The sequence below is a fragment of the Magnolia sinica genome, chromosome 14 (genome assembly GCF_029962835.1).
Source record: "Magnolia sinica isolate HGM2019 chromosome 14, MsV1, whole genome shotgun sequence".
In the NCBI taxonomy this organism is placed as follows: Eukaryota; Viridiplantae; Streptophyta; class Magnoliopsida; order Magnoliales; family Magnoliaceae; genus Magnolia; species Magnolia sinica.
This window is the reverse complement of record NC_080586.1, coordinates 28776944-28921122: the sequence shown is the minus strand read 5'-3', so window position 1 is coordinate 28921122 and position 144179 is coordinate 28776944. Positions and strand designations below refer to the sequence as shown.

At 40.4% G+C, this 144179-nt stretch overlaps 2 protein-coding genes and 3 non-coding genes across 6 annotated transcripts; 2 read left to right on the top strand and 3 right to left on the bottom strand.

Moving 5' to 3' along the window:
• Positions 1–4062: 4062 nt before the first annotated feature.
• On the top strand, positions 4063–4169 carry LOC131226355 (small nucleolar RNA R71). The gene has a single exon (XR_009161745.1). It is a non-coding gene; the product is annotated as a small nucleolar RNA R71 (small nucleolar RNA).
• A 33068-nt stretch (positions 4170–37237) lies between these two features.
• On the top strand, positions 37238–41567 carry LOC131225534 (momilactone A synthase-like). Its single transcript, XM_058221073.1, has 3 exons — positions 37238–37428; positions 37661–37732; positions 40551–41567. The coding sequence occupies exons 1-3, from the start codon at positions 37409–37411 to the stop codon at positions 41353–41355; spliced, it is 897 nt and encodes a 298-aa protein (XP_058077056.1). The 5' UTR covers positions 37238–37408; the 3' UTR covers positions 41356–41567.
• A 3710-nt stretch (positions 41568–45277) lies between these two features.
• LOC131225624 (bifunctional 3-dehydroquinate dehydratase/shikimate dehydrogenase, chloroplastic) lies at positions 45278–94646 on the bottom strand. 2 transcript variants are annotated; one of them, XM_058221185.1, is made up of 12 exons: positions 94489–94646; positions 94160–94392; positions 90631–90736; positions 70405–70623; positions 62980–63063; positions 62137–62483; positions 48143–48206; positions 47874–47982; positions 47152–47298; positions 46080–46228; positions 45536–45698; positions 45278–45417 (listed from the first exon to the last, which is right to left on the bottom strand). In XM_058221185.1, the coding sequence occupies exons 1-12, from the start codon at positions 94510–94512 to the stop codon at positions 45374–45376; spliced, it is 1689 nt and encodes a 562-aa protein (XP_058077168.1). In that variant the 5' UTR covers positions 94513–94646; the 3' UTR covers positions 45278–45373. The 2 variants fall into 2 exon arrangements, with proteins under 2 accessions (XP_058077168.1, XP_058077169.1); XM_058221186.1 differs by lacking the exon at positions 62980–63063.
• A 9071-nt stretch (positions 94647–103717) lies between these two features.
• On the bottom strand, positions 103718–103824 carry LOC131226526 (small nucleolar RNA R71). Its single transcript, XR_009161902.1, has one exon. It is a non-coding gene; the product is annotated as a small nucleolar RNA R71 (small nucleolar RNA).
• Positions 103825–131569: 27745 nt separating this feature from the next.
• LOC131226518 (small nucleolar RNA R71) lies at positions 131570–131676 on the bottom strand. The gene has a single exon (XR_009161894.1). It is a non-coding gene; the product is annotated as a small nucleolar RNA R71 (small nucleolar RNA).
• Positions 131677–144179: the final 12503 nt, after the last annotated feature.

Sequence of the window (144179 nt, the reverse complement as noted above, 5' to 3'; positions counted from 1 at the left end):
CATTTTACATGGCACTGCTTCAATCCACTTAGAGACATATTCGACGGCCACAAGGATATATATATAGCCGAATGACAGGGGAAATAGACCCATGAAGTCAATACCCCAAACATCAAATATCTCTACAATGAGAATATTAGTAAGTGGCATCATGTTCCTGCGGGAAATATTACCCGTACGTTGGCATCTATCACATGTAGAACAAAAGGTGTGGGTGTCTCGAAAAAGTGTAGGCCAATAAAATCCACTTTGTAAAACTTTTACAGTTGTTTTCTTTGAACCAAAATGACCACCACATGCATGGTCATGATAAAAGGAGATTATACTGTGAAACTCACTCTCAGGCACACATTTCCTAATAACCTGGTCAGGACAAAGTTTGAATAAGTATGGGTCATCCCAAAAGAAATGTTTAACCTCAGCAAGAAATTTGGATTTATCCTGCTTAGTCTAATGAGAAGGAAGTTGACTTGTAACAAGATAATTTACAATATCCGCATACCAAGGTAATTGAGAAATAGCTAAAAGTTGTTTATCAGGGAAAGACTCGTTCATTGGCAAAGGATCTACTGTGGACTCCAAGACAAGTCTAGACAAATGGTCAGCTACCACATTTTCGGAACCCTTTTTATCCCGAATTTCAATGTCGAATTCTTGTAGCAAGAGGATCCAACGAATCAATCGAGGTTTAGCATCTTTTTTAGAAAGAAGATATTTCAATGCTGCATGATCTGAGAACACTATAACCTTTAATCCTTTGAGATACGACTTGAATTTGTCTAGAGCAAATACCACTGCCAACAATTCTTTTTTAGTGGTAGAGTAGTTAAGTTGAGCATCATTTAAGGTCCTACTAGCATAATAAATGACATGAGGCATTTTGTTCAATCTTTGTCCTACGATAGCTCCAACAGCATAATCCGAAGCATCACACATAAGCTCAAAGGGTAAACTCCAATTAGGTGGTTAGATGATTGGAGCGGAAGTTAATAAATGTTTCAATTTATCAAATGCTTTTCGACAATCATCATTAAGGACAAATGCAACATCTTTAGCTAATAAATTGCATAAGGGTCGAGAAATTTTGTTAAAATCCTTAATGAATCTCCTGTTGAATCCCACATGCCCTAAGAACGATCTAATCTCCTTCACCGTTCTAGGTGGAGGAAGACTAGAAATTAAATCAATCTCGGCTTTATAAACTTCAATGACCGAGTACAATCCCTTTTTGAACCATAAAATGACACTTTTCCCAATTCAATACCAGATTCATTTTTTTACATCTTTCCAGGATAAGAGATAGATGGTATAAACATTCATCAAAGGAAGAGCCAAAAATGGAAAAATCATCCATGAAAATCTCGAGGAAACGCTCAACCATGTCTGAAAAAATACTCATCATGCATCGTTGAAAAGTAGCAGACGCATTACACAACCCAAATGGCATACGCCGATAGGCATATGTACCAAAAGGACATGTAAATGTAGTTTTCTCTTGATCCTCGGGAGCAATGGGAATCTGATTATGCCCGGAATAACCATCCAGGAAACAATAATAGTTGTGCCCTGCCAATCTCTCAAGCATCTGATGTATGAAAGGAAGAGGAAAGTGATCCTTCCTTGTGACTAGGTTTAGTTTACGGTAATCAATATAAACTCGCCAACCCGTAGTCATGCGAGTTGGCACTAATTCATTTTTGTCATTTTTGTTCACCGTAATCCCAGACTTTTTGGGAACAACTTGCACTGGGCTGACCCAAATGCTATCCGAAATGGGGTAAATGATACCAACATCTAACAATTTAAGCATCTCCGCTCGAACGACCTCTTTCATGTTAGGGTTAAGCCCCCTTTGCATTTCACATGACGTTTTTGCATTTTCTTTAAGATGAATACGATGCATACACATAGTGGGGATTATTCCCTTTATGTCAGCTATTGTCCACCCAATAGTTGCCTTATGTTCTCTAAGAACATTAAGTAACTTACCCTCCTGTTCCTTATCAAGGTTAGAAGCTATGATGACAGGCAGGGTTTCAGAAGGGCCTAAAAATGCATACTTGAGAGTTTCAGGTAATTGTTTAAGGTCAAGTTCGGGTGGTTTCTCAATAGACGGGACCAGTTTAGACTCAGATGGTGGAAGAAGTTCCACTCTACCTTTCCATTTTGTAGTATCCATTTCAGGATTAGAGTCAAGTAATGCATTGACTTCTTAGATGGAACTTTCTATATCAAAATCTATGCCAAAATGTGCTAAACAAGTCTCAAGAGCATCTTCGAAAGATTTAAGGAAAGAGTCATGCTCTAGACTCTCAATCATGTTCACTTCAAATATATCATCCGAGTCTTACGGTTGTTGTCCAGCATTGAAAACATTGAGTTTAATCTTCATGTTACCAAAAGACAACTTCATAACTCCATTCCTGCAATTTATGATAACATTGGATGTGGCTAAGAATGGACGTCCCAGGATAACCGGGATTTGACTAGTAGGATTCTGGCAGGCTGAGTATCTAGAACGATGAAATCCACTGGAAAATAAAATTTATCAACCTGGATTAGCACATCCTCAATAACACCACGGGGCACCTTAACAGATCTATCAGCTAGTTGGAGTATTATTTTAGTTGATTTCAGCTCACCAAGTCCTAGCTACTCATACACAGAATATGGTAACAAATTGACACTCGCCCCTAAATCAAGCAATGCCTTCTCAATCTTATGATCTCCTATGACACAAGAAATGGTAGGAGCTCCTAGATTCCTAAATTTAGGAGGGGTATTGGTTTGAATCATGGAGCTGAGTTGCTCTGCAAGAAAGACCTTCTTATGAACATTCATTTTACGCTTTTGAGTGCATAAATCTTTAAGAAACTTAGCGTAAGCAGGGACTTGCTTGATAGCATCAAGCAACGGAATGTTAATTTACACTTGCTTAAACATGTCCAATATCTCATTAAAGTTGTTTCCTTTCTTAACTGGTGCCAAACGTTGAGGAAAAGGTGCTTTAGGCACATAAGATGGCACATGAGTGGTTTCTGGAGAGTCAGAGTGCTTTTGGGCTTTCGATGCATTAGTATGTCTCTCCGCTTCCTTTTGATCTTCTGATTTAGAATTTGATTCTTCGGCATCTCTACTTTGTTCTCGATCTGTTTACCAGACCTAAGGGTAATGATTGATTTGGCTTGCTCATGATATTGTTCTTGATTTGAATTAGAGTCAATCTCATACTGTCCTTTTGGATTTACCACAAGTTGACTAGGGAACTTGCCCTTCTCTCTCTCACTCAATGTGGCAGCAAGTTGACCCACTTGTACTTCCAGCTTGGAAATGGATTGCGCATTTGCATGTAAGCTTTGCTAGTTAGCTAGTAAAGTTTATTTGGTGTCTTTTTGAAATTGAAGTGAACTCTGCATAAAAAGATTGAGTGTATCCTCAAGAGATGGTTTCCTAGATTGTGGAGGTACTTGTTGATATTACGGAAACTGCTGGGGTTGTTGACTGCCAACTTGGGGGTACGGTTGCATTAGAGAATTTTCAGATGGTCCTCCTTGTTGCGGTCCTTTTGCCCAAGAAAAATTTGGATGTCTAGCCCACCCTGGGTTGTAGGTGTCTGAGTAAGGATCATTCCCAGGTCTCCGAAAGGTGTTCATAGTATGCACTTGTTCAGAGAGAAATTCTGGAAATGCTGCACTAGATGGACAAGACTGCGTAGGATGGGCAGGACTGGAACATATAGTACATGACTCGATTTGAGTTGTTTGTGGAGGTCCATTATTCATCATCAAAGCATCCACTTTCTTTGTCAGGCTATCATTCTTGGCATAAAGATCTAGCGTGACTCCTACCTCATATATACCACCTTTCTTCTGTGGTTGGAGACTTCTTTCACCTCTATTTGAGTAGTCCCATTGCTGGGAATTTTTACACAAGGTTTCAAAGAAATTTCATGCTTTGACATCACTTTTGGTCATGAATGACCCTCCACTGGTGGCATCAACCATGCGACAGTTTTAGGGTGTCAGACCGTCATAGAAGTATTGAACCTGTTGCCACTTCTCAAAACCATGGTGTGGACATTTAAGAAGTAAGTCCTTCCATCTTTCCCAACAGTCATGAAAGTGTTCACCCTCTTTTTGTGTGAAATTGGTAATTTCTCTACGGAGAGCATTAGTTTTGTGAACCGGGAAGAACTTATTTAAGAACTTCTTAGACATTTGGTCCCATGTAGTGATAGACCCAACTCCTAGAGAATTCAACCATGCTTTTGCCTTATCCTTCAAAGAAAAAGGAAAAAGGCGCCAACGGATCGAATCATCTAAAAAAATTTGGAACCTAAAGGTAGAGCAAATGTCTAGGAATTCTTTCACATGATGGTACGGATCCTCCTTATCTAAACCATAAAAGGAGGGCTTGTATGACTCCAGGTTTAAGTTCAAAGTGTGCTGCCGTGGTGGCTGGCAACACTATGCATGAAGGTGCATTGAATTGGATAGGAGTTGAATAATCTCTACGAGATTTTATTTCATTCTTGTCCGCCATTTCAAATAGGATGTTTCTAAATCTACTACGAAAGGTTCTTTCTATTTCAGGATCAAAAGGTGTCAGTTCTATGTTCAGAGATCTACATCCTAGCATAAACTATGTTATTACAATGTAAGAAATAAAACTAAAAATAAAAATTATGAATTCCTAAAAACAAGAGAAAGCTATGTACACAAGAATTGGAAGGAAGAACCCGGAAAAGGAGATGATGGATGTCTGAAGATTTGGGAGCTCCTCCTTTTGAAGACAATCTTATTTAGCAGCTTCCTTCCTCAATTCCTGTAAACATAATAAAAACAAAATTAACTTAAATTTCTTAAAATAATGTTAGAAAATCCTAAGCAATGGTTAATTTCTAAAAAAGAAAGTTTCTAATCTTAGAAATAAAAAGCTAACTTAGTTTTTAAAAAGGAAAAAATTTCTAAAACTAGAAAATAGAAAGTTACTTGAAAGAAGAATCTAAATCTAAAATTAGAAAATAGAAAATTTCTAAAAAAGAAAGCCTAGAATTAGAAAATTTCTAAAAAAATAAAACCCTAATTCTAAAAATAGAAATTAGAAAAAGTAGAGAATTTAGAAAGGGATTACCAAATTAGAAGTTTATGTCAGGACCCTACAAAACATGAAATAGGTAAGTTTCTAAAAAAAAAAAAAAAAAGAGACACTTTAACCTAAAGTTAGTAAAATCCTAAGACTATGAATTATGATAACAGAGAATCCTAAATCCAATTGGACCGAAACAGTCCCTGGCAACGGAGCCAAAAACTTGATGTTTTAATTTAAACCAATCTGATTTAAATGATTTTAAACTCACAAGTATACGAATCAGATGTTTACGAGATCGTTCCCACGAGGACTGGTTGTCACAATTCGAAATTTATGACTCTTCTTAACTAATCCAACAAATGGTTTAGTAAACTATTAAGTATACTATCACAAATCGATGGGAAATAACCGAGAGCAATAAGGAAAATTTAATCAAAGAGAAGACTAGGACTTTCGAATCCACCCCTAACTAAGAGATTTAGTCCAACATGATGGGACTAGATCTCTCAAAAATAATAAAAACAACAGTAAAATAAAACCAAACAGCAAACTGAAACTCTCTTGCACTCCACGGCTTCTCAGCTCCTCGCTTCCCTTCCCTTCTCTTTTTCTTTCTGTTTCTTTTATAGCAGGAGAGGGCGGTGGACAGCTGCTTACGCAATAGGGAAGTCGGCTAGGGCTTCCATAGAGGGATACGCAGCTACAGATAACGCAGCATTGACTTGTGCTTTGGAATCACAATCGCGGCCGCACATGCACGATCTGAGACGTTCAGTCGTCTTGGATAGGGTCGGTCCCACCTTAGAAACATTTTGGACATTTCATATGGTCAGACCGATCCTGACCATGATCGCTAAATGGCCCACAACGTCCGGGTCTCGGACGCTCTGTAAACAGAGCCTGCGTAATAGAGAACGCTGATTGTTTGGTAGGGCCCAAGATCAGTATTAACGGAAAAATCCATTCCGTCCATTGGATGCACCTCGAAAAACCAGTCAGGGATAGACTGTTTTATATTGGTTTTGGTGTGGTCCATAAGACTTTTCTCGCTATCGTCCGTCCGACGTTTGAACGGCTAGGATCCCATTCTATTTATTTCTTCAAATTTCGTCACCTAGGCCTTAGTAAGCTACGCCGTGAGAATCTAATGGACGGTCCAGATTCATCATCTGGACCACAATGGTGGCCCACAAGGATCACCCACAAACCTCTGTGCGAATGCTGGAAATGGAAGTTTCCCTTTTTTAAAGGTGTTTTGACCGACATTGCATTTACAGTGCATGGTTAGTGCACATGTGCACTATGCACTTGCCACACAAGGTGGGGTCCACCGTGATGTGTATCCAAAATCCACTCCATCCATTCATTTCTCTGCATAATTTAAGGTGTTGAGACCATAATTCAAGCATTTCCAGATACCAGGCGGGCTCAAAATCATCGGTTTATGGGCTGATTTGTCAATTGGAGCACTTCCATAGTGCTCCAAGAGCTAAAATTTGATATGTACGGTTAATTTATGGCCCTCAGGCCATGTATGAAGTTTTGAGCCAATTAGATGGCGGGAACCATGTGATCTTGCATTCTATACCAATTTCGGGCCTCTTTAACGTGAACGGCTTAATTTCCTCTGATCCGTGGCATGTAAATCCTTCGATCTTGGTCCTCTGGAATCCTTCCCCTACTCTGATGACTTCCGAGCGTCAAATCCACGCTTTTAGTACTCTTTTTCAGTCCACGCTCCTGATTACATCCTGCAATAAAAACACAATTAAAATATAACATTAAGCATTATCATGTATGTAATATCAGGCAATAACTGGGGTCTGATATTCAATATTCGACCCTCATCAGCATAGCTAGGCTGAGTTTGACCAGCTCATAATTGGGTCTGCTATCGACGTGTCAGGTAGATATTGGTTGATTACTGGCCAGGCGGATAGTGAGGTCTCTTCCACTTACATGGTTGCGCGTCCAGTGGGAAGCAATTACATGTAGAGTGTACTAGACCCTGGTGATGATCCCAGAGATGTAAGGTACTGATATGTGGACTTATCGAGCAGGAGTTGTATACTCAGCATTTTACTCATTCATTCATTCATTCATTATCCACTCGGGCTGGTGGTGCGCAACTAATTATTGTGTACCTTCATAATGGTCAGAATTTTGGCTAGGGCGTGCGACCAACCTGAGATCAAGAGTCTACCACATTGAGTCTGGCTATCCAAATTTAGGTATGGGACTGGTTTGGATAAAAGTCCCTTGTGATGAACCCCATAGTCTGCGATACTACGTACTATCATCCCGACCTCACACTCCAGCTTGGTCATTTCATTTGCATCATATATTGCATTACATCCATGGCATATGGTATTTTAGGTTGTTATGTTTCTGCACTTACATGGCCTAGATAGACTTAATAGGATTTACATATTGCATTGCATCCTCAGTACACGATACTTGCCTCATTATGATCTGCATTGCGTTCTCTGATATTGTATGACTCGTGGACTTACCAGTATGTTTCCACTTACTCAGATATCGTATGATTCATGATCTTGCCAGTATTTCCAACATTGTATGATTATGGCATTGTATTGAATACTTGGCACTTACTTGCGCACACACTTTCACTATCCTCTAAACTTTCTATAAGCTTATGCATGATAAATGCGTGCAGGTGGCGTTAGGTAGCAGCAAAGTTGAGCTTGAAGCATGGAGCTGTCTTTTGGAGCTTTGATTTTCGATATATGTATTTTCCTTTCAGCATTATATTCTAATGTTTATATTAGTGGATATGTGATGATGATGTTGCCTTTGTGATTTGGGTAAACTTGTGGTTATGCTTATTACAAGTTAAATGTACATTGGAAAAATCCTCCTTGTAGGATCCTAGGATCGGAATCTAGCATACGGACACTGAGAGCCGAGAATGGGGTACTACGGAGGCTGTCGCCACCGGATTCAGTGATCGAGAATTTGTGAGCTCGATTTCCAGGTTTGGGGCATGACAAGCTACATGGGATGAATCGTCTTGCTCTGAAGCCTCTTCTGAGTCAAATGATTCTGAACCTGAGTCTACTAATGAAGTTAAAGCCTTAATAACTCTAGCCAAATTCACTTTCTCAAACAGTTGTGATTCAACTAATGAAGAAAATCTAAGAAGTGATCCTGAAAATGATGAGGATTTACAAGATGCCTATGATACCCTATACAGGGAAAGTTATAAGATAACTGTAAAATTAAAACCTCAAAAAGAAAAGTTTTTTAAACAAAAAAAAATTTTGATAATCTAGTTTTAGAAAAATCGCACCTTTTAGATTGTTTTAAAAAAGCTAAGTGTGATTTAGATTTCAAAACATCCAAGTTGAAAACCTTAAATCAGAAAATAAAAAACTAAAACTAAAAGTCTCTTCTCTCTTGAGTATGAAGGACACTTGGAGCTATGCCCAGGGTGATCTTAAACTAGAAAAACTACTAACCGAATCAAGGAAATGTGGCGATCAATCTAGTCTGGGCTATAATAAAAATACCCCTCCTAAATGTAAGACTACTCCTCCTAAATTTGTTAAAGGGGAGTCTTCTAACTCAAAAGGGAAAAGTCTGAATCAAAATACTTTCACAAATCCTAGAACTTTTCAGGCTATGAAACCTAAAAACAACCATATCAACTATAGAAATCAGAATCACAACCCCTTAGCTGAGAAAATTGTGGATCTACTTAAGAAGCTTCTAAAATCTAACTCGAATGGTAGAATATACAATAACTACAAGTATAGAAAGACCAATTATACTCCAAAACCCAAAATGGTAATGAAATGGGTTCCTACGGTTGCTTGTCTGGTTGCCCACACCACTTTCAAGGCTTCGAGTCAATCAAAGTGGTACCTATATAGTGGTTGCTCTAGACACATGACAGGTGATAAAGATTTGTTCACCAATCTTAAAGATATGACTCATGGCTCAGTTACATTTGGTAATAGTAGCAATTGCAGGATTATTGGCCAAGGTACAATTCAACTCTTTAATCTTCCTCCATTTGAGAATGTGCTGTCTGTAGAGGGCCTTAAGCATAATCTCTTAAGCATTTCTCAAATTTGTGATAACAAACATAGTGTCAAATTCACCAACCTAAGGTGTGAAATTTCTAATATGATTAGTTCTGTGATATTAACTGGTCAGAGAACATCTAAGAACTGCTATATAGTCAGTGATTCAAGCTTATCTAAGTTATTGTGTTACATGGTCCAAACTTATGAGACCGAACTGTGGCATAAATGCCTAGGACATGTACACTACCGTAATCTTTATAAACTGAATAAAAGTGAATTAATAAGAGGTCTACCCAAGATTAAGAAATTGGATAAAGTTTGTGATGAATGCCAGATTGGAAAACAAACTACGAGTGCTCATAAGAAAGTGAATTCCAACGCCACATCCAAACCCCTTGAACTTCTCCACATGGATCTCGTTGGACCGACTAGAATGGAGAGTCGATGCGGTAAGAAATATATACTAGTCATAGTAGATGATTTCACTAGGTATACATGGGTAGTTTTCATCAGAGAAAAATCTGAGACTCGATGAAGTGAAAAGGGTACTCAAGCGTATCCAAACTGAGAAGGAATCACATGTCTCTAAAATCCGTAGTGATCATGGTTCCGAATTTGATAATAGTAGTTTTGAGAAGTTCTGTAGCGATCATGGAATATCGCATGAGTATTCTGCACCTAAGACACCTCAACAGAATGGGGTAGTTGAAAGAAAAAATCGAGTACTTCAAAAAATGGCTAATGTGATGCTAAATAGTATAAAACTTCCTAAAAATCTTTGGACTGAATCTGTGAAAACAGTGTGTTATATCACTAACCATGTTTATACTAAAAAGTCTAATAATAAGAGTGCATATGAACTATGGTTCAATAAGAAGCCTACTGTTAAATACTTTCGAGTTTTTGGCAGCAAGTGCTACATTTTACGTGACCGGAAAAATATGAGAAAATTCGATAGTAAGAGTGACGAGGGTATTTTCCTAGGATATGCGCTAAATAGTTGAGCATATCATGTTCTCAACAACAGAACCGGTGTTATTCAAGAATCCATTAATGTGGTTATAGATGATCACTTAAATACACCTGTCTCAAGTTTAGAAGATGATGAAGTCTCTTTATTTGATAAACCAGACTCTTCATCTAGTCAAAATGACCCTGAACTGTGGTCAGTTAAAGACCATCCAACGGCTCAAATTCTTGAGAACCCTCTCACTAGTGTGCGCACTCATAGAAAATTAGAAAATATTTGTAATTATGTGTGCTTCACATCCCAAATTGAGCCGGCCAATGTAAAAGAAGCTCTTTCTGATGAAAACTGGATTGTAATTATGCAAGATGAACTTAATCAATTCGTAAGGAATGATATATGATACTTAGTTCCTAGACCTAATGATAAATACATTATTGGAACTAAATGGATCTTTAAAAATAAGTCTGATGAACTTGGTAACATTATAAGAAACAAGGCTAGACTGGTTGTACAAGGGTACACTCAAATAGAAGGCATCGATTATGATGAAACCTTTACCCCAATAGCTCATCTTGAATCTATCAAACTGTTTATATCCATTGTTTGTTACAAAAAGTTTAAAATTTACCAAATGAATGTTAAGAGTGCTTTCTTGAATGGTGATTTACATGAAGAAGTATATGTAGGATAGCCTATTGGTTTTGAAGACCCTAAACATTTTGATAATGTTTATCACCTGAAAAAGCCACTCTATGGATTGAAACAAGCTCCCAGGACATGGTATGAGAAATTAACTAAGTTTTTACTAAGTCATAACTTTATAATGGAGAGTGTTGATAAGACACTTTTTATAAAGAAATACAATGATCACATACTGATAGTATAGATATATGTTGATGATATTATCTATGGATCTACCTGTTCTAACATGACTATTGAGTTTGCAGATTTAATAAAGTCAAAATTTGAAATGTTGCAGAACTGAACTATTTCTTAAGTTTGCAAGTAAAACAGCTTCCTGATGGGTTCTTTATCTCTCAAACCAAATATACTCTAAATTTGGTTAAAAATTTTATCTTTGAGGGCGGTAAAAATTTTGATACTCCTATGAGTACGACACTTAAACTCTCTAAGGATTCAACAGGTAAAAGTATATATCCTAAGTTCTATCGTAGCATGATAGGTAGTTTATTATATTTAACTACGAGCCGACTTGATATTGCATTCAGAGTAGGAATCTGTGCTAGATATCAATCAAACCATAAAGAGTCCCGCCTGATTATTGTAAAGCGCATTTTAAGATATGTCGCAAGTTTTGCCAAACTTGGCCTTTGGTATCCTCATGATACTAATGTTCAATTAATCAGTTATTCGGATGCTGATTGGGCTGGTAATATTGATGACCGTAAGTCAACCAATGGTGGATGTTTTTATGTCAAGAACTGTCTGATTTCATGGCATAGTAAGAAACAGAGTTCCGTATCACTTTCCACAGCTGAGGCTGAGTATATTGCAACTGATAATGCATACACCCAGCTTGTATGGATGAAAAGGATCATAAGTGATTACGGATTTGCCAAGATTCTATGGTATTGTATTATGACAATTCTAACGTAATTAACATTTCTTAAAATCCAATTTGGCATTCACGAACTAAGCATATTGACATTAGATATCATTATATTCGTGAATTAGTAGAAGATAAGATTATTTCTATGGATTATATTCAAACGAAAAATCAACTTGCAGACATATTTACAAAATTGCTTAACAGAAACAGATTTACTAAGTTGAAATTAGATATGGGTATGTGCAATATGAACTAAAATGTTTGTGTTTATTTGTAATATATTGCATGTTTTTATTTAATTTATTTTTATAAATTTTTAATTTTTAAAAATAATGAAAATTGCAGAATTTTTAAGGTGCATGGTTAGTCGAGTACACACTCGACCAGTTGTGGCACGACTGGTCAAGTATGTGCTCGGCCAGTCGAGCCGCTCAAGTTTGGGGGTTTTTATTGTGCAAAAAGCATTTTTTTTCTTCATTTGTTTCATCTTCCCTAACTAGCCCTACCGCGATCGGTCGAACCCACCTTCATTTCCTTCATGGTTAGTGCATCATTTTCAATTTTCTTGTGGATTTAAGTTCTTTTCACCTCCATTTCCTTGTTTTTGTAGTTTATTTTAAGGTTTATAGTAATTTGTTAGGTTTTCTTGCTAAAAATTTGATTTCCTTGAAACCTTTTCTTCCTTTCTTGCATTGCTTATATTCCTTGTCTTTCTTGTTGCTATGAAAGGATGAAATAAGAAGAGACCCACTAGTGGTCCTTCTTCTTCTAGTTCTGCCCTAATCACGGTGCGCCATCTTCGGTCACCTGGAGAAGACCTTGAGTATGTACGGGATATACGTCTTCACAACGTGATTATTGAACGGACGGTCAACACTAATCATTTGGAACCATTTGTTATTGTTCCCCTCCTTCAAACTATAGGATGGGATAATATTTTAAATTGGGGCGGTCTAGCATACCGTTCCATTGCACAGGCCATGTTTGCTTGCATAACTAACTTCTCTTCTAGGAATCTAACTTTTACAATTGCAACCAGAGAAGGTCCTATTGATGTAGACCATCACTTAATATCTGGATTGATGGATCTTCTAGTTAATGATGACGGAATTCCTATTTCTACTCTTGTAACAAAACCTTCTGAGTCTGAGAAAAGAGTGCTCACTAAAGTGTTATGCAACATGAATGCGGAATGGAGTACCAGGAATGCATTCAGCTTCAAATTTATGTTACCCAGATATAGGATTCTCCATCGTCTATCCCACGTCTGGTAACAGGACTGAGCTCACTACTTTCATGGCTCGCATCCTTCACTCTATAGTTATTGGCGTCTCTGTATGTCTTTCATCTCTTATCTGTTACATCATGATTCAGTTTCGTCTCCATCTAGATTATAGTGATATTCCATTTACCTATCTTATGACTGTCTTAGCCACCCATAGTCTTGTGGCTATACCTGTTGGAGAAGCTCTCATTAATCATCTTCCCTTCAACAAGTCAAACATAAATAAGATGAATTTGAGGTTGGCTCCTGGCCAAGTTGATGTGGGTGCTGAAGGAGCTGCTGAAGCAACTGAAGAAGAGGATGCTTTTCCCCAAATGATGTCAATATGGATGACTTATTTAATGATATTGAGTAAGATTCTGCGGCTGATCCATACTTTCAACCTTCTGACTTTGATGAGCGTTTGCGATCCCTTGAGGAGAAGGTAGAGGGTATGCATGTGTCCCAAGAAAATCAACTCAAATACATGCGCAAATATCTTAGGCGCATTAACAAGGGACTGTATTAGATAGATCCTTCTATTCCTGCCCCTTCATCTGGATCTGATTAGCTATCTATTTCATTCTGGATATGTATTAATACTTTCTACTCTTTGTGTGTTGGGATATTTCTTGGACATACTTTTTCTTTTTAGTATGTGGACATGCTATTGTGCCTTTCGTTTATATTTTGATTATCCTAGTGATGTTATTTCCTATCTTATTTCCTTTACTTCTCTTTTCTTTATATATCTTTCCTTTGTCATATTGTGCCAAAAAGGGGGAGAAATTGTAGAGATGTGTGATTGTGAAATGAAGTGTAGTGTGATTGTTGAATGAAGTGTAGTATGTATAGAAATTTTTTTTTACAGGTTCTACAAATCACCTCTCCTGGATTGAGGGGGAGTAATGGAATGAGGGGGAGTTGTGGCTGTTGATCATTTGTTACTCATATGGTGCATGATTCTTCATTGTACTTATATAACTGGTGCATGATTCTTTATTGTGTATGATTCTTTTGGTTTTGTCACAAATTTGACAAAGGGGGAGATTGTAAATGTTATTGTGTAAATCTAGCACCCATAGTGTTGTCAAATTTTGTTGTGCCAAACCATTTAGTATTTGTATCATACTTTAAGTTGAAGTGATCTTCATCGAACTTGCCTACATCTTTAAGTTGAAGTGAAGAGTGTTGAAGTTCATGATTTCAAGCTAAAATTCAAGAACTCAAGTTCAAATTTGAAGTTCAACTCCTGTACGCTAAAGACTCAAGAACTAAAGCATAACTCAAGCTCAAGTTCAAGTGATCGAACTCAAGCTTCAAGTATCACAAGATATTAAGATTCGGAAGCAAATGGTGTTTCATTTGTTTCTATTCACAAACAGGTTTGGATGACCCTAAATTGACCTTAGGTTGTGTCATATTCATTACACATTTTATGTGGGTCATTTTCTCGACTAGTCTTAGACCTTGTTTGACTAGTCAAGTACCGGCTCGACCTGTCTAAGAGTTTTCTCGACCAATCCAAGGTTTGTTGCTAATTTTTAGAATTTTCTGTTGGACTCTCGACCAGTCCTGAAGACTGCTCGACCAGTAGAGTAAACAGTGCTCGACCAATCGTGCAGGCTCGACTCAAAGTCCAATAAGCTTTTCTGGTCCCACTCGACTACTCGAGTGCATTGCTCCACCAGTCGAGCAGGTCACTCGACCAGTCGAGTAACAGTCTTATCTTATCGCGCCAGAAAATTTAAAATTTTGTTGGTCCTTTGACCAGTCGAACCAACCCTTAGACCAGTAGAGTGAACAGTATTTTCACCTATAAATAGAGCACAAATTTCAGAGTTTATTCTTTCATTAATGTAACGCCCTGAAAATCGGGGGTCGAGTAGGAGCCCAACTCCCAAGTTCCAACACATCACTTATGCAACATAGATAATGATGATTAAATGTTGTCCGTATTAGTGCATTAAACATGAGTAGGATTATACCAAATCAACATATCATACTCCAGAAATAGTTAAATTATGCAAGCAGAAGACTGTGATAAGTATATAAAACGTATAAGTGGTTGTGCGTCCCCAGAGTATAAAAGTCACTAGGTTAAGCATTTACAAGTATAATTCTAAAAATAACAAAATAATAAAATGTGATATCGACTATCCATATCCCTGTAGCCCCGATGCACAACTCCAGGTCTACATAGACCCTCTAGAGAGTTGCATGTAGGAGAACTCCTCCTCATCATCATAAAAGTCCGGCTCCGCTATGTAAGCATCGCCATATCTGCAACTACAGCAGGGTCTAGTTGGTGTTTAAAGCACCATCCCAGAACGTGAGAGTAAATGATCAACTTAGTCAAGCTATAAAGCAAAGGTTAACATGTTATCAACTCAGTCAAGCAGTAATGATAAATTAGTACAACAATCGTGTCCTAAGTACTCTTGTTAATGCGAGTATGAAATGCGATAATGATGTATGCCCTCACCTGCACTCCCTCAGTGACATCATCTCACAATCGCGGCATGAAACACTCCCGCTGGGCTCAACTCCAACGCCAAAGGCATATGCAATGCGGTGGATGTGCGTGATTAGCCAAGTTATTAGATAAGCATATTCATACAGCAGGATTGGGAATCTAAGGCACCTCCCTTTATATCATTTACCCAAACAATGATCCATCTACGTCGTTAATCCTATTAAATCGCATATGATAGGCAGTTCTAGGTCACTACGGAGAGGCTCGTCACCATCAGTGCAGGTCTAGTTTATACTCGAGGTTACTACGGAAAAGCTAGTCACCTTAGCATAGTCCTAGTGTATACTCGAGGTCACTACAGGCTCGTCACCTAATCGTAGGCCGACAGCTCGAATACAGTGTCCCATACCACCGTATTCGGCTCACGAGTTTGGGTTGCTCACTGGTCACTACGGGGAGGCTCGTCGCCCCAGCGTAGGCCGACAACTCGACCACGGTGTCCCATACCACCATACCTGGCTCATGAGTCTTAGCGGATTGAGGTACCAAGGTTAAACGAGCTTTGCACTAGTGAGTTTGGTACCTTAGATTCAAGCAGTAGCGTCCATATATGGTGAACATACATTGGGCCAATCGGGTTACTCGATGAGCTCGACTGGTATGAGCATACGTTGAGTTAATCAACATGGAGTGCACAAGCACTCTGCGTGGCCTAACCACTATCGATATAGAGCGTACGGCTTGGATTCGTCGAACAGATCCGTCGTGGCTAAAACAATTTGGCTACCAATCGTAAACCATTACCGATTGCCTGGACTACATCGTAGCCCCAAACACACTCCAGACAATAGGCATTCATATGTGCTAGTCCAAATAGCAAGTACCAACCAATTTAAATATAAATCTCATATAAGCATTTTAACGAGCACATAAAATACATGTTAACATACATAGGCATTTCATCCATAAATCACATAGTAGTAAGATAGGTTACATGAAGGAAACTGTAACCATAGATAAGGCAATTGAGAATCCTATCTCAACACCCTCATTACAAACATTTAAACAAGCATTTTCTCATTCAGGCATTTTATCAAACACTTAGACTACACATATCACATACATGTAATAGATTAGTTAAAACGCATATTATAGCAAATCCTTCCACATAAGAGTTGTTACACATATAGCAATCATGTATTTGCATTCAATAATCATGGCAAGCACAAATCATAATTCCATATTTGTAACACCTGGTCCATTCGGTACTATTTTTCATGCTTATGATGATTGAAGCCCTTAGCTAGACATGGATTGATCATTCATAGTACACACCCAACTGACCGGAACCCCAAGACCTCGAAACTTATCGCTGCGATCGTGGAGGTACCACCCGTGCGTCGGTACGATACTCCGTTAGTGAGATACGCCGTGAAGAATAATAAGTGTATCATGTGTGCATGGCACCATGTATTTCATTCCACACATGTGCACAACACATGTCATTCACACATGTATATGCCACACATGGGTGAGAGAATCTCTACCCATGTGTGTGATGTCACACACCCATACCTCCCATCTCTCATGTGCTTCCCAAAGTCAACATCTCTCCATGCCACACCTCATGTATGACATCATCAAACCATGTCATCCCATGCTTCTTTAATCCACCATTAATTACAAATCATGAATTAATTATCAAAATTATAGCCTAAGCTAATATTAATCACATTAGCCTAACTTAACTAAAAGTTTATCCATTTCGTTATAAATACACCTCCACCCCTTAGCCTTTCACCATTTTTCTACAATTAGAGAGAGAGAGAGAGAGAAGATTGATCTTGGTGGGCCATCAATCACATCCCTTCCATCCATCCCCACCATCAATTCCATCTCAACCATCCATCTAATTCATTAAGGTGAGTACACCTACTCCACTCTTGGTTTGTTTGTTTTTGTTTTAATTATTTGTATGATTATTAGTGGAAATGATTTGAGGATAATGATGTGATCAATGGTGTGGATACATAAGAGAGTACATATAAAAATAATAATAATAATAATAATTAATACTTGTGATGATAGGATGATAATGATGTGATTAATGGTATGGATGCATGGAAAAAAAATATAATAATAATAATAAATAATTTATTATAGGCTTTATGTGGGACCCATTGATAGTGGGCCCCACCAGAATTTTGTAGCCATCCAAACTATTCAAGTATGGCAATTTGGTTGGCCGCAAACTCACACATGCACACGTGCATACACACCATAAAAAAAAGGGGGGGCAAGCGTCCAAACGCCTGCCGCTGTTTGAAAGAAAAAGAAGGGAAGAGGTGTGGGTGCACAATGGGCCCCACCCATGATGTATGTATTAAATCCACGCCGTCCATTCAATTTTTCAGATCATTTTAGGCATTGAGCCAAAAAAATGAAGCCAATCCATTTCTCTGGTAGGCCATACCATCAAAAATCATGTGAAGACATGCTAAAACATATAAAAGTACTTGCTGGGACCCAATTGAAATTTTTATGCATTTGAAACTTGGATTGAACGCTCCACCACATGGGACACACACAACAGATGGACTGGATCGTCCTGTTGTGCGCCCCATATATGAAAAAAAAAAAACAGAACTCTGACGTTGCGGCAAGCAGCGTCTCTTTTAACGTTGGAAAGAGGTGGCCCCACCACAGGCCCTAGCTTGATGTATGTCGAAAATCAACACCATGAATTTGATGGGTTCCCTCTTAAAAATGGGTCGCACCAAAAATCAACCGTACAAAGAACTTAGGTGGCCCACACCATCTAAAATAATGTGCAGACATGGCTGAAACATATAAAAGCACTTGCTGGGCCCCACCTGAAATTTGGATGCATCTGAAACTTGGACTGACCCATCAACCACGAGGGACACATACAACAGATGGACTGGATCATCCTGTTGTGGGCCCCAAATATGAAAAATAAAAAAATAAAAAAATAAAAATTGCAAAACAGCCTGACGCTGTTGCTGTCAGCGTTTGACGCTACAGCAAGCAGCGTCTGCTGTTCACGCTGGAAGAAGATGGGCCCCACCACAGCCCTACCTTGATATATGTCGAACATCAGCACCGTGCATTTGATGGGTCCCCTTTAAAAATGGGTCACCCTCAAAATTCAGCCGTACACAGAACTCATGTGGCCCACACCATCAAAAAATGAAAATAAAAATAAATTCATGAACCTAAATAAATCAACAATTTTCATGGGTCTGATCATGTGGTATATGTTATATCTAAACCATCCATCCATTTGGTGAGCTTGTCTTAAGGTTTGAGAAGAAAAATAAGATAGATCTAACTATCAAGTGGGCCACACTACAAAGCAACGGGGATTAAATATCTACCATTGGAACCCTTTTGGGTAAGAAGTTTTGGACGAATATGAAATTTGTATTTCCCCTTAATTCAGGTCCTGGTGACCTTATGAACATATCGAATGGAAAATAAACATTATGGAGGGCCCTCTGAATGATTTAACGGTGAAATCATTATCCTCACTGCTAATTGAGGTGAGGTCCAGATAATCTTTGGTTATGATTCATTTTTAGATAATTTTCTAAAATGATCTCTAAAAGTAAATGAAAGGTGTAGGTATAATAAATACATCACTTTAGGACCCATGTAACTTTGATCTCCTTGAACCATTCGTACAAGTCGAAGCTCGAGCATGTAAAATCACTTGTTAGGTCCACCTGAAATATGGATGTATCTAAAACTTGGTCTGACCCCTCAACCAAATGGGACACACATAATGGATGGGCCGGATTTATGAAACACATCTCTGTAGACCCGATTATGAATATTTAATGGAGGGTAAACCTCTCAACTTGTGTGTAGTATGGCCCACTTTGATGCAGGTGTTATGCCACTTAATCTACCATGGCTATGACACGATATATATTTAAGATCCTCATCGTTTATCTATTTTATTAACCCTTTTGACGGTATGTTACCATGAAGCAGGCCCATCCAATGATTAGACAGCCGTACATTATGAAATAATATAAATTGAACTCTCATCACTAAAAAATTTATTATGGGTCATCCTGATGATGTATTACATATTCAACCCATCTAGCCCATGTACTGGGTCCCCTTTAGAGCATTGTCCCAAAGATCAGTCAATCCAACCTGAATTGGACCATATAATACAAGGTTGCGAGAATAAGGACCTAACTATTGAATCTAACCTAGGGCCACCATGGGGTATCTATTTAATCCATGCGGACCATGCACTTCCTCATATCATTTTAGAATTTGTGCTAAAATCAAACTAAACCTAAGTCTTAGGTGAGTCACATACGACTTAACCTCATGGGAAAGCCCCATGAGCTCCACCATATAGAACTCATTGTAAATTCCATTTATTTGTGAGTCCAAGAATGTTAAAGCCCATTTTAAGTGAATGCTATATGGGCCCATCAGTGGTAGCCTTGTTTGGGTCAACCATTGGGCCTCTTCGACAAGGGTTGGTAATCTCCATGTGTTGAACATATGACGAACTAGTATTATAATTTTTGAAGTAATGATGAATAATCCCTTTAATGGGCTGGTTGTAGACAGCCCTTGATCACTTGGCACTTTGGTTAGAGCATGGTCCTAAGTAATAGGATCATGTGACTTGTGTTTAAACCCTTAAATATGTTTAATTATAACAAATATGTAGACTCTAGTGGTGTGAGGGTGTGATATCCCTGTTTGGACCATTAATGATGTAGGTATTTGATGTATATATAGCCACCTAATCATAGGCAATGGTGGAGTATATGTAGTATATGTAGTCATTTAATTATATGAATGAGAAATACGTACAAGGCCACCTAACCGTATGAAATCAAGTGGCATTGATGGTCATTCAATAGTGTAGGTTTATGCTTATCGATATAGATACCGCCACTTGAATCACATATAACTAAGTTGTACACTAAACCGAATGTGATATAGGGTTATGTTACCCAAGCTAATGCTATCAAGGTCCTGGATTCTATACACTGTGATCTCTAAACCGTAAATGGTACAATAAAATGTGGCTCTTGGCCTTTAACCATGCGACACTAAATATGAGCCATTAACTATGTGACGTGTGAATTGGTTGTGGTATAAGACTTATCATAATTGGTGTAGCCATGTATTCGTGGCCTATGGGCAAGGCCCATTGAGATATATTTCCGGTCCATATGATGAAGCCCATTGTGATGTATTTGAGGCCCATGTGTAGGGCTCACCTCTTGAGTATTTGAAGCCCATGGGTCGTGAAGCCTGATGTGGTGTATTCATGGCCCATGAGCCAAGGCCCATTGCGATGTGTAGTGCACATATGATACGGCCCAATGTGATATATATGCAGCCCATGAGTGAGGCCCAATGCGATGAATGTGCGGCCCTTGTGTGAGACCCGAAGCAATGTATCTGAGGACCGATGTGGTGTGATTTCACCATGATGTATGTATTGATATTTATGTGGGCCATTCCTTGGGGACAATGTTGGTTAAATGTCCACATTGTCGAAGCCGATTGTTGAGGCCGGTTATTGATATAAATTATGAGTATGTGACAGCACAGCATTATCATACATGCCCATACGCATCATCTACATGTTTGTTATGGGATGTGGTTGACCATTGCATATATCGTTGGACAGATTGTTATGAGACTCCCTGATAGGCGGAGGTTATATCACATAAGTGCACGGTATGCACAGGATTGATGCATGAATGTATTGTATGACTCATGCATCTTGCATTGTGTGCCCTAGCGACATCAGGGCCGTAGCCTCCACAGGCATATCGTGGATGGCCAGATGGGACACCAAAAATATTTTGTTCTAGTATACGGGCGCCATAGATGTCCTTAGGTGAAATTCCTAAACCTCCGAGGCTAGGAGACGCCCCAACGTCGAGACCGAGTGGATACATGAGCGCCCGAGTGCCGAATACCAGGAGGCCGCGTCTCCCACTGTGTCGTGGTCGGTTGGGAGGGGGTGTGGCCTTACCCGCCCGAGGGTAGGGGGCATTACTAGGCTGAGCTTAACCAGCTCGTAAATGGGTCCGCTATCGACGTGTCGGATAGGTATTGGCAGACTATTAGTCAGGCGGATAGTGAGGTTTCTTACGCTTACTTGGACTGTGCTGCTGGGAGAGAGACGGTGCCATTTGGAGTGTACTAAACCCCGGTGATGATCCCAGAGATGAACTATACTGATATGTGGACTTATTGAGCAGGAGTTGCATACTCATTCATTTATTCATTCACTATTCACTTAGGCTGGTAGTGCGCAACTATTTGTTGAGTGAACCTTCGCAATGGCTAGGATTTCGGTTGGGGCGCATGACTAACCTGAGATCAGGAGTTTACCACATTGAGTCTGACTATCCAAATTAGGTATGGGACTATTTTGGATAGAAGTCCCTTGTGATAGACCCCATAGTCTGCGATACTACGTACTACCATCCCGACTTCACTCCAGCATAGTCATTTCATTCGCACCACATATTGCATTGCATCCTCGACATCTGATATTTGGCTCTTTATAACTCCTCATTTACATGCTGATTTATATTGCATACTCTGATATTGTATGACTCATGGACTTGTCAGTATTTTCGATATTATATAATTATGGCATGACAATATGATGATGATGATGTTATTACGTTTTTTTCAGGGTTGGAGTAGCTAGGAAGACTTAGCTTTCTTGATGCATTGCATCTATTCTTCGATTTGGGCAATGTTGACGTTACGTATCTTTTGTAAAGCATTATACTTATAACCATCGGGACTTATGATGGAGAGTGTTGCTTGGTAGTTTGATCATGGATCTTCATGCTCAGGTATTACTATGAAAAATAAATAAATAAATAAATAATTTAGTCAAAAATCTTCCTTGTGGTGCGCCGAACTCGGGACTTGGTGTATGGAAGTCGAGTGCCGAATTCGAGGCATCACGGAAGCTATCCGTCCCCGGGTTTGGGGTGTGACAATATTCATTCAGACATTTCAACAAACACATAGATTGCATTTACAATCAACATAGTATACATATATATATGAAATATAAGGAAAATATCGTATCAAAGCATATGTGATAGCAATTAAGTCAAACATAAATCATTGCTGACATTGAAAGCCTTGCAAACCATAACCTAAATGTTTATAGTCCGCACCTTTCACCGGTAGACTCGTAATGAACTCAGTTTAAATACTAAGCCTTAGTCTATGGCACAACGGTAACCTATAGCATGAAATAGGTTAGCTATTTCACTATTTACTCTATTTGGATCCCTAAAATAGATTAGGGTTAGGATTTCTTACCCAAGAATAGAGTTAGAATCACTGTAATGGCAATATAGGAAGACTGATTTGGCATATGGAGCGGTGGGATCGAATCCTAGGAACAAACCCTAACTCTCTCTCTCTCTCTCTCTCTCTCTCTCTCCTCCTCACTTTCTTCTTCTATTTTCTCTCTTTTCTCTCCTAGGATTTTAAAATTCGTATGGCAAGGGAGAGAGAGGGTTTAAGGCCCTTATATAGGCCCAGAACTGATGAGAATGGCCCCAAGGCCATGGTATATTTAGGTTATAGCCAAAAGTTGCCTGATTCGGTCCAGCGGAGCACATCTGGAGGCCTCTTTCTAGATACGGTCAGGAGTAAGCCCCCTGACGATGGATCTACACTAGGTTAAGTTTTTGATCCGATCGGATTTACAAATCAATCGCGGAGGACCAGTTTCAGTTCAACGGTCATCGACACTCGATCAGGGCCACAAGTACATCGACCTGTGTTGGGAAATTTCCCTGATCCGAGGGTATAGTGGGGTCAGAATCTGACCGTCTATAGCCTTAGATTTGGCCTGCAAGTGAACGACTCAATTCACTTAAGTTTCGATTCATTTCCTAAAGATATTCGTGTTCCTCACACACTTCGTTCTAGGCTCAAGTTGTGCGTTTCTAGATATTATTAGAACTTAATTTCCGAGATGGTGGTCAAGTCCAACAAAGCGGTCATGACCGTATAGTTTTGGGATAGTCAGACTTTCGATGCGCAGTCCAGGTCCAATACGGAGTTTCGTGATGCTTCCGAGAGCAACTGGGTTTTAAGATGGATCCTAGGTTTTTAGGTAATGTAGTGTTAGCGGTTCTACTCGTTTTGGGTGATGCAGTTCGTATTTAAAGTTATTAGTACTAATTTCACAAGTGATCTAGTTTAGCTCTTAGTTAATTCTCATCTAATTTCTAAAGGATTTGGTCCTTAGTGATTTCTGTCTGAGGTGGTCCTCGGGTCTTCGTATGGATTTTTTCGAGACATTACAATCTACCCCCCTTAAAGAAAAATTCCATCCTCAAAACTAGTACCTTTTTATATTCCTCGAGAATCTGAGGGTAGTTCTTTCGAACCTCGGCTTCTGTTTCCCAAGTAGCCTCTTCCTCGGTGTGATGTGTCCACAGAACCTTCACAAGTGGAATCACCTTACTACGCCGCACTGACTCCTTCCTATCTAGAATACGTGTCGGTCGCAGTACATAGGTAGCATCTTCACTCAACTGCACCTGCTCCTATCTGATAACGTGGGAAGGGTCAGGAACGTATTTCTTCAACATCGACACCTGAAATACGTTGTGCACACCTACGAGTGGTGTGGGCAAAGCCAGGCGGTACGCTACCACACCCACTCAATCCAATATCTGGAATGGGCTAATAAATCTCGGCGTGAGCTTCCCCATCTTGCCAAACCGAAGGACTCCCTTCATTGGGGAAATTTTCAAGAATGTGTGGTCCCCAACCTCAAACTCTAGCTGTCACCGCCTCGTATCGGTGTAGCTCTTCTGTCTGCTCTGTGCTGCTAGAAGTCAACGTCTGATAATGTCGATCTTCTCTGAAGTAGCCTGTACTAACTCCGGGCCAATCAAACTCTTCTCGCCAACCTCTGCCCAGCAATGTGGTGCCCGACAGGGACATCCATACAAGGCCTCATAAGGAGCGATACCAATACTCGCCTGAAAACTGTTGTTATAAGCGAACTCTGCATAAGGAAGACAGTCATCCCAACTATCCTGGAAATCAAGCACACAAGCTCACAGCATATCTTCCAAAACCTGATTTACCCATTTTGCATGCCCATCAGTCTGTAGGTGGAATGCGGTACTGAACTTCAGTTTCACATCCATTTCTTCCTGGATACGAGTCCAGAAGATAGACGTGAATTGCATGTATCGGTCCGATATGATCTCCATAGGAACTCCATGCAAACGCACAATCTCCTTAATGTACAACCAGGCTAACTCATCCGCGGAGTTCGAAACTCTGATAGGGAGAAAATGAGCCGATTTCGTCAATCAGTCCACAATCACCCATATGGAATCATGTCCCTTCCTCGTCTTTGGTAGCCCTGAGATAAAGTCCATAGAGATGAAATCCCATTTCCATTCTGCGATAGGCATGGGCTGAAGCAGTCCAGGAGGTCGGCGATGCTTGGCCTTGACCTGCTGGCACGTGAGGCAACATGAGACATAGTCTGCTATGTGGGCCTTCATGTTATCCCACCAGTATGATCGCTTCATGTCTCGGTACATCTTCATACTGCCAGGATGCATTGCCATCCTTGAATTGTGAGCAGCCTCGAGAACTTCCTTCCTCAAGTTAGGAAGATTTGGAATGCATAGGCGGCCACGATAACGTAAACCCCCATCCGTACCAACTCTCCATTCCGAGTCTACATCATCACTAACCTGCTCTCTCATCTTCACCAATAGCTCATCGTCACCGTAATAATCCTGTCATCAATGAGTGGCTGAACCCGAATATGTGCGATGCTCTCGAACGACTCCTCAACCGTAAGTTTCTGCTCAAAGTCCCGCACAAAATCTACCATATCCCACTTTGCTATCATCAGCGGAGCCACAAATGTTATCGTCTTCTTGCGGATCAACGCGTCTGACACAAGGTTGGCCTTGCCAGAATGGTAGGAGACCTCGAACTTGAAGTCCTTCAAGGTTTTCATCCATCGTCGCTGCCTCATATTCAAGTCTCTCTGTGTGAATATGTATCTGAGGCTCTTGTGGTCGCAAAAGAGCTCGAACTCCTCTCCATAGAGGTAATGTCTCAAGAGCTTCAATGTAAAGATGACGGCCGCTAACTCTGGGTTGTGTGTAGGGTAGTTTTCCTCGTGTTTTCTCAATTATTGTAATGCGTAGGTAATAACCCTGTCCTTCTGCATCAGAACACAACCCAAACCAACGCGAGAATCATGGGTGTAGATAGTATACTTGACCCCTTGCCCTGGCAATACTAGCATAGGGGCAGACGTCAACTTGTCCTTTAGTTCCTGGAAGGCTGCTTCGGCCTTCTCATTCCAGGCAAACTTGAGATCCTTCCGAGTCAGCTAAGACAACGGTCTGGCTATCTTGGAAAAGTCCCTGATGAATCAACGGTAGTAACCTGCCATGCCAAGAAAACTCCTCACTTCAGTAACCGAACAGGGCTACGCCCAGTCCTGAACTGCGACTACCTTCGCAAGGTCCACAGCTATCCCTTCCTTGGACACCACATGTCACAGGAACTTGACTTTCTCTTTCCAGAAGTCATACTTCTTATACTATGCAAACAACTGGTTCTTCCTGAGAGTATCAAAGACTACTCACAGGTGCTCCTTGTGATCTTTCTGACTTTTGGAGTATATCAGGATGTTATCTATAAACGCAATTACGAATCGGAATAGATACGGCCGAAACACCCGGTTCATCAAGTTCATGAATATGGCCGGTGCGTTTGTGAGCCTAAATGACATCACAAGGAACTCGTAATGCCCAAAGCTGGTCCTAAAAGTTGTCTTCTGCATGTCCTCATCCCTGATGCACAACTGATGATACCTTGACTACAAGTCGATCTTTGAAAAATATTGTGCCCCCTTCAACTGATCGAACAGATCATCTATCCTGTGCAAAGGATACTTGTTCTTCATGGTCACTTGGTTCAACCTGCAATAATCAATACACAATCACAGAGATCCATCCTACTTCTTCACAAACAACACGGGTGCTCCCCAAGGAGATACACTCGGTCGTATGAAACATGAATCCAACAGATCATCGATCTGTTTCCTCAGTTCCTCCATCTCACATGGAGGTATGCGAACGTGGGTAATGAAATGGGTGTCAAATCAGACACAAGGTTGATAGTAAAATTGATCTCACGTCGGGGAGGTAATTCAGGTATTGTCCTAAACACATCCGAGAAATCCTGGACCACTGGCGTGTTCCCCAACTTTGGACCATCAATATGCTCTAACAAGGTAGCGTAGAACTGATGCAATAGCACCAACTGACCTGCAATGGGAATGTAAAGGTTCTGCCCTCAGGTTCATGGGCTGTCACCACCCTAGCATCACAATCGATCTCTGCCCTCATCTCCGTGAGCCAATCCATACCGAGAATGATGTCATAGTGACACAATGGAGCGACCATTAGGTCAACAAGTACTATTCTACTGCCAAGGTCTATTGAACAACCCCTACACATCTTGGTAGTGTCTAAAAAAGTCCCTGTGGCGGTAAGGAGTCTTAACCCAACCATAGGACTAGTTTCCAACCCTAGTCGCTTAACTGCAGCGCATGATATTATAGAGATAGTGGACCCGATGTCCACCAATAAGAAGACTGGTGTACCTTGAACGTGAGCCATGACTTCAAAAGCCATCGGTGCTATAACTGCTGTCTCGGGTGCCTCAGCTGCAAGTGAATACACACGAGCCTGCTGAGAACGGCTCGGTTGCAGTACCATCGGTCCCTGAGGCGGACTAAATTGAGGTACAGGCAGCTGGAAAGATGGATGTGCTGGTACTGACCGTAGAGGTGGAGTCGAGAGAGTGGTGGCAACTGACGGTTGATCCTCTGAGGGGGCATAAAGCCGTTGTCCCTCATCCTGGTAAAACAGTATGTGTCAGTATGGCCCGACCTCTGGTAGTAGGTGCACCATATATCAGGTCACCTCAGCTGTGTCGATGGAGTCATAAGCCCAGGAAGCGAGTCTATATGAGGCCGCTTGTCGAGGAACGGCCTGCTCGGTAAATCTGGCCGCGACCTGGGGACCATAGGTATGCATGTGCAGGATAGCCTATCACCATCCTGCTCTGCTCATAGAGACATGCCCAGTAGCTCAGCATAGGTGGATATGCTAGCGCAACACATCTTCAAGCGTAACTCGGGTCACAAACCCTCAGAAAATCACCGCATCCGCATCGGCTGGTCGGCTAATATCAGGGGAGCATATTTGGCTAACTCCGTAAACCTGCTCTCGTACTCCACCACTGACATCCCTCCCTGATGGAGGTAAAGAAATTCACTCTCCTTCTCATTACGGTAAGTGAGAGGGAAATACTTCTCGTGGAAGCCCATCTCAAAGGCTTCCCATGTCCACACATAACCTAGGGAAACCATCCATAGGATGCTATCCCACCATAAGCTAGCCTCCTTCTCAAACATGTAGGTGACCAACTCCACCTGCTCTGCCTCAGTGCAGTGCAGCGGCTTTAGCATCTTAGAGATGCGGTCAAGCCAATACTCGGCCTCCTCGGGTCTGTAAGTACCCGCAAATGTAGGAGGTCGAAAGCACTAGAATTGCTCAAACAAACTTCTAGCACCCACATTCCAGCAGGGTGCATGGGAGGTGCAGGTAGAACTACGTTCATACTCTGGGTAAAGATACATGCGATGGTGGCTAAAAACTGCTGCCACTGCTGTTGTTGCTGCTATATCAAGAGCATCATCTGCTCCAACCTATCAGTAGGAGGAGCCGACTGAGGTACATGCGACGTCGAAGTAGACGCACGGTTCTGCTCAGGAACCGATGGTGCAATAGGTGTCGGCCCATTAGTGGGACCAGTGGCTAGCTGAGAATCTAACATGGTCTCGTGAGTCGGGCCCGAAATGGGGTCCATGTGGCTATTGCTTAGGGGAGGAGCCCCGTCAATCGAGTCACCAAGTGTGAGACGTGTTGTACTCCATGTGGCCTTAGGTGGCATCCCCTATATACAAAATAGGGTGCAACCCGTGTCAGATCCAGTATAAAATCATACACTCATCCACACATCACTATCATTACAACTCAACAAAAAAAACATCACGCATTCCATTCACCAAAATTTGTCACAATACATGAGATATGAATTCACATGAGTCATGACAGAGGATACATGGGAGCTAACTTACACAAGCTTAACCACTAATCATCCTAACGACCCAACAATCCTACTAAGGCTAGCACAAAGGAACACTAACAGTAAAGTAAACTACAAGACGACTACACATGTGACTAGTCATCCGAATCCAGTGATGGAGGAGGGGCGCCCTTGTCCTGCAAACAACATAGGATAGCCCTCAAGGTGCGAGTCACTTTGCTAAGTTTTCGCTTGGTGAAGGCCTGATGCTCTTCAAGCTTGGCTCAGGTCTCAGTGATCTCCTGTCGCAGGGCGACCTGGCCCTCCTCAAGCTGCACCAAGCGGGCTTCGACGGCAGTCTGATCATGGCGGGGCTCACGTGTAGCAAGAGGAGGTCTCTCCTCAGACTCTTAGTCCTCCTCTTCTTCTTCCTGATCTCCCCCTGAGCCACTACCCTCATCTCCACTGCCATCATCACCACTTCCTTCTTCTTTGTCGCCACTTCCTTCCTCACCTTTGCTTCCTTCAACATCATCACTTTCTTCTTTTGTATCATCACTCTGCTCTTCAAGGCGGGCTCAACGTCGCCTTTGGCCAATGCCCATGTTGTCGAGCATGTTTTCGCTGATGATGTGGATTAGGGTAATGTCCTCCATATGGAGTCGAAAACAGTAGTGGCGGGCTATCTTGCAAACAAGTCGACCAAATGGCAGAAAGGAGCTTTCTCTGGTAGATCATGTAGTGCGGATGATCTGGGATAGGACAAGTGTGGGCAGGCATACTTTCTCTCCCTGCCCAACTCTGAACAAGAAATCCACCATGAATCATGTGCATTCAGTGTAGTTACTCCACCTAAGATACACATGATATGTGCATATGTGGTGGAGCAGGCGGAAGTCATTCGTCATCTTGGATGAAGTGAGGTTATTTCCCCGCATCCAATGCTCGGGTTGGCCACATAGGAAGCATGTGCGAAGTCTCTTCACTCGCTCACTAGCGAGGTTCTTCTCACTGGCGTGCACCACACCACTTTCGACTCCCAAAATGCAGGTGATCTCATCCACACCAATTATGATCTCCTGCCTCCCTAGAGGGATGGAAAATTGGAGAGGCTTCCATAGCGGATTCTGAATGAGGGCGTAAAAGGTGCGCACAGTGCCTTCACTCACATGAGTGTTTGCTTCAAATATGGGATCCCACCCCTGATCCAAGAGGAAGTCGATGACTGGATACATCCTAAACATCTTCTCATTAACATGCACCTCAAATATGACCTTTTGGTTGTGAAACTTACCAAGGTCGACGTTTGGCAATAGCGATCTCTCCAACAGAATCTGAGGGTCGAGGTCTCGCTCGGACCTCCGTTCACGCTTGACACTCGTACCGGCTTCGGCGTCCGCCCTCCTCGTAGTACGACATGGTCGGCTTGGCCCGGCCTCATCCAGGGTCATTTTCTTCTTTCCCATGAGAGAAAGGAGCATAGAGATCGAGAAGATGGTGGCGACAACTTCAAAGAAAGCCATTGGAAGAGGGAATGTTTGAAGGAGGAGAGGATTTGATGGGTTTTGGAGGTTGTGAGCCACCAAGGAGGGCTTTTGTGCTCAAATGGGTGGAAATAGGGAAGTTAGAAGGATGTAAATGGTAGTCTCAAGGCAATGGAGATGGGTAAATGAAATAGGTGAAAGATTTGAAAGATAGTTTTGTATGTAAGAGGGAGTTTGAGAGAAAGAAGGGGTTTGAGGGTTTTAGGAGGGGTTTGAAATACATGAGCAGCTAAGGCTGTTTAATCCCAACCATCCATTATATAACACATATATCAAGATGGTCCCCACCGTTCAGATGGACAGTGGGATGAAATACATACCACGGTGGGACCCTCAGAGCTTGGTGACGTCTACACAGCAGCTGTATGCTGCAGATGGACGGTTTAGATAAAATATATAAATCATGGTGGATTATCCACCATCCAATCCACTGGACGGTGGGTGGGCGGGATAAAACACTACATCTGGTGGGTCTCGCGTGGGGCCCACCAGCTGTACAAATATACTATTGCATAAATATTATATTATATTATATTATATATATGAATCGTCCAGACCCTGGACAATTGCTGGCGAACAGTCTGAATCTAACCATCCCTCATGATGGATGGCTGGGATATAACATGTGCATCATGTGGAGTTCACACATGCGTGGGTCCCACAGCTACAAAGCAGCATGAATAAAACTCATACATCACAGCTGCCCACCGTCCTTGCCTTTGGACAATGGGATACAACCCATACATCACTATGGGGCGTCCACGTCCCAACTGGACAAATGGACGGAGTGGATATACAATACATACTCCAAGGTGGGTCCCACGTAGGTGGCCCACCCAGCTCGAGATCTAGCTGATCTTTGTATTTCCCTTCATCGCCTATCTAGGAGGGATGACCTGGATACAACACGTACATAGTGTCGGTCTCACCGTCTAGATTTACTGGACGGTGAGGATCTCACATCAAGGTGGGCCACGTCCATGCCTTGGACGGCCTGGCCCCCAACACGTCATCAGATGGGCCACAAGCATCATCAACATCGAAAAAAAGTGAGAAAGGGAGAGAGAAAGAAGAAGAGAGAAATCGGATGGTGGAGGGACCCCACCACTATGGGTTCCTCAAGGATTTACAACACACATCAAAACGGGTCCCACTAGGATCCAAAGGTCAAGATCTACTCTAGAAATACCCACCTTTGATAATAGACTTCTCCTTCCATCAACGCATTATAGAGCTCCAATGGTTGAGATTCAACAGTCGAGATGAAGCTGGATGGTGGAGATGGAAGATAGGAAGGTGGGCCACACCAAGCTCTCTCATGGAGGTTGGGATGTGGGTTGCTTGGAGAATGAGAGAGAGAGAGAGGAAGATGAGAGAGAGAAAGGTTGTAAGAGAGAGAGAGATGGGGTGTGATGGGTGAGTGAGTGATGGGTGTACTTTGTTGTAAGAGAAAGTTGACTTTGGGGAAGGTGATTGTACTCGGGGATGGGTGTGAGTGATGGGAGTGATGTGTACTTGATTGATGTGATTGATGGGATTAATGTAATGTTCTCTTGGGTTTTGCAACTGTGCGGCATTTTTCTTCGAACTGAACGCGGGCACACATTTCCTGGCCCGGGTATCTCCTCAGCACGCGAGATGCAGCGACGGCGTGGTCGCAAGGGTACAAGTCTCAGGTCGAGCCGACTCTGGAATACAGGATATGACTTAGGGTCGTGCACAAATGTCGGTAACAGATCATGGATCGTCAAAATTCGACCGAGAGGACCACAGAGGCCTACAGAACGGTATGGGCTAGGATACGGGTCTTACAATTCCCTTCACTCCCTTATTGAGAAGTGACTGAATTGACCGCGAAGTGAAAACAATTGACCGTGAAGTGAAGGGAAATCGCTGGAATTAACCGTGAAGTGAAGGGGATTGACCATGAAATGCATGGAATTGACCATGAAGTGAAGGGGATTAATCAGGAAATGAATGGAAATGACCGTGAAGTGAAGGGAATTCACCGCGAAATGCATGGAATTGACCGTGAAGTGAAGGGGAATTGCCGGAATTAACCGTGAAATTCATGGAATTGACTGTGAAGTGAAGGGAATTGACCGTGAAATGAATGGAAATGACTGTGAAGTGAAGGGAATTGACCATGAAATGAATGGAAATGACAATGAAGTGAAGGGAATTGACTGTGAAATGCATGGAATTAACTGTGAAGTGAAGGGGATTGACCGTGAAATGAATGGAAATGACCGTGAAGTGAAGGGAATTGACCATGAAATGCATCGAATTGACCATGAAGTGAAGGGAATCGCCAGGAATGACCGTGAAATGCATGGAATTGACCGTGACATGAAGGCAATTGACCGTGAAATAAAGGGGATTGACCGTGAAATGAATGGAAATGACCGTGAAGTGAAAGGGAATTGCCGGGATTGACCGTGAAATGTATGGAAATGACCGTGAAGTGAAGGGAATTGACCGGGAAATGCATGGAATTGACCGTGAAGTGAAGGGGATTGACCGTGGAATGAATGGAAATGACCGTGAAGTGAAGGGAATTGACTGTGAAATGAATGAAAATGACCGTGAAATGAATGGAATTGACCGTGAAATGCATGCAATTGACCGTCAAATGAATGTCTTATTGACTGAAAGTGGCCTTAGTGAAGTACTTGAACTTGTGACATGGATCAGGTTATGCCAACAAGGATATCAAATAAGAGTTCTATATTTATTATAATCGATTTCAATACAATCCTACTCACACCACCCAAATCTACTTTTCATAACTCGGATTCTAAGCATAATAGTAGCAAGTTCCTGAATTCCTTCTAGGACATGGATTTTCAGAAAGTATCTGGCCAATCATTAATATTTATTCAAAGTTTGAATCATAGTGGCAAGAAATTCAGAATTTCAAAAAAAGCAACAAATGTATTCAATATATAACATTCGTAGTCGTATTACAAAAATGCATTACAAATTACATTATTCCGGATGTATTGGAAATTTGCAACTTAGGCGATTATGCCCTGTTTGTTTGTAATGTCCACACTTTACTGTTTTTCGTTTCTCTCCACGGGAAAGGATCCTTGCCTTCTTCGGTCTTCCAGCTGCCCTCCTCTGTAGCGGGGGCTTCATACTCGCACAATACTCCTTTTATCCAGATGAAATTTTTCATTGGCTCTTGTCTCATACTGGGTACATGGAATCTTCATACGTGATCTGGTAATTCCTCTGTGTACAATGAGGAGCAGTACTCATAATGAGGAAGGTTAGAGTTTATACATGCTGAAAAAATATGAAAACAAGGGAATCCCTTTACTTCAAACTCGTGACATGTACATGAAAGCTCACTAAGCTTGACAGTATCATTGTACTCTCCCACAACATAGTATTCATCTCGAGAAATTGCATGGCAACGAACATCTCGTGCCTTCGGTATGAGATCCTTTAATTGTTTCTCGGCCCATGGTGTAAACGGTCCAACGAATGATGATGCTGATTCTCTTCTCTTATAGAACATCTCTTGAATTTTCATTGTCACCGTCTCTATCAGCATAGTCACGGGATATTCTTGTGCTTCTTTGAATAGAGCATTAATACACTCAGCTATGTTTGTAGTGACTAAATTGAATCTTTTTCCTAGAAAGTGCGAAGATACCCACTTTTCAATCCCTATTTCCATCAGCCATGCATGTACCGGGGAGTTGGCAAGTTCGATATCATGCATTAACTTTTTGAACTCAACCCTCCTACAAGTTTTATAGCTTGTCAGTACTAGATTTCTAATGACTTGTGAATTGTTGCTTGGAAGACGTAGGGAACTTCTTTCATTAGACCTTTATGTCGGTCTGATATGATCACAAGACCAAGTAGATCCCCTAACGAACAGCTGAGGTAGATAAGAAACCAGTTCCAACTATTGTTGTTCTCTTATTCTCTAATACCAAAAGTGACTAGAAAGATATGATTGTCTCTATCCAAAGTCGTAGCAACGAAAAGAACACCCTTGTACTTACCTTGTAGATGCATCCTGTCAACGGCCAAGACCCTTCACATAGATCTTTGAAAACTTCCGATGCATTGTTCGAGTGCAACAAAACATCTCTCGAACCTCATCGTTTGTGGATCCACAAGCAGGGCAGTCACTGTCCCCGGGTTCGCTATCCTCAACTCATGCAAGTACATCAAGAGTTCTTTGTAAGAGTCTTTATAAGACCACATTACACGATTAATCGCAATTTCTTTAGTGCATCATGCCTTCTTATAGTTAAAAGGAATATTATACTTCTCTTACATTACCAATATAATGTCCTTCGGCCATAATCCCAGCCATTGCTCAATGTGATTAGCAACCAGTTCACTGGCTAGCTTGTTGCTTGCTTGTTGATGATCACTCTTCATCCATGACATTCCACGTCTATGTATGGACGTGTAAGTCTTAATCTGGAAAATCTCCACACCAATCACCCTAGATGTGTGTACCTTCCAATCACACTTATCTTCCATACACGCCACGATGAATTTCTTGGGTGTGGAGTATAGGATCTTGTATTGAAAGTTGTTGCAAATTGCAAATTATCTCAAAACATACTTACACCGGCTCTTGTCCTTAAACGTTTAGCCAATGGCTATATCAATCAGGTCATCAAGTGGATATGTATACAATGACAGATCTACATTAGTGAAACCAACATCCTCGAAAGGCACAATGGCAAGGCCAGTGGTGAAGTTCAATGTTCGAGCCTACTCGGGCAATGGAATGTCGCTTCCACTTACGTTTCCGGCATTGGATGTTGAGGGCAAATCTACTCTTGTAAATGAAGGTAATATCGTATATTCACTTCTGAGCTTCACGTCAACCGACGCCCTCACTTGACTTGTCATAAAGTTTGATGTCTGAGTCAGCTCAGGTACTGGAGTGTTGCTTAGAGGAACCTGTAAAGGTGATGCCATATATTCATATTTCAATACATGTTCCTCACACAACTTCCTACTACTAGGGCATCATGTTCGAAACCACTGTATGCCACCGGGTCATCGAGTATTGTCTCATTAACACGCTGCATTGTCTCGATGAATAACGGGATGTAGTGATTCGGATGCTTCAACTGTGCTACCAAAAACATTCTCAAATCTTCGTCATCTTCAATTACAGTCGGAGGGACTAATTCATTTGTGCAAGGATTCAATGCTTTCAACCTAATATCATAATCCTCAGGTCTAATCTTCGCAATCCTTTACATTTTCGATAGAAGCTCATCATATGTGATATCAATGCCCACAACAGTAGTTTTCGAGTCTCCACCCTTGTACGTGTATCGATTGTTTTCGCTTACTAACTCCCCACCATATGAGCATAGGATGATTATCGAAGCCATTTTTTGAAAACAAATACAATAATATAACTCATTTAGTATTCACATGTATAAGGTGGATTTAAACAAGTAGTAGGAAATCCACCATTGTACTAGCTTGAATATGACCAACTTATCGGTCAAATTTTCAAAGTTCTCAATTGTAGGGCTGTATGTCACACAATTCGCGATGATTTTCACTCACTTCACGGTCAATTTCACTCACTTTTAGGGCAAGTTCACTCACTTCGCGATGAATTTCACTCACTTCTAGGGTAGGTTCACTCACTTTGCGATGAATATCACTCACTTCTTAGTGCTGAAGTGATTGAAAATGACCACAAAGTGAGTGAACTTAAGCGCAAACTGATTGAAAATGACTGCGAAGTTAGTGAAATTGACCGCAAAGTGATTGAACTTGAGCGCGAACTGATTGAAAATGACCGCAAAGTGAGTGAAATTGACCGCAAAGTGAGTGAACTTGACCGCGATGTGAGTGAAATTGACCGCAAATTGAGTGAAATGACCGATGAGTCGATCATATTTGAGTGAAAATGACGGATAAATGTGTGAAATTTACCGAGAAGTGCATGAAATTGACCGAGAAATTCATTACATTTACCGCAAAACATCGTCAAATTGACCATTCACTTCTTGAAGTTGACTGTAAAATAAGTGAAATTGACCAAGTACTGCATGAAGTTGACTGATCAATTCAGTAAATTGACCGGGAAGTAAGTGAAATTGATCGTGAAACTTTATCAAATTGACTGTGAACTTCTTAAAGTTTATTGGATAACCACGCCGACTATGACTTAGCAGTGCATGAAATTGACCAGTGAAATTGACCACAAACTTTTAGGTAATTTCTTAAGAATTTCTTACCTCCCACAGCCACCGTATCAGTGAAATCTGTATTCAAGAAAAAAGAATAAGAGTGCGTTGATGTAAAACACGTTCTTTGGAGAAAAGCCTACAAGATTTCACGTTTATCAATGCATTCACATCCTCTCAGAAAACGAATGCAGGTAGCCTTCAGTAGAATGGAACATGGAAGATGTAATGTGATAATAGGATGGAGATTCTATGGATATTTAATGAAGAAAATGAGTGAAAAGAAGGAATAGGGATGACAGTGATGAGTTCGGACGTGTATTTGAGTGTAAGGGATAGAATGGAGTGAAATTGATAAAGCAGGGGCATTTTCAACTTGTGAAAAGCTGTCCGTACAGCAGGGACTTATTCTTGGAATTTAAGAATAAGTGGGCTTAGCAAGGTGAATGGGCCATAAGTGGGTCATACAGTAGGAAAAAGCTCAATAATCTAACTTGAAATTCTGGTACTCTGCGAGACATAATGGCTCATACTCGTGCTCAAACCAATCATCATATATTTACATCAGATTAGCTCATCCAAACCGTACACCCTCTTAGATTTGGGAATTTATAGTTTCAATCACCCGATCACATACATTTAATGGATGGTTGAAACATAAAAAAACCAATGGTCCTCATTCAACATGATTATGTAAATTAATCTGTTATCTAGATAGATCAATCCAAACATAATCTAAAGTGGGCCCCACCAGTTGACGGTTTCATTTAGCTAAAAAAAAAATATCATGTCTACAAATCATGTGTGCATGTGTATGGTACATAACTCTCTACATGAGTTCAAAAAACTCCAATTTAGAAGGGCATCTGTGGTCTTTTTCAGGTAAAGAAAAGATTCTCCGGCACTTCAGTTTCTTGCCTAACACCTCTACCAAAGAAGAAGAAGAACGAAATAAAGAGAAAAAGAAGAAAGAAAAAGAAAAGAAAAGAAAATCTGTTTTTCTTTTTCCTTTCTGATAATAAAAGGGTACTATCTCTACATCAGAATATGATGAGGCTTGTATCCAGGTTAGTCTGTCATTTCTGTTATTACGTTTTTACCCCTCAATTTTTATTTTATTTTTACAATAAATGGTTGTTTTTTTTTTTTTTAAACATTAGAAGGAGATATAAGATTTAGATTTTTGGGGGTTTTTTTTTTAATCTTTTGAATTTGATCCGGTGCACGTCCGGTGACATTTAGTAAATTGCACCACCCCTATGACATGGATCATCATTATTTAAGCTGTGTTCTCTGCAGGAGAAGTTACCTGGCTTTGAAAGAATGGTGTGTGGAGAATACGATCAGGCGATTTTCGACCGAGTCTGCCAGGTAGCATTCACACTTCGATTTTCGCCAAGAACCGGAAATATGGTGGGGAGTGTCCATCAATTGGGACCTTCCATCTAGTGGTCTGAATCAAACCATTTAATCAGCAGCTTTCAGAATGAATGTTGAAAAAAAAATGGTTAGTGGCCGACATAATATGGTAAAGAATGGCTGGTCCATCCATGATAGGGCCCACTAGATGGACGGTCCCGATTGGTAGCTATCCCCTCCACGTATGCTGTGGCTAACGTGCTGTACCACCACACTTGCTTCCTCTGGCTCCACCGTAAAGCTCGAGTCAAAATCGATCGGAGGTGGGTTGACCCATAGCGGATTCCGGGGATATCCCTGATGACCCGACTCTGTGGGGCCTACCGTGCTGTAGTGTTTATATATTTTGCGGGCTCATTTTAGCGCATGAACCCAAAGTTAGGCAGATTCAGTCAACGAGTGGACCACTTCACATGCGAAACAATGGGGACAAAGACACCCACCCTTTAAAGTCTACTCAGGCCCACGATGATGTTTATTCCCCACCCAACCCGTTCTTAAGGTGACATGGACCTGGGCAAAAGGGAAAACACAAATATTAGCTTATCTAAAACTTTCATACCCCACAAAAATTTCGACGTAGGCATTAAATTCACATTATTTCTTGTGGTGTGGTCTAATTAAGCTTTGGATCATTTCATCACTGCTGGAGGTGTCGGTTTTTTGTTTAACACTTGTAAGTCTTATGACTAAGCCATGCGTAGGGACCCTGACAGACAGACACTGCAGGACTAACTGCTGATGATGCTATGTGGACCTTACAGTGACATATTTGTTTTATCCACGCAGTTCACCCACTCTGCCAGCTTATTTTTGGAGCATATGTTAAAAATGAGGTAGAACAAAATCTCAGGTGGACCGTACCACAAAAACAATGATTATTAAATAGCAATCATTAAAAATTTCTTGGGTGCTACAAAAGCTTTGGATTAAGCTTAATATTTATCTTTGCCTTCGTGGAGTTCTTTGTGACTTCAAATAATAATTACGGTAGGCCTTGAGAAGTTCTTAATGGTGGTCTTTCTATCAAAACTGTTTTCCTGTGGTGTGGTTCACCTGAGAGTTGGATCTATCTCATTTTTTGTCTCATGCCTTAAAATAATGATCCAAAATAAATAGATGGTGTGGATAAAACACATACATCATTGTGGGGCCCACAGAGTATGCAATCCGCGACTCCGCGTCCCTTGGTTGGCCCACGTAGCTTCCTCCCGGAGAGGGCTGCTCACTTTGAACGGATGGAACCCGCAATCCAAACCAGAAGAACATCGACTTTAGGCAGAGTATGTCTATTCGTGTACATGTATGGCCGCTTCACAGTTACGTACGGATACGTGTAACTTGATACAAACCTTCCAAATTATAGCCCCAACATCAGACGAATTAGATGATTCCAATATCCAAATAACCGTCCACTTAGTGGCCATGAATCCGATGGTTATGAGGAAAAAAGCAGCCCCGACGACGTTGGGACGCATGATCTGGATGGCTCGGGTTGAGGTGCGTGTATGTCATGTGTGCAATAGCTGACTGTACTGTGAATTAGATCCTCTCACTCATGCACGGGAACTGCTAAGAGATGTGAATTAGAATATCCAAGCCAATTATTAGGTGGAACTGATCTTGTACATCTGGGCCCAAAAATGAGTTGAATCATATTTTCTTTCTGACGATCAATTTTCTTCTCAGAGATGTGACCCACCTGATGAGTGACTTGACCTGAGTTATGGTTCGGATCATGTTTACAGTAGGGCCACACGTAATGATTGGTCCTGCTCTCGTACATGACTGCCACGTTTGCACACGTCCAGCAATTCATCTTTTCAGTCACTCCACATAAATCTGCATAAAATTTTTATGTGGGCCCATTTGATGATCAACGGGCCCACTCATGCAATATGGCTTAGATACTATGATGGCTTATCTCATCAGAAAGCCTATGGTTCCAGGTAAGCCCGCACACCTAACTAATTAAGTCCACACTTGAAAAGAGATGGGATCTTGACCTTTCATCTGATGGGCCTATATCGGATAAGGCCTACCCTAAGAGGTGGGCCCATGTGGCACATGTTCAAGGTGGGGGTCATCCAGGTTGCTGTGAATATGCCTGGTCCAAAAATTATCGTGGTTCACTCGTCATGTGGTCCATGTGTCTGTTGAAAATGGACCACTGTCTTTTCTGTAACTCTTAGGCTTACGTGTGGCCCACTTGGTTGTGGATCACTCTACTTTTCCACCATGGCATGTTCAGAGCGGGCCCCACCTCATTCATGGCCCAGATCAGACAGTGGTTGGCCCGAATTACCTATTTTCATAGGATGAGCACTCCATGGAGATGACATTTGTCTCTCATTGGTCCAGATTCCAGATTGTTCATCTGGTGGGTCCTTGGATGGTAGATGAAGCCAAAAAAAAAAAACATTATCCTAACCATCTGATCTTTCAGTTTTTTTTTCGTTGAACGCCAACAATTGCTGTATTACTCTCTTACCGGTCTGTTTCTAGTGCACCAGAGAGATTTTCACGCCACCCGTACATGGTGGGGCCCACTAGATTAACATATACAGAACTGGGGAGTCTCAATAAACTATAAATTTGCTCAGGCACAATCAGTCCTCATTGATCCATGATCCCTAACCGTCCATTTTTTACGGATACCGCAAGTTATAGAAGTGGTCCAAGAAGCGGACGAGCAATCAGATGGTTCAGATTGACCAGCGTGTACACTATTAGTGAGTATATATTGTCACATTTTTGCTTCTCACGATAGGTTGGCTGGCAAGGTGGTGCTGATCACCGGCGGGGCAAGTGGAATCGGAAGAGCTACAGCAACGGAATTCATCCGCAATGGTGCCAAAGTCATCATCGCTGACATCCAACAAAAACTTGGGGAGGAAACAGCGACGGAGCTTGGACCAAATGCCACCTTTGTTCATTGCAACGTCACCCAGGAAACCGACGTCTCTGGCGCCGTCGATGTTGCTGTCTCAAAACACGGTCACCTTGATGTCATGTACAATAATGCCGGGATCTCAGGTACCGTTATCTCCGGAATCGTCGATCTTGACATGGAAGAATTTGACCGGGTCATGAACATCAATGTTCGTGGTGTGATCATGGGGATCAAACACGCGGCCCGCGTCATGGTCCCACGCCAAACAGGATGTATACTCTGCACGGCTAGCGTGACCGGGATCTTGGGTGGGCTTGCACACCATTCCTACTCACTCTCCAAATTTGCCGTTGTGGGGATTGTGAAGTCGGTTGCCGCAGATCTCTGCAAGCACGGAATTCGGGTGAATTGCATTTCACCTCCTGCTCTGCCGACGCCGCTGGCAATATCTGGAATGCTGGAGTTTTACCCAGGGCTTGATGTGGGACGGGTGAAGGAGATCATTTATGGGTCTGGCCAGCTGAAAGGGGCGAAATGCGAGGTCGAAGACATTGCGAAGGCGGCCCTCTATCTCGCATCGGACGATGGAAAGTATGTGAGTGGTCACAATCTGGTGGTGGATGGAGGCTTCACCACTTACAAGAGTTTTCCCTTGCCGGCATTGGATGAGGTGATGAAGTGAAATGCCCCCGTTGGAGAATTTGAATTTAAATAAACATTTTAAGTACATTGGTTGATAACGGTTCACAAGGGTAATTTGGTAATTGTCTGATCTATGTCTGGGTGGATAGGCACGCAATTGCCACAATCTTACTACCCTTCAACATCAGATGCTGAAAGGAAGCGCATACCACTTGATATTACAATCTTATTGATGGAAATATTTTTGGGCCATGGAGCACATGCCGTGGGACCCACCTGCTCAATTTTTCTTAACATGAAAAAATGGGTGATAAGATCAGATGGTGATGTAGGACATGAAATTCAAGTATGATGTGTAGGATTTTCAGGCTTAAGATCACGTGAGTTAAAAAACAATTACACAAATTTTCACATCCCACATAAAAGTACAAACACTCAATCAAGGGGAATTTGATACGGATCCAGGCCTACACATGCTGAGTCGGATCAATCAAAATTATAAATCAAACAAGAATCAAATGAGGGTAAATTCATCCACACATGCACAAAAATAATTCTTCGATCTAAGGAGTTCACAAATTTCAATTCGGGGAACCTTAAGGTTGAAGAAAAGGCATAAAATTAGGTTTTTGAGTAATTTAGGGTTATGTTTAAGGGTTTTAGATGAAAGCGGAGTAAAATAGAGAAGAGAGACGAATCAGAGAAGTATCACACACGTGGACAACAATAATGGCCCAGATGCACATGAGTGTGATCTCGGCCGCACGTGTGTGGGGCCCACTATTTAGAAAAAAACCACTTGGCCTTGGTCGACCAGGGATAGACTCCAAAACCTCCAAATTGTAGCTCGATCCGATGCATGGTTTGTGTGTGGTGCTTCGTCGAAGTTTCAGCCCTCCTGTAAGGCCAGATTCTGAAAATCTGTTGAAGAGATAGAATTTGATGCAATAAGGGACAAATTTGTAGCACATATGATTATGAGAGATTAGAAGGGTGGATGGTATAAGATGGTGACGGATTGGGATAGATGTGGCTTCGCATCATAGTAGTTAACCCTTTGATGAAGGGAGGACTTCGCACCCAATTAGACTTCACAACTCAGGGAGTAGGAAAGTACATAATTTTTATTAATCTTGAAATTCAAGTATGATGTGCAAGATTTTTATACTTAAGATCACGTTAGTTCAAAAACAATTACACAAATTTCCACATCCCACATAAAAGCGCAAACACTCAATCAAGGGGAATCTTATGCAGATCCAGGTGTACACATGCTTAGGGTCGGATATCAAAATTATATACCAAACAAGAATCAAATTAGGGTAAAATCATCCACACATGCACAAAAATAATTTTCCGATCTAAGAGGTGCACAAATTTCAATTCAGAAGGAACCTTAAGGATGAAGAAAGGGCATGAAATTGGGTTTTTGAGTAATTTAGGGTTAAGTTTATGGATTTTAGATGAAAGCGGAGTGAAAGAGATGAGAGAGAGAACCAGAGAAGTACCGCACACGTGGACAACAATAATGTCCCAGACACACGTGCGTGTGATCTCGGCCGCACGTATGTGGGGCCCATTATTTAGAAAAATACTACCTTAGCCTTCGTCGGCCAAGGATAAACTCCAAAATCTCCAAATTGCAACTCGATCCGATGCACGGTTTGTGCATGACGCTCCGCCGAAGTTTCGGCCTTCCTGTAAGGCTAGATTCTGAAATCTGTTGAAGATCGGGAATTTGATGCAATAAAGGACAAATTTGTAGCGCAGATGATTATGAAAGATGAGAAGGGTGAATGGTATAAGATGAGGATGGATTGAGATAGATGTGGCTTCGCACCACGGTAGTTAACCTTTCGATGAAGGGAGGGCTTCGCACCCAATTAGGCTTCACAACTCAGAGAGTAAAAAAACGTGAAATTTTTATTAATCTTCCATCCCTCGAAAAAGCTACAAGGGGGTGCCTATTTATAAGAAAACCCTATACCCCAAAACTCGCGCCATGTGTGCAACCTATTACTTGGCGATGAAGTAAACTAAAATAAAAATCAAACAAAGAAATCTAAAGCGTTCATGATGTTCTAAATAATAACAAGCAAAACTTAAAATATGAAATCAATCCAACTAGTGGGTCACGATCATAAGATCCCATGGTGGGCTTTTCTTGACTGTTGGGCCCACTCTTTTGAATCAAAACTTCGTCTCCTAAATAGAAGGCCCTCCCTGGACGTCATCATCGATCTAAATCAATAGTAGGGTCCTACTTCTTCTGGTGTACGTGCGTAAGGGGCGACGTACGTGCGCGTGTGCACGTGATGTCCCCATCAGATGGTTATCACTAGAGCTTTACTCGAGGAGAGTTAGCTCGGTAACTCGCTCGATTCGGATCGAAACTGTGTTCGAACCAAGTCAAGCCATTTTTTGAGAGCTCGAAACATTTCAAGTCAAGTCCAAGTTGGACCTATCTCGACTCGGTATTGAGGTCAACTCAACTCGACTCGATTCGGATCGAGTTTTAAGTACATATATAAGGGATTTTATAAAACAAAAAACCCTTATTTACCCGACCCTAACTCATTTTGCCTAATCCTAACCCAGCGAGCATCCAACGCCCAAGCCACCCGACCCTAACCCATTTCTCCCTCCCTTTCACCCAAATTGGCCGTCTATTCCCCCAATACTCTTGCCGTTCTCCACCTCCCGACGAAATTCCTCCTTCCAGTGTTTATCCGGACGACCTCCTCTCCCAAAGTAAGTCCTCTCCTCCCCTCTCCATTTTTTCCGGCAAGTGACATCCGTCTGAGTAGCGGAACCCATCCAACCAGCGACCACTGGCCGAGTAGCTCTGATACAATCGGACGAACATCTAGTTTGGTCAGACAAACCAATCCGACCAACGACCACTCGACTCGAAAACTCAGCTCGAACTCGGCTTGAACTGGACCAAGCTGCTGGCCGAGCCGAGCGCGAGCTGCTGTTCCAAGCCTGAAGGCCGAGCCGAGCCGAGCATGATCTGAGACTCAAGCTGTCCGAGTCGAGCACGAGTTGGGCAAAGCTCGGCTCGACTCAACTCGTGTACACCTCCAAGTTATCACTTCCAAACGGCATGACTTTTGGGTAACGGTACACCCTAGAACTGGCCCAATGAGTAGATGGTTTAGATTCATCGCCATAAGCAGGGCTCATCACCTCCTTCATTGGTAGGGTATCACATGCACCAGTGAACCTTCAACAAAAAACATCAAGATATGCTCTCAACAAAGCCCCTCATCATTGAATCCTGGAGAATAAATTCCAGTGCAAATACCATATCCAAAATTCGCTGCGGGTGAATCCAATCATCAAAATTTTGCCCAGTGGTGGCAGGTAGCGAGCCCCTGCCATTATGCTTCACTTTTAGGGGTACTTGGATCGTTAAGTTACTTCAGATGAGCTACTTATGCTTCAAGTAGCTTATCTTGATTTCTACCTATTAAGCTGAAGTGATTAACTTCAAGTAAAAAAGTAACTTATAATTGATGTTAAACCAAACTTATCTCAAATAAGTTGCTTATCCACTGCTGTTAGTAGAAAAAGTAACCTATTTGGTAGTATCGAACAGGTTAGGGTTGCATAGGCCGCACAAGAATACACTTTTTAGAGAGCGGATTGGATGAGCTGGGGCCTCACGCAACATGGTAAGATCCTAACATGGCAAGATTTGATCGGTACACATCCGGCTTTCATAGATGGGGCCACACTTTGCGCACTGGACAGCCATCACATGGGGCTGGTCCAATCATACGCCCCCACATCTACAAAAACACAATAAGCAAGAATCATAACCACCCATCTTATTTATTTATGGGCCCACATCTAGTCACGGCAAACTGAAACGGCTGAACGTTCTTCTTGAAAATTATTTTAAAAAATAAGAAACAAAGAAAGGATTAAAAAAAAAAAAAAAAAAAAAAGAAAAAAAAAAAGCAGGAAAATTAAATAGTAATTACATGGCTCAAGTAAAAATCAGCAAATACAGTTTGTATCCACTGCAGAAACATTAAAAACATACAATTCAGCTACACATTTCTCAACACAATTTCCCGCATTAGCTTCTCAGGCGCTGCACCAACAAAACACAAACCCAATTGAGATTACATGACATTATGAGTTAAAAGGCCTCAGATGATGGAAAATTATATATAATTCGGGCAGAGAGCGATTGTTGTTTCCCATCTTACCTGGCAAACCCGTGAACAATTCGAACTGCCCCATTGCCTGCCTTATGAACATCTCCAATCCGCTCACTACGGTTGCACCAGCAGACTCTGCTTCTCCCAAGAGTCTGGTCACTTTCGGGGTGTAGACCGCGTCGAAAACCACAGCATAGGAGCTCAGTGCGTGCTGCATGGAAATGTCTAGTTAGCAGTTGCAGAGTAGACAAGGGAAGCACAAAATGCAGAAGATCCCCACTCCAGCAGGCACCAGGCAGGCCAACAGTGCATATATGTGGCTTGAACTTACGCAAGTCATGAAATCAGGTGGGCTGCACATGTATGTTGAAGTTGGACTGCTGGTCACTTGTTTTAACTGTTCATTTCTTCTGCACACACACACACACACACACAACGACTAGCCTGATTTTTGGGCCATGGTGAGTGTATGGTGCACACCAAATGAACAGCTTAGATTTCGCAGAAGGGTTGGGGAGGGGACTATCATTTCTAGATGCTGAAATGCATGCATTCTGCCAGAAGTGTGAACAGAATGGGAAGGGAGGCAAACCTGAGATATGGGTGTCTCGTCGACTTTTGGATGCATTCCCATGGCTGTTGTATTTGCAAGGATCATGCCATTCTCTGGGTGGAAGCTATCTAATTCGGCCAGAGTGAGAGCTTCTCCTCCAATTATATTGGCAAGCTCTCTAGCTCGTTCTAACAGTCAGAAATCAAGGATAAATCAAGATCCACAATAGCCAACATGATAAATCAACATACTAAATTGGAGGTATCATATGATGCTAGACCGACCAAACCACCTTTTGGTTCCACCTAGCGACGCCAGCGGTTGGGCTCACCTTTAAGTGATCCACTAACCATCCAACCAACCTAATATAGATGGGCCGTGTCCAAAACTCTCACGCATTCAGATGAGCTTAAATGCTCATTTGGTGGCCTCAAAATTGACAGTCTAATCAATGTTCCGCATTCAATGAGAAAGAAAATATCATTGACCATATAGACAGGATTTTCTGAAGGGAGATTTTTGGGGCACCAGATGTACAAATGGAACACGGAAAGATGGGCCAACCTGCATCGGACATGGCTGAACCACAAATGTCATTTATTTTGGTCAAGCATTATATATTTCCTCCTTAAAATTGCACCATCACAAACTAATTCCAATGAGGCTCTAATGAAGCTGATGAATTAGGAAGATGGCCTTCTTGAGTTTTGCATCTTCTGACAGGTATGCAAGGTGTGGCCAGTTTTGAGAAAGAAACTTCAAGTCCATTCTCAACCATATGCCATCATATCACAAAGACCATGTGTGAAGTCATAAAATGGAAATTGGATTTTTAAAGTGCATTTTGGAAGCTCCATATTTTGAGCCGATATGATGTGCTCTGCCCCAAATTCTGTTCAGCACAAGAACGTTAAAGTTCCATGTTCGTATCCCAGTTGAGGCTTTGGATGTAAAAAGCATAAAAACGGATTCCCACCAAGCATCCCCAAATGCAAAGCACCCAGGTTCAACTCATTTCTCGGAATGAATCCCGTCTGGGTTGTGCTTCCAAATGGGCTTTGAACTACTCACGATGATACAGCTATAATAGGATGTACAAGTAAAGTGTTACCATAAGTGCGGTTGGCAATTACAACTCTTGCTCCCTTTTCTTTTGCACCATAAGCAAGTGCCTTACCAGCACCACCAGCTCCAATGACAACAAAGAGTCTACCTGCTAGGGGCGAACTGACTGCATGTGGCCCTGAATTATTTGAACCTGTGGAAGTAATAAATTGAAAAACGAACATCTTGGCCATTAATAATGATTCCAATTAACAAACCAAGGTAGCATGCAATGCTCCAGCCCAAATGTTTGTACAGTATGTATGGTTCTCAGTTTGTAGTAGCAAGGCCATCACTCAGTGACTCAAACCATTGATATGATGAGTCTCACCTTAGATGTCCCATGCACCAGAGTCTGTAAATTGGGAGACCCTACTAAAGATTTGACTCTTGGTTTGGCTAAATGTGAATCCTTGCAGTCTTTTGTTTCTTAACTGTCTATTTTCTGTCGGACACCTGTTGAAGGGTTAAGAACTTTTCTATTAGGGAAATTTTTGGTTCATGGGCCATCAATTACGTGGCATGTAATATCAATGGCTTGAAACTGAACCATGGGATTATCAAATGCTTGGAACTGAACCTTGGACTCCACCTGTACAGACTGAGAGCACAAACAGTACTGTACACACTTTCAGCCTGAGCTTGCATAATACCTAGCAACATGACAGCTCAAAGTGGTAATATTTATACACCACTAAACAAAATTCTAAACAACTAAGATGTGAAAACCTCTTATTCCGTCCTCGATAGCAGAAATAGCGCCTATATAATCGGTGTTGTAACCAATTAATTTACCATCACTTGGCCTCCTAATAATGGTATTCACAGCTCCTATAGCCTGGAAGGATTTTGTTAAAAGGAGAAACAGATTAGAATGAGAGGTGCTTTTGGAAAAGAAGCACAACTTCTTGATGAATGAAGTAAATGCTCTCAAATGGCCCATCAGTAAGGGTCAACTGCTCGATGGAAATGCCTTTGTGTGTTGAGATTATAATTACCTTTGCAATCGGGTCAACCTCATCACAGCATTTAACTGCAGTCTCCTTGTGAGGTATTGTACAACTGCAACCGATTGCACCAAGTTTAATTGAAAAGAAGAAAATGTAAGGCCAGAAGACTCCCCATTTCTACAAAATGTGTATACTTACAGGTAAAAATTCAGCAACCGCTATATTGAAGACATTATACCCAGATCCAAATCACTCGTAGGAGCCATGCTTGATGTGAGATGACATGGCTATACGTGTTGGGTGGAATTATACTGTAGAACTTAGGGCCTGTTTGATCCATGGCATTAAATGGTATGGAATTGCATTATATGGGATTAACACCATTGCACAATGATTGCATGTCTGGAAATACCATGGTATTTTGACCATCCAATCCCCATGTTTAGGATCAGATTCTTCCTCAGGCAAAAACCACCATATTAAGCAAAACCCTGTTTGATGGACGATGGATTTGTAATCAACGGACCGGATTCATAACTGATGTCAGTCACTTGCATGCATATACAACTCAAATGTCATGCATAAAGGATGTATATGGATGGACCACGTGGATAAAGCACGCGTCAATGTGGGGCCCACATATGTAGTGGATTTCAAAATCCACCAGAAATCCCACATGGGACCAAATGCAATTCCATTCCACCTAATCCCATTCCTTCCCGTGTCTCCAAACATCCCATGGAGTTCGCAAGAAACCGAATGCAATTCCATCCCACTTAATCCCTCCTAAGCCCGCATACCAAACAGGCCCTTAAGGATTGGGTTTTCAGTTCTGACAAGTGGAGCATATGGTTTGGTAATCCAGATCATCAGTCTGCCGCATCTCACCATGGATGGGCACTTCCCCAAAATCTCCCAGATGGAAAATCCTAGCCACCAATCTTGGGAATTCTTTTCGGTTGAATGTGGACTGCTGCTGTATTTCTCAACTTTCTATTTGTAGGCCAAAAACCAAAAGTTTACAATTGTCCTATAAGTAGATTTTTCAAGCATGCCCCATCACAGTAGGACACAGTAGACCAATTATTTGGATTAATGAACCATGGGGTCCCACCTGTTGGAATTGAAAACCCAAGGATATGGTGCAAAGCCAAGGTCAGGGATGAAAACCCAAGGATACTGTGCAAAGCCAAGGTCTGGGATCCTGTATTCTCTAAGTTTGGGATTTGTGTTGAGCAGTGTTCAAAGTATCAGTATCAGTCAGTGTTGTCAAATCGCATATGCGATTGTATGCGATCAGCATATGCTGTTCGCATATGCGATCACACAATCGCATATGCCATGGCAATTTTTTATATAATAAAAAAAAAAAATTAAAAGAAAAAAAAAAAATCTAAAAAATCTAAAAAATAGGAAAAACTTGCCTAATTAGTACACATGATTGGATTGGGTTATTTTACTTATTTCATTATAGTTTGAGTGTTCCATTAAGTTATAAATTTAATTACTTATATTATATTATATAAATTTTAACAAAACAATCAAGCTAGATTAAAAGATAACTAATTATTATAAACTTCAAACAAAGAAATTTTATTGATAAATGGATAACTAGAAACAACTTACAAGTTATAACTTACAACTTAATTTACAAAAAGCAAGCACAACTTATAAAATATAAAAAATAAACATACTTGAAATAATTGTAGAGAGATTACAGTAAGAGAGAGAGTAAGAGATTTAGAACTTTAGAGTAAAGAATGGTGAAAATGGAGGGGATATGAGTGCCTATTTATAGGCAAAAGTTCTCTAGATTGAAAAAAATAAAAAATAAAATAAAAAAAATTTGCTTCCACTCTGGCTATTGGGAAATATGCGATCGCATACTTGCATATGCGATCGCATATTGGTCGCATATAAAAGTATGCTATGGCATACTTGCCAGGAGTGCATATGCCATCATGGCATATGCAATTCGATCCACAGTATGCACATATGCGATTGCATTTGACAACAATGGTATCAGTATCTGTTTCGACAAGAAATGAATATATTTCGTTTGGGGGATCATCTTATTCAATAATAACAAAGAAAGAGTAAGAGAACAATCATCGTAAAGTATTTTATTAATTCTGAATTCATTTACATCCTCATATCTCCCTTGATTCCAAAATAAAATGAATAACCATATAATACAAGAATTGGATATGTTTGAATATCAATTTCGGCAGCATTTCGGATCACGATATGATCGTATGATCAAAGAAGTCATTGTGCGGAAATGATATTATCTCGATTGATCTTTTCAACTCTTAAGGAATCTTTCTCCTTTTGAATCAACAAAGCTTTCACGGCAGCCGGAAGATGTAATCTACCACCAAAAAGTCATTGTCTGCGCAATAGAGGTGTTGCGCAGTCATTGGATGAATCTTGTCCATGTTGTTGCTTGGCAACCCTGTTGTGCACCGCGCAATAGGTACTCTCAGTACCTTGCTGAGTCTAAAGAATTTTTCAGTCTTCTGCTTGCTCCCAGAGTCTTTGAATGATGCAAATGAGGAGATCGGAGGGGTATATATAGGCTTCTACATGTTCGAACACCACAATCTGCACAATACGATCTTGAAAGGTGAGTCCTATTGTGCTTCGCGCAATGGACCATTACATAGACCTGTTGCGTGGTCAATATTTTCCATTGCATGCCGCGCAATGACATTCTGTCAATCTTAGTGTTGTGAGCCGCACAACCAAATAACATCAACTTTCATCTTCGTCTTTTTTCTCAAATTTCTGCTCCAAGAGATGCCCCCTTGATCCTTCATTTAATTCTTCTTGGTTTTATATGAAGGATCAATACTACATTTCAAAAATCACTCCAGATGGTCCATTGCGCACAACAATACACTCATTGCGCTATCGGGTCCGCGCAACGGACTCGGGTCTTAGTGAAACTCACTTCTTCCTTGCAGAGCCGATCTCTTTGCGTGCAATCATCCCTCCGTGCAACAGCTCTGCTCATCGCAGAATTCTTCTCAAGTAGCTAGACTCCTTCAAATTTTCCTTTAATCTTCAAATGGCCCGATTATAGAGACAACATTCTTCTCCAAGGGAGCAAACAACCCCTCGTTGTCCCGAATCTTTGAACCTTCCGCCGCCTACGGAAGATCATTCTAAAAAAAAGCCCGAATGACTAACGAACAACCTTTTTTCTTTAAAGAACCGGTCCTTCCAATTGTTGACTTCTCCGATCGCATTCTTCTCCTTGCCAGCCCGATCCGCAATACGATAGTGATGGGAGAGATTGAGAAACCGCCAAGGGAAGTCCGTGAACTTAATTGGGAAGTTTGGCTAAAGTCTACAACCAACTTTCGTACTGATAGTATGTCAAACAATCATTTACTCTAAAAGCTTAAGCTGTCAAAGTGTGGTGTATCAATGTATATTGATGGACTTTATTACTCCAACACCCCCCCGCACCTGCGGGGTGGGAACTCTACACGGGAACATACTGACGAGGGTGGGGTGACACTCACACCATAAATAGGCTGGGCTTGATTTCCCAGTCCCTGGGCCAGACCTGATTTTATATTAGCGAGGCATATTTGCTGCTCTCGAGATTCAAACATAGGACCTTCCTCTCTGGTACCATGTCAAACAATCATTTACTCTAAAAGCTTAAGCCATCAGAGTGTGGTGTATCAATGTATATTGAGGGACTTTATTACTCCAACAAAGTACTCGTCCCACCAACATTGAATCTTCGCCTCCACTTGCCTTTTCAAAGAAAAAGAAGCGAAAGAGCAAAAGATGAGATCCTACAGGAGAAAATAAAAGAGCATATTAAGAAATGCAATCAAAATGTATGGGATAGCATGAGATTTCAAGAGGACGTGATAAAGTTCAAAAATCCTCATAGAGACAAAACGGTCATCATTCGCATGAATCCCCATCGTCATCTTTTCATGATTCAAAGCGAGCCCACAGACCAAATGATGCAAAACCGGCTGCTTTATACTATAAATTGGGTTATTAAAGAGCCGAAGATCTTGGAGGGTTTTCTCATAGAAAAGGGGCTTCAGTAGCAGACAGGCGAAATATCATATATGAGATTCCTCATTCCATGCTATAACCCCCATTCTCTATACCCACTCACTATTTCGAGACCGTCCAACAGCATTTTTATAACAAGGACTCTCTATGGGGAAGTGATGAATTCCGGACATGTGGCTTCCTTTGCCACCGATTATACTATAATTCGTGGGCCAGAGCTATCTTGCATAAGTATACACGAGCTCTTGTTGATATCAATTTGTATACCGCCATTGAAGCGACTTCAGACTTCTTCATAAAGATACGATGATATATAAGGGATTTCTAAAGTATTGGTCTTCAACAACAAATTCCTTTCATTTACCGATCAGTGAAGTAAGCATCACTCTTTAGGATCTTCATCGCATGGCAGGCCTCCCTATCGCAAGATCTTTCCTTGACGAGTTCGTCCCCACAAATGAAAATTTTGCTTACTTCGATCCCGAGAGGACACCTTCGATTTCTGGGACAACCATAGAGTTATTCCAAGAGATGTCTAGATTTTCTGATATTCGAAAGATATCTCCATTCCAATGGCTTGCACATTTCATGAGAAATCTGCGGTATGTTTTTCAGTTTTTTCCTTTTTCTCTCAGGTATATATGTATATCTTTGTCTTCTATTTTCCTGACGCATTCATTCTTTTCTCTTCTTAGTTTCTCAGGCAGCCATTCTAAAGACCTGGAATCTTTCCGCCAGAAAATAAGGGGTCCAACAAATCATAGTCTTGACCAGTGTTTAAATTATTGGCGATATTATCGAATTATCATTGATAATTTCGGTATCGCTGGAGTTTCGACACCGAAACTCTCTTTTTTCGTTTCTCTTCCTAATATTGCCGATTTTTCGGTGATTTTATCGATTTTTTGCGAAAAGTCCAGTTGTTAGTGAGAAATCGCAGGATAACTGTAACAAACAACCCATTTTCAACGATAAAAGGACCGATAACACCGGGGTGTTGTGTAAATACGCAAAATATCCAGAAAAAAAAAGGAAAAAATGGGGAAACTTGCGGATTTCCGTACCTGTAGAAGAGGAGGGCCAATCGTAGAAGAGGATTGGTGAACGGAAATTGCGGTGGGCCAATTGATTGATCGTTGTGCCATAAGTGCCATCCAATCTCTACTTTCCACTTTTTTTCTTCGAATACTCAAAATTTTCAAACCTAGAGATGATTTCGGCGAAGAATCTGCGGAAGATTAGGGATTTGGAGAGACTTTCTGTCGAAAATTTAGGGTTTCGAGGGTTCCCTTCCGAAACCCTCTTCCGTTTCGAAAACGCAAGCTCTATTCGAGACTGAAGGTGGAGGGGTTCCTTCCAGGGGTTTTTACAGGCGCGGATTGGTTACTGACAAGTTGAGTAGCGAGATTGCTATTAAAGTGACGTCACCAAGTTCTGTGGGCCCACCATGATGTATATTTTGTATCCACGCCGTCCATCCATCTGGAGAGATCATTTTAGCATAAGATCCAGAGAATGAGTCACATCCAAAGCTCCAGTGGACCCCACCACAGAAAACAGTGGGGAGAGTGACACCACCATTAAAAACTTCTAAAGGCCACTAAAGTTTTCGATCAAGCTGATATTTGTGTTTTCCCTTCTTTAACGTCTTTGCTAACTTTTAAATAGGTTGGATTTTGATAAAACATCATGGTGGGCCTTGGGAAGGTTTCGACGGTGTACATCAATCTTCCCTCTGTTTTCTGTGGTGGGGTCCACTAAAGCTTTGGATCTGCCTCGTTCTCTGCGTAATGCCTTAAAATAATATCTCCAAATGAATGGACGTTGTGGATACAACACGTACATCATAGTGGGGTCTATAAAACTTGGTGACATGTAGCGAGTCTTGCTACTCAACCTGTCAGCGTCCGCATTTTGGGAACGGATTGGCTACTCTCCCTGCTACCAGCCAATGGCTGATGGTCGGTGCTTGTGGGACCCACCATGATGTATGTGTTTCATCCATTCCGTCCATCTATTTTTCCATATCATTTTAACTCAAGAGACCAAAAATTAGGTATATCTCAATCTCCAGTGGACCACATTAAATGAAACAGTGTTGAATGAGCGTCGACCATTAAAAACCTTTTGGGGGCCATAAAAGTTTTGAATCAAGCTGATCTTTGTTTTTTCCCTTCATCTGGGCCTGTATGACCTAATCAATAGATTGGATGTCAAATAAACAGTATAGTGGGCCTTAGGAGGATTTTAATGATGGATATCCAACAACTATTGTTTTCCTTTGTGTGATCGAGCTGAGATTTATATCCCTCTCATTTTTGGCATCAAGACATAAAATAATTTTAAAAAATGAATAAACGGAATGGATAAAACACATATATCATGGTGGGCCCATAGAGCATTGACCACCAGCCCTATGGGAAATCAGACTAGGTACTGAGTTACTCAGTACGCTCTTATGGTACTGAGTAAAATCTATTAGGCCCACCGTGAATGTATCTGGTCTATCCACATCGTCCATCCATTTTCCATCTTATTTTAGGGGTTGAGACCAAAATTTAAGCATACCCAAAGATAAAGTGGACCATACCATTGGAAACAGTTGGAATAATAACTTCCACCGTTGAAACATTTCTTGGGCCCATAGTGATGTTTATTTCTCATCCAACCTGTTCATAAGATCACATAGACATGGATGACGGGAAAACACAAATACAAGCTTGATCCAAAACTTTTGTGGCCCCCAGGAAATTTTCAATGGTAGATGTTCAATTCACACTGTTTCCCATTGTGTGTTCCACTCGAGGTTTGGATATACTTCATTTTTAGGCTCAAGCCCAAAAATTATATATTAAAATGGATGGACGGAGTGGATAAAATACATAAATCACGGTGGACCCCACAGAGTTTACTCAGTACACAGCCCACTGAGTTACTCGGTACGCAATCTGCTTCCTTTTAGCGTGGTATGCGGGTGCGAACATCAATGGCGTGTGGAAGTCACCAAGTTCTATGGACCCCACCATGATGTATGTGTTATATCCACATGGTCCATCCAAATAGCGAGATCATTTTACGTAGTTAACCCAAAAATGAGGCAGATCCTAAGCTAGGGTGGACAACACTTGCAAGTCAGTGGGGACAATGATTCCTACCATTGAAACCTTCCTAGGCGCCCACGGTGGTGTTTATTTGTCATCCAAGTTGTTCATAAGATAACACGAAGATGGATGAAGGTAAAATACAAAAATGACATGGATCCAAAACTTTTGTGGCCCCTAATGATTTTTCAATGGTAGGCATGTTCAATTCACATTGTTTTTTGTGGTGTGGTCCATTTAAGCATTTGATATGCTTCATCTTCGGGATCAAGCCTTAAAATTATCTTGTAAAATGGATGGATGGGGTGGATAAAATACATAAATCACAATGGGCCCCACACAGTTGACTCAGTACGATAAGGGTACTGATTTATACTGTGCGCACGTGTCACTTGTTTATATCGGTGGATTGATGGGTCGATGTTATGTGGGGCCATCATAATGATAAATATTTTATCAATGTCGTCCATTTATTTTGATAGATAATTTCAAGGCATGAGTTCAAAATGAGACAGATTTGCATGACTGCAACTCAGGTGGATGTGGACCACACTAAGGGAAATAGTGGTGATTAAATGCCCATCATTAAAAACTTCATAGGGCCATTGTAATGGTTTTTTTTTTTTTTTTGGCCATCCAACCTCTTGATTAGGTCACACAGATCTTGATGAAGCGAAAATATGATTTAGATTATATTAGAATTTGCCACATGTACCATTTTCAAATGCTAGGTATCAAGTGTCATACACAGCCAGAGTATCAAATACCACGCTGATTGGATAATCTGATTCATCCTTGATTTGGCATCTTTGAGTTCATTTACTTTTACATGTCTTAATTACTGTATGCCAACTGCATTTGTATTATATAAACTCATTTTGGTTACTATTTGAATGATTTCTTACGATAGCGCATGCCTTTTGGCCCCCATTAAATGGAAACTTCTAATTTAATGCATTCTTTTTGCAATTTTTTCATTTATGAATATGTAAATATGTGTATTTAGGCATGTCCTAAAGTTTCACTAAAAAATTCCACCATTTTCTCCATATTTCCCTTTTTTCCCCTGCATTTCCGGTTATCGGCGATAACGATATTATATATTTATCTCCGGCCAGCAAAACTTGTAGCGATACCAACAACTCGAACACTGGTCTTGACGTTGAATTGGCCGCTTTCCTTGCCACCTGGCTCAGCTTGGTGATGCTACTGAGTTCCAAATGGGCGGATGTCATCCGACCAACTTATTTGTAGCTATCGGGGCGATGGCTAAGGGTAAAAGATATTCACTAGTTCCTCCCGTTTTCTATTCTCTCTACAAAGCATTCGAAGATGTCGTGACGCACTGCTCAAGTCCGACAATAGGGGCTTCCTCTTCATATGCTCCCTGGCACTATATTTCTGGTTGGCTGGGTGTATACTTCCCATGGACGTACAATGATCCTGAGAAAGCCTACATCAATTCGGAGCATCCTCCCCTATATCATTACCAGAAGCGCAAGATGGCGAAGACCTATGATTGGATTGTCGACAAGATCGAGAGCATGGAATCCATCGATTTCTTTCAGTTTTCGCTGTCTCATCAAGTTGAAGATAGGGGCGCGATAGATAACAATGATCTGGAGCCGGTCGAGAGAACTTTCTTTATCTGCATCAGATCCTATAGTCTTCATTTACGAGAAGGGAGCAACTTCTGGGGCAAGCCCTACTACCCTAGTAGGTTCGCAAGACAGTTTGGTTACAACCAGACTGTAACACAGGCGGGGGAAGTAGTCACCCGTGTGATGCGAAGTTACGGAGTGGGTCCATATAACCGGGCCTTGATATGGAAGCAGTTGTTGACAAGAAACTTCAACTCTCGCTTTGTCCTTCCTGGCTACAATCATCGGGTACAAGCCTCGTATGCCTGGATGCGATGGTGGGCGCATCAATTCTACTTGGTGCATAACTGTTATTCAGTGGATCGACCTGTTTGGATTCCTCCTCCAAGACTGAGAAATCACAGGCTAGAACAAGGTATTGGTTACTTTATAGAAAGAGATCATAGCTGCAACTCCTGGTCAGGTTTGCAGGAAGATTTCCTTAGAAGAGCCCATCTGTCAGACAAAGCCAGCCAATTCTTTAGAAGGATGGATGACCTTTGGATCTCCCTTGGATCTAATAAAAAGATCAGAGAGACGACCTGCTGCAACTCTATATTCTCCAACTCAGGAAGTAGAGAATCAGACCATGGTCACGGGATCTCCTGTTGCAGAGCCAGTTCATCCTTCTCCAAGAACTCGTCCTCAAACCAGATCCTTATTTCCTCAAGGATAGACTCAACAAGCTTCTCCTCTTAAAGATGCTCAGCCTTCTCCTGACAAAGCCAATCTTTTGTCTAAAGGTAAGCAAATGGCCTCCGAAGATAGCTCATCCAGTTATTTTGCAGAGACTGAGACTAGCGAGACATCTTCTACTGAAAGTTTAACTGATGAAGGGGATGTGTTGCTAAATGATAATCAAGAAGAAGATGCATAAGTGGACATCGTCGAAGAAGGCGAGATTGAAGAGAATGTTCCGATTACAGAAGTCCAACATGAAGTTCAACATGCCTCCTATCCGGCTGCTTGAGCGACCACTCTCATTAAGGAAGAACAACTTGATTATGGGGACCTCTGCTGTTCTCCAAGCATGAATATTTTTGTATCTTACAATGCTTTGTATTCCCCTTCGCCTATGGAAGTCAATGACATGGCCGAACAGGGTCCTTCAATCCTTCTCGTCATCACAGAAGTTTCGACATCAAGAGAGGCCGGAATTTCTATGCCAGAAGTACAAGCGACAGCAGAAGCATTGTTTTCGCCTCAAAGTGTAGAGGTAGATCAAGACACTTCAGATGTTCAACTGGCTGCTGATATGACCACTGTTGATCAGGTCCATGTTGAAAGGACAACAACTACACACCCCGCTCCTCTTCAAGCGGTTGCTCAGAGTCTTGAATTTCCCTCTGATCCTGTTGACACAGCAACGCCAAAACTTTGAACTCGAGCATTGGGGCTAGAGAATTATCGTTCAATATTGCAACCGCCGCTGTAGACCTTCCTACCTCTTCAAGAGTAGGAGCCTCTTCATCACCAGTTATTCCTCAACTTGCCCCCAGAGATGGTATATATTTCTTCTCAATTATTTTTTTATTTACTTTCATTTTACATATCATTACTGCCACTTGATCATTTTCTTTTTCTTTGGCTGCAGTTCTTCCTTCTTCGAGTAGGTTAGCAAGCTCTAACTCAATAGCTACGATATCAGACAGACTGTTTCTGGATAAAGTGCCTTCCATTATGCTCGTGTTGTTAAAGGATGCCATTTTTACCACTATATGTGCATTTAAGAACCCTAAACAATGGCCTTATTTGAACAATGCATTAACTATTCTTGATCACACGGCATGGATTGCACATGTGAATATTCTTCCTTTGCACGACTCTTTGACTCACTTCTACAATTCGTTGAACAACCTAGAATCAACACGTAATGTAGTTGTTGCTCCAGAGGTCTTAGAGCGTCGAAAAGAATTGGCATCTTTGAAGGAGAAGGTCTCTTGGACCACGATTGTCATCTCGGGTTACAATGTCGAATACAAATCTCTTCAAGAATGGCTAAAGGCTTCTAATCAGAACAGGATAGTTATCAAAAATCAAATAGCCTTCTTAAAAGAACAAATTACTCAGCTTGAAGTTTGAGAATAGGAAGAGGAACTGAATGTGCGTAAGATTAAAGAAGACATGGAAGTTAATATTTGCATCACCGATCTTGAAAAGTCTAAAATGATAAAAGATGAGGAGACTGTCACTTCTTTGGAGAGAGAGTTAGCCGATGCGCCTGATCAAGCTAAGATTATCCTCGAAGCCGAATTGACGAGTGCTACAGCGCAAGTTCAATTGAGGGAAGACTTGCAAAAATATGTGATAGCTTTGGGCATGTCGGAGGATTTATAAAATTTTGTTCATTCTTGATCTATATAATCATGTATCTCATTGTAAAATTCAACTTGTTATGAATGAATTTTTACTTATTTATTTATTTATTTTTTGATGTTTTCCTCTCAAAGTGTACTTTTGATCCTAATCATATCATGATAAGCACGTTTCAGAAATATCATAAAATGGATGAACACATGCTTGCATCAAATTTTGATTCACCAGTACTTGTAATCATACTTTGATAAGACATACGATTCATCATATAATAAGGCAACAACACAACTTATTGTTAACGTCACCTATGTGGTATTCATTCTGATGGGCGGAGCTAATTTATAGTTTAGTTAGTTCTAAAAGACGCCACACACAGTTTAAGCTCTCGAGTAGTTGAAGTAATCATAGTTTTTTAGGCTCTCGAGTAGTTAAAGCCGGGGGTCTTATGCAAATGGTCTCTATAACTCTTATGAGTTCGCTAGACCACCGCAGCCGGGGAGTTCATAAACCGCGATCCATTAAAGGGGCCCAGTGAAGCTACCGGGGCAATGAACTCGGTAGGTTTTACATGCAGAGTTGGCCGCAATAATTTTTTAGAGTTCACGGGGTGTACAAGGCTACCTTAATGAGTACCAAATCTAAGGCCGTCAATCTATCGATGAGGGGGCATCTCATTTAGAGGACATTTCCCTATGAGTTTCTACTGAAATCAAGCCAGGAATCTGAGGGGTCTTATGCATGATTGGCTTATCTATGGACAAGCCAAAGAGCGCACACTGTAACCCGCTTTTTCTTCACTTGCAAGGCCTAACCCATTCATAAGAGGGCATTTTCTCTTACCATCTCTCATGGCACTGTCAGAAGCTACACAGACAACATTGATCTCACGTGTGGTTGGCCTCATGGGCACTCTCCACTTCCCGCATGGGTCTAAGCATGTGATTGCCTTCGCAGGCTTTTTAGGGCCACTGGCTTTTCACTGCTACCTGCATAGTACTTGGCGAATTGCCTATATGATAGGTCTTATGCGTGGTTAGCCGCATGGGCACTCTCCGCTGCCGTAAATAATAAATCACCATTGCTGATAATATAGGGCTTACGCGTGGTCGGCCCAAGGTGTTCCGTAACAAAAACGGTGGCCGTAACGGCCACCACTGTTACCTTTATGATACGGGGCATAACGGCTGTTACAGCCACGTAACGGTCTCTCTTATTTATTTTTTTATTTATTGAAAAATCCTCTGAAAAACTTGTATCTGCGCCGTAGTGTTGATTAAAAAGTATGAAAACCATGTGTTTGTCCCATAATAGACCATTATGGGGCTATTATGGGCTTTATAAGGGACGTAACATGCCGTTAACGGCAATTACAAGTCATTTTTTTCCAATAATGGCTGTTATGACCGTTACGACCCCGTAACGTGTAACAGTTGCCACCATTACAGCGGTCGTAACGGCAACAGTTGCCACCTTTACAGCCCCGTAACGGCCTTTACAACACGCCATGGGTTGGCCGCATGGGCGCTCTCCGCTGCCGTAAATGATAAATATTTGACAGTATTTATGATTGAAGTCATGTATCAGCTTGGCGATAATAAGCGGCAATTGGCAATAATATCTTGTTGATGCAAAGAGCTTTCTTTTACAGCTGATATGTTGGAGATATGCTGATATGCTTGCGAATTTGTCTTTTCATTTATATATGGAGAAGAATACATGGCGTTGCCTGTTGAGGCTTTTTCATCATTCCGCATGTCTTGCCTCCTTTTGATTGTGATAGATTATCCTGATAATCTTCATAATAAAAACTTCTTCGATCTTCAAGGATAATACTTTTTGATAAAGCGGGCATTGACAGGTATTCCGATGCCTTGTTCGTTCTGATTTACAACTCGATATGTTCCATTCCGCGTGCGAACACCTCAATTAGTGCAATACGATCTTGAAAGGTGAGTCCTTTTGTACTTCGCGCAATGGACCATTACATAGACCTGTTGTGCAATCAATATTTTCCGTTGCGCGTCGCACAATGACATTCTGTCAATCTTAGTGTTGCACACTGCGCAACCAAATAACATCAACTTTCATCTTTGTCTTTTTTCTCCAATTTGTGCTCCAACAGTATCAATACAAGTTTTACTGGCCGAGGATACGGAAACAATATCGATGTCGCTTATAATCGGAAATGCGGTGAAACATTGGGGAGACAGAAAATAGTGGAATTTTAGGAGATGCAAAATTACACATTGTGTATTAAGGAATCCAAAAATTATTTTTAAAAAAATGCATACATAATAAGTTTCCATTCAATGGGGGCTTAAAAACATGTGTTGTAATAAGAAATCAGTCCAACCATCCAATCAATCCCATTTTATCCATCCAAACATCCATCGATATTTTAGAATATCAACAACACGACTTTTTGCTGAGAAATCGTCGACAACAGGAAAGAAAACAAAAGAACATCTTCTTCTTCTTTTTCTTTTTTTAAAGTTTGTGATTTTGTCAATATTATCGTCGACCATTTGAACACTACATACAACCATGTGCCCATAAAAATTAAAAAAAAAAAAAAATGAAATAGATTTTTTTAAAAATTAGATTTTTGGTGGTATTGATGTGATTGAAATATCACTAATACATTGCCGATACAAGCAACACCTAGAATTTACAAAATCAAAAATATTGGTGATACTTAGAGATATATCGCTGACACCTGAAACGTTTTATACTACCAATGTCATCGGTATCGCTACCAGTGTTATCGGTATTGCCGAGCTAGAGATCCGGATAATATCGGGGACGTTTCGATAATATCAGGGATACTCAAAACAATCGTGCTAAGTATGTCTCGATTTAAACATATGTATTATATTGAATCATTTATTAACATTATAAGAGCATTGAAAATGAGATATGTTTAGAAACAGAATCAAACCTGAATCCAGCAAAATCTGGGGAAGAATAGACGTTGAGAAAATTCTCCAAGTCATCCACCAAGAAAGGCACATAAACTGCATTGACACCAACCGATCTAAATGCTTCGTTATGCAAAATTGGTGACTTGCTATGACCTACAGGCTTCCCGATGATTCCAAAAACTTTTGTATCGGGCCCAATCTGTCTTATATTGTACACATTCATTAAATCTTTTAATGTTGGTTGGCCAGGAGCTGATTCTTTCCCCGCATCGAGTGTGCAGAAAGTAAGATATCCACCAAACTTTGGGCAGAGCAACCGTGAAATCACACCCCTCTCGCTCATAACCAACCCTATAATTGGAACCTGAAAGTCCGATCCACTCATTTGTGAGAGAACTCAAAAAATGCTGTCAAGTCTCTAGAAAAGTCTTATCCATGAGAAGAGTCAAGAAAGATGTGTGAATCACAAGCACTAGCAAAAAAACTTGAAGAAAAAACGTGAATAGAGAAGATTGCATTTTGCCCAAAGCATTACAGAAGTGGCATCTTAACTAATGGAATTTGGAATGCAATGCATGAATTCAAATGCAGCTATGCTAAAAAACTATAACATCGACCACCTACACCTTTCTCTAACAGGCCACATAAATTAGAATATCCTATATAATATGGTGTAATGTGAAAGATAAGCTGTTCAAGATTTTTCTACTGACAGTAGGATCTATTAGGGCAAAAAGAAAAGATTTTTTTAAAAAATAATTAAAAATAAAAATAAAAGAACAAAAAATAAAAGAGGGGTCCCAAACGGCATGCCCCACTTTGTTGATTTCTTTGGTGTCAAAATAAGAAAGGATATCCACCTTATTAATGACAGGAGCATCACCCTCAAGTCGGAACACATCAGTAGATGGCCGGCAAGATGTGGTGGCATGAACTTGCATATCCTATCATAGGAAAATATAAACAAGTGGTATGTGAGAATCAACGATACTTGGATAGGCTCATCTTTGATAAATCTAGCATCTATAGTAAACAACTACATGATGAGATAGGCCGGTGTCAAAATAGCACAGAAAAGGGTCATCTAAACATAAGGTCCTCTGATATTTTCTTCCTATGGAAAAAATCAATAGAATATACAGATTAACCACAATGGCAAAATGCACAAAATGGTAGAGAGCTGAACTTAATGAAACAGTTCACATTAACCTCAAAGTGAACTAGGTCAAGATATATTGCATGTTTAGATAAAAATAATGGAAACAAATTCTGAAATAAGGTTGGTTAACACTTCTATACTCCCATTCTGGATAGGCCTCCCCAATGGCTTTCTTGACATTGCTTCAATTTCAACTGTTCTGATTTAGTATAGGTTAAAATGAATCTCAAAGAGCTGAAGTCCTTGCAAGTAAAGAACCAACTACACAAGCTTGAAAGGAAGAGAATTTTCTGAGGAGAAGGACCTCAGGGAGGACTTTTCATCACCCAAGGCCACAAGTACATACAACAATAGATAGATTACGGCATGTGTGGCCAAACAAATGTGACTTTTATAACTATTTGGGCATAGAACTAAAAGCTGAAGTTTGAAGGGAGACGTCAAATACTACACTGAAACAATTTTTTTATAAGGAGAGACGATGAAAACAGTGGATACAGAAGCTGAAGCATGATAACGTGGCACTGTGAGAGATTTTGTCCATAAATTTTGAGTAACATTCAGATGCATCACAGAAAAAGCCAATTACAACATATCATAATGATTTCCATTGTATCTCTGCTGTGTATATAGTCTAAAGACATGAGAATTAAATTCAATGGATGATTATTCTCCAACTCCACTATGGTCTAACAAATACGAACAGGACTTTTGCACATTTAAACGGGAGGAGGTTCTCCATAGCACACATGTCAATATGGAACACGTGAGATCCAGGCCAGTCATCAGGCAGGTCCCAACATGAAAAATCCAGTGCCTAAAAATCAGGTCGGTCCACTCATCAGTGGGAAAAGCATGAACATTGAATACATGTTATTTGTTATTTTTCCTAACCGTCCTTTTTTCCCCATACACCCTTGATAGAGTGTTATAGCGGAAAAGGATTCATGTAGCCGACCTCAATTCGTTGGGATAAGAGGCTTAGATGATGATGATGTTTTTTTTTTCTCATACACATGCAGCCTACCTGCGAGAGGAGGGGCTATGTTTTCACCAGGACATGTTCACTGTAGGTGACATGATGAATGCCCAAATCTCTCACATATGTGCCATTTCAGCATGTGTACTATGAAGAATCCCTCCATCTCACATGTACAGTCATTAGCAGGGTTCCTAGGGTATATCAATTGTAGTTCAACACCAATAGCCTGAGTGTTTCAAATACCTCAAAAATTCATCAGAAAAAGTTTTTTTTTTTTTAAGAAAAAAAATAATGGAACCTATTGCAGTCGATCAATAGTGTAGGATCAAGTACAAAGGAAATGGCACAAACAACAATGCACACCTATCAAAATATCAAATTGATTTCGTAATGGGTGCGTGGAATTAACATTTCAGTTCTTGTGTGAGGATCCAAGACAAATTTCCCTTGTGGTGACATCATTAGGAAAATGAGAATGCACAAAAATGATGCCACTTAGTGTCAGGATTGTCTTCAATAATCTTAAACAGATGCTACTGATGCATGGACCTGATATCAGTTAAGTTCATCATGCACTGCATCGGCAACTTTCAGGTGTCTCTTTGCTTAATAGGAGATCCTTACTAATCGAAGCATCTGGCAAAAATTCTAACTGGTTGTGAAAGTTAATGCTGAATTATAATAATAATAATAATAATAATAATATATAATAAAATAAAATAAATCAAAGATATTTCTTAACCTTAAGGTATGGGCGTGTGAGGAACTGATGAATTCCCAAGATAAAATTGGAAAAATCACAGTACCTTTGCATCTCCCTTAAGCACCATGTATCTTCCTTAAATAAAGAATTCAAGTTTGAAAGTTACTCCATTCACATTTATAATATGATCAATTGCACCTGAATCAGTGACTGGAAGGATTGACCACTAATTGATCATATGAGCTCTCTGAGGCAAGACCAGGTCAAGAAAACATCAGAGGTTTCTCTACTGATAAAAGGCAGAAAACAAAAGACATTTAGATCCCCAGGACATAAGATGTGATCAGAACTGAAGGGTGGGCCGATGGCTCTGAGTCGAACTCGGACTGCTTTGAAATAATTCAGGAATTTCATAATGGCCATGCATGAAGTTTAGAGAGAAGTGAAGATACCAAGCATGGGTTACAAAGCATGTATTGGCTTGAGAAATGCCTATGAAGAGCAAGTTATCAGTAACATTGGGCGCAATTTTCAAATATAAATGAAAAATGCTGCCAATTCAATGACAGCTTGATGTCTTGCAAACCTCACTTAATGCTACAAATTTGGAAAAGGCTCTGAATTTCTTTCCGTCAGTTAATAAATATGTTCAAAGAATACCCGATGTGCCTTTCCAGCTACAAAATGCGGTTCTCACTTCCACTTATGAGAATCTAATCAGTGCAACTATGACCATAGTTAGCAACACTACATTTAAACTCCATATTTTAAGGGGGAAATGTAGAATCAGTTAAAACGTTTAAAAATCCAAGTGTATTAGAAGAAAGGGAAAAATACTCATTTTTTCTAGGCAAACAAAATAAGAAAATGTTTTTATCCAAAATAAAATCTTGTTTTATTTATTACAAAAAAGGATAACTTTTGAGGGTGATTCAAATATAGAGATTGGGCGCTACCATCCTTAGATAAAATCGAGTAGTAAGTGGAAATTTTTCATGGAGAGCAATCGATTTATACAAGGATTACTTGAAAAGGAGTTGATAAAGGCAAAGAACTTACTACCTAATTACCTATGTACATTATTACTCATGCACATAGACATTCTAACCATTTTAATTCAGATTTTATACTTTAGTCTCGTTTATGTCCATTTTTTCTTTCTTGACAGATGATCATTTATGTGCAATATATACACACATATATTCATACATTAGCCATTTCTTCACTCAGTTTTTTTTTTTTTTTTAGTTTTCTTTTGAGTTGAACTGTATGAAATCCATACTTCTGAATGGATTTTTTTACAATCTTTTAAGAATCAAAGCCAGCATGTATTTCTTGTATCTTTTTTCCTCCTCCTCCTTTATTTTATTTTAGACATATGGCATGTTGCTAACTATGGGTATAACCACTCACTGCTATTACCATTAACTTGATCAATTTGATACAAGTAGTTCTTCTCGTTTCTACATTTAGATTCCCTAAGGACCTGTTTGATTTTTCAATTACAAAGGTAAATGGCTGTAAATGGATAATGATTATTTACCCTTGTAATTGTGGGGTGATATCACTTACATTTGAATGCAATGATAATTTTTGCTGCATTTCTTGTTTCACCCAAAAATTACTGTAAACATGGTAGTTTTATAGTGCGAAAATGTAATGATTACAATTTACTTTACCTAATTCCTTTACAAGTGTACTTGACTTTCGATTTACAAGCCATAATTCCTAGTTAAACAAACACCTGAAAATGGTAATGATGGCTCATTTACTTTGCATTTCATAGGAAATTGGAAAACCAAACAGGCCCCAAGTTTCTACCAATTCAATCAGTTTAAGTATGATATTTGATAAAGATAAACACATTTTGAATTATTTAATGTTAGCTTACATAGATGGTTTCTTGACATTCAAACCTGAAACTTTTGTAAATGCTGCTTTTACACTTGCATCCTTGAACACTACCCCGCTTCCACTCCGTGCAAGTTGCAACTAAGGTAAAGAAATATTTTCTTAAGAATCACTTGTTGGAACCAACAAGGGTGGAGCCTTAAATGCCTCATGATCCTCTACGTGTATATCAGTTGAACACCCTAACTCATAAATTATCCAGATCCATCAGTTGAACACTGTTGAAGAAATTATCCAGATCCATCAGTTGAACACCTCATCTCTGTTGAAGAAATTATCCAGATCCAATTTGGTTGAGAGAGAGAGAGCAGCATAAATCATGGACACTCCCTTCTCCAACTTTCTAGAGAGATAGCTGAAGTAAACATGCTTTTCTAGTTAACTAACCTTTCTTTAAATCGGACTTGCAAAGTGGAAAATGGATGAAAATACGAAGGGACTTGGTATGGTAAGATCCAATTCTTATTGAAGCAAAGATTGCAGAGACTATTAAAAGATAAGGAATAAGAATGGGGTAAAAGATTGTGATTGATGAGACGGAGAAAACAGGAGGAAATAAGGGGGAGAGAATCAAGAGGGTGAATTTTTTTGGTGAAGATATAAGAAAGGAAACAAATATGTGAATGTAGAGAGAGAGAGAGAGAGAGAGAGAGAGAGAGAGAGAGAGAGAGAGAGAGGGGACTAACCCAAAAAGGGTAGCAAAATGATGTTGATACTTTTCCTCGCAATGGCGTATGGCGCACTCAACAATTTGAGATTCCAGTGTTTGAGGAACTAGCTTTCTCTTGCGAACAACAGATTGAACTATAAAAAGAATAGCCATTTTCTGTCTCTTGCAAACAACAGATTGAACCATAAAAAGGGCCTGTTTGGCTTTGCTAAAAGAAGTGTTTTTTTGTGATTTTGATTCTGAAAATCACTTTCTTAGGCTTTAAGTGTGTTTGACTAGCCACTTAAATCAATTTCAAAAAACAATTTTCCAAATTTGTGCTTTTTTTCCACAACACCAAGCCCCCCATCGCTTACAGTCATTTCTGCTTCTACAAACTTGAGAAAAGCACTCATAAGATCTCCCTTCTTCCCTCCATCCCCCTTCTACAAACTTGAGAAAAGTACTTAGAATCAAAGATCTCCCTCCCTCCCTACAATTATAAAACTGTGCACCTCCACACATGTGCCATCATGGCACGTAGGCCTGAGATCAAATCCACCCACCGGTTGGTCTGACCATTTTTCCCTAAAACTAATTTGGTCCACTCAGAAGGTGGGCCCAATATTGGAATAGGTGGATGGGTTAGAAAACTTCAGCCGAGTGTTTTAGAGCCGTACATTTCTTTTGCAAACTGTGGCACACCTAACCAGTGGATCAACCTAATTTTTGGGCTAGGGCATCAATATAGTGGTGCATTTCTAAAGGATAGATTAGATCTCAGACCTACATGTCATGATGGCAAAAGCGTGGTGTTTACATGAGTTGCTTTGTACACGCGTGTGGGCTTAACAAATCTCATCTTGGAGAAGCCAGCTGGATGTGACTTTCTTATAATCTCCATTTGCAATGTTGCGGGGCCCACCACGATGACCACCCGGCATCCATTCCGTCTATCCGTTTCGCCATATCATGTTACAGTAGGACTCCAAAAATGAGGTAGATCCAAGACTTACGTAGGCCACGCCACAGGAAACAGTGGGGATTCAATGCTCACCATTGTACTGTCGTGGGGAAATTGGTTTGCTTATGCATGTTTATCAAATGTGCGCTTTTTCACATAAGCAATTCTTTGTTTCTTGAGAATCAATTCTGCAGTCGCTAGAAGCAATGCCAAACAGGCCCTAAGATGCATATTTGCTACCCTGAAGGTTTGTTGAGACGAATGGGTTCTGTTCAGCTCATGTGTCATACATGTGCAAGGACCTGTTAGAGATTTAGGTACAATTTGTTGAAGTACCCTACAAAAGGAGCACACTTTACAAAGATTAAAGACCTATATTAAATGTACAAAAAAGCATGGATAAAACTATATCACATAATTAGACATCACTAACACTAATTCTTTCTTTCAGGAACAAACTTAGAAATTCAAGTATTTGTTTGTTTATGTTTTTCTTCTTTGATCCCTTTAGGTGTATGTTTATTATTCTTTTAATGTTTGATTGACTAAAGAAGACAGCTTCTCTCATATTGAGATAAGATCCAAAAAGTTCTTTCAAAATTAAGGAAATTATCACTCTCTTATTTCACATGGACACATATTCTGCTAAAGAAGCCAAACAACCAAAATCTAAATAGGCACGTACAGTATCTGCGCTGAATCTTGAGGTGAATATCGAGCAACCTATGAGCTATTCTACTTACACATCAATGCTTAACGAATAAACAATTTATTCAACACACTGATTAGAATGGCCATTTTCTCTCTTGCAAACACAGATTGAACTATAAAAAGAATAGCCATCTGCTGTCTCTAACGAACAATAGCTTGAACTATAAAATAAAATAAAAGGCCATTCAAGTATGATAATGTGGGTAGGGGTGGCAATGGACCAGGCTAGGGCCAGGCTGGGGTTGGCCCTAGCCGAACCCCTTCCTTAAGCCCTGGCCCTAATGGACTGAAAATGACCTTAGCCTTGCCCTAGCCCTAATGAGCCAGCTGTATAAGGAAAAGAGTTAAGTGATCAAAGTTTTTCAATAGGCCCAATTTCCTAATGTTTTTTTGTGGGATATCCTCCATCCACAATAAATCTTATATATAAATGGTTTGGATCATTGAAACAAACCAATGATTATATTTAAGCTACATGTGTACGCTGATGGGGAACCATTAACAAGTATCTTTAAACCATTATAATGGTGACCCACTTAATGATTGGTTCAGGCCAATGGGCCAGGCCATTCATCTTTGGCGCTGGCCCAGCCCGGCCCTAGCTTGGGCCTGGATTTCAGGCCCAGGCCTTGGCCTCGCCCTCAGCCCGAGTTTAGGGGCCCAAGCCCCAGCCCTACAGGGCAGGGTCACCCAGGCTGGGCCAGGGAGCGTAGCCTGTTGCCACCACTAGACGTGAGGGTAGGTTACACTGTGGCCCTAAATTATGGATATCAAAATCGTAAATGGAACCAATCCCACATAACTTCATTTCCAAGTTAGTTTGAGGGAGAGTAATAATAAAAAGAAAAAAAATGAGTATGGTACTTTTGTCATTAAATTATGGAACACTGTAACCAGTAGTCTACATAGGACTACTTTTGGTATCTTTCCCTTTAACTGGTAGTTTGCTTAATAACTAAGTTTCTGGTTCATGATTAACTCTATCCTGTTAGATATTGCACAGATACAAAACAAATTCAAATTTCAAAGTCCAACAACTTTCCTCACATGATTACAATAGAATGGAAGTAGTTGCAGAAATGGGACACAAAGTTATATGAAATCTTAAATAATAATTAATAAAAACATCTTTTGGCTTCACACAGAAAACCGTTGATGAAAAATACTTCCACGTTCACAATGAACTCATGACTTTTTGCAACTTACCTGGCAATGAACTAGTGTTTGAAACATACGTGCCACATCAGTGATGTCCGTGCCCATCATTGCTATCTTAACTATGTCAGCTCCAACAGCTTGTATCCTTACCACAAGGTCGCCAAGTTCCTCAAGAGATGGAGTACTTTGATAATTATGAGTAGAAACAATCAACTTACAATTTTCAGGCTTCTTTCCAGAAATAAAACTCATAAATTCATGAGCGACCTGCAAAGATAGAGACAAGTAAGGCCTCAATAGTCAATAGATTGCTTCTTTAAGTTCAAATAACACATCTCGTGGTAGGAAATTTTAATTCGACAAGGAAATTAAATTATGAATGTGCATGACCAATTTATATACGAGATTATAGAAGCAAAGACTTTTGGACATCATTATAGGCAATATGTCATTATAGTTAATTAAGTTCTAAGCTCGTTAAGTATATTTGCACAAATTATTTTTATAATTATATTGGAGTTAACCGGCTCTTATCACACACCACTTTGATGTAATTTCAAGCCCACAACAAACCCAAATCAATCTTAGGTATTAAAAATTCGGATCTAATACCACCACTAATTTGTGCATTTTGTGGAAGCACGTTCAACGAAGATAGAACAATCAAAACAACCAGAAGAACCAAAACAATCAAGCAAACAATCACAGAACACACCAGTTTTACGAGGAAAACCCTTGCGAGAAAAAAACCACGGCACAAAGCGACAGAGATCTTAACTATAATCAAAAGCCTTAGAGTTTACACCACTCACCTTGTCCAATTATAGGATCACTCGATCTCCCGTTGCGATGAGCACCTAAGAAAACCCTAGCCCCTTGAGAAAATCCATTTTCAAGCCCTTAGAAGTGTAGAGAACCTTCTCACCTTACAAAACCCTTGCCCTTAGAGAGCAAACACTCGTATTACCAAGCCCTAATCGCAATTTGGCTTAAATATCCTGATTTTCACAAAACCGGGGAACTAAATCGGAGCCCGTCGGTCGAACCAACAACTCACTGTCGGCGACCAACACAACCTTGCCTTCTTACCGAGAAAACCATCTCATATGCTATCAGTCGAACCAACAGTGCCCTGATCTATCTCCTAGAACTTGCAGAATCCAAGGCATCCACACAAAAAAATTACATTTTCTGATAAATTCAATTTGCATTCAAATTGAATTCACGTTGTGTGTGTGAAAGAGCTATATTACCACCAAGCTTGAATGTTTCATTCTCATAATTGATGTGATTATGCACCCAAGGACACACAATGTTGAAGCATCTTGTAACTTTCATTGGACAATGTCAGCAGATAAAATCCTCAAATGTAACCATACAAGGAAATGATGAATCACTATGAGGTGTTGTATGTGTACAGAAGGCAAGGAAATGGTTAAGCACCTTTGCATTGCAGGATGCTTAGACAGTTGTGGTGGTTTTCCTTAAATGCCTCTACGTTGGAGATGAGGTCCACTCAATTATAAGGGAAGAGCCATTTTGGCCTACTTTTCCATTTGCAATCTTGTGGGTGTTGAGGGTCAAATATTGCATATTAGACCCCAATTATTACCTGATTTTATGAACATGATAATGCTTAACGTCCTATTTTAATCGTATTTTTATTGCAAGGTGAATTTAAAGAGCTTGGACTGAAAAGGGTATTAAAAGCATGGATTTTACGTTCTAAAATAACCAAGGCAAGGGACGGACCCCAGGGGACCAAGATCAAGGAATTTACACGCCAAAGATCCGAGAAGATCAAGTGATTGGGTTTAAATGGGCCTGAAAGTCCCCCAGAATGCAAGATCACAAGGTTCCCACCATCCGTTCAGCTTGAAACTTTATATCGGGCCTGAGGAACATAAATTAACTGTACACGTCAAAATTTAGCCATTGGATCGGTGTATAAGTGACCCGATGGGCAAGATCAAACAATAACCATTAAGAAAGCATCTTGGACATCCTTAGGAGATTGGGACCCTAACTGAATCGATGGAAAGAACATGAAAAACGATGGATATCTGCCAAATTTCAAGGCTTTTGGACGATGTACTCTAACATAACTGACGTCGGAAGGTGATTGAGGAATTGATGGCAATTTTGTAAATAAAACTAGCACCATGCATGGCACTATTCAACAATACCAGATTTAATGGTGAGTGTCAATTTCCACTTATTTAGATGGTGCGGCCTACCTGATTTACGAAACTTCCTCATCTTTTACCCCATGTCATAATATAGTGGGACAGACGGTGAACGAACAAAGTGGATTGCTTACCAAACATCACAGTGGACCCCACCTGATGCTACCACCAGTATGTGTCAATGTTACGTTGCCTCAACAGGCACGTTAGAGCATTGATATGGTCGTATTATCAAATGTGTTGTGGCCCACCCAATACTCGGATCCAACCCATATTTAGACCCCTAGCTTAACATAATCCTACCAACCCAATGAACGAGATGGATTTCTCAAAGAATCACCACAAGTGGACCCCAGTGGCCTGTAAAAATCAACCAAAGCTAAAGCGTTAACGTTAGAACCGGCAGAAGGAAGTTTCTTTAATTGGAAACTCACGACTATTGATGAAATCTAGACCGTCCAATCTTTGATAGAGAGAGATCCGACCAAGGCAAAGAGATCGGAATCGTCTGGGAAACTTCCATGAATCAGGGAGTCCCTCCATAAGAAATGTTCGGAACTAAGCTACGTGCGGAAAGAGTTACTGCGTAAGTTTACGCCACCGACCGACCTCATTGACCTTTGTTGCCTATAAAAGAAGAATAAAAGAGAGAGAGAAGGCATCTCTTGGATATCCAAGCTTGGACGTGTGGGGCAGCCGTGGAGGCATTCAAGCATTTGGTGTGGAGCTGGTACGTGGAGTGAAAGCAAGAGAAGGAGAGAGAAAGATGGCCGACTAGGGAGTTTTCTCCCTCTTTCTTCTAGTCTTTTTCTTCCTTTTCTTTTTATTTTTTAAGAGATTTTAGCTAGATCATGTCTAGCTAAACCTCTTAGCTAGGGCTAAGAGGTGAAGCCTGTAGTGTGATGGGCTGACTTCTATGCTTTGATTCATGTTTAAGTTGAACTGTCTTTGATTATAGTTTAATATTAAGGAATGCTTTTAGTTTTTAATGGTTGTTGTGACTTAAATTACAATGGATCTGCGATAGCTTTGAGCATGTTCTTAGCATTATAGGGTTTGTGAATTTGGGAACCCTGTTGTTCACCATCATCTCCTGGGCATGGTTGGATGACAGAATCCTTCCTAACATTCACACATCCCTTAGATTGGATGTGGATTGGCTAAATTCTATTGTTTGCTTTGTCTCATGGGCATGGTTTTGTGATGGAATCCATTTTAATTCTCATACCTATCTTCTCTTGAAAACTAGATCAAAGGAAGTTCAGATTGGTTTTTAATGAAATATCTTCCAACTGGATGAAGATAGGACTCTGATTCCAGTTGCGTTTATGAATCGAGCATAGACCTCCCTAATTGCTACAAGTGGATCCTTGGTAGTGTTCGAAATATCGGTATCGCACTATGTATCGCACCCTTGAGATACAGATACGTATCGGTTATCACACGGGATATATCGTTTGTATCGCATAATTTATCGCACTTTTTGGGAAACATGGGGAAACATTGAGGAAATGGTTGAAATTTTTAATGAAACCTTGAGGATTGTTAAAAAAGCCCTTAATACACACTTTTAAAACATAACATTTAAATAAATAAAAAATATGCAGATAATAAGTTTCCTTTGTATAGGCTCCTAAGCTATGCGATGTTTAACTGAACTAATGCAACTATATTTAAATTGGATGCATGATATTTATAAACATATCATAGTCATGTATGAAAACACAACCATTTGAAGATATCATTTTAGGCCGTGAGAAAAAGAATGAGTCAGATCTGAAGCTCGAGTGGACCCCACCATAGAAAATAGTGGAGAGAGTGACGCCCTTCTTTAAAAATTTCTAAGGGCTACAATAGTTTTCGATCAAGCTGAAATTTGTTTTTTCCCTTCTTACATGTCTTTCTTAACTTATAAACAGGTTGGATCTCAGATAAACATCATAGTGGACCTTAGGAAGGTTTCAATGGTGGGCGTCCCTCTCCCCACTGTTTTCTGTGGTGGGGTCCACTCCAGATTTAGATCTGATTCATTTTGTCTCATGCCTTAAAATGATATAGCCAAATGTATGGACGGTGTAGATATAACACATACATCATGGCGGGCCCACAGAACTGGGTGCGTCACTTCAGTAGCCAGTCTGGCTACGCAACCTGTCAGTATATTCCGCGTCTGGACGCGGATTGCGTACTACCCCCGCCCGTCCCTAGCTTCGAACGGGCAGTTCTATGGGTGGGCCCACCGTGATGTATCTGTACATCCAAGCCGTCAATCCCTTTTCTCAGATTATTTTAAGGCATGAGCACAAAAATGAGGCAGATCCAACGCTCAAGTGGACCACACCAAATAATAAGCTTGGTTGCATTAAAATGCACAAAGCATTAAATGTCAGTTGCTTTAATGCTAGTGGTCAGTGCTCTGTGGGCCCCACCATAATTTATTTGTTTCATCTATTCCGTTCATCCATTTTTACAGATCATTTTAGGGATTGATACAAAATTATAGGGATATAAATCGTAGGTGGACCACACCACAGGAAAACAATAATGTTTGGATATCCACCATTAAATTCCTCCTAAGGCCCACTATACTGTTTATTTGACATCCAATCTGTTGATTGGGTCCTAAATACCCAAATGAAGGGAAGAAATAAATATCAGGTTGATCCAAAGCTTTTATGGCTCCCAAAACGTTTTTAATGGTCAACGCTCATTCAACATTGTTTCCTATAATGTGGTCCACTTGAGTTGTGGATGTGGTTTAATTTTGGGCTCAACAACTTGAATGATCAATAAAAACGTATGGATGGCGTGGATGGACCACATACAATAAAGGTGGGCCCAAGTGAGTTTACTGAGTACCGTAAGAGCGTACTGAGTAACGCACCACGCACCGATTGCATTCTCGCGGAAGCAGATTGCGTACTGAGTAACTCAGCGTAAACTCTGTGGGGCCCACCATCATTCATGCACTGTATCAAGTCCATAAATCAGCTTTATCATATAATTTTAGGGCTTTAAAAAAGTTCTCAGGGCCCACAAAAGTTTTAGATCAAGATGATATTTGTGTTTTCCATTCATCCATGTTTGTGTGATCTTATGAACAGTTTGGATGACAACTAAACATAACCGGGGGCCTTAGAAATGTTTCAACGGTGGAAATCAATACTTCCACTATTTCCTTTGGTATGGTCTACTTGAGCTTTTGATATACTTCAGTTTAGGGCTCAACCCATAAAATGATCTGGAAAAACGTATGGACGATGAGGATAAACCACATGAATTCACAGTGGGCCCAACAGAGTTTACTCAGTACGATGAGAGTGTACTAAGCAACTCAGTACGCGTCCGAATTTCTTAACCCATCCGCGCAACCCATTTTCACCCATCCGCGCGACCCATTTTCACCCATCCGCGCCCCTCCTTCACATTCCCTCTCCTTCACGAACACATGCGTTCTAGAGCAACATTCGCGGCGAGGTTTCCTCAATCCGGCCTGATTTCTCGCCAAAATCTCGGAAAAATTCCCACAGACGCTCTCCAATCAGGGAAGAAAGAGGGAAATGGAAGAAATTTGCGAGAAAAGGAGGGAAAGCGTGCTTACCTGTCGAATGGCCCACCTCCGATCACCGATCTTCGTTACAGCCTACAGGTACTTTCCGATTTCTTTTTTTTTCTTTTTTTTTCAGATACAATTTTTTTTTCGCGCGATATCGCCAATATATCGTGTGATATCGACGATATATCAGCTAATATCTGGATTTTGGATTTTTTTGGTATCTTTCGGGGGTTATCGCGAGGGTTTCATCTCGCAGGGGTGCGATAACGATAATATCGGCCGATAGTATCGATATTTCGAACACTGATCCTTGGCACCCTAGTTTCCTACCTTTGAATTTCTCAAGTTTTAGTTAAATAAAATTACAATTATTCTCCTAAATTTACCTGATTTAGATTACATCTTTGCCTAATTCTAGTTCGAGTTACTTTCAGATTACGTACAAGGTACAGTCCTTGTGGATTCGACCTTGGTCTTACCGAGATTATTACTACATCACAACCCTATACTTGGGGTGTGAATAAGTTTTTGGCGCTGTTGCCGGGGATTGACGGTTACGTTTTTCTGAGATTAACTAGTTTAGAATTAGGTTGAGATTAGGGTTTTCTAACCTTAGGATTAGATTTTATTTTTCTAATTTTATTTCTAGGATTTCTTTTAATTTTAGAAACTAACATTACTTTCTAATTTTAGGTTTAGGTTTTCTATTTTAGAAGCTAACTCATCTTTCTATTTTTTTAAATTTTTTTAGAACTTTCTAACTTTAGGATTTCTAGTTTTAGAAACTAATTTCTTTTGTTTTCTTGTATAGGACCTTAACAAAGAACTCCGATCTGGTAACTTCTTTCTAACTTCTCCTCTACCTACTTTCCATATTGTTGTAGGATTTTTCTTTTATTTTCTTTGAGGATTAGATTCAGAGTTAGGGTTTTACCATGCATATGCAAGAATGGGAACATCAGTATGCTGAGATAGCTTAGAGACACTGGGAAGAGATGTATGATGATTATGACAGAAATCAACCTATGTCTCAGAATTTTCCTGAAACAATCATCGAGAACCAACCAGAGTATAACGCTCCATTGGTTAAAAAGTCCTTACGCGATCATATACGGGAGAACAATTACACTCCACGGACGGTACGTGAGTGTTGGAGTTATCATAACTATGGGAGTGAGAATTATTATCACCCATCCGATAAAAAGAAAACAATGCGTGATTATATTATGAGTGATAATATATATTACCAACCATCAGATTCTCCCACCTATGATCCTTATGACTATAATCGGTGGAAATATCAATGTTGTGAAGATAAACCAGCAATATATCCTAATGATAATTCTCTTGGGTCCTCTACCTTTGAAACCCAATCAGAAACAATCCAAGAGGATTCACTTCAGAAACTCATGAATGCACAAGAGCATTTCAATCAAATTGTCATATAATCATGTGAATTGCTCAAATCCTCAATTCAAAGAATTCAGTCACACCTTATGGAGGAAGAGGCTAGGTTATCCCAGCCTCAACTCAATTTAGAAGTACAATGTGAAGAAAGTGATCATAACTCGCTTGTGGAAGAAACTGAAATTACGAATGAGGAGTTAGATTCCATTATGAGCATATGGTTCAATTTCCAGATAAGTCGATCTCAACGACTGTCCAAAGGAATGATCAAGAGACGTGGGTGTCTTTCAAATATAATGATAGTGACACACTTCACTCACATGATACACATGATTACGATGATGAGGTAGAGGTTAGTTTATTCGAACCTCAACCCAATCTAGGAATAGAATGTGAGGAATGTGATCCCATCCCAAGTGTGCACTGCACGGAATTAGATGATGATGAGTATTACGATGACGATTATGAATGTGCAGCCCAAATTCTCCTGGAATCAATCTCAAGTAGGGTCCAAGTCAGTGATCAAGAAGTACATGAAGTAATTGGTCATAAGGATCTACTCTACTCATCTGACATGCCTAATTTAAATGTGGAGGACGAGCCCCTTACAACCGACCCTTGTAACTCTTGTAAGATATGTTTGGACCACTTCCATGAATTGAATGATGATATGGTTCAAGAGATGGACGAGTTACTCGATATGACTCTAGAATTTAAAACCACCCAGTTGAGGCCACCATCTGAGTTGTACATTTTTGACAATTCAATGCCTCTATTGAGTAGTTTCAATGAACAGAGTATTTACATCAATGCTTCCCCTATTGATTTTCAATCTGTCTGTGCAGGGCAAGAGCAAGAGAGCATGCGTCCATCCACTTTCAAAGACGATAAAATCCTTGGGCAGATCATCACAAACTTCAATGTGGAGAATGAGTCACTCTCAGCTGAATTTTCCAACTCCTTGGATGATTGCTTGGCACACTTTGCAGATTCAAACGATCACATGACAAAAGACATAGTGAATGCCTTGCATGACAACACCTCGGTAGCTGTTACTAACTGAGAGAACCCCTATTCTGAAACCCTTCCCTCCATAGATTCTGAATGTTTACTATCACGGGAGGGAGAGCTGGAAGTTGAACCGAAGTTGAAACTTCTGAGTATGTTGAGACTACATCACTTCCTGAAAATTTTTCTGAATTTTATCTACTAGTAGTCTCTGATTCACCATGGGATACTAACTTTCAAACATTTTCTGTCACAGGTGAATCATATATACTTTGGATACCTCAGGCAAATCAACAACAAATTTTTGATGAGGTCCATAAATTTCTCTGGACATTCATGCTCCAGGGTATCCAAGCCTATTGCAAAAGGGGCTTTTGGATGATCCTGTTGAGAAACCTACTGAGAATTTATACAGATATTGGCCGGAAGAGGAACCTTGCAGCATGACTGATTAGCTTTTCCCTTAGGTTTAAACGGGCCTGAAAGTCATCCAAAATGCAAGATCACAAGGTTCCCACCATCCGTTCGGCTCGAAACTTTATATCTGGCCTGCGGACCATAAATTAACCTTACACGTCAAAATTTAGCCCTTGGATCAGTGTATAAGTAACCCGATGGGCAAGATCAGACAATAACCATTAAGAAAGCATCTTGGACATCCTTAGGAGATCGGGACCCAAACTGAATCGATGGAAAGAACATGAAAAACGATGGATATCCGCCAAATTTCAAGGCGTTTGGACGGTGTACTCTAACATAACTGACGCCAAAAGGTGATTGAGGAATTGATAGCAATTTTGTAAATAAAACTAGCACCATGCATGACACTGTTCAACCAATACCAGATTTAACGGTGAGTGTCAATTTCCACTTATTTAGATGGTACGGCCCACTTGATTTACGAAACTTCCTCATCTTTTACCCCGTGTCATAACATAGTGGGACAGACGGTGAAAGGAGTGGATTGCTTACCAAACATCACAATTGACCCCACCTGATGCTACGACCAATATGTGCCAATATTACGTTGCCTCAATAGGCACGTTAGAGCGTTGATACGGTCAGATTGTCAAATGTGTTGTAGCCCACCCAATACTCGGATCCACCCCATATTTTGACCCCTGGACTAAAATAATCCTACCAACCCAATGAATGGGATGGATTTCTCAAAGAATCACCACAAGTGGACCCCACTGGCCTGTAAAAATCAACCAAAGCTAAAGTGTTAACGCTAGAACCGGCAGAAGGAAGTTTCTTTAATTGGAAACCCGCGACTATTGATGAAATCTGGACCGTCCAATCTCTGATAGAGAGAGATCCGACCAGGGCAAAGAGATCGGAATCGTCTGGGAAACTTCCACGGATCAGGGAGTCCCTCCGTAAGAAACGTCCGGAACCAAGCTAGGTGTAGAAAGAGTTGCTGCGTAAGTTTACGCCACCAACCAATGATGGGGACATCACGTGCACTCACGCCGCCCCCTATGCACGTACGTACGTAGGAGGACCCCACCATCGATCTGGCTCGATGACGACGTCCAGGGAGGGCCTCCTAGCTAGAAGTCAAGTTTTGGTTCAGAAAAGTGGCCTGATAGTCAAGAAAAGCCCACCATGGGATCTCATAATCGTGGCCCACTCGTTGGATTGGTTTTATATTTTAAGTTTTGCTTATTATTATTATTTAGAACATCTTGAACGCTTTAGATTTCCTTGTTTGGTTTTTATTTTAGTTTACTTCATCGCCAAGTAATAGGTGTCGCACATAGTGCGAGTTTTTGGGTATAGGGTTCTCCCTATAAATAGGCACCCCTTGTAGTTCTTTTTATTCATTGAAGTTAATAAAAAATTCCTGTTTTATTTTTCTGCTCTCTTCGTGAGTTGTGGAAGAATTCAAAAGTGGGTGCGAAGCCCTCCCTTTTTGAAGGGCTAACTACCGTGGTGCGAAGCCACATCGATCCTAATTCACCCCCATCTTTCATCATCTTTTTTTTTCCATCTTCCCCCACCATCCGTACTTCGAATTTGTCCTTTTATTGCATCAGATTTCTTCATTACAGTAGGTTTCCAGATTTCGGCCCGCAGGCGAGCTGAAACTTCGGCGGAGCACCACGCACAAACCGTACATCGGATCGAGCTGAGATTTGAGAGTTTTGGAGTCCATCCTTGGCCGACCAAGGCCAAGGTGACATTTTTCTGAATAGTGGCCCTCACACACGTGCGGCCGGGATCACATGCACGTCCGTCTGGGCCATTGTTGCTGTTTACACGCGGGATCATCTTTTGGCTCGGGTTTTTATCCTCTCATATCAATTTTTCATGAATCCTAACCCTAGATTACATGATCCCTAATTGATTTGCCCCTTTTTATCACCTTAGGGTTCCTTGAATTGAAATTAGGGAATCCCTTGGATTAGGGACTGATTTTTATGCATGAGTAGTTGATTTTATTTCCCTTTGACATTGTTTGGTATATAATTTTTATTGGTCTAGTCCTAGCCTGTGTCGGCTTGGACCCGCATAGATTCCCCTTTTTAATTGTATGTTTGGATTTTCATGTGGGACGTGGAATTTGTGTGATTATTTCTGAATTGGTAGGATCTAAGCCTGAAATCTTGCATATCATATTTAATTTTCCATGTCCTGCATCAACCAACCTCATCGACCTTTGCTGCCTATAAAAGAAGAATAAGAGAGAGAGAGAGAGAGAGAGAGAGAGAGAGAGAGAAGGCATCTCTTGGATATCCAAGCTTGGACGTGTGGGGCAGCCGTGGAGGCATTCAAGCATCTGGTGTGGAGCTGGGACGTGGAGTGAAAGCAAGAGAAGGAGAGAGAGATGGTGGCCTAGGGAGTTTTCTCCCTCTTTCTTCTAGTCTTTTTCTTCCTTTTATTTTTTTAAGAGATTTTAGCTAGATCATGTCTGGCTAAACCTCTTAGCTAGGGCTAAGAGGTGAAGCCTGTAGTGTGATGGGCTGACTTCTATGCTTTGATTCATGTTTAAGTTGAACTGTCTCTGATTATAGCTTAATATTAAGAAATGCTTTTAGTTTTTAATGGTTTGTTACGACTTAAATTACAATGGATCTGCGATAGCTTTGAGCATGTTCTTAGCATTATAGGGTTTGTGAATTTGGAAACCCTGTTGTTCAGCATCGTCTCCTGGGCATGGTTGGATGACGGAATCCATCCTAACATTCACACATCCCTTAGATTGGATGTGGATTGGCTAAATTCTGTTGTTTGCTTTGTCTCATGGGCATGGTTTTGTGATGGAATCAATTCTAATTCTCATACCTATCTTCTCTTGAAAACAGGATCAAAGGAAGTTTAGATTGGTTTTTAATAAAATATCTTCCAACTGGATGAAGATAGGACTCTGATTCCAGTTGTGTTTATGAATCGAGCATAGACCTCCCTGATTGCTACAAGTGGATCCTTGGCACCCTAGTTTCCTACCTTTGAATTTCTAAAGTTTTAGTTAAATAAAATCACAATTACTCTCCTAAATTTACCTGATTTAGATTACATCTTTGCGTAGTTCTAGTTCGAGTTGCTTTCAGATTACGTACAAGGTACAGTCCCTGTGGATTCGACCTCGGTCTTACCGAGATTATTACTACATCACAACCCTACACTTGGGGTGTGAACAGTGGGAGGTGTGGTTGGATAAAAATAATGACAAGAAGGATGGAAGTGGAGTTCCTTTAACCCTTCATACAATAGGAACAATAACTGACTACTACGAAGCTCAAGAAGCAAAGATATCCATACTACAACCTAAAGCTCCGCACAGAAGAAAGATCCAAGTGGATCAGTATCTTGACCTTGTCATTCTGAATTATATATTCCAAGTACATACAACCAATGATTGGTTGGTTGAGAAACATCTTTACTACTTGATGATCCATCCAATCTGTGGTTGAGAGAAGCAGATTGACGGATCAAGTCATGGAAAAAGATAAAGAAAGAAAAAGGGAATCACTCCAGAGGTCCGGGTGGAAACAGGCAGGATGCAGTTTTCTCAGATAAGAGGGGAAGGGCATCGATGCAATCATGCAAACCCACAACAAAGGGGATGATCAAGAGAGGGTGAAGTTATTGACATGAAGCAAAAGAAATGAAATCCTAATGATAGTGACAGAGATGATGATGGATACAAAAGCAACTGTGATGATAAAAGCTGCGATGTTTTATTGGTGCTGATGGGTTGATTGAGGACTTTATTGTGCTAGATGCCAGTGGTGGTAGTCAGAAGTATCACTACTCACATACCAAGTACTGAGACAACAGTATATGTGACAATTATAGTGCTTGTGTCACTACAAAAAGCATCCTCTGCTCATTTCAACTATTAGTATTTGAAGCAACATTATTATTTTTCTACTAGGATCGATTAGTGTCTTGTAGATATAAATTTATTTAATCATAAGCAGCGAAATTTTAGCAAAAGAGAAAGCTGGAAGCTCCTATCCATTAACACAATGGATAGGAATCACCCATATAAAGAGATTGTCTAGATGCTTCTTTGGCCAAACTTAACAGCAACTGAGTTAGCATCTTTTCGAACCAAACTAAACAAAGAATTTTTAAATTTACTAATTTATAATATGATATTGTAATTTACCAGTTTAAATTTGTGCATTGTGATTAGTGAAAATGATTATTTAGTTTTATTAGTCATGGATTTCGTTAATTGTGACATTTATGGCATGTGTTACATGACTTTTTTTTTATCAGACCAAAAGTAAGAAACAAATTATATAATGGTGTTGCAGAATATGGATTTTTTTTATTTTTTTTTATTTTTATTTTTTTTTATGTTTTAGATTTCTTAACTAGTAAGAAAAAGCATGAAAAAAAAAAAAATCACTTCATTTAAGAAAAAAAATATTAAAACTCCATTGGCTTTGGCTCAAACAAGCAAATCGACCAAGTCAGTTGAACTAGACTCAGATCATCATCGTGACCAAGTTTAGAGTTATTAAACCCTTTTGAGCATGTCTGGAAGGGGAATAAAATGGCAGTGCCATTGAAAATGCAAGGGAAACAACCAATTCCATTTTCACTTTATCAGCAATGCTGCACAAATTTTATTGAAACCTTTTATTCTTTCCAGTTCCCCAACTATGTTCAATAAAAACACTTGGAGAGTCAATTGGATCAATTGAGTACTCAATGTTGCCTCTGGTTGCTAAGAGTTGGACCTCATTGAGTCGAGTTTGAGGTTTCTAATCTTGTCCTTGTACTTGAAAGGGGATAATAGAGTGAAATTATGGTAGTGCTAACAAAAATATTTCCATGACTAAATAAGTGCACCATTTGATTACTGGGTTTTCAAGATTGCCTAAACATACCCATGATACAAACAAATGGCCATATGACACAAGAGTGGATGATCATGAACTTCATGATTAAGTACCATACCTCATCTTACAGATTTTGATAGAACAAGATATTAATTTGAGTTACATTAATCAATGAGGTCGTAAGTCAAGCAACAGGCAAACTGGCATTCAGGTTAGCAGTCATGTTCCTTTTATTATTCTTTCGAGTTCCCCAACTATGTTTAATAAAACACTTGGAGACTCAATTGGCTCAATTCAGTACTCAATGTTGCCTCTGGTTGGCTAAAGAGTTGGACCTCATTGAGTCAAGTTTGAGGTTTCTAATCTCGTCCTTGTACTTTTTTCTTTTTTCTTTTTTTTTTAAGATAACGAGAGAAATACATTAAAGAAGAAAGAAGGAAAAACAAAAGGCTGCTGAGATAGCAGAAGCACTAACAAGATAAAAATAAGAGGTCAAGACTAGAAAGACCGTCAACTAGAACAGACCACTCCACAACCAGACGAAACACCCTGTCCCAAACAGCATAGACCGAAGAACTGTTATCGTTGAAACACCTGTTATTCCTTTCTTCCCAAGTAGACCACCAAATAGCAAGAAGCATCATGCGCCACACCCGAGATTGGGTTTTACCGAACTTAAACCCATGCCAAAATGGCAACAGCTCAGACGGAGATTGCAGAAGACAAGTAGAAACCTTGAATTTTCTGAACATGATCGACCATAAATTGGAGATAAACTGGCAATGCATGAAGAGATGTTTGACCGTTTCTTCCACCTTCATGCAACAAAGACAGACATTAACAATTTGCATGCCTCACTTCCTTAAATTATCAACAGTAAGGATCCGTTTTCTCCCAACCAACCAGGCGAAGCAGATGAATTTTGGAGGGGCCGGGTACTTCCAAATGAATTGAGCGGAGCACTCCGAAAGGGATGGAGGCGAGCAAAGAAGAGAGTGGAGAGATCTGACTGAGAAGGACCCAGACTTTTCCAAGAGCCAGATCGGCCTATCCTGATCCACAGTATTCGGAATCATTTGATAAAGACGATCGAGGAGGTTCACATATTCGTCAACTTCCCAATCGTGAAGATTACGAGTACAATCAACGGACCATACAATATCGGAAGGATGGAATTCATAACAACGAGCAACAGGGATGGACTTATCAGAACTAAGCCAATAGATATTCGGGAAAAGGGATTTAAGAGGAACTTTGCCCATCCACTTATCGTCCCAGAAATTTATGAGAGTGCCATCGCCAAGCCGAAAACCAGTGTTAGCAATGACTTCCTTTCTAGCTCTTAAGATCCCTTTCCAAACAGAGGAGGCTCTATAGGATGTAGATTCCTTTGTCCACCAGTTACCTTGAGATGTGCCGTATTTTCCTTTGATAATAGCGTTCCAAAGGGCATTGTTATCTGAGGCCAATCTCCAAGACCATTTACCAAGAAGCGCCCGATTCATGTATTTCAAATTTCTGATACTAGCGCCTCCCTCCCGAAAATGTTTGCAGACGTGACGCCAGTCCAGGAGATGGAATTTCTTTTGGGAATCTTTACCAGACCAGAGGAAATCGCGACGAAGTCTATCGATCCGCTGGAGAACTGAGGAAGGGCATCGGAAAAGAGACATGAAATAAACTGGTAAATTGGATAGAGCCGATTTGATAAGCGTTAATCGACCCCCCATGGAGAAATAATGACATTTCCATCTGGCTAGGAGCTTCTGAAATCTGTTAACCACTCTGTCCCACAGAATTTGGGGGGGGGGGGGGGGGGGACCAATTCATAGAGGGATACCGACAAAAGAGGAAGGAAAACAGGCAGCCGCACAGCCCATGCGGATAGCGAGAGAGGATAGATCTTCGTCCGAGATGTTAACGCCATAGATTTTGGACTTCAACATGTTGATTTTCATACCAGAAACTGCCTCAAAACAAATAAGCGAATCATGAAGATTGTCGATATATGTGGGGGCCGCTTCCGAGAATATAAATGTGTCACCAGCGAGCTGGATGTGAGAAATAGGGGTAGGGATTCCCGGCATAGAAACGCCTTTGAGGATACCGACTTGTTGCCCGCGAGCAAGCATCTGAGAGAGGGCTTCACCTATAAGAAGGAATAAAAGCGGAGAAAGAGGGTCGCCTTGCCTGATGCCTCTCGAACTTTTGAAAAAGCCATGTGGGGAACCATTGACTAAAACAGAGAAGTGAGCGGATCCAATGCATGCCTTGATCCATCGACACCATGTAGTCCCGAAGCCCATGCGCCCCATGAGGTAATGGAGGAAGTCCCAGTCAACGTGGTCATACGCCTTCTCGATATCCAGCTTACAGAAAATGACTTTGGATCCGGATTTGTAACAGGAATGAAGACACTTATTTGCAATCAGCGCGCAGTCAGTTATCTGTCTACCCTTGATGAATGCATGTTGAGAGTTGGAAATAATCTTTTCAATCACCGAAGATAGACGGAGAGACAGGACTTTTGCCAGGATTTTGTAGGGGCCACCAATGAGGCTAATTGGCCAGAAATTAGTGAAAGAATTAGCACCAGCTATCTTAGGGATTAACGCAATGAAAGAGGCACCAAGACCTTTCGATAATTTGCCCCTGAGATAAAATTCATGGAAAAAATCCATCATATCATGACGGAGAAGATCCCAAAAGGATTGAAAGAACGCCATGGGGAAGCCATCAAGACCTGGGGATTTATCACCACCCATGGAGCGCAAAGCCAATTTCACCTCTTCTTCAGAAAAAGGACCTTCAAGAATAGCAGCATCATGATCATCGAGAGATTTGAAGTCAAGGCCATCAAGATTAGGCTTGTTCCAGCAATCAGCAGATAGGAGGTCCTTAAAATGTTTGACCGCGTGATCCGAGATTTCCTTTCTGTCATCAGATTGGACACCATCGATAGAGATGGAGAGAATGGTGTTAGCACGGGATCGCATATTCGCAATGGTGTGAAAAAACTTTGTGTTTCTGTCGCCTTGAGAGATCCATCTAGCCCTGGATTTGATTTTCCAAGAAATTTCTTCTTCGAGAGCTTTATTCGAAATGGATTGAATGATTTGAATACGTCTGTTTAAGATTTTAGCCATTAAAGGGCCACCCTCTGCGTCAGAATCAATGCTCTGTAATTCCTGGAGAAGAACTTCCATTTCAGCCTCGCGATTGCGCATTTCTACCTCTCTCCACGCTTTAATCTTGTCTTTCAACATCCTAAGTTTGCATAATAACTTATGCCCTGCAAATCCGTCTGAATGGCAAGAAGCCCACCACTGTTCGACCTTTTGGTGAAAACCCGAGATAAGTAACCACGACGAATTGAACTTAAATGGCTTCGGACCCCAATTGAGGTCTTCCAACAACAGCATGATGGGGCAATGATCAGAGGTGGTTCTCGGGAGGGCCCGTTGGAGCGCAGAGGGGAAGGCCTCCAGCCAGGCAAGGGAGACGAGGAACCTATCCAGCCTAGATTGGATCTGCTTTCTGCGTCCGTTAGTCCAGGTGAAAGAAGATCCCACAAGCGGTAGGTCGATCAGCTCCTGGGCTTGAATCTAGTCGGAAAAAGAGATCATCGCGGGGATGGGTCGTCTTCTGCGAGAATGTTCCTCGGCGAAACGCACAACATTGAAATCACCTACAAAACAGCAAGGACCAGAGAAAGCTTCTCTAGCGGCAGACAATTCATCCCAAAAAGCAGGTCTGAGGGAGTCATCGTTAGGGCCAAACCACCGAAATGAGACCAAAGAATTTAGAGGACTTATCTTGTATAACAATAGAGGCCGAGAAGATTCTTTGGCAACTGACAGGACTTCCAATCTGGAAGATTTCCAAGCTATAAGGATGCCACCCGAGGAACCCGAAGCATCCAAAGCTACCCACTGAGCATCCTTAGCGCGCCAAAACGTGGCCAAGAGAGAATCGCTGAACGAAGGGATCTTCGTTTCCTGAAGGCAAATAACGTTCGGGTCATTCTTGCTAATGGACTCCTTAATGAGGCTCCTCTTTTGTCTTGAGCCCAACCCTCTCACATTCCAGGAGATGATTTTCATTGGAGAACAGAACTACCCCGACTACCCTTACGACTGTGCCTGGATGAAGGGGCAGCAAGTAGACCTGGACTGTCTAATAGACTTTGAAGTTCTCTGTTTCCTATGGATCTGTGAGTCTGTTTGGACGAAGAAGGAGGAGATGCCAAGGGTCTGCCTCTGTTTTGAATGCAGAGGAAGAGAGCAATATAGTCTTCATCACGATCTCCAAAGCGTAACCCAAAGGACCTGCCCACACGGCCAACTGCGTCCCTAATCCATTTCTTACTCTGCAGAGAGTCAAATAAATCGTCCCGCGAAGAGATGGCGTTGCCATCCCGAACATCACTAATCTGCTACTGAAGCGGATAGTCGGCACACATATGAATAGGTTCTGCGGTAATGATATCGACAGGGTCAGGGTTGTGAAACACGGTGATGGGGCCCAGATCCGCCCAGTCACAAGACTGAGGGGAGGAAGTGGCAGGAGAATTCGGGAGGGAAGACAAAGCTTGAGAATCAGAGGGGTGATTGACAGAGATGTCATCCCTCGAGGGGTTGGCACTGGAATGAGGCAGGGAAGACATGGAGGGAGAAGGGCCAGGAGAGGAAGTTGCAAATATGAGGGAGTTGAAAGGCCGAGAAGGACCCGAGTCCCTGGGCCCGAAATCAGAAAGGGATAGAAGATAGGGGGGGCCCGACACGTGTGGGAGATTTGGTTCGAATGAGAGGCAAGATGCATCGACGTGGCGAAACCCGGGCGAAAGCGCGAGAGAGTCAGGACGAAGGTCGAGGCATTTCGTCGAGGCAGACACATTAGGGACAGGTGGCCGCATTTGAATAGCCGTAGAGTCCGAGGCAGCAGGGTCGGCAGATGAAATTAAAGGGGCATTAAATGGGGTTGGGCGACGTGGCGCCTTCTGCGAAGAAATCGACTGCTGCTTTCTAGCGGAGGCAGCTGCAGTAGCAGGGAGATTGGACCCCAGAGCGTCCAAAAACTTGCCACGAACGCACCTCTTCTCGGGATATCAACCTGTGAAATCATCACTGTAGACGAAGCAACGATCAGAGGACCGCGGGAGCATGTGTGAGGTGCAACTTCACTACGCATCTCGTCGGAGTTAGGGCCCTGGGAAGAAGGCCCGGCTTCTTTGGCTATCCACACGTCACCCCAACGCGGGTAAGCCATATCCGGTCGTTCTCGTTGAACCGGGAGGAGAATTTCGCGATTGTCGATGTTGACCTTCAACTCATGAGGAAGGGGGAGGCCTTTCTGCCTAAGAACACGAACTCTAATAATACCCACTTCCTCCCCTAACTTTGTCTTTGGATCCAATTCCAACAGAGAACCAAAGCATGAAGCAACAGAGGTAAAGAACTCATCATACCAGCATTCAAGGGGGATGGACCATATGAGGATCCAAATATTCTCCATTCCAAACATAGAGTAGTCCTCCCAAGGCAAGATGTGAGAGACTGGTCCGCCTGGGTGAAGATGACCCGCCATTATAAGCATTTCGTAGTTAATTCCTGGACAAACCCTTACCCATAAGTCATTGTATCCGATCGGTTTAATGGTGTAGTTTGCTGGGCGGAAGCCGGTGCAATCCTTAATCCATCCCTTAACTTGTGGGATTGACGCACCTTCGTTTGTGATAATCACCACTGTCCCTTGTAAATCGGCTCTGGCACGGTCAAATCTGGCCTGACTAACAGAGAGGGAGAAACCGTCATGGATGATAAAGGGCTTTTCAGAGACAGGCGGTTGGATATTGTCCCTCTCCGGTGTTGACCTCCGAACAGGAAGATCTAATGCAGGAGAGGGGTTTAGGACGGCGTCTCTGAAAGAGCGACCTGTAGTACAAGGAGCGGCAATGTAATCGAGAAGAGGCTTGGGGTCGGCTTTAGGAGAAGGAGAAATTGGGATAACACCCCCTCTCTCGTGGGCAATGAACTTCGGCCCAAATCTAGCACGTTGAACGAGCATCGGAACACCACCATACTTCTGGCCATGCAGCATCTCCACTGCTCTGGCGAGTTCTTTTTCAAAAGCCATTCTAACCAGGGCAAAACCCCTGTACTCCCCTGTGGATTTATTCCTGGGCATCACCACATCCATGACTGCACCAGCACGGCCAAACACCCTTTCTATATTGAGAGGAAACCAGCCCTTTGGGTAACCTTTCACAAAGAGAGTAGGGAAACGAGACCTTTTCCCATAGGATAGAGATGGAAGAGGATTACGTTTACGAGATCGAACTTCCGTCCAAACATGTGAATCCAGATTCGCACTATCTTCCTCACTACCGTTGTAGTCATTTCCAGACAACGTGGCCGTTTGGTCTCTAGTACTTTCTCTGGACAGCGTCTCGCGTCCCTTTGAGGTCTTCAAAGTCATCTTGTCCTTGTACTTGAAAGGGGATGCTAGAGTGAAAAAGATGGTAGTGCTAAAGAAAACATTTCCATGTCTAAATAAGTGCACAATTTGATTATTGGGTTTTCAAGACTGCCTAAACATGCCCATGATACAAGCAAGTAGCCATGACACAAGAGTGGATGATCATGAATTTCATGATTAAGTACTATTCCTCGTCTTACAGATTTTGATAGAACAAGATATTAATTTGAGTTACATTAATCAATGAGGTCATAAGCCAAGCAACAAGGAAACTGGCATTCAGGTTAGCAGTCATGTTTTCAGTATTTGATCTATTGGAATGCATGTTATAGAAAGCAACCTTGAGCTCAACATCAATATACTCAGCTCCCAATTCCATGGCCAAAAGGAGTGTATCAAATCGCTTATTTTCATCACCTTCATACTGACCACCTTCCCATTTCGGCCTGGAACCCAAAAATAAAAAAAGCTTTGTGTCAGACAAAAGAAAATTGATTTCCCATGCTGGAACACTCGCATAAAGGTAATGTTTTTCTCTTAACATGATGAAAAAGCATAGAGTGATACATAGTGAACGAGAAACACCTAAAACCTTGTCCAATGCATTTATAACATTGAAAACAACATCACATCTCAAGCATTATCAAAATTGTTACCCTTTTAAGCAGATTATTTATATATATATATAAAACTTTCTGGGATATGATCTTCTGAAATCTCACAGTGCAATATCAGCTACAAAAATGTTAATGGGCCTGCCCGGACACTTCTGCCTTTTGTAACTACCACCACACATTGCAAGTGAGATAAGACCAGCTCAGCTCCGAGCTAATCTTATCTTACTTGTGATTGTGGTATAGCAAAAAAAAAAAATGAAGAAGAAGCAGACAATGGGAACCCACCCAGTCTGGTTCCCATTTCACAAGCCACCCCAAATGCAAGCGGGACCAACGCTAAGTCACCCCAAATGCAAAGCAGGGCCAATGCCAAGTCACCATTACATATGAGGACTTCCAGTCCTGATGCATCAGAAGGTGAATAAAGTCCTGGTAAACCCAACCCATACAACTGGATCCCATGATTCGTCGAAAAAGACCGCTCCTCTGAGTGTAGATACTGGGGTGACCCAAAACTTTTTCAGATTGGGGGATATTATCCATACAATCTTTAGCCTTTCTTATGGACTGTTGCTGTATCTTTCTCTTAACTGTTTATTGGTAGGCAACAGATGTGTTAGGAACTCAAGCACGAGATACTTCAGAGAAATCTCAATCTACAGTAGAGCTTGTCAGACAAAGGTATGGATTGGCAAGACATGCACCAACATTTGAACAAACTGGTGCATAAGGTCACAATATTCACATTTTGATGTATCGGGACCAATGTTATAAACAGCATTAAACCAATTCTGATTCACTTTCTTTATCTTTATAGTTAATCTTTTGCTATTTTTCCTATTATTTTAGGTTGTGTTTGGTTGCACTAGATATCATGAAATTTCATTATTGGTCAGCCTAATTTGGTGCAAAACATCATGAAATTTTATGATATTTGATGCAACCAAGGATGGCCTTAATTAAAAATCTAGAAGTAGCATGTAACATACGCTACACGCTATGTAGCTTCTGCCTCACACTTCAAAGTAGTGAACACTGCGCTACATGTACTATTCGCTATTTAAAACACTGATCAGGACCTCATAATTCCTGTTCCCGTATAGGAAAACTGGGATAAACAATGCCTTGTTACTGTTCTTTAAGTGGAGAGTGTTGTAGGTGTTTGTAGTGTAGCAGAACAATTATGCAACTGTGATAAGACAGCCTAATATTGAGTACATGTCTAAGGCGACAATTGAACAGGCCTATAGCCTCTACTCTACACCTCCAACCTGTGAGAACCAGACTAGGTGCCTCTTACAAAAGAATGACTTTTAGATGTCTTCATATGCCTGCACTTACAGTATGGAACACTGCACAACATTATGCCAAGTAGAATTATAAGGTATTCAACCTATACATCATATGTTTGGGCTATAGCCCCATCTAAACCTTACATGTATGGCATGCTTAAATGCAGGCAATCCTAACCATCCAATTGGAGGACTTTTCCCTATTGAATGTGGACGATTTCTCATTTTCTTTTCAGTCATTAATTTGCTGGCGACTAATCAATTGTTTGGATTATCTGATCAATATGATTTTTGGGCCTTGGATCTCCTAGATGCAGTGCACCAGATAAATTCACTGTAAATGTGTCTGACATGTACATGGACTGCATGTGATACTAAGATCGGGTGAATACCAACATTCACACATGTATCAAGTATACACATCTCATTTTGGTTATTTATACAGAAATTACAGTAGGCCGAGAGGAGCTTAGATATCACTAACATATTCGTGTTACCTCATTGCCTCGCAGAGTCACGGTGAGGCTGTGTTTAGAACTTTAGATCGTAATTACCAGACAGAGAAATGGTTAGTGTGAAACATCTCGTTTTAGAACAACTGTTATTGTAGCTTCACAAAAAGAAAGTGGGAAATGGGAAGAGATAAATGTTGGTATGTATCAGGGGAATGGGCTTCCAAAAGCTTTGCTAAGCCTAAACACATGTAGAGGGCAGCTTATGTACACACAACCACATTTGCCAGAATGTCAGATAGAAATGAGATCTAATCTATCCATCAGAGGGGTCCACATATGCAGATACCCTTGTCAAAGAATCAGGTCAATCAACTAGTCTGGTGGGACACAACACACTAGAAATATGTATGGCTGAAAATACTAAGCTAAAGTTTCTAGCCCATCCACCTATTTCTAACATCGTGTCCCACCTGATGAGAGTATGAGCTTGATTTTTCTGCCAGAACATCCAGATGGTGGGACCTACCCAATAGATGGCTTGGATGTTCACCAGTCTGCTACGATGATACATGTTGCCTATGTGGATGGTACGATGATACATGTTGCCTATGTGGATGGTATGCCTCACACACGTGTGTGGGCTTAGCAACCTTCCATCACCCAACTGTTAATAATCAAGTAGCCTTCGAATAGACAGTTAAATTCCTTCCAAGCCCAGGTCAAAAGTAAAATACCTGCAATTTGGAATTCAGTCCCTCAATATGAATGAAAACCTAAGTGCAACCTAGTAATTTCCACTTCATTTAACGAATTACTGCAATCTAGTTCAGTTGCTCTGCCAAACATAGCCTACCCTAAGTTCAGACATTTTAAGTCCACATCATAATCTAGCTCATTAATCCATCCAAACACATCAGTCCAATTCAGTCATACATCCAAACACAGACTAACATAACTTTGAACATTTCAACTCAATATCACAATCTAGCTCATTAATCCATGAAACGGCATCAATCCAAATCAGTTGTCCATCCAAACAGCCTAACCTAGCTTCAAAGCATCCAACTCGGTTATCACAATCTAACCCAATCATCCATCCAAACAAATCAATCCACTTTAGTAGGGCATCCAAACACAGCCAAACCTAACTTTGGACATTCCAACCCGTCAACAGAAATCTAACTCAATCATCCATCCAAACACATCTCAAACCAAGACCCCAATTCCAATCAAACTCCCTTCCCTTCAAACCGATACCACCACCAAATCAAGAACTGCAAAAACAGCCAAATTTCTCAATCTCGACAGATCCAATTCCAAACCGAACAATTCGAAAAAAAAAAAAACAAAAAAAAAAAAAAAAAAAAAAAAACAAAAAAAAAAAAAAAAACAAAAAACAAAAAACAAAACAAAACAAAACAAAACAAAAAACACTTACAACTCCAATCAATCATGACTAACCAAAAACAGAAAGCAGAAACCGTTACAATCCAAGTTTCGCGCACCTATAAGTCATCAAAGCCGGCAACGGTCGGTCTTTGAGTAGGATTTCGAGATCGGTACGAGGCTGGAAGTTCGCAAGATGGTCCAATCTGATTTCGACGAGATCGGCACCGTTGGCCTTTGCCTGGCGCATCTCCACCACCATCTGTTCGACGGATTTCGACACCAAGGGGACGCAAAGGAGAGTCGGATTCGACGCCATTCCTCCAACACCCAATTGCAAATCCGACGCCAACTGTAAGCGAAAAAAAAAAAAGGAAAATCAAAACCAAAAATCAAACAGATGTCGAGATGAAGAAAGATTGGGGTTTTTCCTGAACTAGCTACCTACCGAAAGACTGCTGCTGGAAGCCATTGCCAGAGAAAGGAGGAGGGCGAGTGCAGTGGGTGGAGGCTGCTTGCGAGCAGGCGTTATTTCAAAGACGCTGACGAATTACACCACATGCTCTGGCTGAGTACGGACCACAGTACACATGCACCCATATGTTGTATACGCGTACCGTATGTTAGATGGACGCGGATTGCGTCCTACCCCTGCCCGGACGGTAATGCTGTGTGGGGCCCAACGTGATGTAACTATTTCATCCACACCGTTAATGCCTTTTATATAATTATTTAAAAACTAACCAAAAATTGAGTAGTTTTGGGGCTTAAGTGGACCACAAAGTGAGGATTGAACGTCCACCATTAAAAACTTCTTGAGAGCTAAAGAAGTTTCATATAAAGCTGAAATTTGTGTTTTTACTTCATCTAAGTCTGTATGACCTGATTAATGGTTTGGGTAATAAAAAAAATACTAGGGTGAGCCTAAGAAAGGTTTCAATAATAGGTGTCATTATCATTGCAGCGTCTTTTTATGTGGTCCACTGGATTTATATATCTACTTTTTTTTTTGATATAATACATTAAAATGATATGAGAAAAGTATTAACGGTGTAAAAAAAAATACTTAAATCATGGTGGGCTGCACGGAACCCTACCCAAACGTATTGTAGGATGCAATCCACATCCATGTTAGAATAATTCGAACCGTTCATATAAATACTTCTAATTTTAATTTTAACCATTCAAAAATAAGCAAACTTGAAATGTACAGGTACTGAACAATCATTCAAGGGTTTAAATCGTACAGGAAAAATTTCCGTATGTGGAAGCTTATGTTACTGAGTTAATTTATAGGATTTTAGAAAATTTTGAAGCAGGGGCTACGGTTTTTTCCGGCTGAATTGAAGGCGAGGGTATGCAGGTCTAGTGATGGAGAGTGCGTGTGTATTGTGACTTCGTACTCAACAATAGTACGATACGTGTAGCGTGAGGACGCGGGGGTTGGTGCGCACATTGGAGGCGGATTTCATGAATGATGGATAGACACGGGTTTGGCGGGTCGTGGTGGGTCCCACCGCCTGCAGCGTTTACATGGGACCTGAGGCCTCTACGGCACTTGTAAATACGTGGGGCTCATCATATTGTATATGTAAAATCCACTCCATCTATCAATTAGGTTCTATACCGGATGTCAGGCGTTGAGGAAAAAATCAGATAGATTCAAAACTCAGATGGGCCACAGCACATGGAATAATCGAGATGAGATGACAAATTCAGGTTTTGCATTTCGAGCTACCATGGTGTTTATCTTTCATCAAACCGGTTAATCGGTTGCAAATCTTGAGGATGAAGAAAAAATTAAAAAACAGGCTGATGAAAAACTTAAGCCGGTCAGACCATGTGAACTTTTAGTGGTTTTGATAGCAATTTTACATTGTTACCATTAGCATTGCTCACATGAGTTATTAATTAGGCTGATCTTCTTTTTATACAGTCAAAATAATGCTTCTCATACGTTGGACGGAGTGGATTTATGCATATAAAACGTATGAGCCACGGCGCAAAACAGGCATTTTAGAGCATTCCGGTCCGTTTGAATCCCTAAAACACCTCTTGTACACGTTACGTACAACAATTGAGCTCCGTGGACCCACTGTACATTGCGTGACATCCGCTTGGTACAGTGACCAACTCAATTTTTTACTGTCCAGCCAAATTCCAGCACGACCGACAGATGAGTGGGCCATACTACATGAAACAAGGAGAGGAGACGCCAACCATAGGTTGTGCGTGGGGCTCAATATAGTGTTTATATTTCATCCAATCCGTTCATCAGTTGTGTCTCACCATGATTAACGGTTTCCATAGGATAAGCCTTTCCCAGTACTAGTTAGAACCACATCACACGAACTTAGATGTTTCGGGCGTGATTTTACATTCTTTTCCATGGTGTGGCCCACTTACTTTTTTCTCTCAGTATATTTTGTGCTTGTAGAATAAAAATGAGGAGACGAACCTGATGGACGGAGTGGATTTAACTAAGAATACGGTGGTACCCATAGAATTCGGTTGTTTTACCCGCTTCGTACAAGTGTTGTTGAAGATTCTGGCATGTTTAGGTGGCGAGGCTGGCGATCAATCCACGTCAACGGAGTTGGTAAGCAGGTTGGTCAGCGGGTAGGTATGCCGCCAACGTGCCATGGTGGGGGCGGCTCGTGATTTCGCCTATGTATTTTGTTTAGCAAAGGGTCTGTTTGGGCGGTAGGATTAGAAGGGATTTGGTGGGATGGGATTTATCTGGTACGGTGCCAATTCCCTCCATGTTTGGGAAGAATGGAAAAGCTTGGAATTACATTAAATGGAATTGCATCAGTCCGTGCCAATTTCACTCCATGTTAGCAAGTTGTTGTAGGTCTCACCATGATGTGTGGACTATATCCACACCGTCCACCCATTTATCGAGATTATTTTAGATCATGGGCCAAAAAATTAAGTAAATCTAATGCTCAAGTGTACCCTACCATAGAAAGCAATGGGGATTGAATACTTATCGTTGAAAACTTTTTTGAGTCCACATAAGTTTTGGATCTACCTCATTTTTGGGCCCATGCCATAAAATGAGGTTACAAAACAAATGAACAATTTAGATATAACACGTGTGTTAATCTCAGTAATTTAGAATGATGGTGGGTATGTCCATTCAATGCACCACCATATTTTCAACAAAGCAGGGCATTACTCTTATCCCATGCCAACGGGGACAATCCCTACGGGTAATAATTATGTTTTTTGAATCCCATCCCACCTAATCCCTTCTGATCCGACCGTCCAGACAGACCCTAAAGGCCACAAAGCGTGTGACGCACAGGCAACCTCGTATGCCAATACAGAAAACGTGTCAAAGACCTGAGATTTGCATCAGTTGGGTCACCTTGTTTGGATTTTCCGATACGAAAATGTAAGCGGTTTCACTCCGGTATCTCCATGTCCAAAAGACATGGACGGCTAATTATTTTGTAGCTGTCCAATTGTTTTTTCACACTGTTGCCGATCTGTATAATGAAACAACGTGATTCTTACGTCAGACGATCTAAACAGAGTGGCCCACCTGATGGAGAGACCATATCTGGTCACGTGGTTCAATAATTGCGGAGTTATTTGCGTGTGGTGTGGTGGGGATGTACAGGGTTCCACACGCGTGTGGGGTTAGCAAACTTCCGAGATCAAATCTAAGCTGTCTTACGGGTCAAGCAGAGTTAGTTCGCTGAAAATGTTAAGACGCATTGCGACAACATACTCGCGACTTTAGTCGTTGGATCCTTCCATTTTCATGGAATTAAACGGTTTTGCATTTTGGGCATCGGACTTGGATGGGCATACGCTAAGGGCCTGTTTGGCCAGGCAGATTGGATGGGATTGGATGGTATTAGAGTGGATTGGTGCAAGATCTATGGGATTGTTATATCCTGGCATTGCAATATCAGGTCTGTTTGGCACGCCCGGCCAATCCCAATATTAAACCTTTCAATCCCTCGAACCAAACACATCCCAGGCAATTTTGAAGAGATTAGGGTGGATTAGATGGGATTTAAAGGTAATAATGGTGATGTCAATGGATTGTCTTAAGATCCATGGGATTGCTATATTCGGGATCAGGATCCCGTGTTTGTTTGGCACGCCTCACCAATCCCAAGATCTATCTTTCAATCCCATCCAATCTGCCCAGCCAAATAGGCCCTAAGGGGGTGTTTGGTGGATGGTATTAGATGGAATTAGGGGGGATAAAAATGGCATTGTGTAAATAATTATGTGGGGTTAGGTTTGTCTCAAATTCCATGTGGTGAAGGTTATCCTATTCCTCGTTTGAAAGAAGGCGGGTGAAAATGTAAATCCTTGTATTTACTTTGAAACGTGTTTAGATTGAATTGTAGAAGCAATGAAGATTTATTTCCCGTCTATAGTATGTTTGGAAATGCCCAACACCACCACGGTCATCTATAGTGTGTTGATGCTACCAAGTTTGCGGACCCCACTATAATGTATGTGTTATATATCCACACCATGCATTTGTTTTGTGACATCATTTTATGAGATGGATTCACAAATGAGACAATTTCAAAGCTTACGTGAACTACACCACACAAAGTAGTGGGTACAATGACACCCACTGTTGAAACGTTCGTAGGGCCAACCGTGGTATCTATTTTCCATTCAACCTGTTTAAAAGGCCACACAGACCCACATGAAAAGGAAAACACAAATATCAACTTCATTGGAAACTTTTGTGGGCCCTAAGAAGCTTTTAATTGTAAGCGTTCAACCCCCATTGCTTTTTATGGTGTGGTCCACTTGAGCTTTGGATCTGCCGATTTTTGGGTTGAGACCTTAAAATGATCTCAAAAAATGAATGGATGGTGTGGATAGAGCCTATACATCGTGGTGGGACCCATAGAACTTGTCATCATCAAGAATCCATTTGAAGCAAAACCCAGGGCGTAGTGGAGACAGTGCACCTCGAATCCCACACAGCTTGGGAAGGTTTCTTGCTATAGCCCCTAATTTCATGGCTTATGGCTCGTTTTCCAAAGCATACCAAGCTAATAGCCAATGAAGGAACCAAACAAGATATGGGGCTAAGTCAGTGGTATTTCCAATTCAATTCCATGTAATACCAGCTAATAAATTGAACCAAACATGCCCTAAGAAGAAAACTTAACCCTTTGATTATTCTCGTCCATGATCATAGAAAAAGAGTTAAATGATTATTATAATATTATGATTTAAGAGTTCTAATGTTTTGTCTATCTCACATCTAAGTTGGGCTCACCATATAAACAGTTGGATCATTGAAAGATGCCTCCAGATCCAAAGGCTAAAGTTTGAACGTTTCCCCTTGCAATACATCTAAATGTAGTTTAGCAAGCCTCCCGTGAAAGTACTCAAATTTTCTACCACACATGTTGCAGGGATGGCCGTGCAACAATAAGATCTGGGGTGACAATAATGAGGTATGTTAACAAATCTGATATTCTCAAATTACATATTTGTAATTTCTGTAAAATAAAAAAAGAAACCGAAAAATATTAAGGACGGGCTGAAGCACGTGTGATCATGATATCCTTAAAGCATTATTCACTCATTCTCAAAGTAATTGAGACTACTGATAGGTTGCAGGAAAATAGCTTTTAGGATACGACGAGCCTATTGTTGCTATTGTTTTCGACACTAAGTGTGCGAGCGTGCTAGAATTGAAATTACGGCTTCAATTCAAAACTGAAGAATAATGACCCCAAGTACCAAGATAGGCAAACACGAAGTGTATGACTGAGATCTGGTGAGATCGGTTGCCTATTTAACTACTTGCTCAATGTGTAAAATTAGATCAAACAATATTCATAGGGTAGGGTTCGTCCTCTCATGATGGATTACTCATTTGTCTTTCGTACGAAATGACTTTTTCAACAAATATAGATGGAAATGAGGAAAGGATTCTTACAAACAGTCACAAAGAACAGCTGCAAAACACATTTTCGATTGAGGAACCAAATTCAATGCACGAGCATGAACTCAAGTTACAGCTAAAAGTTACCAGCTATTTGGTTAACGCTACGGATTACACTACGACATGTAAACAACAGGTTGAAAAGTAAAAGATTACACTAATATATGTAATTTGCTTAACAGAAAAAGTAAAGAGATTACACTATGGAATGTAATTTGACTAATAATTTGAAAGGTAGTTGAAAGATAGATTTAGTTTGTTTTGGTTGATATGAGATGATTTTTCTTGTTGAATTTCTTTGCTATTTATAGCATTAATCCAGCCATCTAGATCTTTCTCACTTTCTAATGGTTACCATAACCGTTCACAACTATTTTTAACTTCTTTGTTTCACCTCTTAACACCTATCCAATAACCATTTTCACACAATTGCTTCTTTATCAGCCGCTCAAGCAATACACGGTACCATATGATACACTCCAGCTACGATTATCGAGAAATCTTATATGTACATATATGCAGATCTTTAAATACACCATGTGAATCCGTATAGATCACACGTAACTCCCCTTGATTGGTTCTCGCAAGGATGACAATAATGGAGATGAACATTGCCCAATACGTCGATTCGCCTTTGAAAAAATGTGAAAGCGATGTGCTACCTCTCATTAATGTGGCATTTATAGCCTACACGTGTCAGCAAGACCATAACCGACTTCGGCAATACGTCAGCAACGGCTGCACTTTATCGAAACAGGGGATGAACCCCATGCCGACATGTGTATTTACATCGTTCCTAACTAGTAATGATGCCCTAATAAATGTTCTTCTTCCTCGGCCGATATAGGCGTCGTTTCAAGTTTCTCCTCATTCTTACACCTTTATTCCTTACTCTTCTTCTTAACTCCTAACTTCGGATCTACTCCTCAAACAATGGCTGCCTCCTCATCTTCTACTCCCTCATTTCATTAAACAGATCTGATAATAGTAATGGATGTGCTTGTCGATAAGTGCATTGACGAGATTGTATTTGAATCACCCTTGGGTGATTATCTCTGTATGGGTCCTGCATTTACTCCCTTAACAAAATGAAGTTGGTATGATGGATCCTCTATTCCCTCTCTGTCCTGGGGAGACATTATTGATTTAGTCTGATTCCATCCCTGATACTACGAACACTTTGAAGAATCCTCGAGCATGGTTGAGACCACTCCCAGACTGGGAAGCTTGGTTTGCCCACATATCTTCCCAACATGAGGTAACATGAAGATCATCGAGCAGCTATAAGTGTATCAAGCTCTCTATATATGATTATCCAGTAGATACAGACATTTTTCTTCCAGCTTTAGCTTTTTGGAGCACATTGACCAACACATTCTTCTTTAGTTACGGCCTCATGAGTCCAATCATTTTTAACATTTCTGCCCTGACCCAACTACTCCCTTGTGGTGAAGCCATCTATCCAGGCTTCACACACAAAGATGTCAAACGCTTAATGGCAAAGTGTTGAGACTCAAATATTGCATATTTAACCCTTCAATTATATTAGTTTTTCTAGCATTTAATTGATAGTGTGATTAAATTATATACGTTTTTGTTATGCGAGATAACTCGAAAGCTTATGATAAATATGCGCTTAAAAGGATGGATTTAGAGCTCAAAAGAAGACAATGAAGAATTAGAGATTTGAAAATCATTAATGAAGAAGTCACATACTAAAGATCGAAGGAAACTAAGTGAGGAATGAAGAGAATCGAAGATTTGAAGCGAAGAAAATGAATCCTAAAAATTGTCCTTAAAAAAGATATACTGAAATTCCGGTGCCAGAAAAGCATAGTTCCGAAAAAGTGTCAAAATTGACTTCGATGCAATCGAAGACTGTTCGATGCATCAAAGGTGGAATCAAAGCTAATTCGATATAATCGAGAATTTCAAGATTTCTTAAGCCAAACTCGTTGGACAGTTCTGGATGATTTTTCGATCAATCGAAGACTGTTTAATAACATCAAAGGCGTTATGCAGAGTTTACGTGGACTACGTAAATTTGAGGCGGTTTGCAGATTTTTCCAACTCGGTGCAAAAGTTGGAGTTCCATAACTATAAATAGGAGTCCCTAGGATGTTTCAAATCATTTTCTAGAGTTTGGAAAGGGAAAGGAGGCCTAAGTGGAGCGCCAACGACATTCTTCTACTTCGATTTCTTCATGGGTTCTAGTAGATCTTTTTGTTTTTCTTATGTTTTTGAGTTAGACATGACTAGTTGCTAATCTCTTAGCTAGGGCGAAAAGGTGAAGCTTTTAGCGTGTCAGGATGTTTATTTTGTTTTAATTCTTGCTTATGTTGAACTTCATTGATTTCTAGTTTGAATTTAAGGAATATTTTCAGTTTTTTTATGGTTTATTATGACTCAAATTACAATAGACACTGCGATAGCTTTGTATATCTTCTTTTCCATTATGAGATGGTGAGATTGGTAAATCTTGTTGTTCACCATCGTCTCCTGGGCATGGTAGGATTATAGAATCCCTTCCAATCATCACAATACTCCTTCATGTGTGAACTAACTTCGTGCAATGTTTAGATTGTACTTCAATTATTTTATCTTCCAACTGAATAAGATAGGACTTTGATTCCAATTGTGTTTATTGAATCAAGCAAGATAGCATCTTGATAGCTCCAAGTGGATTCTTGGTGCTTTAGTTTCCTTTTAGAATGTCGATACTTTATTCACAATTACTCTTTTTATTCTAGATTTCTATTTTAGATATTATTCTAGTTCTACTTCTACTTTTAGTTATTTTTAGAATACGTACAAGTTTAGTCCTTGTGAATTCGACATTGGTCTCATCGAGTTATTACTACATCATAACCTTGTACTTGGGATTGTGAACAAGTTTTTGGCACCGTTGCCGAGGACTATGTTTGTGTTTTTCTGAAATTAATTAGTATTGGAATTAGTTTAGGATTAGGGTTAAGTTTTTGTTTTTAGGTTAGAATTTTTCTGAGATTGTTTTTAGAAAATAACATTGTTTTCTGTTTTGTAAGATCCTAACATAGCAACTCTTATCTAGTAATTTTGTTCCAATTCTCTCTTATCTTTTCTAGATTTCTTATTTGCTTTATTTTTCTGTAGGTTTTTTTTTTAGGTTTTAGTTGTTTAGTTGTTAGAAGGCTGCGAGTGTTTCATACCCAAGTGGGTCCATAATAACACTCTACGTCTTTTGAGTGAAGGAGGATTAGTCGAATGGTTGCTTATCTATCACAAGATTAGACACCACTTGAGACCCTCTGAGTCAATAAAAGTGATGGCTGCATATCAACCTTAACACCCAGTTGAGGAAGACCAGGATGAGAATGAGGTGCACCATGTACTCCCACCTCGTACTCTATGAGATTATTTACAATCGGTGGGGGTGAGCACACCTTCCTACAAGATTTTTCTAGACAATGCAGGAAATATAGATATTAAGTCAGGAGTGATCTAACTCCTTCCGAAGTTCCATGGAATTGAATCTGAAAGTCCATACCTACACATGAAAGTGTTTGCTAAGAGAATAGCCACTCTACACTTCCCTAATGTGTCTAAGGACACAATTAGGCTAAAACTCTTTCCTTTCTCCTTAAAAGAGAAAGCTAAGACGTGGTTGCACTCACTACATCCACGATCCATTGGCGTATGGAACGACATGATAAGAGAGTTCATAAAGAAATTCTTCCCATACTATAAGATAAACACCATAAGGAAGGCAATCATGAACTTCGCCCAAAAGGAAGATGAGACCTTCTTCCAAAGTTAGGAAATGTTCAAGGATCTTGTCAATTCATGCCCACAACATGGATTTGAAACGTGATGCATAACAAACTTCTTCTATGATGGACTGATATCTCTTATGTGCCAATTGGTCGAGATGATGTGTAATGGGGAATTCATGAATAAGAATGTGGATGATGTGTGGGATTACTTTAACAAACTTGCTGAAAATGTACAATCATGGGACATCTCCCCAAGACCTAACACCACTTCTAAGCCTACTCAATCAAAGGAGAGGGGCGAAATATATATTTTGAAAGAAGAAGGTGATATAAATGCTAAAGTGGCCAATTTCACAAGGAAAATCGAGCCCATGGAACTTAAGAAGGCAGTACCTATCAAATCCGACATGGCTGCGGAAGTTGTTTATGGTATCTATGCTTGTAACATACATACAACTGAAAATTGCCCAACAATTCCTCCTTTTCAAGAGGTATTAAATGAGTAATCAAATGTTGTAAACAACTACCAAAGACCTTTCAGTGGACCCACCTCAAATACAGATAACTCAAGTTGGAGGAACCACCCAAATTTCAATTGGAGGAACGGACAAACTACTACTCCTAAAGGGATCCTTAACCAATTTCTGGATTAAAGGAAATCTCAAGAGGATCCAGTCTTAAAACATATACAAAACCAAGAGCTTTTTAATCAGGGCATATTGTAAGCCTTTTAAGACCTTACAAAGGCCATACAAGGGCTTAAGATAAAAAATTCGAATAGGGAGAAAGGGATCCTTTCAGACCAGTCTCCCCAACCCAAAACCACAATATGAAATAAGTGACCTATGCTCTTCAAATCAGATGGAGTAGGCTAAGTCTACCATCACTCTTAGGAGTGGGAAGATCACTAACAAAACTATTCTGGCGAGGGTTGAAAAGCCTATGGACCTGGAAGAAACTGAGAATAATATACCTGGCAATGCTCCACATGAGAAAGAACTAGAAAAAGTGAGTAAGCCGATTGCGCCATTCCCCCAATGGTTGATTGCACCAAAGCCTCTAGCTAACTCACATGATATTCAAGAGGTGCTGAAGCAAGTGAAAGTTAACATCCCTCTGCTGGACGTCGTGAAACAAATCCCATCTTATGCCAAATTTTTGAAAGATTTATGTACAACCAAGAAACGATAGATTATTCAAAAGAAAAATTTTTTGATAGAAAAGGTGAGTGCCATCCTCAAGCAAGATGTGACACAAAAATATAAAGACCCTGGTAGCTCAACTATCACCTGTATAATCGAGAATCACCAGATTGAGCGCGCACTTCTTGACTTGGGAGCAAGCGTTAATTTGATTCCTTTCTTGGTATACGAACAATTGGGTCTCGGTGAATTAAAATCCCCCCGGACCATATTACAACTTGCTGATCATTCGGTTTGTATACCGAGAGGGATGATTGAGGATGTGTTGGTCCAGGTTAATAAATTCTACTATCTAGTAGATTTTATTGTTCTGGATACTCAACCCATCATAGATGTGAGCACTCAGATCCCTATCATCCTTGATCGCTTATTCCTTGCTACATCCAATGTTATCATCAACTGTAGGAATGGAGTCATGAATTTGTCTTTCGGGAATATAACGTTAGAGCTCAATATCTTTTTCAATATGGGCAAACAGTCAGAGGATTTTGATGATATTCCACGACATTAACTTGATAGATTCTTTCATAGAAAGTAGAGCACTGATAACTCTATTCTCTGACCCTCTAGAGACGTGCTTAGCCCACTCCCCCAATTTGGATGATGACACGATTAGGGTGATGGATGCCTTACTAGATGTTGCACCGTTACTTGAAGTTTACCAGTGGAGGCCATAATTTGAAACCTTGCCCCAAACCGATGTAGTGCCTCCACCGTCTAGCCTCAAAGCGCCGAAGCTTGACCTGAAACCTTTGCCCTTTGATCTTAAATATGTTTACTTAGGTCAAGATGAGATATACCCAGTGGTGATTTCTTCCTACCTAGATAAAAAATAAGAGAGTATGCTTATTTCTACTCTTATTGAGCATAAAGGAGCCCTTGGATGGTCGATCATGGACCTCAAGGGAATTGATCTTTTGATTTGGACTCACCACATTCATGTAGAGGATAATGTAAAAACCTCCCAACAACCACAAAGTCGATTAAATCTAAACATGAAAGAGGTGGTTAAGGGAGAAGTGCTTAAGTTGTTGGATGTGGGTATCATATACCCTATATCCAATAGTTAATGGGTGAGCCTAACTCAGGTGGTTCTCAAGAAGTCTAAAATTACCATCGTAGCCAATACCAACAATGAACTCGTGAAAATTAGAGTTACTACTTGTAAGGCCCGAATCCTAGCCCATACCGTTCCGTAAACTTCTACGATCCTCCCTGTCAAATTCCAGCAACCTGCGACGCGTAGATAGCATTTGTGCACAACCTTACGTCGCACGCTGTCAACCCGAGTCGACTCGACCCAAGACCTGTACCCTTGCGACCGCGGTTCTAATGTCGTGTCTTACGCACCGATGCGATACCCAGGCCAGGAGTTGAGGGCCCATGTTTATCTCGAGGAAAACGCTGCGCGTTGTAAATTCTGAAAGAATCTCCGCCATCCATCACATCAATCAATCAAGTACATAACCCTTACCTAGCCCATCCCTCTCCCATCCCTAATGTCAACTCTCTCTCTCTCTCTCTCTCTCTCTCCACCCATCCCTTTCTTACTCTCACCCATCATTCACACCATCCCTTTCATCCCATCACATCCTCTCCTCTCTCATTTCTCTCTTCACTCCCAAGCAACCAAGAGTGTGGACGTCCAAGCTTTCCATGAGAGAGCCAAGTGTGGCCCACTTCCTACCCCTCTCATCTCTCATCCAACCCTTCAAATCTCATCATCCTTCATCAAAGAGGAAGCTTAGGAGCTTGGGAGATTAAGGAGCTTAGAAGATTTTCAATTGGTGGGTGTTTTGTAGGAGTAGATTTATATTTTGATGATGGGCCAAGTGAGGCCTACCGATCGATGGTATAGATCTCACTTTGGACCTTAGGTGTGGCCAATGGCCCACCATGATTCATATGTTCATCCTATGATGGGGCCATTCTCCATGGACCCCATCGTGATATTTATTTTTTCTAGTGTGAAAAGGGCATCTAGACCTTACATTTTTGGTGGAAAGGGAATCTCCACCATTGATTTTTATTGGTGGGCCCACATGCATTAGGACCCACTTGATGTGTGCTGTGTATGAACGGGAGGGCTCATAGTGGCGGAACCCTCCATCGCTCGTCTCTCTCTCTATCTCTCTTTTTCTTTGTTGATGGCCCACCTTTATGATGTAGGAACGTACCCATGCTGTCCATCTAGTGGACCACACCGTTGTCCAAAGTAGGGCCCACCTCGCTGCTATGTCCGACCGGCTCGCCTTTTTATCTGTTTTCGGGTCGGCATGGATGAAGGGAAAACATCAAACCACCTTGATTTGGAGTGGGGCAGCCCACCCATCCATGGACCCCACCACAATGTATATGCCATCCATGTTGCCCGTGCAATGAACAAGGGCCCATCATGCTGCTGGACAGACCGTCCAGCGGCCTCCCTGTTAACTGCTTTGGATAGGACTTGAACGTGGGGGAAAACCCCAATAGCAGTTGCTGGTGGGCCACACCCACGTGGGACCCCACCTTGCTTTATGTATTTTATCCACACTGTCAGCACGTGTGACAATGGGACCCACCAGACGTGTGGTATCCTCACCGTCCAGCAAGGACGGTGGGATCCACCGTGATGTAAGTGTTTTATCCTCGCTGTCCGTCCGTGAGATGGCCCACCACGTGAGATCCACTGTGAAGTATGGGTTTTATCCTCACCGTCCACATGTACATGGGACCCACCTAAGATATGTATTATATCCACACCGTCCCTACACGTGGGACAGTGTGACCTAACGTGATATATGTATTTCATAGATGGACGGTGGGGACTACAATGATGTATTTGTTTTATCTACACCGCCCATCCATTTTGACGTGGCCCACCATGATCTAGACGGTGGGCCCTATCAAGATGCATGTGTTCATCCATGTAGTCCACCGTCTAGATATGGACGGTGGGACCCATACAATATATGTGTTTTATGTCCTCGCCGTCCATCCCTTCCTAGACGTGGACCCACCTCGATGTAAGGGTTCTATTCTCACTGTCCCTCCATTTGATGGGGGTGGGACCCACATGATGTACGTGTCTTCTTCACAGCATCCCACACGTGGGACCCTGGATGCATGTATTCTATCCACACTGTCCAGATAGGCTGGATGGTGAGGCCTACAATGATGTATGTGTTTCATATCTATGTCATCCGTCTATATTGTTGGACGTAGGACTCACCTGCTGTACACGCGGGGCCCACCTGTTGGTTATGCAAGGCCCACCTGCTGGCTGTGCAGGGCCCTCCTGCTATGAGGCCCCATGTGACATATTTGAAGTCCAAGTGATGAGGCCCATTATGATGCATTTGAGGGCCAGACAATGAGGCCCATTGTCATGTTTATTAGGCCCGTGTGAGCGGCCCATTGTGATGTATATTAGGTCCATGTGAGCGGCCCATTGTGATGTATATTAGGCCCGTGTGAGAGGCCCATTGCGATGCATATGAGGCCCATGTAATGCAGCCCATTGTGATGTGTATTAAGCCCATGAGATACGGCCCATTGTGATGTGTAAGGCCCATGTGATGCAGCCCTTTGTGATGTATATGAGGCCCATGTGATGTTTGACCATATGGGGGCCACTCCTTGGGAGCAATGTTGGTTAAATGTCCACATTGATGGGCAATGATGGTTAAATGTCCACATTGTAACCTTCCCTTAAGCCTCGTTAGGCTCATTCTTGATATGAGTAGGCTGTCTAGGCCCATCCTTCATGAGGAGAGTACATCATCATCATATAACATGCTTAGTATAGCTCTACGATCCATGCCCATACGCATCATATCTTTGCTTGTTATGAGGAGTGATTAATCATAGCACATGCTATTGGGCAGATTATTATGAGACTCTGAGAGACAGATCGTTGCCCCACATGAGCGCGCGGTACGCGTAGGTTTGATGCATGACTGGATGGTATGACTCATGCATTTTACATTTTATGATATGACTACCATATGCCCTAGCAACATCAAGGTCTTGGCCTCCACGGGCATGTCGTGGATGGCCAGATGGGACACGAAAAATCTTTTCTACATAGGGTGTCATAGATGTCCTTGAGTGAAAGTCCCTAAACCCTCTTGGTACCAGAGGTCGCCCCAACGTCTAGACTGAATGGATATATATGAGCGCATGAGGGTCATATACCAGTAGGCTGCGTCTCCCACTGTGTCGTGGTCAGTTAGGAGGGGGTGTGACCTTACCCGCCTGAGAGAGTAGGTAATGTTAGGCTGAGTCTGACCAACTCATAAATGAGTCCGCTATCGATGAGCTGGGCTATATTGGTAGGCGGATAGTGAGGTATCTTCCATTTACTCAGTTATGTGCTTGATGGAGTGGCAGATAGCATAGAGTGTACTAGACCCCAGTGATGATCTTAGAGATGTACGATACTGATATGTGGACTTATTGAGCAGGAGTTGCATACTCAGCATTTTACTCATTCATTCACTATCCACTCAGGCTGGTGGTGCGCAACTAATTGTTATGTGTACCTTTGCAATGGCCAGGATTTCGGTTGGGGCGCGCGACCAACCTGAGATCAGGAGTTTATCACATTGAGTTTGGCTATCTAAATTTATGTATGGGACTAATTTGGATATAAGTCCCTTGTGGTGGATCCCATACTCTGCGATACTATGTACTATCATCCCGACTTTACACTCCAGCTTGGTCATTTCATTCACACCGCATACTGCATTGTATCCTCAGCATATAACATTTGGTTTACTATGCTTTTACACTACATAGCCTGAATAAGGTTGATGGTATTATGAATTTGCCAGGATTTGCATATTGCATTACATCCATGGCATATAACATTTTGGGTTGCTGTGTTTCTACATTTATATGGCCTAGATGAGGTTGACGGTATTTGTGGACTCGTCAGGATTTGTGTTTTGCATTGTATCCTTAGTATATGATATTTGGCTTATTATGTCTCCGCATTGCACAGCTGATCTATATTGCTTCCTCAATATATGATATTAGCTTATTATGTTTTTGCATCGCATAACCTGGATAAGGCTGATGATATTTATGGACTTACAAACATGTTTCCGATTGCTCTCATATTCATCTTGAGCACGCTTATATTGCGTACACACTTACACTACCCTTTAAGTTTTTTATAAGCTTATACACGATAGATGCGTGTAGGTGGCATTAGGTCATAGCAGCATTGAGCTTGGAGCGTGTAGCTGTCTTCTGGAGCTTTGATTTTTGATATATATATTTTCCTTTTAGTATTATAATCAACTATTTATATTAATGGATATGTGATGATGATGTTGTCTTTGTGAATTGGGTAAACTTGTGGTTATACTTCTTACGAGATAAATGTACGTTGAAAAATCCTCCTTGTAGGATCCTAGGATTAGAATCTGGTGTATGGGCGCTGGGAGCCGAGAATGGGATACTACGAAAGCTGTCGGCATCGGATTCGACGATCGAGAATTTTATGAGCCCGGTTTTCGAGTTTAGGGCGTGACACTACTGGTTGGAAAATGTGCATTGACTATAGAAAATTGAATACCGTTATAAGGTAGGACTACTTTCCTTTGCCCTTCATTGATCAAATTTTAGAAAGGATAGCTGGTTATTCTTACTACTGCTTCCTTGATGGGTATTTAGGCTACAATCAAATAGAGATAGCCCTTGAAGATCAAGGGAAGTGTTGAGTGTCAAATATTGCATATTTTCCCCTATTTATATGTAACACTTCAAACTTTTCAATACCTGAGTATTGAAAGTTCTCGAGTGTTACAATGAAGTTTAACTTGATACGTGCATGTGTACGACACCAACCTGGCTATCCTAACCTTACATCCATTCCCTGACACGAATCTAATCGTTGGGAATGATCTCCATGCATAGATCCAACAATCTGACCGTGGATTTTGAGACAAGACCTATCCATCATGTGATTTGACATGCGCACCTTCCCTTAAATGAATTGGCTAATAACTCCTTATCCATAATGATTTACATGTAAGTTCTTTTGTAAGAATTGTTTGGGAAGGTGTATATAACCCTGTAGAATATTAGATTTCACAAAACTCTTAGATCAGCAATAATTACGAAAATAATCACTCCAAAAACCCACTTTATGTCCATCCGTTTACGAAACTGACCGTACATCCATCTACATACATGGCCAAAGTGCTAACCATCAAGTTCCCTTATTTTTAGCAAGTCATCTAACCACCTATCATAATTGGATCCGCCAAATGGGCCATCCGAATATGAGAATAAACCAATCATCACTAATATCTTAGGGTATAAGTCCAAACTATCTGGTAGCTTGTCAATTAGATGTATACAAACATTATTTTGAAATATAGAGTGTGTTAGCCATTAAAAAAGCATCTTGGTTATCCTTGAGAGATCATGACCCAAATTTAACCCGTTGGGAGATCTTGAGAAATAGCGATCAGTGATGAAGTTTTGTCCCTTTTGGACGGCAAAGTTGTGAGTTACGAACGACGGGAGCACAGACAAAGGAAAAGAGTAGATTTGGAAGTTTAAACCATACAGTAACATGTACAGCAGCAACAATCTGTTTGTTATCATAAGATGTTTCATGGTAAGCATTAACCACACACTGTTACAAAGTGTGGCTCAGCTAGGACTTGAAACTACTCCATATTTTGGACCTTGGCCTAAAACTATCATACAAAACAGATGAATGGATTAGATCTCCCAGAATGTCATTAGAAGTGGACCCCACCTATTTTGAACAACAATGTAGAAAAGAAACTCATCCACATGTTGTAACATCAGACGCGAAATCGGAAGTGACGGCGAATATCATCCCCACATTGACTAATAATGTGACCCACCCTAAGATTAGATCCACTCCATATTTTAGTCTATGGCCTGATGTGACCCGAGGGTTTCAGTGAAGGGAACGAATTCCCCTAAAAACTATTTCAAATGGACCACACCAGATCAGCGACCGAACCGCGACACTCTCTGCTGATGTGAAAGAATCCGAACGAAGCACAGATTTGAGAGTTTTTCCTCGCCAAAACTTCGTGCTTGATCTTCTAACAAAATCTGAATCGTTGAATCCCCACTGAAAGGAAAACTGACCACACCCTAGCCTTCCCGCAGAATCCTATAAAATTCCACTGTACACAATCGAGACCTCAGTAACTGAGTGCGAACATATATCGCACGGTTGATCCTGAATTGGGCCCCACTACCACTTGGACAATCCGAACCGTCCATGGAGTTTGTCACGATATCTTGACCAAGACCATAAAGCCTATACCGACCCATGCATACGGTCATGGACGCGACAATAGGAAAACCGTCTTTCGTAGAAAATGGTGGACAGGGAAAGCCGGTCACACCAAGGTTGTCTATGCGACCCTGCGGATGATCTTGACCGCTCAAACCTTCTTAAGGGAATTTCCAACTCCTCCCACGGAGGCAGCCGGGGAAAAATCCTATTGTACGGTTGCCGATCATCCCACTTCTCCACGTCTTTCGATCCTCTGCACAGAAACAGGCACCGTAAGCCGCCCTGCTTCCTCCCTTACGCAAACAGCCTGCGTAAGGTTACGCGGGGAAGGGTCTAGAAGGCCCCATGCCCTTATAAATATGCCTCCATCCGACGTTTGGAGGAGAGCAGAACAAGAAAGAAAAAGAAAGAAACAAGAAAGAGAGAAAGAAGGGAAGAAAACCAGAGGAAGAAGGGACACCAGCTAGCAACCACAACAAAACATGGAAGGAGAAAGGAAAAGAAAGAAAAGAAAAGAAAGGAAAAGGAAGGAAAGGAAAGATAAAGAAAAGAGAGAGAAAAAGAAAAGAGAAAGGAAAGAAAGAAAGAAAAGAAAAGAGAATAAAATAAAAGAAAGGGAAAGGAAAGAAAAGAAAAGAAAAGAAAGGAAAAAGATTGGGACTAAGAGATTTCTAGATCATCAACGTCACTAATAGGAAGATCGAATAACATTAGAGGTGAGGGTTTTATCATTTAAGCTTACATTAATTTAAGTTGTTATATTTATCCTGCCTTTTACATGCCTTCATTTATTTTATCTTTTACATGCCTCCATTTTACTTTGAAATTTCCCCATCAATTATTTGCCTTTGGCTTACAAGTATAATGTTGACTGCAAGGAGTCTTCTTGAATTCATGTGGGGCTATGGATATGAGCCTTACTCTTGCCTTTAATCTTATTTGAGTTGGCCTTTGTTACTCGTCTCATATTTGAGTTGACCTTCACCACTCGCCTCTTATTTAATCTAGTTATTGTCACTCGTCTCTTATTTACGTTAAAGGCTCGGGCAGGTGTCTTGATATTCCTAAACTCCCATAGTTCAAGGCTTTCTCTCTTGGTGCAAGTACTATGTGGGAATCCCTCCTCTAGCAATCGAATAAATATCGTGAACATAATGCGTTTTCAGTAGCGGCCCTGTGGCAACACGTAATTCCATGTTTCACGGGTGATGGTGCACCAGTTGATGTATGTGAATCGTTCTATATACGTGTTGCATCAATTTTTTTTGAAGGTTGGTTGTCGCAATTAGTCGCTCCAATCGGGGTTACGTGATTCACCTGGTCATGTGTTGTGTCCGTCTTAAGATAACCGCATAAATCCATGTTAAACGTAGGATACGTCGACGAATATCCATAGTATGGGATGCGGGGCGAGTCGGATAACTCTAATCATATTCTACATTATCGTGATCGCTACGTGTGATAAATCACATATACTTTACTAGGCATGCATCTCACATAGATTGGTTGTACATTGATACCTTTTGTAGTTGTGGAGTACGAGATGTATCAGAACATTTACTTTATGTTATGAATCACTTGAATTACTGTTAATCTTAAAGGATAACCGTCACTATGAGTAGGGCATTAACCCTCTCCCAACCATATAGATTATGCAGGTGACGTACAGATTGAAGACTTAGTGAACAATCTTCCTAAGGAAGATTATGTTGAAAGATTTAGAAGACAATTTATGATTTAGTTGTATACTTCTGCTGCGAACTCTGATATTATAATAAGCTCCTATTGAAAGGGCATTTGATTATTCCTTTATTTTAATGAAATTTTCAATACAGTCAATTTTATTCTCATGAATGTTACGTTCATGAATGTATCTGGATGTGATCCAAATGAAAAAAAAGGGTACGATTTTCAAAGCATATAAGTTTACATTATTAACACTCGATTTTCTCGGACACGAGTATAAACTCTGGCCATAAAAATTCCATGGCGTTACATTATATCTTGGTTTTACGAACATGATACTGCGTAAAGGTATATTTTATACATGTTTGTGTTGCAAGGTGAATCTGAGAGCTTGGATTGAAAAGAATGTTAAAAGCATAGATTTGATGCTCAAGAATCACTAAGGTAAAAGATGGATCTTAGCAGGCCAAGATTGAAGAATTCATATGCCAAAGATCTAAGGAAAGAAAGTGAGGAATGAATAGAATAAAAGATTTGAACTGAAGAAAAGGAATACGCGTGAAGTTCGACTAGCCCAAGCTCTAGTTCGACTAGCCCAAGTTCTGCTTCGACCATGTAACACCCCGTACTTTTCAATACTTGAGTGTTATCGTGTAGCCTAACCTAGTATAAATATAAACCTTTTTAAAGCAAACATTCATGTTCATTATAATCTAAATCTAACTGTTGGAAGCAATCTTCATCCATAATTAAACCATCCGTTGTGGACCATGGAATGTCTTGATCATTCTCGTGATCATAAATGAACACTCACTAGCATCAGAGTATGTTTAAAGGCTAATATGGACCATCTAATCTACTGTCTAGTAGTCCATGATGTTAGGCCAGGTGAAATCCCCACTCAAATGTGCTGGATTGGCTATTTAATTCAAGATTAACTATTAGACTATGTGTAATCACCCTTAGAACCCTATATCATCAAGTAATTAGTTGTGTGAAATGACCTAAGGCCATTAATCGATGATTTAAGATGAGTTAGCTATTGGACTTTAAAGTCGTCCATTAAACCTTAAGATTAGCTGTTGGATTAGATCACGAACCTATTTAACAGTGAGTGTGGCCATCTAATCTTCCATTATAGGATATAGGGCGTCCTGATCACTCGGACGAGTTTCCTAGGACTCTCTTGACCATTGGGCCGCAGATTGAGATCAATCTGACTGCTGGAGAAATATGAGTCAATGAAATAAGGTAAAAATCAGTAGGTGTGAGCCACCCAAAGTACAAATATGCCTCAAATCTAGCTGAGACCCCTAATCAATATCAGGGACTCGATGCACGGTGTGGATTTCGTCAATTCCACTTGTTGTCCCCACATTTGGTTGCACGTGTACACAATGCAGGAGCACTTGTTGTGCACTAGTCCAAGAAACCCTGTCAAAGCCTGTTGACCCGAATTTTCTAAAAAAAGAAAGAACTTCCCTCTCTCTCTTTCATTTCCGCCTGCAACGGTCTGAAACAGACCGTTTCTGTTTGGTTAAGATGGGGCCCACATCCGCTGCCCTACTACATGATCTGAACCGCCCATCGTGTTGGGTGGGACGTCCCAACTAAAACCCAATGCCATTGCATGCTGAAACCCACAAACATGCGCACTATTCCGGACGAACGGGGCTGGCGTGCAGACGAAGATGTGTTTCCTGCCCTCTCAAAACCGACCATTCGTGATCGGTACAGGCCACCTAGAGCTGATCCGAACCGTCCATCTTGTTTGTATGTTGGGTCCAAAGAAGACGTGGTGGGTCTCACGTGCATATGCACTCGTCCGCGCACACAAGCACAAGCACAAGCACAAGCAGGATGTGCGCGGCTGGCGTTTCCAAAAACGGAAAACTTCCGTTTTTGCCTCCCCTCCACGCTGGCAATCCGCGTGCCCTTGTATCTTTCCATCTCAACCGTCCCTTGGAGGGTTATCTTATCCGTCCATTCCACTTACAGAGGCCAGGGTTTAGGGTAGAAAACCAGCAACCGAAACAGCTTTCCCCTAGCTGTTTTCTTCCTCCTTTAAAACCACCAACCAAACCTCCTCTGAACTTCATTTTGATCACATCCCAAGCTCCCATAGGCCTGTTTACATTGTCCTTAGGCATCATTTTGAAGGAAAATGCGGACGTTCATGATCTGCCATTAATGGCGGGTCGTCTTCCTTGTCGAAAGCTCAACCGTCAGTTCCTGTTTCTCAGATCAGCCATCTCTACAACAACCTGTTCAGATCGAAGAAGGAAAGGATGAAAAGGAGAAAGAGAAGAAGGAAATGGAAGAAGGAAGAAAAAAGAAGAAGGAAGAATATGAGGGTGCGGCTGTTGCACCGCACCACCACGACTCAGCTGGACTGAGCTCGAGTCAGGACGGGTGAGGGTTGGCCCGCGGCCCCAGCTCGGTAGAGAGAGAGAGAGAGAGAGAGAGAGAGAGAGAGAGAGAGAGAGAGAGAGAGAGAGAGAGAGAGCACCAGGCAGATCCGACCGTCGGCTGGGCCCCAGGCCAAGTCGTGCTGGGTGGAAGTTGCACCAGCTGGGTTTATTGACTCACCGAGTTAGGCGGGTCGATCTGACCACCACGCCTCTGATCATCCAGAGAGAGGGGGGGCAGTGGTAGGAGTAGAGGAAGGAATAGGAAGGAAAGTAAGGAGAAGAATGAGACAGAGAGGGAGATCAACCCGGGGGATCGACTTGCGGCCGTTCGGGTTGATGATGAACTCGTGTTAGGCCTGAACCATGCAACTCGTCCCTGAGTTGGCTCAGCTCATGGCACCAACAGCCATTGCTGGACCTCTTTTCCAGCAAGGAGAAAGGTAGGGAGAAAACGAGGAGGAAAGGAGAAGAAAGAAAGGAAAGAGAAAGTGAGAGGTTGTGCAGCCATGTGCCAGCCTAGTCACTGCCGAGTTGACTCGGCGAGTTGTGTTGAATCTCTGCTGGGTTTGGCCCAGCCCTATCCGTTCCAGCCTTGCATCAGTTGGAGTTAGTGAAGAGGAGGCAGGTTTGAATTTCCCCAGCAAATTGACAGCCGGGTCGATTCAAGCCGCGTTGTGGTGAGATCGAGTCAAGCTAACTCGGTCAAGCAATGTGAAAGGGGTTTCAAAACCTATATTATATTTTATCTCTTTTAATATATATATATATATATATATATATATATATATATATATATATATATATATATATATATATATATGATTTAATGTTACTCCATGTTTAAAAGGTAGGGAACTCTAGTTCAAACCTTCACTATCGGACCCTAGAATGAACCCGAGCTCGGGCTAAATTGTTGAGCCAAGTTAACTTAATAGACCTTGTTGAATTATACTGTTGGTAATAGTTATTTGGGTACAACATTTCTAGGGATTTGAATCATGCTAGATGGAGCCAATCAAGACCAACCCGAAGATGAGATTTGGCAACCATCTAGCTACCAAGCAAGTTAATATCCCTGAGTACATTTCCTTATGAAGCTATGCATACCTAGTTTAAGTATAACAGTATTTTTAAAAATCTTGAGTACATTTCCTTATGAAGCTATGCATACCTAGTTTAAGTATAACAGTATTTTAAAAAATCTTGATTGGAATGTAAGACTCAAAACCTCAAGTTTCATCCTAACCATATAAGTATTATAATGCTGTGATTTAACTGGACAGATTGTGTTGATTTTGATCCTTAAGTGTACAACTAACTCTAGCAACATTGGGAGTGATTCTACTCATAAGGTGATGATTCTTTCCTTTATGCTTTCCATTTCTAAATTGGTTAAGTAATAGTCTTTCTCAGAATCACATGTTATCTTATAGGACGTGATCTCTTACATTGGTCATAAACTCTTAAAACATGACTTATATTTGATTTACGATTGCATGTAATAGTTATGATGGCTTCCATTTAAATTTCAATCTATGATCTTTGTGATTATTATGTATCAAGTGCTTCACATACATCTGACATGCTATATGTATATGCTTTCACATAAATTGTTGTAAGTCGCTTATAAATCTCTATTCACTACACTTATTAGTGGGTAATTCCCTCTTTTGTACACGAAACCATACTTAGGATGTAACAAGATGGGTTGTGATAAGAAATGGGCCCTTGATTTAGAGGATATGTGGGATATCGAACATTAATGTGGGATTTACCATCCATAGGGCATACGGCTTGAGTGGCTTAGAAATGATCTCCTTTAACCGCCCTGGTTTAGCCTTGCCTGACCCTTTTTGCCATTTTAATTTGATGACTATGTACCCTTTTTGCCGCTATGATTCGACATCGGTCCCATGTTTTGATGATTGTCTTGCGTGCCTTCGATGACCTATACCATGCGATGGTAATTCCTACTTAATGAATTTGATTGACCACTGGTCAATGGGCATCCATTAAGCATCCTAAGATGGGAGGACCTCACGAGTCGGGGATGGTGGTCATGGGATACTATGCCCGAGCTGTCGACCTACGCTGGATGATGAACCCCCTGTAGTGACCTTTGAGCTTATTAAACTAGTTGGTTGTAAATGGAATAATAACGGATGGGTTAATCATGCATTCATAGCATTCGAAAAATGATGGGTGGCTAATTCTGGATGCTGTAGCACGTGCCTAATAGGATTTAGTTAGAGTATCGTTTCGCTAGCTCCCATACCATCGACTATCGACCCACTCTCGGTGAGGTTGGCACTACGCATGTACTATGTACTCTCACTGGTGACCGGCCACATTGTGTGGGTTTTGCCTAAAAGCCGACTGGATGAGCATTCCCAGGTCGATGTGCATTCACACATCCATGCATTTAAAAAGATTGCATCATGTATTGTTTTGAATGCCTTGTTGTTTTTAACTATACTTAACTAATGTGGCTGTGTAATCTTGAGAAGAATTCACATTGAGTTGGCCACTCATCCATCAAATATATAACTGTACAGGTAGCACAGGTGGCTTAAGTGACATTTAGGTTCAAACTGATGAGGAGCAGGGTACAAGTGCCAAAGATGCATGATTGTATTTGCCAAGTGGAGCTGCGCGATCTTGCGGCTCAAACTTTTATGCATTTTGCTATCTCTCTTATATAAATTGTGTAATTCTTGTATTTGTTAGTTCGGAGATATTGGTTTGTATAAGTCATTATGGGCAACCTCTTGTATATTCTAAATATAAATGAAAATTTTCTTTTATGTTGACTTGTCCATTCTACGCTTATCTGCTAACTCTAATAAAAGAAAAAGATTATATATGAAATTTGACACTTTTTAGGTTAACATTAGGGTTTTTGGGAAACGGGTCATATACTCGGGTCCTGAAAACACGGGGCATTACAGACCAACCTAAGAAACTTCGTCTCGAACTCAAGCAACATGATCTTTCAAATTTACGTGACCTTTGACTAATCGAAGATTTAACTCGACTAGTCGAAGATTGACCTTGACTAATTGAAGGTTACGTAGATTTTGCGCAGACTGTGTAAATTTGAGGTGGTTTCTAGACTTTTTTAACTTGGTGAGAAAGTTGGAGTCCCCCAACTATAAATAGGAGTTCCTATGATGCTCTAAAGCATCTTCGAGGGTTTGAGGAGTGGAGCAAAAAGGTGGAGAGCCGCCGCCAACAGTTTTCTTCTTCCTTAGTTTGTTTTTATGTTTTATTTAAGAGTTCTTAGTTCAATCATGTCTATGGTTGGCTAAACCTCTTAGCTAGGGCTAAGAGGTGAAGCTTGTAGCGTGATTGGGATGTTTACTTTACTTTGATTCATGGTTATGTTGAACTTCATTGATTTCTAGTTGATTTTAAGGAATATTTTCAGTTTTCAATGGTTTATTGTGACTCAAATTACAGTAGATGCTGCGATAGCTTTAAGTATCTTCTTTTCTTATTTGAGATTGTGGGATTGGTAAATCCTGTTGTTTGCCATCGTCTCTTGGGTATGGTTTAGTGACGGAATCCCTTCCAAATCCTCACAATTCTCCTCCTTTGAGACCGGATCAATGAGAAGTTTAGATATTCGATCATATCTTTCTTCAACTAGATAAGATATGAGTCTGATTCCAGTTAGATCTCTTGAATCAAGCAAGGTGGCATCTCAATTACCATAAGTGAATCCTTGGCACCCTAGTCCCCACTTTCAATTGATAGTTTAAACCTTATTCACAATTACTCCTTTAAATTTAAATTTCTGTTTTTAGATCTTCTCCTAGTTCTAGTTCTAATTACTTTTAAGAAATGTACAAGATTAGTCCTTGTGGATTTGACTTCGGTCTCACCAAGATTATTACTACATCGCGACCCTACACTTGGGGTTGTGAACAAGAAGACAGCGTTCACATGCTCCTATGGCACCTTTGCTTACTGAAGGATGCCATTCGGACTGTGTAATGCCCCTGCCAACTTTCAACAATGCACGTTGAGCATATTTCTGGCATGGTGGGACAATATTTAGAGGTTTTCATGGATGACTTCTCTATTTTTAGTCCATCCTTCAACAAGTGTTTGGAAAATCTTAAAAATGTGTTGAAGCGATGAGAAAAAAAGAATTTGGTTTTGAATTGGGAGAAATGTTATTTCATGGCTCCTAAGAGAATTGTGCTTGGATATATAATTTTGTCCAAGGGAATTGAGGTAGACAAGGTAAAAATTGATCTTATGTCTAACCTACCTTCACCCAAGAGTGTACGTGACGTGCGATCTGTTCACAACCCCAAGTGTAGGGTTACGATGTAATAATAACTCAGTGAAATCGAGGTCAAATCTAAAGGGACTAAACTTGTACGTATTCTGAAAGTAACTAGAAGAAAAACTAGAATAAGATTTAAACCTAACTCTGGAATAAAATAGAGTTATTGGGATTGAGATTTCAATAATCAAAAGGAAACTAGAGCACCAAGTATTCACTTGTAGCTATCAGGATGCTACCTTACTTGATTCAAGAAACACAATTGGAATTGGAGTCCTATCCTATCCAATTGGAAGATGAAGAAATTAAACCAAATCTGAACTTTTCATTGACCTAGTCATTGACCTAGTCACACATGAAGGAGTATTTTGATGATTGGAAGGGATTCCATCATCCTACCATGCCCAAGAGACAATGGTGAATAATAGGATTTACCAATCTCACAATCTCATAATAGAAAAGAAGATATTCAAAGCTATCACAATATCTATTGTAATTTGAGCCACAATAAATCATAGAAAATTGAAAATATTCCTTAAAATCAAACTAGAAATCAATGACATTTAAGAAAAACAAGAATTAAAGAAAGATAATCATCCCAACACGCTACAAGCTTCACCTCTTAGCCCTAACTAAGAAGTTTAGCCAACCATAAACATGATTGAAACTAAATCTCCTAAAGAAAACATTTAAAATAAATAAGGAAAGAAGAAAAACTCTTGGGAGGCTGCTCCACCCTTTGGCTTTGCTTCTGAAAACCCAATTCATGTTTATAACTCCTTAAATAACCCATATTTATACATTTGTCCGATCGTCTTTGAAAATCGCCTCAAATTCACGCACTCTGCATAATGCCTTCGATGTCATCAAACAGCCTTTGATATCATCGAACGTAAGTTAAATCCGGAAGTCGCGCCTTTTCGCACTGCGTAACGCCTTTCCCACTTCGTAACTCTTCATTTCGTCGAAGGGTCCTTCGATGTCATCGAAGGGTGTTTGAGCAATCGAGAATGTGTTCAGAGTGTTCCAGCAAGTTGCTCCAAAAATCTGCAAAAATCTCGATGTCATCGAATTGCCTTCGATGTCATCAAGCAGGTCTTTGATTAATCGAACAGGGTTTCAATGTCATTGAGAACTGCATCCAATTTGTCCAGCAACCAAACTTGATTTTCATATAATTTTTTGATATCATCGACCCGTGTTCGATGTCATCAAACACTGGCTTCGATTTCATCGACCGGCGGTCGATGACATAGACAGTGACGTTCAGATTCTGTGAATTTCTACACTTTGCACCTTCGACTTCCTTCCTCTTCCACTTGGTTTCCTTGCATCTTGGGGTCTTGAAATCTTCAATCTTGGTCTCCTAAGATCCATCCCTTGCCTTGTGTTGAGGGTCAAATATTGCATATTATCCCCCATTTATTTCTTGGTTTTAAGAACATAATATGGCTTAATGGTATATTTTACTTGCGTTTATGTTGCATGGTAAATTTAAGAGCTTGAATTAAAAAGAATGCTAAAAGCATGGATTTAATGCTGAAGAATCATCAAGCAAAGAATGGATCTTTGGAGACCAAGATGGAAGATTTCAAGATCCTAAGATTCAAGAAAATCAAGTGGAAAAGGAAGTGCAGAAATTAGTGCATAAAGTTACAGGATTTGAGCTTAGATGTCATCGAGGGCCTTAGATGATATCGAAGGCTGGTCGATGACATCGAAGAATTATAGAAAAATTGAGTTGGTTGCTAGACATATTGGGTGCTCTTTTAGATTCATAGAAGATATGTTCGATGACATAGAAGGAAGGGGTTTGATGACATCGAAGTCTGCTTGATGACATCGAATTTATTGAAGAATTTGAAGCAACTTGCTGGACTTTTTTGACTACATTTTTGATGACATCAAAGCCAGTCCTTGATGACATCGACAGGAGTTCGATGACATCGAACTGGTCACGCGGAACGCGTAAATTTGATCCAGTTTTATGATTTTACGGAACTTTGCCTATAAATAAGGGTTCCTAGGCACTTTTTGGGATATCGAGGGTTTGAAGGAGTAGAGTAAAAGGGCGGAGCCGCTTCCGAAGAGTTCTTCTTCCTTTCTCCTTAGTTTTTAATGCTTTCTTCTAGGGTTTTAAATCCAATCATGTTTATGGTTGACTAGATCCCTGAGCTAGGGCTAAGGGGTGAAGCTTGTAGCGTGATTGGGATGTTTACTTTGCTTTGATTCATGTTTTGTTGAACTCTCTTAGATTCTAGTTTGATTATGAAGGAATATTTTTTACTTTTTAATTGTTTATTGTGATAAATTACAATAAATTTGCGATAACTTTAGATATCTTCTTTTCCTGAATTGAGGTTGTGAAGTTAGGAAATCATGTTGTTCACCATCGTCCCTTGGGCATGGTGGGATGACGGAATCCTTCCTAACCTTCACAATTCTCTTATGATTAGTTGTGGGATTAGTAAATCCTATTGTTTGCTTTGTCTCTTGGGCATGGTTGGGTGATGGAATCACTTCCAAATCCTCACAACTCTCATCCATTGATGATTAGATCCATGAGAAGTTCAAAGATTTGATAAATCTCTTCTTACCAATTGGATAAGATAGGACTCTGATTCTAGTTGTGTCCTTGAATCAAGTAAGGTAGCATCATGAGAACCTACAAGTTGATCCCTGGAAACCTTAGTTTCCCACCTTTGAATTTCTTAAGTTTTTTATTAAATCTCTCACAATTATTCTCTACACTTCCAGATTTAGGTTAGATCTTCTCCTAGTTTTGATTCTAATTACTCTCAGAACAAATACATAAGATTAGTCCCTATAGATTCAACCTCAGTCTTACCAAGATTATTAGTACATCGCGACCCTACATTTGGGGTTGTGAACACTTTGCTGATTCTTGAGCATTAAATCCATGCTTTTAACATTCTTTTCAATCCAAGCTCTCAGATTCACCTTGCAATACAAACATGTATAAAATATACCCATTAAGCATTATCATGTTCATAAAACCAAGTTATAAACTGGGGAAAATATGTAATATTTGCTACTCAACACACCCCCAACTAGCATTTTGCTAGTCCTAAGCAAAACATGTGTGAAAGAATCCTCAATTCTCAATAATCAAACTGCTTTCAGAAAACAATCTTTTGTGTAATCAAGTATGAATGAGTGTAATTCAAAGAAGCGAGAGTGAAAAATTGAAAACCTAGAGCTGAATCATATGAGCAATCAATCAAATATGTTCTTTATCAATCACTTAGGAGCATAAGTTCATATATCACGTTTTTCCAATGTGCTTAGTGAATTCCAACTTACTTTCCATAAAAGTACTATCATTTTGTTCACAACCCCAAGTGTAGGGTTGCGATGTAGTAATAATCTCGGTGAGACCGAGGTTGAATCCACAGGAACTAAACTTGTGTGTCTTCTGAATTTAACTAGAACTAGAGCTAGATGAAGAACTAAAGCAGAAATTTGAATTTAAATGAGTAATTTTGAGTAATGAGTAAAGTATCAATTAAAAGTGGGAACTAGGGTGCCAAGGATCTACTTGTAGCAATTGAGATACTACCTTGCTTAATTCAAGATATCCAACTAGAATCAGAGTCCTATCCTATCTAGTTGGAAGAAGAGAGTCAAATCTTTGAACCTCTCATTGATCTAGCCTCAATGAAGGAGAATTATGGTGAATTGGAAGGGATTCCATCACCCAACCATGCCCATGGGACGATGACAAATAACAGGATTTACTAAATCCACAATCTCAAATAGAAAAGAAGATATTTATAATTTGAGTCACAACAATCCATTAAAAATTGAAAATATGCCTTAGAATCAACTAGAATTCAATGAAGTTCGAACATAAACATGAATCAAAGCAAAGTAAACATCTCAATCATATTACAAGCTTCACCTCTTAGCCCTACCTAAGAGGTTTAGCCAACCATATACCTGATTGAACTAAAGTCTCTCAAACAAAGCATAAAACAAACTAAAGAACGAAGAAGAAAGCTCTTAGATGGCGGCTCTACCCTTTTGCTTCACTCTTTAAACCCTAAAAGATGCGTAGGAACATCCTGGGGACTCCTATTTATAGTTGTGAATCCCCCTTTTGCGCACCGACTTGAAATTTTCGTAAACTGCCCCAAGTTACGCAATCCGCATCAACAATTTTACGTGATTTTGGTGGCACCAAAGTTGGTTCGGTGGCACCGAAATTGTATATGAAATTTATCGCATCTAAAATTATATTGTGCAGAGTACTTAGGTGGCACCGAAATTGGCTTAGGTGGTACTAAAGCTGGTTTTGGTGGCACCGAATTTAGGTTAGGTGACATCGAATTAAGTTATTTTCTTACTGGACAGTTTCATGCACTTTCGGCGGCACCGAAGTTGGCTTACGTAGCATCGAAATGTCCTGTTTTGCTGTTTAACTTGTGCCTTTGCCAATATTTTCTGTATCCTTTGTACTTGGTTTCCTTGGATCTTAGGCATGAGAATTCTCTGTTTTTGGTCTCCTATGATCCTTCATTTGCCTAGGTGATTCTTGAGCTCTAAATCCATGCTTTTAGCGTTCTTTTCAATACAAGCTCTTAGATTTACCTTTCAACACAAACATGCATAAAATATAACATTAAGTAGTATCATGTTTATAAAACCAAGATACAAATGGGGGATAATATGCAATATTTGACTCTCAACACATTTCATAATGTTAGCCATGCTCATCACTTCAAGATTGATTGAATAATCAAGTCCTGGTTCCGAACTTATCCCCCTTTTCTTCTTTTTTCAGTTTTTGATTTTATATCGACGGTCACTTTTTTTATTTATTCTTTTCAGTCTTTTCGTCTTTATTCTTTTCAGACTTTTTATTCTTTTCATTCTTTTCCAGTCTTTCCATCATACATGACCTTTTTGTCGATCTCTCTGTTTTTTAACTGGTTCTTTTCATCTTTTTAAGGTGGATAAAATTCTCTAAACTTAATTCTCAACATCTATCAATGATTCACATACTAACAATTAGAAATTCTAGCATAATTCACAGAAAATAAATTGAATGTGTCTTGTGATTTAGTTTAACATGATATTCAAACTTTCTTTTAATCAATTAAATGAGAGAACTTAAGTGATAGTCTACTTAGTTGATCAAATTTCAATAATTCAAAATTCAATCTCTATCTTATCATCATACTCAAGGCATTCTTAAGTGCAATTGCTTTCCAAACAGGTTTTTTGTAAGACCCGTATCTTTGACCGTACCGTTCCATAGGCTTTCACGGTCTTCCTAGTCAAATTCAGGCAACCTTCGACCTTTATCTGACGTTTGCGCACGACCCTGAGGCGCACGCGTCAACCTGAATCAACTCAACTCAAGACTTATACCCTAGCGACTGCGCCGTCGCCGTGACTCGTGTGCCGATCCGATACTCTGGCTAGGAGATGTGGGCCAGCATTCGGTGCGAGGAAAACGCTGCACGTGCGAATTCTAAAAGAATCTTTACGACTTGTCACATCAATCAATCAATCAATCAATCCCATCATGTCAAGTACACATCACCTCACACCCTTCCCCAAGCAACCTCTAAAGTCAAAAGTTTCTTACACGACCCATACCTTTCTTACACAATCTGCTACAAAAGTCAAAAGTCTCTTACACATCCATCACCTATCCCTATCTCTTTACAACCCTCTCTCTCATTTCTCAAAACCCACTTTCCAAGCAACCCAAAAATTTCATACGTCCGAGCCTCTCCAAGCCCTCCCAAGCAACAAATGTGGCCCACTTTCCCACTCTCTCATCTCCCATCTCAACCATCAAAACTCCATCTCCTCTGTTATGATCGAAGCTAAGGAGCAAAGGAAGCCAAAGGAGTAAGAAGAAGGCGGTGGGTGTTAGATTTTGTATTTCATTCATTTGTTTGATTTAAGGGTCCATATATGTGAGACCCACCTTGATGTATGCTTTGTAACAAGAGGGGCCCATAGTGGCGGGGCCCCTCCATCACCGTCGAATCTCTCTTTCTCTCTCTCTCTCTCTTGTGTATGGTGGCTTATGGCCCACCTTGATGCTTGATATCATCCACCCTGTCCACCCATCCAAAACAGTGTGGCCCGCCTTGATCATGTTTTTTTTTAAATGGTGCCATCCATCCGTCTTATCTAAGTCATCCAGTGGGCCTAGCTGATAAGAACACAAATACCAGATCCATCCAAATCCAGTGGACCATGTCCTTGTGGGACCCACCATGATGTGTGTGTTATACCCACACTGTCCAGCATCCAGGGACGCTGGACATGTGTAGAGTGAAGTGCGGACTGACAGGGGATGGATAACAGTGATGTGAGTGACAGTGGGGGTCCATGGGACCCATCACCGTCCATCACCCATTTAGTGGGCCACACCTTAATGTGTGTTTCATCCAAACCGTCCACCACCTTTAACGGTGGGGCCATGTCCAGGTGGGGCCCTCCTCCCAAATCCATAGCTCACTAGCAGACTGAATGGAGGTACCTCATTTCAACGGTGGGCCCCCATAGCTCACGTGGTAGACTGTGTGAAAGATACCTCATTTCAACGCTGAGGTCTTGGCATCCATCCTTAGTGGCGGTGGTAATAGTGAAGTGTCAGCTGGTGTGGGGTCCATGGGACCCACCTATGTCGTCCATCCATTTTTGGGTGGGCTACACCATGATGCATGTAGGGTCTCTACCGTCCTTGGACGATGGGACCCACCCCACATGTGATGACTATGAGGTATGTGTATGTCTAACAGTCCATCTGAACGTTAGTTATATATTAAATATAATATTAATATATATATATATATATATATATATATTGTGCTACATTAATATAATATATGTTATATATATATATTATATTATTATATCACATGATATAAAGAGGGTGGGCCCTATGTGGGACCCACCTTTGCCCTCCTAGTGCAGCCAACTTCCGGTGTAGCAACCATCTAGCTGCTCCGTTGTTGGCAGCAGGCCCCACATTGATGTATATTGACACCATCTACTATTTGAACGGTAGGGCCCACCATGATGCATGTGTTGTATCCATGCCCACCAATTGTGAGATCATTTTATAGCATAGATAATGGGTGAGTTAGATCTAAAGTTCAGGTGGACCCCACCATTCAAATAGTAGATAGTGACATCCACTGTTCAAATGCCTAAGAACCACAATAGTTCATGATTAAGTTGATATTTGTTTTCATTTCATCTATCTCTATGTTAAATTATGAATAGATCGGATCTTAAAGTATATAAGGGCGGGCCCGATTGATATACCTGAGGCCCATCGGTGCGGCCCATTTAATTGGCCCATTTGACTCAGCCCATTTGATTGGCCCATTTAATTCGGCCCACCTTAATATATATGAGTCCCATATGATTAGAACCATCTTAATATAGTTATGGCCCATCCATTAAGGCCCACCTGATATACATAAGGCCCATGTTAAGCGACCCATTTGTTGTATCTAAGGCCCATGGGTCGAGGCCCAATTGGATGTACATAAGTCCATTACGATGTGTGACTCTACCATTGTTGAGGGTCAAATATTGCATATTAGACCCCAGTTATTGCCTGGATTCACGAACATGATACTGTTTAACGGCTCAATTTAATCGTATTTGTAATGCAAGGTGTATTTAAAAACTTGGACTGAAACAGGGTGCTAAAAGCATGGATTTAATGCTCAGAATGCACCAAGGCAAGGGACGGACTCTAGGGGACCGAGATCGATGGATATACACGCCAGAGATCCGAGAAAACTGAGAAACTGAAGCTCAAGTGGCCTGAAAAACGTCCAGAATGCAAGATCACAGAGTTCTCACCATTCGTTCGATTTGAAACTTCATATAGGACCTGAAGACCATATATTAACCCTACACGTAAAATTTAAGCCATTATATCTTTGTGAAAGTTTCCCAACGAACACTTAAGCCCCTGAAACCCTGACTTGGTGCCCACCTGCTGTCTGGATACGCTTCATCTTCGGTGCCCACGGTTAAAATGAGATGATAGAACGGATGGACGGATCAGATTTTACACATACGTCACCTTGGAACCCACACACGCGACGCGTGTATACGGTGTGTATATGGCTGGACGCGCACCATAACTCAAGAAATCGGTCAGCGTGCGCTGACCGATATTTCTTTAAAGAAATTTCCAATTCCAGCGCCTTCACCGCCGATTGCCATTTTTGGCTTGTGGGCACCACCCATCACGAATTATGATGATCATAACCTTCCATTGTATCCAAGGGGTGCCTATAACCCTCACTTAGGTGTCCTTTTGGACCCATGAACGTACGAACAGGTAGATTACCGTCAAAACAAAAGATGGATGGTGGAGTAGAAGAACTTGTGGGCCACATTGAAATCAGCTCAGTTTGGGTATGTCTGGATGTTTTTTCATCCTAAAGACAATGGATGGCATGAATTTTCCATGAAATGTCTTCCTGGGGCCCACCGATCATCACAGCAGCGATCCGTAAGCTTTGTTTCGCAACAGAGAGTTGTGGGTGATCCTTGTGGGCCACCATCCCGCCTCAACGATCCAATTCAGACTGTCCATTAGATCTCCATGGAGCTTATTATCACTTCCTAGGTGGCAGAATTGTAAAAGATCGCGAGGATTGAAATCCATCCATTCAAGTGGAGGATAGAAGGTGTAAGGAGATATCTGGTGGGCCACACCAAAACAAAGTAAAAAGGGTCATGTCCGACCGATTTTTCGTGTACAATCCAACGAAAAAATTGAATCTTGCAAGCAATACCAGGAAATGGGCCCCACTAACGTCTAACGTTAGTTCGATGGCGCCGCCTGCGCACGCTATTCGCAGCCAAAAATGCTGATTTCATGTTACTGCGTAATCAGTTCTCTCACCGCCTCTAATGCGTAAGAATCTAGCCGACTCCTCCACCGACCTTGACTGCTATAAAGAGAAGAGAGAAGAAGATCAGCGGGGCTATCTTTAGACGTGGAGTGCAAGACAGAGAGCTGTTAGTTTTAGTTTTATTTGTTTCTTATTTTCTTTTCTTTTTCTTAATTTTAGAGTGCTTTATCCCCCATCATGTTAGGCTAAACCTCTTAACTAGGGCTAAGAGGTGAAGCTTGTAGCGTGATGGGAGACCTTTTTGCTTGTGCCTTTTGTTTAGACTAAACTGATGTTGATTTTAGTTTAATTAAGAGAATGTTTTTAGTTTTTAATGGTCTGTTGTGACTAAAATTACAATGGGTCTGCGATAACTTTGAGCATATTCCTTTTCTTTTTATGTTTATGACGTCAGAAACCTTGTTGTTCACCATCGTCTCCTGGGCATGGTCGGATGACGGTACCCTTCTTAACCTTCATACATTGTTGATTGGTTGGTAATTAGTTTAATTCTATTGTTTACTTTGTCTCCTAGGCATGGTTTGGTGATGGAATCCATTCTAATTCATATACCTTTCATCTCCTTAAAACTATATCAAAGGAAGTTCGGTTTGATTTTCATGGTTACACCTTTCAACTGGATGAAGATGGAACTCTAAGTCTAGTTGAGTTCTTGAAACAGGTATAAGATCTCTCTGATCTCTACAAGTGGATCCTCTGAATCCCTAGTTTCCTTCCTCTGAATTCCTTAAGTTTTAGATTAATATTTCACAATTATTCCTTAAATTCAATCGATTTAGATTTCATCTTAGTCTAGTTCTATTTCTACTTAATTTTAGATTACGTACAAGTTTCAGTTCCTTGGGATTCGACCTTGGTCTCATCGAGTTTATTACTACATCACAACCCTATACTTGGGGAGTGAACAAGTTTTTCGAACCGTTGTTGTGGATTGACGATTACGTTTTTCTGAAATTAACTAGTTTTAGAATTATGTTAAGATTAGGATTTTCTATGTTTAGGTTTAGATTTTTCTGATTTCTAGAAACTATCCCGTTTTCCTGTTTTATAGGACCTTGACATACACATTCTAAATTGGTAATCTCTTTCTAATTTTCTAGTCTTTCTGTTTTCTATTTTAGATTAGGTTTTATCTTTAGAAACTTTCTAATTCTAGGATTTCTTCTAATTTAGAAACTAACTTTCTTTCTATTTTAAGTTTAGAATTTTCCTAATTTATTTTTAGAAACTTTCTATTTTCTTTTTTAGAAAATTTTCCTTTTTTAGAAACTAGTTTAGTATTTATTTTAGGATCTCCTACTATTTCTAGACTTTCTATCTGTAGAAACTAACTTGGTTTGTTTTATTTCACAGGTTCTTAATTTAGGACTTTTATTTTGGTAACTTTCATCCAATTCTTTTCTCTTATTTTCTAGATTTGTAATTCTTCCTTTTTCTTAGGTTTAGGTTTAGAATTTGAATTGAGTGCTGCGAGTGTTTCATGCCCAAGTGGGTTCATGACAACACTCTACATCTCAAGGAGGATTGGTTGAGGGGTTATCTATCCATCGCAGGATTAGACACCACTTGAGATCCTTAGACTTAACTAAGGTTATGGCCACAAATCAACCTCTTCTACCCCAACCTAGGGTGGAGGACATATAGGATGAGAATGAGGTGCATCAAGCACCCCTGCCTCGTACTTTATGAGATTATTTACAACAGGCAGGGGTGAGTATGTCCTCATACATGATTTTTCTAAAACATACAGGACACATGAATATCAAGCCAGGGGTGATCCAACTCCTTCCAAAGTTTCATGGGCTTGAATTTGAAAATCCATATCTACACTTGAAAGAGTTTGATGAAATCATAACCACTTTATACTTTCCTAACGTATCTGAGGACATGGTCAGGCTGAAACTCTTTCCCCTTTCTTTGAAAGATAAAGCTAAGATGTGGTTACATTCACTACGTCCCCGATCTATTGGCACATGGAATGGCATGACAAGGGAGTTTATAAAGAAATTTTTTTCATATCACAAATTGAACACCCTTAGAAAGTCAATCATGAACTTCGCCCAAAAGGATGATGAAACATTCTTCCAATGTTGGGAGCGGTTCAAGGATCTTGTCAGCTCATGCCCACAACATGGATTTGAAACGTGGCACATTACATACTTTTTCTATGATGGACTGACATTTCCATGCGCCAATTGGTCGAGACAATGTGCAATGGAGAATTTATGAATAAAAATGTCGATGATGTGTGGGATTACTTAGATAGACTTGCTGAAAACACACAAGCATGGGACACATACCCAAAATCAAATACCACTTCTAGGCCCACTCAATCAAAGGAAATGGGCAGAGTATACCTTCTAAAAGGGGATTGAAGAGGCCAAGCTATATGTCCTAGAGGGGGGGGGGGGGGGGGAAAAGGACAATGCCAAATAAAGCTAATAACAGCGGAAATAAAAAGAAAATGATAGCCAAAGTAAATCACAATGCAGTAAATTAAAATAACCTTAAAATTCAGATCTTGGGAGGTTGATACAAACGTTGTTCTAAGGACAACCTTACACCAAAAATCAGAGTTTATGGTAGGACAGCCTTATTTCTAGAAAGATCTTTGTATCAAATCTCAAATCAAAGAGGAATACAGAATTAAATACAAACTGAATAAATTGTAATTAAAAATGTATTGTTCTAGGGACAGCCATACACCATAAAAATGGCAGGGCAACCTTGCTGGAACAACTTTCAAATAAAATTGAAAATCAAGCTGATAAAGGAATAGCTGAAAATAAATTTTAATCTATTACAAAATTCTCAGAATGCTTGAATTAAATGATTACAACATTCACCACCATACATACATCCCACAAAAGAATAATTAAAGATTTAGAAGAATAAATCAATCAACCACAACACAAGGGTTTATAGTGGTTCGCCTGTGTGTTCACCAACTGTTAAACAACTGCCACACAAAATGCTACTCCACTCCTAATATCCTCACACAGGGGATATTAGCGTTCACTAAAAATAGGTTTTCCCAGGTTCACCCAAAACCTTTACAACTGTGTCTTTGTATGTGGGCTTACACAATTAAAAAAACCCCACTTCTGAGTTTTCCTGGCTCTCCTCAGAAAACCAATACAACAAGATTTTTCTGGCAAATCTTGAAAGAAACCAAAATAGAAAGGAATTTACAATTAAATGTAAAATACCTGAATATCTCCTTCGTTGTAGCAGCCCGGTAGAACCAAAGTAGATGATTGAATGTCCAAGTTCAATGTCCAGTACTCGATTACAATGGTTCTAACTCTAATAGATTTTAAATTAAATCAAATAGGGCTTGCTTTAATTGATTTTGATTCCAAAGAAAGGGAATAATAATTCCTCTTTATCAAATCAAATTGGAATAGCAGAAACAAAATCAATTAAAATAAAGCTAAGGAAAGAGAATATCAAATAAGCACACTTAGCTTAGATGGAGCACAGAATTATCTCTCAGAAGTTCGACGAAGATTGGCTTGAATGAATTAATTAAATCGATAATTTCTTTTGAGATTCGTGCACTATTTATATGTGAGAAGATCGGGTCTTCGACTGGTCTAGAGTGCTCTTCGACTAGTCGAAGCAATAACAGATATTTGAAAAATCCGGCGGGATATGCTTTGACCGTTCTACGACTGGTCGAAGCTCTCCTACGACTGGTCGTAGGTCACTTACGACTGGTCGTAGGTCTCCTTCGACTGGTCGTAGGTCCTGTAAAACTTCACTGGAATTCGAGTCGAAGATTTTCGACTGGTTGTAGATGTAGTCGACACTGTTCCTACGACTGGTCGAACAGATTCCTGGACTAGTCGAAGCCTAACAGATTTTATCCGGAATTTGTAACAAACTTACGACTGATCGAGGATTTTCTTAGACTGGTCGAAGCAAGTCTAGGACTAGTCGAAGAAGGCCTAGGACTAGTCGAAGAATAGACCAATCACATGTAAAATAAACATTCGGTTCATGTATCCGAAATGACCTACTTCTAAGGTCAACCTATGGTCAATCAAACCTCAATCATGAAGTAAAGAACATTGAAACATTCGGAACAAGTGACCTTAAAGAATGAGTCTTGAAGTCTTGATGTAGATCAATCTTGAAATCTTGATGTAGCTCAATCTTGAAAGAGTCTTGAGTTCTTTACAAACTGCCTTGAACTCTTCTTGAAGTACAGCTTGAGTCTTGTCTTGTGAGCTTTGCTTGTTGTGAGCTTAGCTTGTTCATGAATGTTGATCCTTGAGAGAGCTTCACTTACGCAAGTTATATATAACATAATAGTGATTTTGGCACCACAAATTTGACAACAGACAGGGATATAAACTATAGCACTTACAATCTCCCCCTTTGTCAAATTAGTGACAAAACACATAACTAAGATAAACAAAAGTAAAACAACTGGTTAATACATGCAAATCAATATTCAATATTCAACATTTAACTAGTTTCAACCAGTTTCAACATTCAACCAGATTTCAACATTCAACCAGATCAAACATATACTCAAGATCAAACATAAACTGCCATTGACTCCCCCTGAGTAACATAACCAATGCTACTCCTCTCATAATCACATTAAGAACAAACCATTCTCCCCCATATTTGTCACAATATGACAAAGGAGAACTAAATAAAGGAAAGCATGAGAGTAAACATGAGGAGGTAAGCATAAAACATGAGTATAACAAAAGAGTGATAACATCACATAGAATAAATATCCAGCATAAAATATAAATAGAATCCAACTCTAAATCAGCCAAGTGCAAAGTTATAAAGTTATTACAGACTAGAAGTCTCATAAAAACTAGTCAGAACTAGAACTTAATGAAGGAGCAGGAATAGAGGGATCAAGTTGGTGCATGCCTTTGTTCAAGCGCCTGAGATATTTGCACATGTACTTGAATTGCAAATCATGAGCAACAGACATGTTTTCCAACTTAACATTTATATTCTCAACTTTACCCTCTAATGCACTCAGACGTGCATCAACATCAGATGGTATAAAATCTGGAGCATTTGCTGAGTCAGAATCCAGTTCCTCAAAAATGTCATCCATATTAATGTCAACACCAGCTTCTTCAGGACCACCACCACCACCACCACCTTGTTCAGGAAGCGGATCTAACTTCATCTTATTAATATTTGTATTGTTGAAGATCAGATGATGGATTGGTGCTTCATCAATAGGCATATCGACTAACATATGAGTAGCCAATACAGTCAAAAAATAGGCAAAAGGAATGTCACTATGACCAGGATGGAGTCGAAACTGAAGAATGAAATGACAGATTAAGGATGGCAAACAAATTTGAGTACCATTGGAAATAGCATGGATAACACGAACCATAAACGAAGTCAAGTCAGATTTATTACCCGAACGAGGATACAGATTAGACACAAAGATTCTGTGGAGAATTCTGTATTTGGGTAACAAATACCTTGCGGGGAGCGCATTTCCTTTTTGAGTCCATTGAACATCCATGTTGCACAAGTCTCTAGTGAGCATGCGTTTTTCAGCCATTGAGGGTTTATCAGTTAAATTATGAATAGGAATACCCTCATCATTCACAGAAATTTTCATAAGGGCTGAAATTAAATGACGATCAACGTCAAAAGGCCCTTCTCTAGTAAAAATTTGAAAAGTTAAATTATCTTGTGAAAATGTACTAATACAAGTAAACATGGATTGGGCAATGGACCGGTATGCAGGCCCACCCCAATGCAATAAGTTAACCCAACCTACAGCTTCAAGCATAGGAAGGATGTCAAAAGGTGCAATATGATTGACATCAACAGGATGTTCAACAATAACATTATATGATCTAATGTCCCTAACATATGATGGATCATCATTAGGAACAAGAAGATGACGTTTAGAGATAGCGGTCGATCTGGAGGAAGAAGAAGGACCACGTGAAGTAGTTTTTCTACCTCTAGAAGCCATTTGCAACAAGGATTTCAAGAAAATAGGAAGTTGCAAAGGATTGAGAAGTGGGTTTGCTCAAAACAGATTTTTCAAAATCTAAACCCCAAATCTCAATGATTTTCAAAATAGAAAGCTTCAAGAGAGAAAAGGAAACAATCTAGACACAAATATGCAAGAAAAACGGGATTTGGAACACTAACCTTGAAGAACTTGAAGGATGGGTTCGACAAGTCGAAGTTCGGCTCCAAGGAGAAGAAAGAAGAAATGAGGAAGAAAGGAAAAAATCTCCAATTTAAAGTGAAACCCATGTTCCACGACTGCTCGTGGGTATCTACGACTGGTCGTGTATACTCACGACTGGTCGAATAAAACCCAAAAATTCAAATTTCTTGCAATATAAACAAAAAAATGGAATTTAATCTAACAAATATATACACTATAATACAAGAAGGCATAAATTATCAATTTAAATTGGAGATTTTGTGCATTTTTGAACCTGCTTTTATCGAGAGGTTTTGTGAAAATGTCAGCTCGTTGATCTTCAGTAGGAATATATTCTAGAGATATAACTTTTTCTTCTACTAGTTCCCTTATATAATGAAATCTAATGTCAATGTGCTTAGTACGAGAATGCTGAATAGGATTTTTTGAAATATTTATCGCACTGGAATTATCACAATGTCATAACATAGAATCCTGTTTAATTCCATAATCACTTAGCATTCGTTGCATCCAAACAAGCTGTGTACATGCATTACCAGCTGCGATATACCTAGCTTCAGCTGTTGAAAGTGATATAGAATTTTGTTTCTTACTAAACCAGGAAACTAGACAATTTCCAATGTAAAAACAACCACCACTGGTTGATTTTCTATCATCTAGATTACCAGCCCAGTCAGCATCCGAGTACCCAGCTAATTGGACATTGGTTTCATGAGGATACCAGAGACCAAGATTTACAGTACTTGCGACATATCTAATAATTCGCTTGACAGCAATCAAGTGAGATTCTTTTGGATTAGATTGATATCTTACGCAAATACCAACACTTAGAGAAATATCAGGTCTACTAGCAGTTAAATATAACAAACTACCAATCATACTCCGATAAAGTTTTGAGTCAACATTTATACCATTAGAGTCTTTTGATAGTTTCAGGGTAGTACTCATAGGAGTATCGAAATTCTTGCCATTCTCAAATCCAAATCTCTTGATTAGATTCAAGGCATACTTAGATTGAGAAATGAATATTCCTTCAGGTTGTTGCTTTACTTGCAATCCAAGGAAATAAGTCAATTCCCCAACCATGCTCATTTCGAACTGTGATTTCATCAAATCTGCAAACTCAGTAGTTAAGTCGGTACAAGTTGATCCATAAATAATATCATCAACATAAATCTGCACCATTAAGATATGATCATTATGTTTCTTAACAAACAGAGTTTTATCAACAGATCCCATTTGAAAATTATGACTTAAAAGAAATTTTGTTAGTTTCTCATACCATGCCCTAGGTGCTTGTTTTAATCCATAAAGTGCCTTTTTAAGCCGATATACATGATTAGTATTTTTGGAATCTTCAAATCCCATTGGCTGTTCAACATAGACTTCTTCATGTAAATTGCCATTTAGAAAAGCACTTTTCACATCCATCTGATCGATCTTTATCTTTCTAAAACATGCAATGGATATAAATAGTCTGATAGATTCAAGACGTGCTACTGGTGCAAAGGTTTCATCAAAATCAATCCCTTCAATTTGAGTATAACCTTGTACCACTAGTCTAGTCTTGTTTCTAATTATATTTCCACATTCGTCAGACTTATTTTTGAAAATCCATTTTGTTTCAATGATGTGTTTATCTTTAGGTCTTGGTACGAGATACCAAACATCATTTCTTACGAATTGGTTGAGTTCATCTTGCATCGCAACAATCCAGTTCTCATCAACAAGAGCTTCTTTTACGTTAGATGGTTCAATTTGGGATGTAAAACATACATAATTACATATATCCTCAAGTTGTCTACGGGTGCGAACACCGGTGAGAGGGTTTCCAAGAATTTGAGTGGTTGGATGATCTTTAACGGTCCTCAACTCAGAATCAGTCTGATTTGATGAAGTATCGGGTTTATCAATGATTAGTACTTCATCATTATCTGAATTAGAAATTGGTGTGTTTAAATGATCATCAATGACAACATTAATGGATTCTTGAATCACACCAGTCCTTTTGTTTAGGACCCTATAAGCTCGACTGTTTAAGGAATATCCTAGAAAAATCTCTTCATCACTCTTTGTATCGAATTTTTCCAAATTTTCACGATCACGTAAAATATAGCACTTGCTGCCAAAAACTCGAAAATATTTAATAGTAGGCTTTTTATTGAACCACAATTCGTAAGCCGTTTTATTATTATCTTTGCTAGTGTAGACTCGGTTAATAATATAGCAAGCTGTGTTGACTTTGACCCAAAGATTTTTAGAGAGCTTCATGCTATTCAACATGACATTAGCCATTTCTTGAAGCACCCTATTCTTTCTTTCTACAATTCCATTTTGTTGTGGAGTTTTGGGAGCAGAGAATTCATGTAATATTCCTTGGTCGGTACAGACTTCTCAAAATTGCTATTCTTAAATTCAGATCTATGATCACTACGAATTTTACTGATTTGAGAAGATTTTTCAGTTTGAATCCTTTTGAGAACTTTTCTTACTTCATCAAGGGTTTCAGATTTGTCCCTTAAGAAGACTACCCAAGTAAATCTGGTAAAGTCATCAACTATTACCAAGATATACTTTTTACCACCACGACTTTCCGTTCTGGTAGGTCCTATTAGATCCATGTGGAGAAGTTCGAGTGGTCTTGATGTGGTATTTGAATTCACCTTTTTATGTGAATTCCTTTTTTGTTTGCCTATCTGGCACTCACCACATATTTTATCTAATTTTTGAAGTTTGGGTAAACCTTTTACAAGTTCTCGTTTGCTCAATCGATATAAATTTCGATAATGTACATGTCCAAGACGTTTGTGCCATAAATCCGTCTCGTCTGTATGGACCATGTAACATGTTTGATTAGATGAGTTGGATTCACTAATAATATAGCAATTTTCAGACATTCTACGTCCAGTTAATATTACAGAACCCTTATTGTTTAGAATCTCACAGCTTTGATTAGAAAACCGAACATTATGGTTATTATCACATATTTGTGATATACTAAGCAAGTTATGTTTTAAACCTTCAACGTATAAAACATTTTTAAATACCGGAAGATTAAAAGGTTGAACCGTACCTTGGCCTATAATCTTGCAGTTGCTACCATCACCAAATGTGACTGAACCATCAGTCATATCTTTCAGATCGGTGAATAAAGCTTTGTCACCTGTCATATGCCTGGAGCATCCACTGTCTAGGTACCACTTTGAATGACTTGTTGCTTTGAAAGCAGTGTGAGCAACCAAGCAGGTAACTTTAGGAACCCATTTCATAACTGTTTTGGGTTTAGGAACATAGTTGGTCTTCTTTTGTGTACATTTGTAGGAATGACCTATAGAGTTAGATTTTAAGAGCTCCTTGAGTAAATCAACTATCTTTTCAGCTAGTGGATTTCGTTTCTGATTAAAGTTGACATGGCTGCTTCTAGGTTTTTGAAAAGTTTTTGAATTTCTAGAAAAATTTTGATAAGTATTTTTCCCTTTTGAATTTGAGGACTCTCCTTTAACAAACATAGGAGGAGTATACTTTTGTTTAGGAGGTAAATTTTTATCATAGCCCAACCCGGATCGATCACCACATTTTCTTGATCCGGATAAAAGTTTCTCTAACTTTGGATCACCTTGGGCATATTTCCATGTGTCCTTTAAACTCAGAAGAGAAGATACTTTAGTTTTAAGTTTCTCAATTTCAGATTTTAAATCAATAATTAGGGAGTTTTTGAATTCCAAATCGCATTTTGATTTTTCAAAACAATCTGAAATTTGTGATTTTTCTAAGACAAGTGAATAAAAACAATTTTTGAGTTTAGAAAACTTTTCTTTTTGAAGTTTAAGTTTGACAGCAATTTTACAACTTTCCTTATATAGGGCATTGTAAGTGTCTTGAAGATCATCTTCATTTTCACATTCACTATTCAGATTTTCTTCACTTGTAGAGTCATTATCTGAAAATGTGAATTTGGCTAGAGTCATAAGAGCTTTGACCTCATTACCCGACTCAGTTTCAGAATCTTCTGAAGAACCTTCAGAATCAGATGATTCATCCCATGTAGCCAACATACCCTTCTTCTTGGGTTTGTCCCTTTTAGGACATCTATTTGCTAAGTGCCCATATTCTTGACAGTTGTAACATTGACTATCTTTCAAAGATTTTCTAGATTTGGGTCTAAAGTTCTTTTTATCATTTGATTTTTGAAAATCAACCCTTTTCTTGCTTTTGAAAATTTTGTAAAATTTTTTAGCTAAAAGAGCCATATCATCTTCTGAATCAGAATTTTCTTCTGAATTACATTTAGAAGATTTTAGTGCGATAGATTTACCTTTAGGAGCTTTAAAGTTTAACTCGTAGGTTTGTAGAGAACCAACTAGTTCTTCAACCCTCATATTATCCGTATCACGAAGTTCCTGTATCGCGGTTACTTTAGAATTGAACCGTTCAGGAAGTGAGCGTATTATTTTTGCACACACTTTACTTTCTGGGATTTTATTGCCAAGACCCCACATTGAGTTTACAATGTCATTCAATCTAGTGTAAAAGTCCATAAACATTTCATTTTCCTCCATATGAATTTCTTCAAATCTGGTTGTGAGGAGTTGGACTTTAGATTTTTTGACAATTGTAGTACCCTCATGTGTCATTTCTAATATATCCCAAGCTTGCTTTGTAGTATCACAGAAAATGATTCTTTTGAACTCATCTGGTGATAGTGCGCAAGTAATTGCATTTAGTGCTTTAGCATTTGCACTACTCTCACTTTTCTGAAGAGTGGTCCATTGGTAATATGGTGTGACTTTCATTGATTTTGAACCGTCAACCCCAGTAACTTCCATGATAGGAGGATTCCATTCAGTCACTGTGGCTTGCCACACATTTTCATCCATTGATTTGAGGAAGATCCTCATTCTGGCTTTCCAATAGGCATAGTTGGAGCCATCAAAGGGTGGAGGCCTAGTGACTGAAAGGCTATCAAAATTTGACATCTTAAATAGCTTAAATCGTTAGCTCAGGAATTAAATCCAAGAATAAAAAAGAGCTATTAAGCTCTGATACCACTTGAAGAGGCCAAGCTATATGTCCTAGAGGGGGGGTGAATAGGACAATGCCAAATAAAACTAATAACAGCGGAAATAAAAAGAAAATGATAGCTAAAGTAAATCACAATGCAGTAAATTAAAATAACCTCAAAATTCAGATCTTGAGAGGTTGATACAAACGTTATTCTAAGGACAACCTTACACCAAAAACCAGAGTTTATGGTAGGACAACCTTATTTCTAGAAAGATCTTTGTATCAAATCTCAAATCAAAGAGGAATACAGAATTAAATACAAACTGAATAAATTGTAATTAAAAATGTATTGTTCTAGGGACAGCCATACACCATAAAAATGGCAGGGCAACCTTGCTGGAACAACTTTCAAATGAAATTGAAAATCAAGCTGATAAAGGAATAGTTAAAAATAAATTCTAAACTATTACAAAATTCTCACAATGCTTGAATTAAATGATTACAACATTCACCACCATACATACATCCCACAAAAGAATAATTAAAGATTTAGAAGAATAAATCAATCAACCACAACATAAGGGTTTATAGTGGTTCGCCTGTGTGTTCACCAACTGTTAAACAACAGCCACACAAAATGCTACTCCACTCCTAATATCCTCACACAGGGGATATTAGCGTTCACTAAAAATAGGTTTTCCCAGGTTCACCCAAAACCTTTACAACTGTGTCTTTGTATGTGGGCTTACACAATTAAAAAAACCCCACTTCTGAGTTTTCCTGGCTCTCCTCAGAAAACCAATACAACAAGATTTTTCTGGCAAATCTTGAAAGAAACCAAAATAGAAAGGAATTTACAATTAAATGTAAAATACCTGAATATCTCCTTCGTTGTAGCAGCCCGGTAGAACCAAAGTAGATGATTGAATGTCCAAGTTCAATGTCTAGTACTCGATTACAATGGTTCTAATTCTAATAGATTTTAAATTAAATCAAATAGGGCTTGCCTTAATTGATTTTGATTCCAAAGAAAGGGAATAATAATTCCTCTTTATCAAATCAGATTGGAATAGCATAAATAAAATCAATTAAAATAAAGCTAAGGAAAGAGAATATTAAATAAGCACACTTAGCTTAGATGGAGCACAGAATTATCTCTCAGAAGTTCGACGAAGATTGGCTTGAATGAATTAATTAAATCGATAATTTCTTTTGAGATTCGTGCACTATTTATAGGTGAGAAGATCGGGTCTTCGACTGGTCTAGAGTGCTCTTCGACTAGTCGAAGCAATAACAGATATTTGAAAAATTCGGCGGGATATGCTTTAACCATTCTACGACTGGTCGAAGCTCTCCTACGACTGGTCGTAGGTCACTTACGACTGGTTGTAGGTCTCCTTCGACTGGTCGTAGGTCCTGTAAAACTTCGCTGGAATTTGAGTCGAAGATTTTCGACTGGTTGTAGATGCAGTCGACACTGTTCCTACGACTGGTCGAACAGATTCCTGGACTAGTCGAAGCCTAACAGATTTTATCCGGAATTTGTAACAAACTTACGACTGATCGAGGATTTTCTTAGACTGGTCGAAGCAAGTCTAGGACTAGTCGAAGAAGGCCTAGGACTAGTCAAAGAACAGACCAATCACATGTAAAATAAACATTCGGTTTATGTATCTGAAATGACCTACTTCTAAGGTCAACCTATGGTCAATCAAACCTCAATCATGAAGTAAAGAACATTGAAACATTCGGAACAAGTGACCTTAAAGAATGAGTCTTGAAGTCTTGATGTAGATCAATCTTGAAATCTTGATGTATCTCAATCTTGAAAGAGTCTTGAGTTCTTTACAAACTGCCTTGAACTCTTCTTGAAGTACAGCTTGAGTCTTGTCTTGTGAGCTTTGCTTGTTGTGAGCTTAGCTTGTTCATGAATGTTGATCCTTGAGAGAGCTTCACTTATGCAAGTTATATATAACATAACAGTGATTTTGGCACCACAAATTTGACAACAGACAGGGATATAAACTATAGCACTTACAGGGATGATGATCTCAATTCTAAAGTGGCTAATCTCATAAAGAAATTCGAGGCCGTGGAATCAAGGAAGGACAAGGGTAAGGAAGTTGTTTGCGGTATTTGTGGTTGTAACAGTCACACAAGTGAAAATTGTCTAACTATATCTGTCTTTCAAGAGGTACTAACTGAGCAATCTAATGCTGTAAATAATTACTAAAGGCCTTTCAATGGACCCACCTCTAACACATACAATCCTAGTTGGAGAAATCATCCAAACTTTAGTTGGAGGAATGAACAAACTACTACGCCTCAAGGTTTTTTTCATCAAATTCCAAATCAAGTGGAACCTCAAGAGGATCCAGTTTTAAAATACATTCAAGACCAAGAGCTACTTAATCAGAATATGACACAAGCAATCCAGGAAATCAGATCAGCGATTGGAACGCTCATTTCGTCTGTCCAAAGAATGGAGTCACAATTAGCAATTGTGGGAAAGGGGATGCTTCCTGCTTAACCTCTCCCCAATCCCAAACTGCAATATGAAATAAGCGACCCTAGCTCTTCAAAACAGATGGAACAAGCTAAATCCATCACCACTCTTAGGAGTGGGAAGATCATTAACAAAACCATTCTGGTTAGGGCTGAAAAGCTTAAGGATCTAGAAGAGGATAACGATGATAGACCTAGTTTTGCTCCACATGAATTTGAACCGAAACCTCAAGGGAAGCCGATTGTTTCATTCCCCCAATGGTTGATTGCACCAAAACCTCCATCTAACTCTCAGGATAATCTAGAGGTGTTGAAACAAGTGAAGGTCAACTTTTCTCTACTTGATGATGTAAAACAAATACCTTCATATGCCAAATTTCTGAAGGACTTGTGCATGACCAAAAGGCGGCAAAATATTCAAAAGAAAATCTTCTTGACTGAGAAAGTGAGTGCCATCTTAAAGCAAGATGTACCATAGAAATTCAAAGATCCTGGTAGCCCAACCATATCATGTGTAATCGAGGACTATCGAATTGATCACGCACTTCTTGACTTAGGAGCGAGCGTCAATCTGATTCCCTATTCGGTATACAAACAATTAGGTTTAGGTGAATTAAAACCGACCTTAACCACACTACAACTTGCTGATCGCTCTGTTTGTGTACCAAGAGGGATAATTGAGGATGTGTTGGCCCAGGTCGACAAATTTTACTACCCTGTTGATTTTATCATCCTGGATACCGATCCAATTAGTAACATGAGCACTCAGATTCCCGTCATTCTTGGTTACCCATTCCTTGCCACTTCAAATGCAATTATCAATTGCAGGAATGGTGTCATGACTATGTCTTTCGGGAATATGACATTGGAGTCAAACATATTTTTCAATATAGGCAGACTGTTAGAGGATAATGACGATTTCCACGACATTAACATGGTTGACTCTTT

Coding starts and splice junctions, on each gene's coding strand:
- LOC131225534 (XM_058221073.1), top strand. CDS start 37,409: ATGATGAGGCTTGTATCCAG. Junction 37,429..37,660: donor ATGATGAGGCTTGTATCCAG/GTTAGTCTGTCA, acceptor TGTTCTCTGCAG/GAGAAGTTACCTGGCTTTGA. Junction 37,733..40,550: donor TTTTCGACCGAGTCTGCCAG/GTAGCATTCACA, acceptor TTCTCACGATAG/GTTGGCTGGCAAGGTGGTGC.
- LOC131225624 (XM_058221185.1), bottom strand. CDS start 94,512: ATGGCTTCCAGCAGCAGTCTTTCG. Junction 62,484..62,979: donor ATGCTCCTGTCATTAATAAG/GTGGATATCCTT, acceptor TCGGACTTTCAG/GTTCCAATTATAGGGTTGGT. Junction 48,207..62,136: donor CCAGATTTTGCTGGATTCAG/GTTTGATTCTGT, acceptor AATCGGTTGCAG/TTGTACAATACCTCACAAGG.